At 45.8% G+C, this 128,041-nt stretch overlaps 2 protein-coding genes across 2 annotated transcripts; one reads left to right on the top strand and one right to left on the bottom strand.

Moving 5' to 3' along the window:
• Positions 1-30,291: 30,291 nt before the first annotated feature.
• Positions 30,292-80,536, top strand: Cad87A (cadherin 87A). The gene is given in 45 exon segments (XM_084589450.1): positions 30,292-30,344; positions 30,517-30,591; positions 30,729-30,862; positions 31,757-31,825; positions 31,899-31,988; positions 35,757-35,855; positions 38,195-38,329; positions 38,794-38,895; positions 38,897-38,908; positions 40,079-40,157; positions 48,147-48,259; positions 49,600-49,797; positions 50,223-50,378; positions 52,740-52,904; positions 53,002-53,075; positions 53,169-53,436; positions 54,868-55,013; positions 55,178-55,250; positions 55,329-55,401; positions 55,497-55,675; positions 55,803-55,929; positions 56,114-56,262; positions 56,799-56,931; positions 57,050-57,265; positions 57,355-57,512; positions 58,531-58,680; positions 58,830-58,952; positions 59,080-59,266; positions 60,070-60,290; positions 61,282-61,479; positions 64,514-64,627; positions 64,710-64,830; positions 67,524-67,663; positions 67,734-67,866; positions 68,208-68,500; positions 70,312-70,400; positions 70,488-70,574; positions 71,869-72,001; positions 75,252-75,376; positions 75,763-75,791; positions 75,879-75,912; positions 75,995-76,018; positions 76,148-76,172; positions 76,279-76,497; positions 77,521-80,536. Coding segments are annotated over 45 exon segments (5,682 nt in total). The 5' UTR covers positions 30,292-30,301; the 3' UTR covers positions 77,692-80,536.
• A 37,250-nt stretch (positions 80,537-117,786) lies between these two features.
• On the bottom strand, positions 117,787-122,109 carry LOC146204731 (uncharacterized). Its single transcript, XM_084605025.1, has 2 exons — positions 121,990-122,109; positions 117,787-118,231 (listed from the first exon to the last, which is right to left on the bottom strand). The coding sequence occupies exons 1-2, from the start codon at positions 122,107-122,109 to the stop codon at positions 117,869-117,871; spliced, it is 483 nt and encodes a 160-aa protein (XP_084461151.1). The 3' UTR covers positions 117,787-117,868.
• Positions 122,110-128,041: the final 5,932 nt, after the last annotated feature.

Here is a 128,041-nt window from a genome sequence, read left to right as displayed (position 1 = left end):
ACGGTTGCGCCTCCAAAACAAGCAACACACAAACCTAAGGCCCAAACATTCCGATCGCTGTCCTTGGTCGGTTGCGCGCGGGCGGTGGTTTCAAAGGGACGTATGTCCAGGCGTCTTCCCGAGAAGACACCGACAGCAGCTCCCTCTGCCGCGCATTCTCTCCAGCCTGTGTTTCGCCGCGATTTATGGTCTCCGCGCCCTTTCCCCAAAAACCGAGAGACAGAGCAGTTAGCGCCGAACCCACAACCACTGCGCTTACGCTGTGCTTTTTAACTGCTCTGATTTGCCTCCTTCGCAACATGGTCGAGGCGCGACTTTTCCGAGAATCGGAACGGACCGAACCGACGGCGTCGCCCGTTTCCATGTGTTCCTATATCACTGCCTAAGTGCGGCCGGCTCCGCGACCGTCATAAATAAACTTGGCCGCCCCTTCGGAATCTCCCCCGCGACAGTGAACCCGCGGCTTCGGATAGACACCGGTGAAACCCGTGATTGCGGCTAGTAGTGCTACGCACTAAAACGACACTTTTCAGAGCGAGCGGCCGCGAGAGTCGGCCGAGAAACTACATATCCCCAGAGCACACTACCGCGGGCGTGCTGCAGTCTGCCTTTTTATACTCTCTGCTGGTTGCGCTTCGGCCCATGGTCAAGGACGCGCGATGGCCGGTCGCTGCCCCGGATAGTCATGACGATGCATACTCGGAGGAGCGGGGAGATCCCGTAACTTCCGCTCTGCATGTGAGGCAGCTCGTGGCAGAAACTAAAGTCAGCTTTGAACCCTCCGTATGTCTAACCCTGCAGCATGCCCTGATCGTACGGCCTTTCTTTTTTGTGGACCGGCGGACCCCTAAAATCACTTCGAGGACCCCAATTTGAGAAACACTGCAGTTGTAGATTGCTGTCTGAACGTGCACTGGTCGTATTCATACCCTCTAAGCCTAAGTAAACTCATGCTTAATTAAGGCTATTTACGTAAAACAATGCTAGCTTTCGCAAGCAAAACTTGCGCTTAGCTATGACTAAATCGCGGCCATTTTTCTCATTTGATAGTTTTCTGCATCCATAGCGGCTGGAATGTTGACGATGTAATCTTGCCATGAATTATCAGTTCATTTAGGAAGAAAAATAACTTTGGTTGTGCGTGTTGGATGTGGCAAGGGTGATGCTTAAGTTTAATTTTTCCAGAAATAAACTACTCTGTGACCTTGACAAGAATTTTAGCTTCACGTGTACAATGCAAAGGAAATCAAAGAGTCCCACAAAGATGCCTCAGCTCACTGCAAAAACTGGTGAGCACTTTGTCACAGAGCTGTTTAATATTACCAATTGTGTAACTTCCCAGAGTGCCCCTTGTATTAAAAACAGTAGTCCAAGTTAATCAAAATTCGGGCGTTTGCGATGGTGGCGGCTTCCGGTCATTAATCTGTGTACAAGTTGCAAACTGATTTTTTTTTTTTCTAAATGGACAGCCACTTGACAACGATATCTGTTGAAAAGATGGTGGCAAAAGTTTTCAGACGTAATAGCCCCTAAAGGAAATAAAAGATAAGCAAAAAAAAGCAGTGGTTTCCAGGGCACAGTGACGTTAATTAATAGCAGACAGATTTTATTGACCGCTTCTGGATGCGCTACAATCTATAAGCACCTAAGTGCATACTAAAAATAATCACTTTTTGAAGCAGAGTTTCCAACTCAATGAACTCTGGTGTGCCCCAAGGAAATGCTCATTTTTAATGTGGTCATGGCACCACGTCCACAACGTTTCTCTCAGATATCTTTAACACTAGTTTTCATAAATATTTGCATGAACGACATTGCACTAAGTTCAGTGGTCCTTGGCCGTTTCAGGTCACCAGCCAGAGAGGTCTGAAATGGGCGGATCGCTACATCTAAGAGCAGGGTCTACACGGGTCACTTCACATAGTCCCGCTTTTAGAACCACGAGCACAGCTTAAAAAATTTGGAGGACGCTTAAGCTTCGCCTTCAAGAATGGAACGCGATAGCGTTATCGAGCAACTTGCTATACTCATTTTTATTTATTAATCCTTCCGGGACGTAGAAGCGCTGCCAGCGACCTTGCCAAAACGCGCGGGCCTCAAGTTGCAGTCGTAGTGCGTCGGCAACATCGTTGCCGATCCGAGCCGGCGCGATGAAGATCTCGGAGGCCATGCCCTGTCTTTCTTATTCCGTGCGCCACACGCATGATAGCGCTCCTTGCACGCCAAGCGAAGAGGAAGTACAGCGGAAAAGTAATTTGCCACTCACTTAACTGCGTGTTCTGTATTTCTGTAATTTAGATGCTCATAATTATTATTATACGCCACAATACACTTCTCTAAGGGACATTTCTGAGACAACAACGCAATCAATAGACGCGCCTTTGTCCATTTCAAACCGTCTAGCTGGTGTGGTGGAGTGGTTAGCGTGCTCGTCTCGCACCCCGGAGGCCCAGGCTCGATTCCTCAGGTTGGCGGTTTTTCCTACTCGCTTTTACTTAATAATGCTTCTGGGATTTTTCGCTCACGGCCAACGCCGGACGACGCGGGACGGCGGCCGCCGACGACGACACCGACGTTTCTGCGACACGGGGCCCTTAACGCTACCGCGGCACTTTTTCTGTTTGCATTCCCTGACGAGAGTGTTTCTTGTAAACTCCTTGCCATTTATTAAAAATTGCCGGCTCTTGCATGTGCTTCGTCGCATGGGGGGTGTTTAAGGATTTTTCCAGTCGTATGCGGCTGATAGAACTTATTTTTAACCAATTACCATCAAACTTATGCACACAGTTTTCTTTGGAAGCTTGCTCTTGTCTTACTACGTGTTCGGTCGCCGTCACACACTCATGACAGCTGGCGCAGCTTCTGGTCACTTGCTATGTCATTGATACAGGGGCTGCACTTCAGTCAGCGCAGCTCGCCAGCCTTCTGCTAAATTCCGTATAAAAACGCCGAATAATTGTTGTACAAGTGCAAAAGTCTGTTAGTGTTGAATTCATGTGTCATATCCAAAGCTATGAAACGGCTTCTTTTCTTCGCTTTAGACGGGAAAACTTGCACGTGGTAAGAATACTAAGATTTTTTTAATTACCCAGGAGTACTTCAAAAGAAGCTCTGCAAGTTCATCAGCTTCGTTGAAAAAAGAGCTTGGTCTGTATTCCGAGTTTGCGTCGTTATTGAAAGTGTCGCTATCCCCATACCCTTAGTCATATGATAGGTGGCGGTAATGACATCCGGTTCAGGCGTTTCCCCAAATCAGCTGACTCGAGGTCGGGAAGATAGTGACACTTTCGATAACGGCGCAAACTCGGAATACGAGCCCGGAACTGCTGATGAAGATCAGCAGTTCAGGTATCCGAACGAGACGGACATAGAACGAGACGGTGCGGAAGAAATGAAGCATCACTTATGGTCCACTTCTTGAAGTTCATCATAAGTGACGCAAATTTCAGCTTCAAGTGGGGTTACCTTCTTCAAGCGAGTCATCAAGAAGCAAATTTTCTCCAGCCGATCGTACGCATTCCAACACTGCCGATGAATTCATGCCACAGTAATCTACTGTTCGGAACGCCTTTTTGGCCGCCCAAGGCCACGAACACGGCAGGCAGCTGCAATTCTCCGCGATCCACTCGGACGCCTTATCAGCAAAAAAACATAAACCTATATAGGGAAATCTATAGGCCGAGAGGGAAGAAACAGCGCTCTAACCATGTTGAGGGCGCCGCAGTGTGATGCATGTTTTTTTTTTTTTTCGAATTCTAAAGCCTTGCATGGGTATTACGTACTGCGGATACAAGCCTCTCAAAGTCTCTAAACTGCGTCAGCTAAACATGATTTTACTGACCACAGCGTATTTTACCCCTAAATGCTTTACGACTAAAGCCATGTGAGGCCTAGCAGCCACTGACAGCCTTCTACCACTTCAGACCTCTCGGTAGTTAATGTCAATTACGTCTTGCTGGATAATTTCCGTTGTGATTTTGTCAAAGGACAAGATTAAGAAAAAGGGGGCACAGGGCTAAAGGGCATGTAATCCCCCCTTCCTCCCCTCTCCCGGTTGTCCTTCCTCCCTTTCATGCTACACTCCTGCAATATACCCTTTTTCATTTTAGGCTCTGGCTATTGGCTCAGCGGATGGACTCGACCGCCATGTTTTGATGCTGTAGCTGAAAATATGTCAGACGGACCCGGCACGTTTTTGAACAGGAACGTCGGCTTTCAAAGTTCAACGTACGACGTTATATGTATATTTAGTCTTTGAGCATGATTGAAGCCTACATTCTGAACAGCGCCTATTTCCCATGTATTGTATTTTTTTATTTATTTTATCCTGCTTGTAATTTGCTCTTTCTTTCATATCGTTTTCCTGCTCGTTCTATACTTCCCTGTGTCATAACTACTGTACAACGTTTGCATGATCTATGTTTCATTCCAGAGCAACCATTTTTTTTTGTGTGTGTTTGTAAATGATCGCTGTCAACTTATTTTTGTCTTATATGGCCCTCCTGCTTGAGCTAAGGCCTGCCGTATTGAGTAAATTAAATAAATAAATATCAGGTGAGGCAATCGCATAGGTTGAATAGCAACGGGGCAAATCCAAGTTGACACAACTGCGTAAGTTTGAGTCGCACGGTGGCTATTTTTAGCCACACACTGCTGGAAATGGGGCGATTGGTGTATGATGTGCACGATCTTCGAGTGTGCTAACACTACTGCTTGTCACTGTCTATGCTGCTACGTAGTACTGTGCGTGAAAGACAGCATGCCTTTTGGTTGTGTAATGCTTGACGCAAGTCGCTGGGAAACAGCATTAAACTGCAAATGCACTCCTGGCTTTTTTCATGCAAACATGTGAGTTTCTACCGTGTACCGAAGTCTGCGGCCCAGCGTATATCTTCCGTTCGTATGCAGACGGCTAAGCGAGGCCGTTGGACTGGCTCACGCGAACCTTGGACCTACGGGGATTCATGTACATCAGATTTAACGACGCGACAAAGCTGCAGGCTGAGCGTAAGTCTAGGGCCCGCCTAAATATCTTAAGAACATCGCTGTTCGCATGATAGCGGTCCATCGCGCTTCCGGCTTTTCGCAGTTGTACATTCATGCATTGCGGTGCAGCACGTCTTCGCTTCTACAGGCTCGCCGACCTGCTGGCCATCTCCACTGACCAGCGTAGGCCTCTATTAGATTCAGCATGCCTTTTGCCATGGTTGCGAGGTAGAAACTAAAAGAAGGATTTAATAAAAAAAAATATCCTATTCCCTCCATCGGCATGTATAGAAGAACTAGCATAGCATTTCATACGGATTACAACGTAGCGCGGACATAAGTATACACGGAACACCCTTTTTCGTTCAAATTGCAACCACGTATTATGTATTGGAAATAAGAAACCATGACTTGTCCAAGTGAAAACGCACTGACGTCTAGTACTAGCCTGCATATATCACAGCTGCCAGTTTCCATTACGAAACGAGTGAAAAATGGCAGAAGCAAATAGCGCGCTCCGTTTACTTTTGTCCGCACCGGTACGTGTTACGGACGGGTGTTCTGCGCGGTGATGTGCTTGCTTTGCCTGTGCTCGATCTTTGGAGATCAATGCAGGATTGAAGACAGCGCAAAAGCTCTGAATAGATCGCTTACATTATCAGCAGATCGAGGCGACAGTTTAGTGCGGAGCGTAAGATGCTTGTGAATGTGCGCATCTCTGCATGCAGGTACGTTGATCGCGTCGCCTGCAGCCGTCACTTGCGTGCAACTTGTGCGCAGGATAGCGTTGCTCACCGTGCACAATCCTGAGTGAAGACAGTGAGCTGTGTCATTGCACAAATGCAACTATGTTAGAATGGCGAACGCTTCTTAGCACCTCCTCGAGAGTCGCGAAGGCTGAGCTTCATGTACGCGTAGCAAGCGGAATGCGTAAATACGTTAGACGTGACTTTAGCCATGGGAACTATATAGACGCCCACCGGGTCTTTAACGAGAATCGAATGGGTACGTCGGACGTACCTTTAGACACTTCGTTCATTTTAACTGCAAGAAGCCGAAATGGAACAAGATTGGTCATTGTGATTTGTACGAGAGTTATGCATTAGTTGTGCAGCACACAGAGCACACGCGTAGCCATTAACGCTCAGTCGAGGAGATAGCAATTAAGGGATTAGTCCGGGACTCGCTCTGGCTCAGCCTATTCTCCTCTCCTAAAGCGGAAGAAAAGAAGCGGTGGAACTATTTGAGATGTAGGGTGATAGTGATGGTGGCGGTGGAAACGATTTTCGTCATTATCTCATCTATTGTTCTAAACTACTAATTACATCTTTTCGATGTTGTCCACCGCCGGAGGACGGAGGAATTACAGGAAACCATTGAAACTTTTCCAACCGCTAAGCAAGTGTAGATCACCTGAAAGAGACCGCCCAGAGCGGTGAGGAAGTCCTGGTTTTGCAGCTCACAAGATCTCCCAAAATCTAAGCAAAATCAGATTAAATAAAGAGAGAGAGAGAGAAAGAGAGAGAGGGGGGGGGGGGTCCTCCTTCGTTCTAGTGTCTTCTCTTCATACCTGTTGCTCGCAGTTGTGTTATTTGTGTTCCCATATATGAAGCAGATTATAATAAATGGGCCCCCTCTTACCCTCGGAGACAAGGCGCTCGGCTGCGGCCTCCTTAGACCCTCTTAGTCCAGCATTGTTATCCTTCATTTGTTCGTAGTGCGCCCTGAAAAATTGGTATCAATGCTATAGCATAAGAGATCCAGCTCTCCAGAGAGCCGGCGTCGGTATATTATCAGCGTGATAGCGTTTAGGAGCGAAGAATTGCGAGCATGATTTTGGCAGATGGTACTTGGCAGGTGGCATAGTTGGACACTGATTGGTCGACAGGCATTGCGACGTCATGAGCCCACATGACATGTCCGAGTTGGTAGGAGCTGTCAGTTCACCTCCTTTGAGATGGCAATCCAACCCTCGCGTGACCCTTCGATCCCGGGCCAGATCAACACCACCTAGACTACTGCAAGGCCTGTGCAAGCTTATGTGACATCATCGTAGTGAGATAATACTGAAAGTCGGCTTCACCCTACGCGGTTGTTCTTATTTTTTTTTTTATTCAACTCTGCTGTGGAGCTACCTCTTGAAAGTTTTAGTGCTAGCGATGAAGAGGGTTATACTTGTGTTACCTGTGTTATCTAATATTGCCAGTCTTGCAAGTATATGAGAAGTTTGACACAATCCACCTGGCATTTATTTCAATGGCAGGAATGATGTTGTCAGGAAATTTTCACCTTCATTCAAAGTTACTTGAATAAACATTAAGACCGGCACAAAATTCATCTGAGAGCATATTTATTGTTAGATGGATAGATAAAGCTAAGAATGGTAGGCAGAGATATTATTCAGAATGTTGACCTTGACGACACTCGTGCCGGTCACAAAGCTATAACGTAAATATAAAAAAGCTGCTTAAGCTGGGAGCAGCGATTGCCAGCAGTATATTACCGCAGCGAGCAGCTCACTCGGCTTCAAACCAGTCATTTACTACGGCAACTCTGATCACGTGGCAAATAGCGAAATAAAATTGTTTCCATAAGAAAATAATTTAGGTCGCAAAACAATTTTGTCCCGCACTCAAAACAGGGCGAATATTAGTCGATTATTAGTAGCTGTGCTGTCCAAATTGTGTGCTCGATATGGGAACGCCTACGCTTTAATACACTGTGGTAAATCAAATAGTGGTGAATAGCAGCACGACTATTAGGAAGCAAACGAGAACGTTTTCTTAGCACAGTGACTTCATCGGTAATAAGTTCTTCCACGGCACAGCCTATGTCCACGCTGCATTTTGAGCCGAGTCCGACGGAAACTTGTGCACTTGCGCTTTGGATCCATTGGCATACCCAGAGCGACAGTTTAGCGCAGAACAACACCTAGAGATTGTAGATACCTTGCTCGCAAGCGCCTATGCAGCACAGATTAGCAACACAGCAAACGCAGGCTTGAAAACACGCACACTCGGGCCGAGCCGTTCCAGATCGCCTTGCTTGCGTACGCTTGCGCTCGGCGCCGCCGATCTATCCCCAGATCTCACTGTCGTGACGTAGGACTAGTGGAAAGGAGGAGTTGTGCTGGCCATCTCTTAGTCTAGGGGGTGTTGGTCAGATACGCTATACGCCCCCCAGGCGCAATCGTGCGACAAATTGGGGAGTTATATCAAGTGATCTTGCACACAATGGGGTAGCGTACGCCTGTATGTTAGTCAGCATGTGTAAGATGAAATAAAAACACATATTAAGGAATTAGTGACAAAGAGATCAGCAAATTGCATATAGGCAAACGAGCCATTAATGCTTCGTTCCATGCCCGTAAAACCGGAGCGTAAGTTTTCCTCATTTTTTTTCTTTAGAAGTTAGAAGGCATTGTGTATCTCACTTCTGAGTTGGCACCTCAACCGCGTTTTGAGGGAGTGAGGAGCACGTGCCATAGAAAAGGACATAGCGCCAGCATGTGCTTCGGGGCCGAGGCGAAAGTCCTATATTTCGGTATTCTACATTCTTTATCTATATAGACACCAAAAGGAACGGAGACCGAGCGTGGGGTTCAACTAAAGCCCATTTCACATGCGAGCGAAACTTAGAGCGATTTCCGCCGCCGCGACGCGAAAACATGTTTCAAATGGCCGCCGCGGCTAGAGCGGCCAGAGCGATGCGGTTACAATCCGTTGGAAGTTTTTCATCGCGTCGCTGCCGCTCACATGCAAGCGACGCACGTTCACTGCGTCGCTTGCATGTGAACTAGCCTTACGAAAAGCAACTGATAGCCGCTCAAGACTCGAATGCACCTTATGAGAGGCACTGGAAAGTGCATGATTCGCCTTACCTGGAATGCATTCCATGCTTACATCTACTCAGGGCGATGGCATATATCGGTTGGCAGCATTTTAGCCCTTCTCACATGAATCTGTAAAACAGACAACTCAGTTGAACGGTTATGGTCAATAATTTAACCAACTTGCGTATGTACGTCCCGTCACGAAATGAACGGTTCAACCTTTTAACAAACCTTATGGAGGTTCGCTTGGTCTGTCATGGACAGAAATGAATCAAGGGGGCCTCGGCAGTCTTCTTAACTAGCATTTTGGTGTTCCTCGTCGTCCAAACTTGAAATATTTCACGTTAACTGCCGAATTTGTCGTCTAAGGAAGCCTTTTCGTTTGTCAACTTCTCATTTGCGCAGGTGTTTACGCTTCTCTCTGGTCAGTTGTCTCTGGTCATTCTGTTCGCGAACCTGATCAGAATTGGTGCCACCTTCCCTTTTGGGCTTACAACCTATAACCCGTTTCTATTTCGTTTTTCTTTTTCAGGTACAGGTACGCGCAGTCTTGGGGTCAGCACCTGGTTCTTCCGAGCAAGACCTCTGTTATCTATAGTTTATGATCTCGATATGCTTAAATTTGCTTTCTTCTAGAACAAAGCTTCGGTGCTGCCGATGGCAATCTGAAGATCCTTAATATCATCTGCTCTTTAATACCAAAAATTTTAATAGCACTACCATTTTTGGCATCTTCTTTATAGCTTTATACTGTCCATTATTTTTCGTCAACAGTTATTATATTTGTCTGTAAGGGGATCCACAGAGGTTTTCTCTTCATAACTGCGACGTGAATGCAAAGATCAAAAAGTTTTTATCCTGCTGTATCAGTCCTTATAGTTTGCTTGCTCATATTTTTTTTCCAACGATTCAATTTGGCTGTTAGTTAAGTCAATCTTTCCACCAGCTTCTTAAACTCATTTAGAATATATCTTTCTAGGTTGGACAGGTTATTGACGCGCTCGGAGCCGTTTCATTTCAGAACAGTTCTGGAGGGAGTGTGGGTGGGTTTTTAGAATTGCTGGATGCTTACTTGCGCTCAACACTCGCTACCTGGGACAAGGGTCTTTACCTGCAAAAGCGTGAAATTTGTATTGGATTCTGCATCGCCCCTGTCCTTAGCGACCTCTTCTTCGCGAAACAAGATAGGAACCTGGAAAAAAGCTTAACGAATTCCGACGTATTGAAAATTTTTGGATTTGTGGACGATTTTTTGATCCTCATTGACTTTTATACGGACGCTAGAAGTGTGCTTGCCATCTTCAAACAGAATTTAACCCCATTAATTTTGACGCATGAGCTTCCTGACAAGAACTCTATTAAGTTCTTAGATCTATACGACTAAAATTTTATAACAACCACATCTGCTGGGGTTATGAACCCCGTGCAAAAAAAGCCCTACTACCAGCTGCGTCAGCGCATTCTAAGCTGGTAAAGAGAGGCATTATCAAGTACTGTCTGGCAAATGCGTTAAAAAGTTCATACGAGCACATGATGCAAGAATGCGTAGCATTACAGATTAGACGGCTGTCTGATTCCGGGTACCTTGGGTCACTAGTGGTGTCTGTGGCTGAAAGCATGCTCCAAAAAAATGAAAAAAAAAAAAATAAATACGGCAGTCAGACAATCAGGAAGATACGAGCGGACAGCAGGATTGCAGGAAAGTAGCGGTAATCCGTTACATTCATCAGACCTCTCACAACCTAAAGAAAATTGGAAAACAATCAGGCGCCGAAGTGCTGTTTTCGGCGCCACTCAAATTGTCTGTACTCTGAAAAAAAAAAAAAAAAAAAAAACCAATCCGTGCACTAACCAAGAGAAATAATTATGCAAAATTTACCATGAAAGGCGATTTATCAGTTGTGATGAGGGCGTTGTTTACCGCATACCGTTGTTTTGTGGCCAAGAGTACATTGGGCCGACAGGCAGATGTGTAAATACTAGATTAAAATAACATAACTACAATGCTAATGAGAGCAAGCAGGGACACCTAAGCCTGCACTGTCGCCAATGCGAGTCCCAGCCTGGTCATCAGGGCCGTCCAAAGCCATGCGTGCCATTGCTTCAACAGAGTCGGGTTATCAGCCGCCACAAGGACAAACAGGTTAGAGAGATAATCGAGGCTATGAATATTGCACGTGTAGGCAACAGGTGTGTGAGCGTGGCATCACTGGCACTATCAGAAAAAGAGCTCTCGTATCTTTATCGATGGCAACCAGCGACGAGCTGAGTTGTATCAGTTTGTTTGCTTGTCTTCTTTTCTTGTTAGCTGTTCCTCTGGCCATATATACGTGACAATGGCAAGCAATAAACAGTTGATAGTCAGTGCTCGTTTCGTCTGTGTGTTCCTTCTTGGTCCTTCGTATTACGCGCTGTTTTACCATCATGAACCACCAACTCGCCCAACAAGCATCACTTCCACCTTTCAGACTTCCCTGCAAACCATCACGTATTCTTTTCAATTCTCTTGCCCCTCCCCCAAAGAAACGTGATGGCTTGTCACAGTGCAATCAAATTAGTTAGATGTCAATATGAAGGATCTCAATATAATTCATTGGAACTGTCGCAATCTTAATACTAACCGTACTCCATTACACCAGTATCTTAATTCTTACTCTCCCTTCTCTGCCTCACTTTCTACTCCTCCAGAAAACTCGCTGCTCCGCTAACGTTCCTGGCTACTGAGCATTTAACTTCTAACCCCCTGTCCTTTATTTACGTTCGCCGTGACCTTCCGGTAGCATGCCCTTGACGTTCCCTCATCGCTCCAATCCTTCCCTATGTGCACCCTCTACTATCTTCCTCAGGCTCACCTCAGCCTGACACTGTTGACCTTCTTCAATCCCCCCCTCTCCCCAGTCACGCCGCAGATTTCATGGCCCTAGGTAAATTTCTTGACACATTTCCCTCACATACGGCTGTACTTCTCTGCGGAGACTTTAAGGCCCCCCACACAGTGTGGGGTTATCCGCAGACTTCTCGTGCCTGTCGCCTACTCAACTCCATGGCCCAGAAAGCTCACCTAACTCTCCTGAACAACATCGGAGTGCCCACTATGACAGGCACATGCTCCCAGCCTCACACAACCCCTGACCTCACTTACTGCTCTGATCCTAATTCACCTCAGTGGTCAGCCACTGCCGCTACTCTTCTTAATGACCACATTATTTCTATCTCCGTCCCTCTTCGGATCCCCACCCGCAAGCAGCGCATTCGACATACCGACTGGCATGCCTTTCGCTCTCTCCTATCCTTTGCCTCCTTCAAGTCCTACGAGTGGACTAATGTCCTTCTCCAAGCAACTTCGTCCTCTACTCGCGAAGAGAGCGCTGCATATCTCAATTCTGACCTCGACCCCCGTCTCATCAGGCTATAGAAGCGTCGCAAAAAACTTCTCCGAACAGCCAGACTGCACCCCCGTAACTAATTGCAGACCTCCCTCTCAAAGTTGCGACATGATATCGTGGAATATTGTGCTACGCTTGAGGATTCTCGATAGAATACCCTATGCAACAATCTTGACGCGGCGCTCCATAAAAAAATCAACCTGGAGCCTTTTTTCGAACCCTCCTTCATACCCCTCCCCTGTCCCTGCCCCGACTCTTATTAAAGCCATAGCCGGAAAGTCTCCCGGTGTGGTTTTAGCAACCTTTTCAGATCTTTATCTCCCATCCCCTCTGTCCCCTTTTTACGATGATTATGCAGGCTGCGCGATCACTGACCTCTAGCTCCTTTTACACCGCTCGAGATTGAAACTGCACTTCTTGCTAACGCCACTCGGTCGGCTCCCGGTGAAGATAGGATCACTTCGCTCTTCGCAATCTTCCCGATAACGCAAAAGAGCACCTTCTCAACCTCAATAACACCGCCTGGGAAAACGTTTCTCTGCCATCGTCCTGGACTTCCTCATTTATTTCTCTCATTCCTAAACCTGGTAAGCCACCAGCCCTTTCCAATCTCCGGCCCATATCTCTGACCTCATGTGGCGGCAAGACGATGAAAAGAATGGCGCTCACTAGCTTAATCAGCATTTGGAGGCTTCGAACTGTCTTCCTAATACCCTCTTTGGTTTTAGTCGCCACGTGTCTGCACAGCACCTTTTCCTCATACTTCAGCATACTTTCTTCACCTGTGGTAGCTCTCAGCCTCAGGCCCTGGTCTCCGTCGATGTCCGAAAGGCATTCGATTGTGTATCCCATGACCATATTCTTACCTGCCTTTCTAGCACCGACTGTGGCTCCCGCATGTGCAACTACGCCCGAGCTTTTCTTTCTAATCGCGAGGCCCGTTTTAGAGCATTGAACTTTACTTCTACACCCCATCGTCTCACCCGCGGTACCCTGCAGGGTGCCATTCTTTCACCCGCCCTTTTTAATATTGCCATGGCTCCTCTTGCGATTCAGTTATCGTCTATTCCCGATCAGCACGTTTCTTTTATGCCGACGACATCATACTGTGGTGCTCGCGCGGATCTCCTGGGCATGTTCAAGACACAGTTCGGCAGGGATTGGATATCCGTTCTTCCTTTCTTGACCATGCAGGCCTTTCTCCTGCGCCCAAGAAGTCAGAACTCCTACTTTTGACTCACATCGCCTGTCAACGAGCTCACAACTCACTGATCTCCCTTACCTTGGGCAGGTCCACAATCCCCAAAGTTTCTCAATGTTGCGTTCTTGGCATGCCTCTGCATGCCGCCAAGGATGTCCGGGCTCTCCATGCGGCTGTTTCTACCTGTCAGTCTGTCACCCATTTACTTCGCCGAGTTGTGAGACGGTCCTCTGGCCCGAAGGAAGCTCGCGCCTGTCGACTGGCTCACACGCTGGCTCTTAACAAATTCCTTTACTTCATACCATTCATACCATACCTTTCATTAACCCACAGTCAGCTAGACACACTTGCAACACCTCTTCACGGTCTTTATAAAGCTACTCTCCGTCTTCCCATAACCACTTCAACCGATAAGCTTTCTTCCACCGGGCTCTTTCATCCTCTTCGCAGTCTCCTTTCCCTTCACCGCGACCGACAGGTAGCTCGCCTCCCTGGCACAGTTCATGGACGCTGGCTTCTCAACCAGGCTAATATTTCCCCCATCCAGTCAGTCCTCTGTCAACTCCTCCCCCGCCGGAGGCTACTAACCTCCGTATACGTCCTCTTCCAGCCAATATGTCGCCGGTCCTGCATGCTGGCCGCCGACATGTTGCTGCCTCTTGTCATTATCCGCCATTCAATACCCATGGAGTCACTTACACAGATGCCTCTTATGTGGCTTCTCGCGGGTTCGGAAGCCAGGTCCTCTTTCATCCTCGTCTATCTACCCCTGTCACTCACACTAGCGGCCCCTTTCTCCATCATCCAGATATTATTTCGCTTGACGTCCTCTCCATCATTCATGCAATTCAGTTTCCATTCTATCCCATCTGTGCCTCGGTATATTACCTACACTAACTGCCAGGCGGCTATCCGTGCCTTTCAATCTAAAATCCTCACACCTCATCTATCCACGGAGCGCGAGGCCTCGCTTGTTGCACTGCAGATCTGCCCCGCCTTCCTCCGATGGATCCCTTGACACTCGGGGATTAACGGCAATGAGCTGGCTAACCAGCTCGCCCGTGAAACTCGTAACCGGGCACCGTTCATCCCCTGGCCCTGGTACTTGAAGGGCGGGTCGAGATTGTCTTTTCGCGCCACCATCAGGGAATATTACAATGCTGCTCGCTTAGATCGCAAGATTTACCCCGACCCTCATCCTAATCTCTCCGTACAGGAGGCTCGCGCCCTTCCGTACGTACAGCTTAATACACTCATAGCCCCTGTACGGCTACATCTGAATAAATTTCGCCACGATCCTTCACGCCTCAACTGCTCTTCTCCTTACGCCAATCTTTTCCACTGCCTATTTTCCTGCCAAGTTGCATTGCAATCATGTTTCTTTCCCAGCAGCAGGCCATCGTTGTATTAGGCGCCGAAGTGTAGCGCTTCAATAAAGTCTTCTACTACTACTACTACTACTACTACTACTACTACTACTACTACTACTACTACTACTACTACTACTAGTAGTAGTACTACTACTACTACTGCTACTACTACTACAACTACTACTACTACTACTACTACTACTACTACTACTGCTGCTACTGCTACTGCTACTGCTACTGCTACTACAGAACAACATACGGCTGTCAAACACTGGAAAATACGCTGCCACGTCTCCTGAATGCCCTTCATTTCAATAATATCCTACTAGAATATACCTCATACAAAAAACGGCTTGAATATTTCCTACTGAACGACACTCCATCATGAAAGTAAAAATTCTACATGGAAATTTTATTTTTGCATGTGAATAATTATGTATGTGGTTTTTTTTTTTTTTGTGATGAATACTTGTCATGTGCTTATGTAGTTTTCTGTGATACATGTATTGTCGTTTTCTAAATATGATGTACTACTTTTGCTGCCAAAGTAAATGGCTGGGTGCCTGTGGCCTTGTCAAGCTGCCCAAGAGGCAGCTTTTACTGTAGGCATCCTGCCACCATGTACTTTGTGGTGGTGAAATAAAGTTATTATTATACTATTACTACTACTACTACTACTACTACTACTACTGCTACTGCTACTGCTACTACTGCTACTGCTACTGCTACTGCTACTGCTACTACTACTACTACTACTACTACTACTACTACTACTACTACTACTACTACTACTACTACCACCACTACTGCTACTACTACTACCACTACTACTGCTACTGCTACTGCTACAACTACTACTACTGCTACTACTACTACTACTACTACTACTACTACTACTACTACTACTACTACTACTACTACTACTAGTTGAGCTTTTTCTGATAAGAAAAGAGTCAGGCACACGCGTCGCTTCGCCTGCTATCAATCTTGTGGAAAAAGAGGTTCGCGCTCTCGGTGAATGGGTGGCGACTAGGCGATAGCAGATAGTACTTGTCATGTAAGGAAATGCTGGCTTACTTTGTTAGGATGAAGCGATTAACCTCCCTCTGCGAGCGCGTACAGTTTTTAAGGGCTTCGCAGTTTTATGGTGAGTTTGGTTTTTGTTTTGGTTGTCGTGTTTGGTGCTTATTTAACTAACTTTCTAGAAATAAAAATTCAATTGTCAGACAGCACTCGTGTCATCCCCTATTCCATTTCGTCTCGTTGATTGCGCTGCTTTACGATGAAGGCAACAACCCAATGCTGGATCGTGACGTTACGGAAGTTTTCAATTCAACTGAGATGTAGTAGTAGCGCAGACAGACATGGACAGAGAGGGGGAGACGAACACAACCTTCATCTCCGTTTTCAGTCATGACTGAACCAGATGATGAACTTTCTGATTTTCCTTCATTTGACTTCCGCGCTGTGCCAGATATTTTCAAAACCAACGGTAATGCCCAAATAGACGCTTTGAAACTTCAACTCATCCGTATGTATCGACGGAATGAATGCAAAGGCAATATAAAGAACACAAAAACATTCAACTAGCGCCACATTGTCAACCATATATTTTTCAATCATACTACTGATAAATTGGCAGGGTCACCTCAGCTCCATTCCGCCTCCCCACCCCCACCCCTCCCCCGAAAAAAAAAAAAAAAGGCCCTTCTCATCATAACTATCGGTCCCTGTTCATCACTTGTATCATATTGAAACTAATGAAGCGTGTTATCCTCTTCCGTATATTATAAAATTCTCGCTAACTTGATCTGTTTACTTCGTTCATTCTGATCAACATAACTTCCTAAAAAGCTCTATCCCGAGACAAGCAATTGGCTCTCTTTATTAACGACTTAAGCTCTAGTATTGACTTTACATCCCAACTGACGACATCTTCCTTGATTCTGCAAAAAAAAAAAAAAAAAGAAAAATAAAAAGATGAGAGCCTTTGACAAAGTTTCCCAAAGACGACTTTTCATGAAACTTTCGCGCCTTAATCTTAACGAATCAATCTTTAATAGTATTTGAGCTTTCTTACTTATAGAATGTAGTTTGCTGTCTCTCATATATGTTCATTTTCGCATTCCTCTATTACCTCTGGGGTACCTCAGGGCACTATCTTGGGCCCCCTGCTTTTTTTATATCAACGATCTACCTGCTTATTTTCTGACGTTCGCATGTTCGCCGATAATTGCGTCATACCGGGTATTTTGTTTTTGTTCGCAGATTAGCATATTAAAACCTGTGAGCGATACCTCTCTGTGGTATAAACTAGCGTGTGTGCAGCAATGTGGGCATTATGTGCGTTATCGATCTTATGACTCGAAGGATAATGAACTAAAGTAACTAATCAACCTTGTTATTTTTCGTTCCAAGGGTAGCTATTGTAATGTGAAATTGAAGGCCGTAAACATCAAAAGACATTGCTGTTTTGAAATTTTTTAAACGGCAATGTGACTCGAAACACAAGAACACCAAAAATAGGTATCTGAGAGCACACTGAAGTGGCTTTCGATCGGTCCAAGGGAGGTGGGATATATGTTTTCGGACAAACAAGAGATCACATTCATGTCATCAATCAATTTCTTGAGGAATCTTCAGAATACCTTGCGCCCAGTTAAATGGTCTTCGTCCAACGAAGAAGCGTTAGACTCAGAGGAAACAGCAGCGGTCATGTGCTCAACCAAGACGGGGGAAATTGGGTGGGAAATACTGTCAACTGTCCAGCGACTCCACCAGAATATCAGAGCGAAGAATTAGCAGAAAATGTGCCTCTCGGTTGTTATTCACATCATGCCTAGAAGTATTTAAATATTAAGAAGGGAGCGAGGGAAGGAGAGGAAGATACGTGCAGGAATCAACGTGGGATGTCTCAGCGAGCGACGGTGTCGTATGTGGAGATTATCGTCCCAAAGCTGGACGTGGTTGGGCTTTAGAAAACCATTATACTGGAGCGCTACGGTAATTTAGTCTACCTGGGGTACTTAAACGGGCTTCGCACAGCACGCGGGCGTTTCTACATTTCGCCTTAATTAAGCGCGGCCCCCGCTACCGGGATTCGATCCCGTGTCCTTGGAATCAGCAGCCGAACGCTGTAGCAAGGCACCATGGCGAGTAGTGTTCATAGTGTCGTCCTGGTAAGTTGTTCACGGGAAGAATAACGCCAATTCATTGAGAACCCTGACACGGAAAGCCAATGACTGGCCTGGAAGATAGCGCGAATTGAACATAAATTTGAACGAATTAGAAAAAGATAATCATGCAGAAATTGCAATATATGGAAATATAGGAATGGAGGTAAGTTGTCCAAGCCACGTAGTTATGACAGATCCAGATCATGAGATTGGCATATCAGAAGGTGAAGAATAATTGGAGGAAAAAGATTTGTCTCGTACTACCAAGCTATTAAAAGTGCCTCGATCACCGATGTCCCTGAAAATGAACATTCTTACCAATGCGTCTTGCCGACAGTCACTATAGTTTCTAGCTTAACAAAAATGGTATCGAAATCAGTTAGAGAACATTGAAACGAGTGTTGGAAAGGAAAATATTGGCACAAAATAAGAGACATGGATTACAGAGCAAAAGTGAGTGAAATATATATTTTCTTAAATAAAGTGGCGGCCCTTTACGTGGTTGGTATAGTGTGCTTCACAACGATAGCTATGGCAGCTCCCTTGAAGCAAGGAAGTTCTTCGACATTATTTCGGCGCCAATTAACCATTTCTATGAAATAATATCCCGACGGCACAATCTGGCCAGGGAGTCTGAACAAGTCACTGATGATAGAACGGATGTGAATTTTTGAAGTGTCATTCAAATATTGTATCGAAGGGGCTCACATAACAGAAATATTTGAATGGTGTTCACAGTTTCCGGTATATATTTTCCGCTTGTCATACTTTCTAGCCACAAAGCGCTAAGACAGACAGACGCGTAGTAAACTGTGCGAGGCGTTGCTGATACAACTCGCACGTCATTAGAGAGAATAGAATAGAATAGAATAGAGCAGAATAGAATAGAATGTTCTACTCGTCCAAAGTTAGCCGCCTCGGCTCCGAGTGACTTCGCGCCCCATTGTATCTACGCTGCTAAAATAGGAGCGTGATGGGCAGCATTACCCGAGTGCTTTCACTGGTCCGCATTCTGCTTTCGATATACACTGTAGACTCGGCAGAGATGTTCTGAAAAAGAAAAGGCATCCGAAATATTAAAGTCTGACGCCTCCTTTTTGCCTCTACCGAAAATCCTTTCAGTGAAAGCCACGTTCAGAAGAGAAGGAAGCCTATTTACAGAATATTTAATGTGCAGCTGAACAGTGCTGTGCGTGCCCACCTAGTGTAACGGGCCCGTAGTGTTCACTAGCGATACATTTGAGGCCTTGAGAAGTCTCTTACGATTAGCCCATTTCAACTGTGGAATGTTGTGAGATACTGTCGTGCACATGTTGGTGGATGGGAATGGTCTAATCTTCCGATGCGTGGCAAAAAATTGCTTCTGACGTTCTCCCTGTGCTCACAAAGTGTAAGCTTGCCATAGAAAACCAACGGGTTGTTTTCCTTAAATAATTATAAGGCAATTGTCGAATGTTGTTAGATACTTTTGTGGACACATACAAATGGTCTAGGCTTCTGATGTGTCACAGAATTTCGTCTTAAGTTTGTCCTGCGCTCAGAACGAGTCATTAATACTGTCACAAAAAGCAATGGGGCGCCTTTTTGAAATTAATAGCAATAAACTAGAAGCTTGCCGAGGGAGCCATGCACACGGGCGCTGGTATATGAGCGACTGTGTATATATGCGGCGTGTAGACATTTTATGGTTCTTTTATTTCTTCTCATAGCCGTGCATTGGTGACAGTAGAGAAGGGAGATCGTTGTCATAATGTCATTGCCTGTGCCCTGAACGGATGGCGTAAGGTAAGGTTGCTTCATAAGCGGATGAAACTGTAGTTCAAGCTGCCGCTAGTAACCAGGGGCCGAACTATAAATGCGCTTAAGTTTGTGACTGGCTCTTGTGACTCTTCACTTCGGCTATCATGATAGCAGAAGGGCCGACGCATCAGGAATCTTTTTGTTGCGCTGACGGTTATGAGATTTCGGTCTGTTACTTTGTGGCGCCAACTGCAGTCTTACCTTCAGTGCTAGAAAACTTCGAGACGGTATTTAAAGTGGCTGGTTAAAAAATATATGCAATCTGCACACCCCTCAACCATATTTTCTACTTGAGCAAAAAATACCTGAAAAAAAAAAAAATAAGTGCAATACGTGGTAAGCTTTGAGTAAACATTCCACAAATATCGTCAAGCTGCTTGCCACATTAACGAAGCGCAAACTGGCCGGTTCAGGGACCAGAATGCGGTTTCATAGCTTCCGGCAGCGATTACGGCCGCGAGCCAGGCCGCAGCAGTCTTCGAAACTACGAAACGCGAAGCTGTTCGTGCTGAGCTCTCATGGCAAAGCGAGTGCCACAAGGCGTTCTTGTTTTTGTTTGCCTTCGTCGTTGTGATCGAACAGGGGGTCAATGGGACAGTGAGCCGCATGCTATCCAAGGCGCTCTGCAATGACCAGGGAGCGGTCCTGGAGGCCGCGCGAGCGCACCCCGTACGGCTTCCCCCGTTCTTGTCGGGACAGCTGGGGGGAAGGAGGCGCACGAATTCCTTCGCAGCCGCTGCCGCCGCCGCGGCTTACCTGAAGAAACAGGTTTGGGAGGAAGGAGGGGGAAGGGAGAGCGTGCTTTTGGCTCTGACGCGAGCCACCATACCGGCCGAAAGAGGGCGCAGCCGTTGGTCTGAGAAATCTCCCAGCAAGAAAGTGCGCAAGCGACTTGTCGTTTCGTTCCGTCAGGCTTTCCTCAAAGTTTTTCAAACGACTCGGGCGTGTGGATGAGACCGGGCAGCGTTGAGCCCGGGTCGACGACGACGCAAGGCACCTATAGTGACATGGCTGCGCTCGACGAGCGCTCCCGGGGCGGCCGCAGTTACCGCTCCAGCAAGTGACGGCACCGCGCGACTGGCCGGTGGCCCCTGCGACTTCGCCGCCGCTGGTGGGAATATCGTTCCGGAAACGCGGAAGTTCTGGCTGCGAAAGCGGTCGAACCTGCCGCGCACTGGCAAGTATGCTTTCTGCATTGTGCTTCGGCACGCACGCGGTTCTGGGCTCTGCGGCCACCTCTGCGGGCCACCTGTGCTCTTCTGCATCCGGAGCTTGGACCCACAGGTCTAAGTGATAATCCCCGCCCCTCCTCTCCCCATAAAAAGAAAAGCAAGGCTGTACAACTTTTAATAATCGCACATTTTTTCAGCATAACTTAAATCGCTAGCGAGCATATGAAACAAGTCTGAGAGCTTCTGTAAACATTGTCTTCGAAGTCATCGAGCTAAACTTCTCCACAGTTGAGCGTAAGAGCTCAAGATGGACCCTGGCAGCGAGAAGCGGTAGTGTAGACTGTTGTTGGCCTCCAGCAGTCCTCACTACGCTTTCTGACGCATTTAGATTGCTATACGTTTTCCAAATGCGGACTTAACACGCTCAAGAAAATCGCATTTGAAACTGCCCTACCAGATTCATGCTGGAGCTAAGGGTGAAATAAACCCACATACGACCTTCGTTTACCGCTGCCGTAGGAACTTCACTTGGCTAAAGTTGTGCTTTTAGTTTCATTTTATAATAATGCGTTAAGGAATTGAGTTCGCTTGGCTGACTCATTGGGCATGTAATCATGGCCAACAGCAGACTTTTCATTACTACGTAATAGCACCGGTGCCTCTTTACGACACGACGCCGTGGCAAATGCTCGTGAAAGGCTGCCGACCGAGTGCATGCAGAGTGGCGGACACGCGTCAGTCAGTCCCGGTGGAGGGGGGGAGGTGGATTCTGCCCGACGAAGTGCCGAGGCATTGCTCTGTCCGTCGGCCGTGGAATGGGGAGCAGCCGTGCGTCAAGCGGTCAGGCAGCAGCAAGTCAAGGCGCGCCCGTGTCTGGGGGCGACGTCTTGGCACGCTTGATCGGGAAAGACTGACATCGCATGGGTAGCACGCACAACCGCCACGCATGACCGCGAGTTCAGGCGCAGGTGGCCCCCCGGCTGTGAAGCCGCCCGCGGAAGGTCAAAACCGCCATCCCGCCAGTCAAGGCTCTGATAGATCGATGCGCTTTGTAGGGTAAGGTTGACTACGACAATAACTAACGCCGATATTGCGGGGTAGGTCATATATGAAAAGCTTAACTACAAAAAAGCCAGTGACTGAGGGCGTGGGCCTACCAGAACTGGGGAGCTTCAGCGATACCTGAAGATCTGTTCGACTTACCCTGACCTACCTACTCATCAAGAGCCGCGGCCTAGACAGTTTAATGTTATTCAAAAGGGCTATGTGGAGATAGTTTTGAGGAGCAATTTTTCACCCCCATTCCTCTCTATTTTTATATAACACAAACGATATAGGAAAGAACACAAAGCTAGCACTTGAATGTCTTGAAGTTTAGATAGATAGCAGTGTTTCTTGTCCCGATGCTTGCATGCGAAAAATTTTCGCGCAGGCTTTCCTTACTGCTATGCGTATGCCTCGTACCTTGCCTTGTATTTTCATTATTTTACTTCCCGATCACTATTCGAGCCTTTGCTGAAAAAAAAAAAAGGAAAGAAAAGTCCACGTTTGTATTCTCAAGGGCGAGTAGCATAAATAGCAGCAGCGTTCGTCATTGAGCAAAACAGGCTTGAATGGCCGCCGCATCCGGCACTATCGGCACGCGGTGAAGACGTAGGCGGAGGCGGATCAATCTAGCGAAGGATAGCTCATTTTCTCTGCCAACTCAGCTGCATTCCCTTCCACACTGGGATGGGCTGAATGCTAGTATGTATCTTTGTCGGGAGGTTTCCATTAGAGCTGCAGCAAAAAAGCAGTGCAAGAACAGAGAAACCATGCACAAATACTGCTTTACGTCTCCTGTGTACTTCGCCATGCTTAGTTTCAGCTTTAATAAAGTACAGCCAAAAGCCAAGAAACCAGGAAGTCTTGTATACATGCTGTTCACGCTAAGAAAATTTAGCCTTTTGCTTGCATAATATGCTTGCATGCTAAGAAATAGAAGAGGTTTCGCACCTTTTTGCAGTTCGATGCAGGCTTTTTTCTTACTTTACTTCTGCAGTGCAACTTTTAGAGAAACTGCAGAGCGTTTAGCCACCAAGACCTCCCTGTGAATGCTTTGGTTCATCAGTTTTTTGCTTTTTTGTGTACATCGCCCGGAAACTGCAGCTTTTGCGCAGGTACCAATACGTAATTGCGGCCAACCGCAATGACCCGAGCGTAACCTGTGACGAAGACTTTATGAGCGCCGGTCTTTCCTTGTGGTGGCCCCGAGGTGTGCCGCTTCGTGACACGGAATCGGCGACGCCTGCCGCTGTATTCCGGTGTTTGCATAAGGGAGAGCGAGGGCGGCCCTTTAGCGCCGCTTTGTGCGCGGTCTGCGGGCGCGCGGAGAAAGGCCGCACGGTGCATTTACGGGTCGCGGCGGAAACACGCGAAAATTTCTCAATTTCTTCGAGATTCGGCAGGAGCGAGGTCCTGGGAAAACTTTCACACCACCGCAGGGAGGAGCTATGGGCACCCTCTTGCTTGGTGTTGCTTGCCTCTGAATCACGCGTAAGCTTCGCGACCAAGTGGCTGTCACTGTCACGCGGCTAAATTCTTTTGTTATTTGAAACGCCCTAAAGGCCTAGATTGGCCTCATATAATACGCCATAAAGCGCATGATGAACGCAGTGAACTAAAACAAGATTCAGAAACCGTCAAAAAAGTTTGCGAAGTGAACGAGTCTAAGACACATATAGATTACACAGAATTAGGAAGCAAGAAAAATAAAATATACAAATGGCATAGCAAACCGCCCAGTTAGATTACAGTGCGTCTAAAAAGCTGACAATGCTGCTCGGAGCGATGATAAATCGACCAGAACGGCGATTTCAGGCAGCAATTCATTCCATTCACTTATTGGTTTGGTTTGTTTGCTCATGGGGTTTAACGTACCAAAGCGACCCAGGCTATGAGAGACGCCGCAGTAGAGGGCTCCGGAAATTTCGACCACCTGGGGTTCTTTAACGTGCACTGACATCGCACAGCACACGGGCACCTTGCTTTTCGCCTCCACCAAAAAGCGCCGCCACGGCCGGGATTCAATCCCGTATTCTTGGGCACTGCAGTCGAGCGCCCTAACCAATGCACCATCGCGGCGTTTTTTTTTTTTTTTTATTTCGGGTCTTGCTCATCCAGCGCAATTTAGCATACACAAAAAAGATAAAATCCTCGCGCCAGCCATTCACTTCCACGGCTGCTTCTATAAAATGTTTCATCCTGCAGAAATTATCTAGAACAGGCAACCGTTTTAGGGATTCAGTTTGTATACTTCGAAAACTTCTCGTACCTATTCGATACTCGCGATTAAGTTGTCCCGGACAGGACGTGCATCAAGATCTGCATGGCGAACTGCAATTCGTGTCTCCCATATACTTTGCAGAGCTAGAAGCATGAACACGTCATATGGGATACAATCTTTGTTTTCTGTTGGCAAGAATCGGCTCCCGCAACCTGAAATCGGCGGGTCTTTCTTCAAAGTCCGCTGGAGGATGTCCCAGTGGAACACTGTGTCCCAGCAGTCAATGAACACATATTCCACAGTTTCGGGGGGATTGCATAGGAACCAATTCGTCGTCCGTGGAACGCATATGGCTTTATCAGCTCGCCATTGTTTCACCGGAAGGGTGCATGAATGAAGTTTAAAAAGGAATGTCTTAACTCCTGGCTTTACGCTTATTCTTTTCACTCTTGATAATTGAGCGTCCTGTCCAGGTTAAAAATATATATCGATCTGTAGTACATTGGTATCGGTAGCATTATGTCAACCAGATCTTTGTACAAATTCGTCCTTGTCACGGTAGAAAGGTAATATTATTAAAACCGCACGCCCAAGGTTTCAGCCGTCTGTGCAACTTCACGATGGAACGCTATAATGAGGCAGCACATAAATTCTTTCGAAGACATCGCACAAATCCTGGCACATGGCTGCAGAAGTGTAACGGGGTGACTGTGCGTAGAAAAGCGTTCTGTTAATCATGGAGGAAGAAAAAAAAAAAGACACAAATTGTTTTATAAACAACAAAAATAAAAGAAATTGTGTTAAGCTGACACCCCCGGATCGACCAGAACAAAATACATTTTTATGGCTAGACTTTTCTCACACGGAATACCACATAAAGACTGCGAAAGCTGTGCGCAGTTTCTGCATTTCGCGCGCGCCATGCGGATCACTTGCAGCACATACCATATTTTCGACCCCAAGAACAGGTTACATACTGTTGCGTGGGCAAACACCGACAGATCACGGCCACGCCACGCGAGAGTTTTTTCTTTTATTTTTTGTGCTTCCGTTTTCCAGTACTCTTTCGTCTCCTCGCAGATTTCTAGGGGCACTCCAAGATATTTGCCGCTTAAAGGCGACCACTGCACGCCTTCGAACACCTCTGGTATATAGCGTCCCAATTTCCGTGCCAAAAACCGGTGCTATTTTTTTCCGAGTTGATTGCACATCCCGTCTGAGTGCAAAAATACTTAGATAGCCTGATTACTTCAATAACGCTTTCACGGCCATTACCAAGTACCGCCACGTCATCAGCGTAGGCGAGTATTTTATTTTATTTATTTTATTCTTTTTTTTTTATTTATTTCGATACTGCAGACCTTGCTCAGGTCCAAACAGGGTGGTAAAATACAACAATATTACAAATGAACAATACATCAATCAATGGAAACAGGCAACAGCGAGTTATTCCAATCTGCAATAAATAGTTCGGGGGAAAACGAAAACTTGAAGACATCAGTGGAGTTAGTTGTTGGGCTAGTTGGTATTCTAGATTTAAGGACATAGTTTTCAGCGCAAAGGCACGCGGCCAAAGAAGAGCGCTGTGTTCGTCTCTATAGTCTTCCTTCATCTTCTTTCCTTTGGCCGCGTGCCTTCGCGCTGAAAACTATGTCCTTAAAACTTGAAGACATCCGTCCGTGCAAAATAAGGCGTTAGTGAATTCGAATGATGGTGTCGAGTAAGCCTAGATGTTGGAAGATCGAGGCAGTAAGATGAAGAGCCAAATGCTAAATTTCCTTTACAAAGCATGGAAAGTAACCGCAATCGTAAGTTTTTTCTTCTATGTTCAAGAACTTCGATACCATTATCACGCATTATTTCAGAGGGAGAGTCGTATCGAGAGAATTTGGAATAGATAAATCGTACTGCTTTTCTCTGTACCCTTTCGAGGCATTTAATATTTTTTTAGTAAACGGGTCCCAAACTACGCACGCATATTTAAGTTTAGGTCTAATTAAGGAATAATAGACAAGCAATTTTATGTTAGGTGGAGCACTTTTATGTTTGTGCCGCAAAAAATATAATTTACGCAAAGCCGAAGAACAGATATTATCAATGTGTAAATTCCATGATATCTTGTTTGCAATTGTGACACCCAAGTACTTATAATTGGTTTGATCCTGCATAGGCGACGAACCTAACGTGTAAGTAAAGGATAATGGAGCTTTTTGACGAGAGAATTGAAGAAAGACCGTTTTTTTCAGTGTTAAGCCGCATTCCCCAGATTTTGCACCAATCAAAAATGGCTTCCTTGCTAAAGTTTGTAGTAAATTTATATATTTCTTTGTGCACGCAAAAATTTGGCAGAATTTGTTTGCATGACCACGACGAGATGAGACGTACGTGACAAGAAGAAGCTGAGTAGCAAATTCCGAATTAATATATTATAACGAGTAGAATAATAATAATCGGAAAATTTCCTCCTGGAAGCGAGATATCGTAGTTAAAAAAAAAAAAAATAAAGGAACGATACGCTCTAAAATCTTGAGTATGATGATGAAATCAATATTTCTTGCTGCTTCGGTTTGGACAGATTCGAGGAGACTGGAAGGGAGTCCTGATGAGGATGTCATTAAACATATTCGTAGGTTGGTCTGATCGTGTAGTGTATGCTTGGTATCTTTGGTCAGAATTTGCAAAGTGTAAACGGCGCCTTAACATGCCAAGTTTTTCTTAAATCTTTACCAGTAATTTGATCTATGTGAGTATTTTGGGAGAGATCAGAGTTCAAGTGAAATCTGAGATATTTTATATATAAAAAAAACAACAGATTCAGCACTTCTATCACTTATTGTATAAATGTTAATAAAGGTCCTCGAATAGACAAAAATCTGACGTGCTTAGTTTTTTTCCGCACTGATTTCTATTTGACAAGTACGATACCATTCAATTAGTTACTTTAAATCAGAAAAGCAACTATACGCCGTTCAGGCTAGTTATATATATATTTTTGTTCAAAATAAATGTTTAAATGCACTGGCGATTTGGCGAAATCAGGCGCGCGTAAACATCAGTGACTGGGCCAGATTCAAAATGTATAATTAGTTCTTCTTAATCTGACCATCCCTTTTTTTCTTGGTATAATTTTTTTCCATGTCCATTTAGCTTGGCATACAGATGGACCTCCAACTTTCCTCTTCCGCAAAAAAAATAAAAAAAAAATAAAAAAGAAAAGCCAGGTGCAACTGAAGAATGAAGCGGCAAACGCCCCTTAAAAGAGGCATTGCAGCCAATGATGTCGCCAGACATTTATGACATAGTTAACCTGTGGCTAATAGCCTTCCACACTACCATGGCCGACCATTAGCCTAGCGCCGAGCGTGACGTGGGGATAGCCACGTATTAACCGGACATCATGAGGACTCGTCGCTGCCAATGGCTGAAATGCCTCTTTTGAAGCGCATTTACCGCTTCATCCTTGAGCTGAATTCGATTGTATCTTCTAGTTTTATTTATTTACATGCCACGTGCACTGCTGTGGGGCTTCCGGTGCAAGATAGTTCGCTTTTTCACACAAAACGCGAACGTGACAGTTCGGCATTTTATTGAAGCGGGAGATTTTCTTTTTAATTTTGTCTCGCATCATTCATTGGCGGAATTCTGCCGAAGAGTTTCATTTTTACAGCGTTTGCGATGTCATTTAAAACGGAGTAAAACTGTAAGCGTATGTAACAACAGTCATGAGGTTGAAGCCAATATTATATTTATGAGCAGTTGCCTGAGACCATAAGCTAAGGTAGTTAAGTATGAAATTTTAGCGCACTATTTTTGATGTCAACCATAGCGCAAATCTGACACAGACTACAGGCTCCTATTAAAGAAAATCCACTAGAAAGAAAAAGAGAGTCATGAGCTACTATCGAGATGAATTTCGGTTTGATAGCGTTAGCTCTACTGCTGCATTCACGAAGGCCATCATGACGTCAGGATTTGACATCAGGTGCGGCGCGAGGAGTCGGTGGCGATTGCTTCTTCTTCTTCTTCGCACACCTGCTGCTTCTTATTCTTCTTCACAAACGATCCTTGATATTGCTTCCGCTATATCAAGGATCGACTTCGTCAGCTTGAGCTCAGGTGCCGTGGTCGATTCCTGGGACAACGAAAGCAATGAACAATCGGTTTGGCTTCATGGACGAAGCTTCGGGCCAGCAAATCGCTACGTTCGCGGCTCATTTCTGTTTTGACCGCATGGGAAGTGACGACCTTTCGACCATGCTTCTGCTTTTGTTGTACTGTTACCGTTATCTTAGCTTTTTAATTGCGTGTGCTGTAAGAAAAATGGAGGTAATGGTTGTCGTCGGTGACGGAATTTGGCGGGACGACGAAGGAATTTACGTGGCGTCTGAAGAGAGGTTGTTCTTTTCACTGGGTTTATTAGTTCTTGCATGGGTGAAAGCGCAAACTAAATTAGGTGTAATTGCATTACACAGCAGAAGTAACTGTAACGTAAAGTCATTACTTTTGGGGGGAAGTAAATAGTAATGTAATTTAGTTCCTTTTGAATTTCCGAAAACCTGCTCCTGTCGCCTGTATAAATTGTTCATGGTTTTTTGTGCACCTATTTCTGCTTACAGCTTTTTGTTTGCTTGTATTGTAAATTATTTGTGTTTTTTTGATGAATCCTCCCCCCTCTTATGTAATGCCCGCAAGGCCCTTAGGGTACTTGAAATAAATAAATAAATAAAATGTAATTTTTCTGTATGCTTCAAAATTTCCCCGACGCTTTCTGTCGTCTAGACCCGACTGTGGTGTCTTTGAGGTTCGCAGACAGCCATGGGGGAGTCGCGCGCTGAAACCAGTGGTTCGGCTGCGTTTCCTTGACGTTCGCAGACAGCCTCGGAGGAGTTAAACCGCAGCAAACCGTGTCTAACATTCATCAATCGAGGTTCCGCTCTGTAAAAAGTAGGTTGAGTTGGGTTGAACCCGAGCCATATTTTTTAAATAGCTCACTGGCGCTGTAGATAACAGAGCTAGCAACGGTCTACATTAACACGAATTTCGCCTATATCAGATCATTATGACTGCCATGTATATTCACGTGCTCTGTAGGGAAGCCTCATTATCCCCACCTCCCGACGTAGAGTTGATGGGCGACAAATTAAATTAGGTCTTTCTTCCGTACTAAGGTTTTCTCATGTTGAACTCTGTCATTGAAAGTACGAAATTTATGGGCAGCAGGTAGCATTATACCCTTCAGTCGGTGTACAATAGGTGTATGCTCGAATCACGCGCCCATATTAAAATTAAGCCCAAAGACTTTTGAGCACTGCTCTTATCCTGGAAATCGGTACGTCGCTAATGGACAAGGCGGAGCACTCATTCTCTCCATTTCGCGCAACTGTCGAGGTTTGTGAAGATGAGCTTGAAAGGTTCCGGGCTTGACGAAAATCGCACAATGAGAATACAGCATTAGGGTTAGTTGTTGGACTAGTTGGTATTCTAGATTTAAGGACATAGTTTTCAGCGCAAAGGAAAGAAGAGGAAGGAAGACTATAGGGACGAACACAGCGCTTCCTTTGGCCGCGTGCCTTTGCGCTGAAAACTATCTCCTTAAATCTAGAATACAGCATGTTTGCGGGGTAGCTGGCGCGAGTCCTTTTGTGTGGCCCAGCTTGAACTGTTCGTCTACCTATACGTCCTCGTACCCAAGTTCAAGCTGGCCAACACAAAAGGAGTAGAACCATTAAATGTGCTTTAAATTACCGCCCACTGGTAGCCTGCCGCAAATGAAGATGCAGTGTACTTTTGGCATAATCCGAACATAATTCGAATTCGTGACACTGGGCATTTAGGGAAATGTCTTGCTTGTTTGTACGCATTATTAGGAACAGTGGGACATATACTTTCAATCGCTCGAGTGTGGGCCGCAAGCTTCATAGTTTGGTTGACCTGACATTCTGCACAGTCTGCCTGATTTGATGCTTATGAGTATCAGAGGGCAAAACCTTTGCGGGGCAATTATTAAACGCTGTTGTTGCATTCCAAAGCTTTTCAAAAGTGTCTTGTTACCTGTATTAGCTCCCTGATACAGCACGCTAACGCATTTTTGCTGACTGCTTTCAGGACACAGGATGGCGCTTCCTCTTTTGTTGCTCTTCTCTGCGGCTCTACATCGTACGTATGCGCTTCTCCTCCCGCGTTAAAAGTATTAAAACAATCTCAGGTGCCGTTTAGATTTAAAGTTCGCTTGATAATGCACATATGCACTTTTTAGTATTATATTTTCCTCCTTTAATAACAAGGGCAGGTTGCGATCCGTAATAAGCTGATTTTTTTGTTTTTTCAGTAACCAGTGCAAACTCACCGCCAAAGTTTACCAAAACCATTGACCTCGCTGTGATACCTGAAAACACTCCCGTCGGTAAGTAGCAAACGCTGTCTGGCGATCATGACAGGAGAAACGAAGAACCCAGTCTCTCTTGCGTTCGCGGCATTCAGCTTCTGTCAGAAAAAAACAAAATGAGAGAAGAAGCTTGATAACTGGACATTTCTCTGCAGGTACATCTGTATTTCGCCTTGAAGGATCTGATCCTGAAAATTCGCCGGTTTACTACGGTCTCGAAGGAACGGACCTACTTGCGGTAGACCGGAGCACCGGTGACGTCACTGTGATAAACAACATCGACCGGGAGGTATGTTACTCGAGTCCTCCAACGTGTACTTCTCGGTGGGAATGAAGCAGGTACCGAAATGTAGCTAATGTGCATTAGTACTCTATAACAAGAAAAGATCTTTATCGAAGCAAAAAAAGTTTAGGGATTCTGAGCAGTTGAAAAGTGTGAAAGCTGTACGCGTTACCAGAAGCACGGATATTTATGGAGTGGTCTATCACAATCAATCAATCAATCAATCAATCAATCAATCAATCAATCAATCAATCAATCAATCAATCGCTTGTTTATTGTTGCTTAAAACAAAATACATGTGAAATAATATTTACCAGGAGGTCCCTAATTGGAACGGCAGGGCACCTCCTATACAAGGCATACGTGAGAAAGTACAACACACTGTGCGAACGTGAGCACAATATGGAAAAGACCGTTCAAGCTCATTTATTGTACAAACAAGTAAGAGAACAAGCAACAGCACGAAAAGTACAACAAAACGATTGGCTCCAGCAAACGATAAATAGGCTCAATGCATACTGAATGTACAGCAGTTACGTCCAGTTGACGTTACAAATGATATCGCGAATGCGCAAACAATCATTATTACTGAATATATCAAAGTGTGCTTGAAAAGAAAGGAGTTTCTTAAGCTGTCTATTGAAGCTAGATTAGCAAGTGTCGTTAAAATAGATAGAATAAACACTGAAATGCGAGCTAAACAACAAACCCAGACTGATCATTTTTGCAAAAGCCACCCAGCGGGCTAGGAGGCCCACAAGGACGATGAGAAATATTTTTGTGAATGGCTCTCAATTCGAACCTCATTTCCAAGTACACATTGTTTCTGGGAATGTGCGCAGTATATGGAAGTAGCTCTAAATACGCCCTGTAAAATCCAACCAATACTTTTAATTCCAGGTAACAGACACAATAAAGTTCTCTGTAACCCTCGAAGACTACGTCGGAGGTCTTGATCAAAATAACATCGTGAGTATTTGAAATTTCTGCTTTTTAAGAAATCTGTTCTAAAATATTTTATACCTGCCATCATTTTTATCAGGTGAAGGTTCCAGTGAGTGTCATTATACTGGATGTCAACGATAACATTCCAAGGTTTCAAAACGTTCCGTACGAGGCGAAGGTATCAGAGGTAAGACCACTCCTCCTATTTTTGTGCAGGACTTGGCCACGGAATTTGCGCATTAAGAATGGTAGAGGGGCCACGTTCTTAGCAGCCGAACGGTGTATTTCCACTGAACCACCGCTGCGGCACAGTGAAGCTGTGCGCTTGCTGCGTTTGGTTCACGGTGATATGTCCCCCTTCGAGTTCTTTCATTTGCTGACAGCAGCAGGAAGCCGTGAGTCACAGTGGAGGATCCAGCGAAGCCGGAAAGGTGCAACCTATATCAGCGTTCCCTCGATGAGCTGGGGCGCAGGCTGGAGGCGATAGGTCAGCGTACACGTAGCGTCATTTTGTCCAGTTCGCGTCGCCTGTGCTTGCAGAATAGGGTGCCACTCGTGGTGATTATTTGCTGGCTTAAGCACCGATGATAAGACTAGCTGCTCAATTTACGAATTACTGTTCGTTAGCACTAGCTAGTAATGCAGATGTGTTCCTTTTCCCGATAGTTTGCGTTAGCCTGTCTATTGTGCAAGCCAGGTAGTCTCCGAGACGCCTCGGGGACAGCTTTCGGCGAATATGTTTATATTGCCAGACAGTACTACCTTGGAGATCCTCTCGATTGTGCATGCTGTCCAGAAGGGGGGGGGGGGGGGGGGCGGCAGATTGGAGGGGGTTTGAGGGTATAGATTAAAAACAGTAGTAGTCTTTTTCGTGATCATCTGTGTAAACAACAAACTCGTTACAATTCAAGGAGGTGCATCCAGAAAAACAAAAGGATCTGTCGAGAAACCACTGGCGGGGACATAGGGTACATAAGGTTGAAAGAAGCGGTTTTGGGGTGACCGAAGGCTGGTTTCCTCAGGTCACTCTACGAGTCAGTCAATTGCAAATAGTACTGTCTTTTCCGGTAACAGCTTGTCCGTTTTATTCACTGCAAACAAACAGTTAACCTTTCATGGAGCTTTCTCAAGTAATATGGTTTAGCAACATCGTATCTGCAAAACGTAAAGCATCATACTACAATCATCAAAATATTTCCTCCTGTCACCCTTGAGAGGGAAAATGAACTAGTTCTACCGGTGTACACTCAAGACGACTTCATTCATTTCCTTCCAAAAGCTTGGCATCAGGGCCTTCACACTGCACCCGGCACGTTTCATCCGCGTTTAAATGAATTTATTTGCCAATGCGCTCCTCATTACGTCATCTTCGGCACCTTATAAAAGCCCTAAAGGCGAATTTTAGGAAGCAGTCCCCGCTATTAAGGGTGTCTATTATGCTCAACAATTTCATTTCGGCTTAGTACAATTCACGGGCCACAAGTTAAACTATAGTAGTTTCAATTAAAGGTCATTTTTTTTTATTTCGCTCTGAACCAAATTAAAGCTCTGGAGCTTAGTTGGACGTTACTGTTCGCCATCTCCATCGGCAGTTCCAGTCCGGAGACCGTGGTCCGGACAAATATCGCCCGCTCGCTGCGTAGGGTCACGCCATCCTCTGTGATGGCTCCGCCACTTAATTCCCACTACACTCTTATTACCGCGTACACAGCGTTTTTGTTACTTACAGCATGAAAAAATACGGATTTTCTTTTTTTGTGTGCCCACGTTACAGTTTTGGCAGCACAGTAAAGGAACACGAACACCTGCTGGCACCTATTGCTGCTCGGTTTAAGGTGACTTGTGAGGGGCGAAGCCAGGAGCCTCACCATAGCTGTTGGCCGACGAATTGAACTATTCATGCCAGAGTTTCGCACCATAGGTTACATGTCATGTTCAGAAGGAATCTCCCACAGAAAATGTTTTCAGCCGTTCTGTGTCCTTATCCGTAGAGCCTTGTCAGAATGCTAACAACACTTGCCAGTCGCGAAGGGCGTGCGATCGGCTGTCGCATGCGACCAGGGAGCCGCTCACTTCGACGATGTTCACACTTGCAAATGCGACGTACGGGTCGCTTTTCCAGATCCTACCTATCTTGACTGTTCGCCACACACAGTAAAGCTGACTTACGTTCATTTCAGCTGTTTCGCTGATTGGTTACCAGTTTGCGACCAGCAGTCGCAAAGCTGGAAAATCGATCAGTGGTCGAACGGCCTGCGACTGTCGCTTTTCGATCAATGCGACCATTTGCGACAGCCGCTTTTCGACTGAAACGGTCGCATGACCTCCGCGAATAGCAAGTGTGAATAGGCCTTTAGACAATAGCCTCGAACCTTTGCGCAACTGCGAGTTGCTACGTAAGGTGTTCGTACTTTGTAATACTGCTCCCTGTAGAGATTGTTTCAGAGAGCTTCTGATGTCTTGACGAGACAGCGTGGAAACATTAGCACTAGCATCTTCGAAAACAACTAGCCTTGAAAATTAGCGAGGTGTAAGAAAATACAAAAGGACCAGCATTGGTTCATTGCACAGTCCAAGTAAATTTTTGTCGTGGCAAGAAACGTTGGAATAAAAATAACGCAATATTATTACACTACTTTTCTGCAACTGATCACTTACTTTCCAGGGGTAGTATTGCTGACAATGGAAATTAATTACATTTTAAATGAAAGGAATGTAATTATTGGCTTACTTTCTGTAACGTGCGCAAGATTGAGCAGAACACAGCCAGAATACTGTCGTCAGCTTCACTCGTGGGCGTTATCATTACTATAAGCCGCGTAAAAACAGCAGTACTTTGTTGAAGTGCGCCATTTCATGTGCTTTTCACCGCATGCACATTCTGCAGGGCGAGTGGTTCGTCGCTGGGAGGAAGCTGATGTGCGGCGGTGGCGAGCTCCTTAAGTGCGGAGCTTGAAGGGGAAATGAGTCCCAGAAACAATGGCTTGCAGTGCTGTCGTTGGCGATGTGAAAAAGTATCCTAAAAATAAAAAGATAATAAATATTTTGAGAATCTTTGCTATGAGCTACGGTATTAGATTCAGCTTTGGTAAGCATGCTTTGATAGCGGGAGTAAAATAGCGGTAACCTTGCTGTTTTATTTTTCACCAAATGGACGATATTTATGCGTGATGTTGAGAATGACGCACGGCTGACACTCTATCTAAGCGTAAGAAATGCTAGGCACGATGTCTTGGTGCCACTGTGAGCAAGATGCCGCATGCTTTGATAAGTTATTCTCTTTTTTTTTTTCTTTTTTCAGGAGTAAGGTGTGTCAGTGCGGTGTCAACTTTCAGTCGGTCACCAGTTATAAACATAGTACATCGCGAACAAGAGAACTTTGTATGGGAATGGTCTGGCTTAGATAGGCTATGTATTAAAGTAAATCATAGTTATTCGGTCAATGGAACAGTCGCTTAAAATCTTGTTTATTTTATAAACGTACGAGAACTAATAAATGCCCCGCCGGGGTGGCGCAGTGGTTACGGAGCTCGACTACTGTGCCCAAGGAAGTGGGATCGTATCCCTGCCTCGGCGGCTGCGTTTCGATGGAGGCGAAACGGAGGGGCGTCCGTGTGCTGTGCGATGTCAGTGCACGTTAAAGAACCCCAGGTGGTCGAAATTTCCGGAGTCATCCACTACGGTGTCTCTAATAGCCTGGGTCGGTTTAGGATGTTAAACCCCACAAACCAAACCAAACCAAATGAACAAATGAATTTTAAATATTTTTTCTTTGCTTTCTAACTGCCATTACACTCTACCTCTGGTTAATACCAGCCGTGCATGTCCTTGCTTCTCGTCATGCAGTTGTGATAGCGTCTTTTCCTGTTCGGTAGATGAAGGAGCTTTCGAACGACTCCTTGGACGTCTTTTCGTGTATATATAGTCTGAATTGGTGTCGTTCGGTTTCTCTTAGGATGCGCCTGTGGGGCACACGGTTCTGAACAACATCAGAGTGACCGACTTAGATTCTGCAGGGAACGTGCTCCAGGTTCAGTGTTTCCCGAACAACAATGTAAGTACGCCTGCGTCTAACTAACCGCCAGAGCTGGTATCGGACCTGGTTTTTCGTACTTGCAATGATAGAAACGAAAAAAAAAAAATTAAAATGAAAATGGCACAGGAAACTTTTTAGCGAGGTATAGATGTCAGCAGTGATAACCAGTGTCTGGCAGTAAAAACGTTTGAACGCTGCGCGCGTTCTTATCTTTAGCGCAGTTGCCTTTGACGCATACGCAAAAAATCTAGACAAGCATATTTTTCGGTGAGAAGTCATTCATGAATGAATTTCTTTTTTTTTTCTTGCATATGCTAAAATTTCACAATGACAATGAATATTTCCATAGTAGCTTTTATCCAGTATCTTTTTTGCTATCGTCGAAAACATACTGCTTTGGTTTTTTGTAGAGGACAAAAAACTAAACGCTAGTGGAGGACAAAATTTAAAGCAATATTTCACTGCGCATCGGGAGATTCGATCATTTCCGTCAATATTTTCATAACATTATCGCTCAGTATTCCACAGGTGTGGCGCAGTGCTGGTGTAGAGATAGAACATCCGCCACGCATGCAAGAGGACCGTGATTCGAATCCGGGTGGCGTGCAATTATTTGCCGGATTAAAGAAAAATCTGCGTATCGATAGAATTACACAAACAGGTTTAGGGTGCGGCCTGATGCCGATGAACACCTCCAGAGCACATGATTTGGCCACTCTGGTGCAGGAATTGGCCACATCCTCCTATGAAATTTGGATAAATCTCTGGCCCTTATCCCCTGCGGCTGCAGAGCAACTGACCGTGGGTGGCTGTCAGAGCTGTGACGCAGTGGAGAGTGCTAAGAATCTCTCGCACCAGACAGGCTGCCATTGGAAACTGGCCCTGGAAACGTTCAACGCTAGAAAGCTGCTAGCTAGTAAGGCTAGTTTACCAGTGCTGTTCAGGGAATGAGAAATGGTAGGCGTAACATTAAGAGATAGGAAACGTGCAGAGTGGTTCAGAGAAATAACTCCAGTTAATAACATACTAGTCGAAATTCAGAAGAAGAAATGGGCACGGCCAGGTCATGTAGTGCGAATAGAGGAAAATCGATAGTCGCTAAGGGTCACAAATCGGATACCAATAAAAGGAATGGGCAGTAGGGAGCGGCAGAAGGTTAGTTTGGCGGATGAGGTGAAGTTTTCAGAGGTTAAAGGGCAACTCCGGTGGTTTTTTCGTCATTTTGTGTTTTTGATTGAATTGCATTCCTCGGCATGTCCCGACTACAACGCAAAAAAACCGTTTTTCGAAATTCCAATTAGAAGTATTTTTAAAAAGCAAAAACAGCAAATCGAAACCGAAACTGCTTTCACGGCCAGAAACGACGTCCCAGTTGACGAAATGGTGACGTCACACTCAGTATTAGAAAAACACTCGTACGTGCGCTGGATGGTTAAAATAAAGTATGGAAATCATGACGCACTGCATAAAATGTCTGAGGTAGTTCAATATAAGCCCCAAAATTTCATAATCACGCGGGAAGTGGGCAGTAACGCCGGTATACTGTTTGTGACGTCAGAAACTCACTGTTGCCCGCAGAAACACTCTCAACTTAAGCCATGAAAACGGCATAATTTAAAGTCGCGTTGCGCTCGAACGGATTATCGTACGGCGCCCAAATTTTGTAGAATGCGTCAGGACGGAGACGAGAAGCTACAGTAAAATTTTTGCGACAATATTCGAATGCTAAAAAACCTCCGGAGTTGACCTTTAACACAGGACCGGATTAGTTGGAGAAATATGGGAAAGGCTTTGGCCCTGCAGTGGGTTATAGTTCGGTTGATGATTGTGACTATTCAACAGTCGCCTCGCAATTAAAATCGACATCCGTGAAAGCTGGACTTACTGGGTCATGTAGGCACTTCGATCGCTGTGTAATTAGATCGAATATTGGTAAAGTGGCAGCACAACAGCTGTATATATCTCATGTATGTACGAGCACGGTTTACAACAAAACGCGCTGCATACTTCAGACCTCCAATGTTTCAGTTTAGCGTAAGGTACTGTTACTGAGTGGAACCTCTAGCGAAGCACGAAGTGCACTTGCATGGCATGACATCTTTCGTCGGGCTTCTCTTTGCCGATCTTAGTGAGAGCGTAATAAAGCGCACGCCCATATTAGCAGCGCTTTTCTGTGTCGGAGTCCTTTGTAAGTAGCAACAATGCGACTCTGAGAAGCAACACAACATGCGTATTTTTAGGTGTCGAGTTCCATGCTAAATTTCAATTCGCACAAGGCTCTCGTACTTGACAACACCCGCGGACAATACAATGTTCGTATAGTGCAAGATAACACTGCACCGCATTCCACGTTTCAGGTCCCGGAAGCCTGCTCCACGTTCTCTGTGGTGGTCACAATGTCTAGTCCTCAGGAGCTCAACGCATCTCTGGTACTGCGGAAGCCGCTGGATCATGCTCTCCGTCATGTGTACGAAGTGAATCTTGTAGCAGATGTGAGTCATACATTCTACTATATAACTATACGCGCTCTCGTCGAATTGACCGTTTTAATGTGTCCACCAGAAAACACATTTTCAAATCAAGTAAAGTTTACGTGCTCAAGCTGTCTCGGCAATGCGCCCCACCTCCCTGCGAAGAGCTCCGAATTCTTTTCGACAACTTGAGTTTCCTCAATGTGCACCAAATTTTTAACAAGGCGCCTTCCCATTTTGCCGTCATCTAACTGTGACCGCTGCAGCCAGGAATAGAACCTGCTAGCTGAGACTCAGTGCAACGAATCTTAAGAATTTAATAACACAATTTAAGCCCTATCGTGCATGTATAAACATTAGTCAGCAGATTTTGTACCTATACAATTGCAACCTTTAAGATTGATGATTGCTAGCTCACCCCGAACAACGCTTGCTGTAGGGCACATGAAGCTAAAACTGCTGTATTTTTCTTTCTTTGTTTTTAGGATGGTTCCTTCAACGCCACCACGACGGCCGTTGTGAAAGTGGCAGACATTCAGAATCGGCCTCCTGTGTTTTTGGGCTCGATGTCCGCCATTGTTAGTGAGAGATGTCCCCGTAGTAAGTTGAACACAGTTTATATACGCATATGAAGAACCGTATATAAACTATATATATATATATATATATATATATATATATATATATATATAATATATATAGGGAAGGGGTTGAAGCGGGTCAGGTAGGGCATAAACGTAAAGGAGATTACACACGGTAGAAAAACGGTAAACTTTAATCCAACGTTCGGCCGGGGTCCGGCCATTGTCAAGGCCTTAATGTTTACCGTTTTTATACCGTGAGTCATCTCCACACATCCTTTACGTTTATATATATATACACAAGTACTGCCAACCTTATGCAAGGTCTTGGGCAGGAGCGGGTGGTCATGGTCATACAGAAAGTGTATATATGGCAAGAAAGTGCACATCAAGTTAACAGATGGTCACAAAGACAAAATTCGCACGTTTCTATTTTCAATGCTCAGTTGTGACCAGAAAAAAAAAAGTGTCATGGGTGTAACTGGTAAACGTCATCTACACACGCGCGCACGCACGCACGCACGCACACACACACACACACACACACACACACACACACACACACACACACACACACACACACACACACACACACACACACACACACACACACACACACACACACACACACACACACACACACACACATACACACACACACACACACACACACACACACACACACACACACACACACACACACACACACACACACACACATACATATATATATATATATATATATATATATATATATATATATATATATATATATATATATATATATATATACATAAAAGTAAAAGCAGATTGTAAGTATTAGCTTAAAATAATGTGCCAGAAACCAGAATTCCGGAGAGAAGTGCAAGGAAATGTAGCTGCGAAAACAACTGTACATGCCCTATAACATAACTTTTGCGAAGCAAATTTTCAGACCTAGCTTCCAAGAAATGATAGAATAATAAACGAAACAGCCAAATGATCAAAACTATATGATCAAATAAATGCCTTGAACCGTAAAGAGACACAGGAGTGTAAAACAGTCACCAAAAAAGCTACGTATTTTTCGTCGTTATTATAATATTTTTCTTTACTATTTACTGACGCGACTTGTGCAACAGATCTTACTGCGGACTTAGCTACTTTCTCGCTGTAATCAGACTTGCCTTTTTCCTTTTGTCACTCCTAGGGGACGTACGTTATGACAGTAAAAGCAATCGACGGCGACAGAGGAGTTCCCAGGAACGTTCGCTACTCTCTCGTTTCAAGTAAGCGCGCGCAATTGAACGAATATAAATTCTGCGTCTGCAGATGTGTGTTCCATGCCATGAAAACATGCAAACCACAGTGATGTTGTTCGAGGAAAAATACAAATAGAAGAAAAAAGGAAAAACAGTTGCCCTTCGGCAATGTCAGGTATGTCCTCGCTTAAGACTAGAAATCAGAATATAATGCGACAATAACGGAAGACACCAACACCAACCCTGTTCTTGAATATGCATGAGTGAGCTTTACCGACAGCTTCTTTGACGAAAGCTTCAAATAATAATCTTTTCTCGAATCTTCTCTGCTGTGCACAAAGCTCGCCACACGCACACGAAGTGTCGCATTCTGGTGATAAGCGAAGGCATATTCTGATTAACGATTTACAAAATGCGCGCAGAATTTCCGTGTTATTCAAGAAACTTTCAAACTCCGTGGGACTTACAATGATTAAAACGTAATTTTCAACCCTTTTCTCGATGATTTGTAAGTAGTGGAATGATATTAGTTTTTATTGGTGGGGGTAGGCCTTTCCAGTTCTAGACTGAAAAAAAAAAAACGAAAAGTACTTCGAATTCAATTTTCGGCACCCGTTTTTAAACAACAAAGATCAGTAAATTATTGACATCTGCACCGCGACGAGGTGGCTAAGGAGAAAATAAACAATTTGCGGAAACAAACGGAGTAGTGAGATCGCGCGCTGTTGGATTATGTAGCGCAGTTGTGCGTTTTGCGTTATCATTCCATACCTTGCAAGCCTGTCCAAACTGGGATGCTCCAAAGCGTCGCCAATCGTTGTCTTATGGCGTAGCAGTCTTCACTATCATCACCGCCTTGTCGTGGCCAATCTCCCTATCGGTTATGCGCCATTTTCTATGAGGACAACAACTCCATGTCCAGTCGGTGCGCGGTCATATAAGATGACACATCCCACCTGCCAATGCCATGCTTGTCATTTTTCGCTTGCGACGCCGACGACGACGTCAACAGTGAGGCCGGATTTTCTGGCGAACGGGGCCTTTAATTAACGCTATCGCGTTGAAATAGAATGCCGGCGTTTATGTTGTTGCTTGTACCAATGCAGAAGTTCACATATAGCTTCATAAAGAAGAAATAATATAGAGCATGCTTACTCATATCTGGCTGAAGGATCTCTGCCTTTCATGTGCTTTACCGGGCCCGCCAGTGTAACGTCGTGTCCAATATCAAGTGTGCTATGAACTCCCGGCGAGGCCATTGGGTACAGTGGCTGAGCTTCGTGCGGCTCAGCAGCGAGGACCTCCACAGGTGCCCCTGACTCGGCGCTGAGGCGCGACCCGATTAGGCCGGGATGTTCTCGCCGTATGTCTGCAACGACGTCACCGAATTCCCTGACTTTCTTGCAGGGCTGTCACCTTGGGAGCATATTAGGAAGCGGCGCATTGTGAGATAGATTGGGATCTTCCTTCACGGAGGTTGGAGCGTACGAAGTGGCTACCGGAAGGCCGCCTGGAATGCTTTCACGAAGAATTAATTAACGTTGCCCAGTAGCGCGGTGTAACGCCGATTTGAGCATCACCCCAAGAAACTCATAGTTTCAAAGGGGCGGAACTCATGGCATATTTGAGGCTACCCCCCCCCCCCCCCCCCCCCCCATGCTACTCCCCACTTCACCAAATGCGATTTAAGTACTAGTCCGTATATACCGACAGTCGAAAGAGTTTGCGGTAATGGGGCAGGAGCGTTACAACTAGCCGCGTTGCGAGCAAAGCAAAACTATTGCCTCAGATCTATGTAAACGAGGCAGCCACATGCTCAAGGTGGATCCATTATATGAGTATACAGCACTAAGCAGAGAGGTCCACCATGAGCCACTGGTGATGATGAGTGTTTATTGAGACCCCATTCAACGTGTTTTCTCTTCCAGCTACATTCAAAAACGAAGCTCGGCTTCCGCAAGACGGTCCAGTAAACCCACGTAACGCGGATGATCCATCTTCAATAATGCGTTCGGGGAAAAAAAAAAAAAGATAGCCATCCTATACACAATGACCGGTTGGATGGCCAGGGTAACGCTGCAACGTCTACGAATAGCATCTATTGAGGGACGGGAGGCTGCACTATCCAGGTCAGGACTCGAAGCCCAAAGAACCCCCGTGACACGAGCACGCATAGCAGCGGCAGCCGCTGGAGTCCCGAACTAGAGGTCCCACCCACACATCTCCGTTATCTTCCAATAAAATTTTTCAGCCAGTCAGTCTTCGAACCGCCATGGTTGGACAGGGACGCTAGTGACAGGGATCTGAGTTCGGCTAGGCGGCTCTTCAGATGAGACCGATTAGCGCTCTCTTTAGCGAGAATGTCATAACGCAATAGTAAGGTTGACTGGGTTGCTACCTTGTTATGCGGTGCTCGCACGAAAGTAAACGTTTTGTTACGAGATTGCGAGAGCTCTTCCTTCGACGTACTGTTTGTTGTGCCGGTTAAAGAACTAAGCCGTCCGCAAAAAAAGATAAAAATAAAAAACGCTGCCGAACCAAACGACAGCTCTGTTGATATAAGAAGTATGCACCTACGTCACACTGACTGAAAATTTGTGGTGCATGTAGCGCGGCGAAAGGCTATATTGTCACATCTAATCGCCTTATCGCCACTTGCACAGCTGAAGCCGTGTTTTGTACCACAAAATGAAGCTTGTGACGCCACCTGGATACCTCCTATTAGACAGAGTAGACTGAGATCCTAAGTGGGATCTCTCCCGCACCACTAATGTATCGCGGGTACCTCCTATTAGACACAAGGCTGGTCTCAATGTTCATTTTATTGATTTCTTTCACGCTGTAACGATCCCGAACAGAGCCTTGAGCTCACTGTAGTCCGCGGTTTCTGTCTATTAGTAAAATTGTAAATTGATCTGCAAGAAAGGAAAGGCACCTGAACCATGCCGTAAAGGAAGAGAGGAAGAAGAGCTTCAAAGACGAAAGAGAGGAAGAGATGCCATAGTGGAGGGCTCCGGGAAATTACAGCGGCCTGCCGTCCACACAGTGTTTCTGGCCCACCAAATCTGGCGCCTGCTCGCTCCACTCCTATTTAAGTTGGCACCCCTCTAAGAACGGCGGCGTATGGAGGCTCCATAGTTCGAACGCGGGTGCTCATGATATATCAGTGCGGGTTAATGATCCCCAGGTTGTCGAAATTATTCCAGAGCCCTCCACTACGGCAACTCTCTCTCTCTTCTTTCGCTCCCTCCTTCTTCTCTTCCCTTATGGTGCGGTGCAGATGTCTACCAGGAAGTGTAACAGATACTGCACCTTCCCTTTGAACCACTCTAATAACGGCGTTCGTATATATGGAGGTTCCCTGGACTACGATCCCCGCTCCGCCTTTCCACAGTGGCTGGCATACGGCATACGTGACTACCTTGTCCTCTCCTCCTTCACACGGCAGCTGGCGCACAATTTCCCGAGGTCACGTGGCACGCACTTCTGCTATACGATTGCTCAAAGTTGAGCTAAGCAGTCGAGCTAACGCTCTAAAAATTCACGCGACTCTGCACACTGATTTGATCCGCGCCATTCGCCTATTCGCACCACTTGCCACGGAAGCAGTGAAATTTGACGGGCGGTTCCTGGCTCGTCATGAACTCTTCGGGCTGCTGTGGCACAACCCAATACAACAGTAAAGATTTCCAGCTTTCAGCGAAGATGCAGAACTTGATAGAAGCTTAGTTTGGGCTAGTTGGGACAGAACTCGATGCCATTGCGAAACGTGCAAGAATGTTATGCGCCGCTGTCGGCGCTGGCTCCACATGATTTCTTCTCTCGCCGCCAGTGGAGAAACGCAGCACTGCTGAAGCGTCAGCACACTTCAGCGTGAACGCAACCCGTCAAGACAGAGTTATTAGCCGACCTCAAGCAAGAACCCGGCGATATCTGCGCCAGGTTTCACTAATGAATACTAACCACCAGTGGGCACCCATTGTGGGAATGCTTCGCCTAAGCACTTCTGAAAGACCGATATTTTTTGGCATTCGCGGGGACATCAAAAGGCCGACAAGCTGCGAGCCATGGATCCGCTGAGAGTGACCCGTGCGACACCGCTAGACCATACTAGATTCATTTCTCAGGTTCCTCCAGCAGTCGCAAACAGACTATTGCAAGGCTCATTTCGTACATCTTTTCGCAGAACAGCGTACGTTTGCGCCGAAGAAAAACGTTGCCCAAGCGTCTACGCGCCGCTCGACCCGAGGCGGTCGGCAGGTGCCATGCTTCTCAAACTGACCCTGGCAACGTTTAACGCTAGAACTCTAGCTGGTGAAGCTAGTTTAGCAGTGCTGTTACAAGAACTAGAGGGTATGAAATGGGATGTCATAGGGCTTAGTGAGGAGATTAGGAGGCCGAATGAGGCATATACTGTACTGAAGGATGGACATGTACTGTGTTATCGAGGTTTACCGGAGAGGCGAGAACTTTAGGAGTAGGTTTCCTTGTCAATAAGTATATAACGGGCAATATAGATGAATTCTATAGCATAAATGAGAGGGTGGCAGGCATCGTAATTAGGCTTAATAAGCGGTATAAACTGAAGGTTGCACAGGCCTATGCACCCACATGTAGTTATGATGACCAGGCAGTTGAAAGCTTCTACGAAGATGTAGAATCGGCAATGCGAAAAGTAAAGACGCAGTATACTGTACTAATGGGCGACTTCAATGCCAAGGTAGGGAAAAAGCATGCAGGAGACCAGGCAGTAGGTGACTATGGCATTGGCTCTAGGAATAGCAGGGGGGAGTAACTAGTTGAGTTTACAGAGCGCAATAACTTAAGAATCATGAATACCTTCTTCAGCAAACGGAAGAACCGGAAATAGACATGGAAAAGTCCTAACGGGGAGACTAAAAATGAAATTGACTACATACTGTGTTCAACCCCCGCCATTATGCAAGATGTAGAGGTAATCGGGAAAGTGCGATGCAGTGCCCACAGGATGGTGAGGTCTCGAATTAGCCTAAATCTGAAGAAGGAACGCAAGAGATTAGTAAGAAAGAAACCCATTAATGACTTAGCCGTAAGGGGGAGGGCAGAAGAGTTCAGGGTCTCGCTACAGAACAGATATTCAGCTCTAACCGAGGATGGCGACATTACCCTAGAAGCAATGAACAATCATTTCAGAGATATCATTACTGAGTGCGCTGTAGAAGTAGGTGGTACAATAGTTAGAGAGGATACCGGTAAGCTGTCTAAGGAGACGAAAGATTTTATTAAGAAACGCCAGAATATGAAAGCTTCCAATCCAACAGACCAGATAGAATTGGCCGAGATATAAAAGCTAATCAATAAGCGTAAGGTGGCCGATATAAGGAAGTATAACATGGAGAAAATTGAGCATGCTGTAAAGAACGGGGGAAGCCTTAAAACGGTAAATAAAAAATTGGGCATAAGCAAAAACCAGATGTATGCGATAAGGGACAAGGCGGGCAACGTCACCACGAATATGGACAAGATAGTCAAAGTAGCCGAGGAGTTCTATACAGATCTCTACAGCAGCCAAAATAGTCAGGACCGTAATGAGATTGGTGGTAGGGAAAAACAGGCAGACGTTCCACCAGTGACGAAGGACGAGGTCAAGAAAGGATTAGAAACTATGAAAAGGGGGAAATCAGTTGGAGAGAATCAGATAACTACAGATTTGTTAAAAGACGGGGGGGGGGGGGGGGGGGGATATCGTGCTAGAAATCTGGCCACCCTGTATACGCAGTGCCTGGTGTCATCGACGGTACCGGAACCATGGAAGAATGGAAACATTATCCTCATTCATAAGAAAGGGGACTCTAAGAACCTTAAAAATTACAGACCAATCAGCTTACTGTCTGTTACGTATAAGGTATTTACCAAGGTAATTGCTAATAGAATCAGGACAACCTTAGACTACAATCAAGCAAAGGATCAAGCTGGTTTTCGGAAACGATACTCTACTATCGATCATATCCATACCATCAACAAGGTGAGAGAGAAATGCTTGGAATATAACCAGCCCTTATACATAGCATTCATTGATTACGAAAAAGCATTTGACTCAGTTGAAACTTCGGCGGTGATGCAGGCATTGGGAAATCAGGGGGTAGACGAGCCGTACGTGAAAGTGCCGGAAGATACATATAGTGGCTGCACAGCAACCATAATTCTGCATAAATAAAGTAACAAAGTTCCCATCAAGAAAAGTGTTAGGCAAGGAGACACGATCTCCCCAGTACTATTCACAGCTTGCTTAGAGGAAGTATTCAGAGACTTGGAATGGGAGCAGTTAGGGATAAGGATAGATCGAGAATACCTCAGTAATCTGCGATTTGCTGATGACATTGCCTTGCTAAGTAACTCGGGGGATGAACTGCAAATAATGATTGATTACCTAGGCAGGAAAAGTAGAAGGGCAGGCTTAAAAATCAATATGCAGAAGACCAAGATAATGTCCAACAGCCTCGGGAAGGAACAGCAGTTTACGTTAGGTAGCGAAGCACTGGAAGTAGTGGGCGAATATGCCTACTCTTAGGACAGGTGGTAACCGCAGATCCGGACCATGAAAAGGAAACAACAAGAAGAATAAGATTGGGATGGAGCGCATTTGGCAAGCACTCGCAGATTATGACTAGCAGCTTACCGGTATCGCTCAAGAGGAAAGTATACAACAGTTGCATCTTACCTGTACTCACCTATGGGGCTGAAACGAGGAGGCTAACAAAGATGGTTCTACTTAAGTTGAGGACAACTCAGAGGGCTATGGAACGAAAAATGGTAAGGGCAACATTAAGAGATAGGAAGCGTGCAGAGTGGGTCAGAGAAATAACTCAAGTTACTGACATTCTAGTGGAAATTAAGAAGAAATGGGCATGGGCGGGACACGTAGTGCGAAGAGAGGATAACCGATGGTCGCTTAGGGTAACAAACAGGATTCCAAGAGAAGGAAAGCGTACCAGGGGGCGGAAGAAAGTTATGTGGGCGGATGAGGTTAAGACGTTCGTAGGGAACCAGTGGATGCGGCTAGCACAGAACCGGGTTAATTGAAGAAACATGGGAGATGCCTTCGCCCTGCAGTGGGTATAGTCAGGCCGATGATGATGATGATGATGATGATGGTGATGATGATGGTGATGATTATGATGATGATGATGCCATGCTGGACGTACCGGCAACCTCCTTTATGACAATTAAGATCTGGGAAAACGATTTAGTGCTAGTAGAAGTGTGGTTATTTGGGCAAATATAGAGCCAGCTTTAACTGTATGCACATAGAGACATGCCTCTCACATTCTCTATCGCCGCTTATCGCGCATCGCCGAGTATCCTAATCGTAAGCCAGTTTATTGCTGTTTCTTTCCCTCCCGTTCTACTTTCCGCACATGAGATGTCAAGTGAAAAGAGCAGAGAGGGTGCACAATAAGCATATTTTCTCCAGTGACAGGAGAGGAAAAGGTCCAGAGGTTGCTGCTGGAGAAACTGCGCCATCAGCGAGAGGTGTTTCAGAGCCACTTTTAACCAAGAAGGCCCGAAATAAATTAATGTGCATGACCGTAAACATTTAGTTTAAATACAGGAGCGTGGGATGAAGTTAAATCACAATTATGAAGAGCGTCACACGAGAGTGATGTCTAATTTATTCAGCACCTGATAGAAGCGCCGCAACCGCGTTTGATCCCAGCCCTGTCTGTGCCTGCTCGTTACTTTACAGGTATCGAAAAAATGACGTAGTACGTGTTCCAGCCAGAAGTGAGGGACCCTGTACCATTGGAAAGATTTGATTTCCGCTTACTGTACTCTTCTATATTGCTGTTTCAAGGACAAAATTGCTTAGTCAGTTCGAACCGCGCAATACCGTTATAGCGTTCCTCTCAGGCGTCTCGCGTCTAAGCATCTCCTGAACCTAGTTTTGATTGTAGAATAGCGTATTGCTCTAGCCGCATGTCGTGTGCACGAATAAATAAAACTTCTTACTTTCTTTTTCCTTCTACCTGCTTTCAGATCCAGAAAATTTCTTTACGGTAAACAAAAACACTGGAGTTATAATGACGGCGAACCTGCTCGACAAGGAAAAACTGGGTTCATCTAACGGTGTGGTCACCGTCAAAGTCAAAGTGAGTGCAGTGGCTGGTACACCTCGAATGGCTGCGATAGTACATGACGTCGATACTCTTAACACATTCAGAAGCGAAACGCTAGTTCGACGTATTTACACTCTTCTTGAGCATTCTTGTCAGCTTGACTAGTGTAGCACCGAAGCTCGAATGATTTTATTAGAAAATACGCCCGTCTTGATGTGGTTACATCTAATACATTCTACGACGCACATGTAAAACTGCACCCATGCAGTGGCTTTATAATGCGTTTATAACGCAAACGAGAACAGCGCATGAAACACTGCGTTCTAAGGTTGCAGAAAACTGTTACTCGAACTGTTAGCAGCTGCATGTTTAGAGTGTGTAGCATTTAGTAAGAGCTTGCAGCGATGCTATATTCAAGCTCAGTGGATATCATATAATGCGTCTTATGCATTTTATGCATTTTATTTGCGCGTCTGTCTATAACCATGCATAAAAGGTAATTAATTTTACCCTTAAAGGCCCATTGTCCACCCTCAGGTCGAAATTTTTTTTTTCCCCGGTGACTGTGAGACTTCGCCCCCAGAACTCAAGGCCGCAATGTTTTTTTTTTTTTTTTTTTTTTTTTTTTTTTTAAGAGTAACTAATAACGCAGTTACAGCCACCGCAATCATCCGATTCTGTCGTGTTTCTCTCCTCCCGTTCCCTCGCAAAGGTTTTTCAGTGTCCTGCCCGGTCGTCTAGCCTCCGCAAGACAAATTCCCCTTCCTCCTTCGCGTCTGGCGGGAGGTGGGGCGTGGCATTCCGCGTGCGCGAAAAAAAAAAAACGAAAAAAAAAAAAAACGGGCGAAGGAGCGCGCGCCGCTGGATTCAGTCGGGCTGTGGCGAGGGAAAAGCGCGCCGCGAGCGATAGCGATAGACACCCATCCTTCACCCTCAGACAGCGAGACGGACTAATGGACGTCGTTTTCGACAAATACGTCATAGCTGCGGCTAGACGGGCCAGCGCAGGGAACGGGGAAGCTGGCTTCCCGAAGGAGAGCATGAGAGAGCTTTGATTTGTATTTTCGTTGCTTTGCGGCGCGCGTGTCACTGTAGCATTTTGCAGAGACTATCTCCAGTACACGATAGAAGCATTGAGCTCCTTTGCTTAAAACGTCATACCGTGGACAGTGGCCCTTTAAGTATCTTCGAAGGTGAACAAGCTTTTTTTTTTTTCATTTATACTTATTGGGCAATTTGAACTTTTTATGCGATCATGATGAAGACGTTAAATTTTTTGGAAATCGAAACCCAAGCTCTGAGATCGATTGCATGGCGAGATTGTAGCGCTTGAGAAAGGATCCAAATAGCTGTCTCTTCCCGATCACGCCCAGGCAACGGAGGTGGAAGGCGACCGCCTTCTGGACGAACCGGGAGCGTCGACGACCGCCGCGCTGTCCATTACAGTGAAGGACGTGAATGACGAGGCGCCCACGTTCAGCCGGCCCAGTTACAGCGTCAGCGTCAACGAGAACATCCCGCCCGGGAGCCCGCTGCCGAACCTGGACATGTTCGTCCAGGACACGGACGCGGTGAGCTTGCTGCTCACTAGACGTCTTCTGCGGATGCACCCATGATCTCTGCGGCCGATTCGAACTAGTTCATTAGCCGCTAACTCCCAAAGTTTGCATAAGAACTCGCGTGTAGCTTTTTCTGCATAGAAAAAAAAAACAAAGAAAAATAATGAGGCTCTCTTCCATGCGTATAAACAGAGAGCATAGGGACCAGCAAAAATCGGCACGGTAAACCTATGGGAAGAATAATAACTTGCGTCATATCGCTTCAAAAAAGAAAAAAAAATTTACTGTTGTGGCACCAAACCACCGAAAGTGTCCGAAATGATAAACATACTACTTTCCGTAACTTGGTACTGTTAAAGCGTATTATGTTGCTAAAATAATTATGCTAGCTAGCATGCTTGTGGCGTTATTGATATTTTTTTCGCGTTTGTTTGCAGGGTTCGAACTCTGTTTTTAATATAAATCTGGTGGATTCATCCGGAATGTTTTCTGTGGAGCCCACCATCGCGACCGGATCAACGTCTGTGAGCATCCGCATTGTGAAAGGACCACTGGACTACGAGAATCCGAACCAACGAAAGTTCATTTTGTTGGTATGTTCAAGAAACAGCCTTCATCACAACCGATCACAATATGCTAAATTCAAAAGCTTAATAAAACGAAGAAACGGGAGACTATTCAATGATATAGTTGTCATCAAAACATATGAAAGCGCCGAATAATAAGGAAATTAAATTGGCCAGTGATACAGCCAGCAACATGGACCCTTCTAGGTACCGCTGTAGAACCTTCATATTGCATTCGTGGCATCCCTACTTTATCTAACGGCAAATGGAAAGCAAGTTAACAACTTCCAATACTTGTGTGCGCAAGTAAGCTCACTTGAGACGAGTCACCAGACCACGGTGATAATTTCAAGGGTACTTGCTGGCGGGCTGACTGGTCTACCCTAAGCCTTGAAATGATCGCAGTGCGAAACTAAAGCATAGGAAATGAACGCGCGAGGTGCTCCCTAGTGCTGAAAACCAACTGTCGATAGTCAGTGGTTGTATGTTCCTCATGGGCTCCTTTCCTATGTCTTTTCTCAGTTCGCACTACAAGTACTCTAAAGGAGAAAATTCCAAAGTATTGTGTGGTAAAATGGGCTACTTTGGCGCAAACATTTGCCTTGTACAAAGAAAGAAAAAGGGCTGAGGAAAAAGGTGGAAACAGCCAAGGTTAAAGCTCAGTCACTCACGGCAGGATGCTTCAGACGCTCAAGATAACTTTAAGCTTTCCTAGTGTTTTATGAGCTTTTATACAAAAGTATGATCACAAAAAAAGAACTCAGCAAACCCTTCTGAACATGGTAGCACCGAGGGGCACCAATTTAAAACAATTGAGAAAAAGGTTGAATAAAACATGAATATGCATGAGTTCTGTTGGGCACCAAGGTTATATTTATTTGCGCGATGACGTTCTCTAGCAGCATGTCTGTCTCTGATAAAAACAAACAGATTTTTCAAGTTCCCCTTTCTCTCTAGCAGAGCAAGAATGCAGTTTAGGAAGTACTCTCATGCTGCTTTTCCGAGGAGCCATTGTTGTGCATGGCGTTACGGCAATGGGCTTTCGTTTACCATAGCTGCAAGTCTGCAATACTAATACACACACATAACACAAGCCAAGAGCAGGCGCACCAGGAGAAAAAAAGAAGGGGGTGGGGAGAGGGAAAAAAAGCCAATGGTTGTAACAGCAGGCTGCACCTGCGTAATTAGGGGCGGTTACAAACGAATGTCTAGCACATCTTTTGAAAGCGTAATTGAAGCCTGGTTAGCACAGTGATAGTTGTGTCTTACTAAAGCTGCCATTCTCATTGGAGCACATAGATCAACGCACCCGTGAAACAGCGATAAAATTGCAGATTATTAAGCATCATAAGTAGTGCTTTAACCAGGCCCAGTGGGGCTTTCTTAATAATTCCTAATCGTTCTTACCGGTGCACGCGCAGCCTGTTACTGGCTAAAGTTGCTTTTTTGTTTGCCTTTTAAGGATTACTTAGCCTCCATTTCAGACCCTTCAATTGAACTAGAGCATCTGCACTGGCTCCATTTTATCTCGTCGTCGAAATTTTACGGTCGTAAAAGATCAATTACGATTCGCGGATTCTTTTTTGCGTCTTATACCATTGCCCTATTCTTTTTATCGTCCTGAGCTCGAGGTGAACTCGAGCCCCATGTTTGTGGCTTTATGCACGTGCTGTTCCAATTGGCGGGGCAAGAGACGCGACATACCAAATGCATTGTAATACACTGCTTTGTGAATTTGTAGGTGCGACACAAAAGCTATACACTGTTGCGACCACAATGCTACAACAATAGTTCTGTAAGCACTGTGCGTGAATGTCATCTTCATCTGTACGTATTCATCATCATCGGTCATCTCGCCCTGAGAAGACGAAGTGTTGACCGAACGGTGCTAGTTGGCAGCTGCTGCTTCGTCTTGTCAGGCAAGAAACTTTGAACCTGCTGGTGCATCGTCTTGTCTCACAATACACCTAGTTATAAATTACGCACTCACAATTTGCGCGCGGTTTTACGTCATCACTCTTGTCTTCCTTGCCTTACGTCTGGTTGTACTGCTTTAATATCTTTCAAATTATAAGCTCTGAACTAACCACGGCTACACAGAGCGGGCATCTATCTTGCAAAATTGAAATCACCGTAACTGCTATAACGATTAAGGCACGTGAAGTACCCTGCTGTTGTTATGATCACGCGGAGTGAGTCAAACGCTTCGTGCGGCAGAGCGTACAGTCTTACGAATTTTTCAAGGCGCAAACTTGGGCCTCATGCTAAATGTGGACGCTCTGCATCTCTTCATTTCTCTACCCGACTGAGGTTACATTCAAAACTGCTGGCAGAAATCAAAATCTTTCGTTGTCTCAATTTTGTTCTGCGTGTGTGACTTCTTGGCAGGTGGTTGCAGAGGAAGCGTTCACGAATCCCAAGCTGTCGAGCACGGCTACGGTAACAGTGAACGTGCTCGACATCAATGACAACGCACCAGTGTTTGAAGAAGAGAGCTACACGGCAACAGTCGTTGAAGACGCATCACCTGGGAGCGTGGTAACGACTATAGTGGTACGTACCTTCGACAGGCGACAGATGGGTTCCGAGGACATTTTCTTCCCTCGGTTTTAATGTTGCGCACTCATTTGTGTGTGTTTTCTTTTCTCAGGCTACCGACAGAGACACAAGCCCCCACGGGGAATCTGGTTTAATGTACTCTCTTCTTGGAAATGGCGCAGACAAGTAGGTACCGAGTACAAGAATGCAGAGGTGAACTGTTCACATCAGCATATGCGCGTCCCGTCAACAGAGTGCGGCGCGTGCGGCGTTTGGCAGGTTCCACGTGGACCCCAGTTCGGGCGTGGTGACGGTGGCACCGTGCGAGACGCCCGGGCGTGGCAACTGCCTGGACTTCGAGGGACGGCCATCGTACTTCCTCTCTTATCAGGCCACCGACGACCGGGGCCGGGGCCAGAGCGCCGTGGTTCCGCTCACGGTGCGCCTGACGGACGCCAATGACAACCCGCCGGCCTTCGAGCAGCACCTCTACACGGCGCTCATCGATGAAGGGGACGTGCGCTTTGATCCACCACTGAGAGTCCAGGTACGTATGCACCTCTCAGTTGCTTGACTACGAATGTTTACTTGCTCATTCTAGGAACAATTACTCTGGAGAAATGAGAAGTGTTTCATGGTAAGAAGTAAAATAATTATAGATTACAATCCGAATGATGCGGATTAACTGGCGCGCGGCTCTATGCGCTACCGATTTGTGGCCACTAACTGATATTACTGACACCAATACTCTAAAGACTGAAGGTATAGAGTATCCATCAATTGTAGCCTCCCTGTTAGTTCAGGTTTAAACTGTAACTGATCACTCGAAACGACGCTGATTTTTGCCTATACTGACCTTACTAATGCTAGCGTATTAATCGCCACCCGCCTCTCGTTTTTTCGAATCACTGTTCTCGACGGCGCTGTTGTGGCGTTCACCTATAGACGAGAATCATTGCTCCTTTCCTCAAAACTTGTTTTCTTACCGTAGCCACCTTTTGGTCCCCCCCTTCAGCCCTTCAATCACGGCGCGGTTGATGTGTCTGCCGAGAAACCACTCAGTTTCCGTGCATTTTCTTTCATTGGCCGCTCGTTCGAACTCGGGCTTGCACCTGGAAGTGGCCGCGGGCTCTGGTATTCGAGTGGGGCTGCACTTGTGCTAATTTTCAAACAGATCCGGTGGTCAGTTTTGCGAACATGGCAATACTAATACTGCTATTGGAAATAAAGCACTTGCCATCATCGCAGCTTGCTTGTAGAAATGGCCTATCGCGGCTATACCTGGCATCGATTTTTTTTGCTCTTTCTTCTTATAAAAAGCTTCGCCTTCAGAGAAAGTAGGCTACCGTATAAAAGGATAGTCAAACAATATATTCGAAAACTCCAATTTGTTTGTCCTCAGTGTCCTTGCAACTGTGTGGCGTCAGACGAACATCGAACTTCCTGAAGCCATGCGCTATTCGAATTGATTCGTTTCGTTCCGTGAAGGCAGTGGAAGGAATACTTCCCCTGCCTTCAGTGAACGGAAACATTCACTCTGAAAAGTATCACGTTCTGTTTAGAAAACTATATATAAATTCCTGAGAATTGCGTCTGCATTTCCGACATTCATGTATTCAGTTCAGCCTCGCAGTTGTTGATGACAGTAATGATAATGGTTCAGCATTTAACTTAAAACTTTCTTAAATCCTACTCCTTTTGAGTCAACCTTTCCTGCCCCAGCTGCGGAGCTGGTTACGAGGGACAACGCCGAAGGCGACTGCGACAACGACGCGGAACGCAGGAACGGGCGCCAAAGAGCTGCGCTCTTAAAAACGCCAGAGCAGTGTGTTGGGGGCGAATAAGCGCACGTTATGGGGTTGTGGAGTGTTTGATAGGTACTATACGTTTCCTTCTTTTTTGGTAAACTTGCCTCGTGCTCTCGTAGTCCACATTTCTCAGAGGTGAGATATAGATATTGCGTGATTCACCATTCTAGGCCCGGGATCCTGACGTGACGTCCTACGTTAAATACAGCATCGTTTCCGGAAACAGCTACAACCTCTTCACCATCAACCCACAGACGGGTGACATTACAGTTACGAGTCGCCAAGGGCTGGATGTTTCACTTCTTAGAACGGACACGTAAGTGAAATGATACTGATATGCAGCAGATATTGTTTTAATCTGCCTCACGGCTCAAAAGCCAAGGTATAGAGGGGAACCTTGACTTTTTTTTTTATTTAACTGAGCAAGAACAGAAATATGGACTATTTTCAGAATTTCAATTTTATCATTTTATTTTGTAGAATAACGCTGACCGTACAAGCCTCTGATGGTGGTTCAGGCATCGACACTGCAATAGTTAAGATCACCGTTAGGGTATGTAGCTTCGTCGCTGCAACTTGAAACAGTTTTTTTTTTATGTTTTACGCTGTAAACATGCATTTTGTTTTTCAGGACGCCAACAACAACAGTCCCGTCTTTCAGAAAGATCGCTATGTCGCTTCTGTGCCGGAAGCGTCGCCACCAGGTAAATGAACGTGTTTGGATAGCGTCGATGCTTGCATCACGCAGACACCTCCGCGAAGGACTGACGAGAGACCATATTCATCACTTCTTCGACAGGAACCTTGGTGGAACAGGTGTCTGCGACGGACGCCGATACGGGAGCCAATGCCCACGTCACCTATCGCATTTTAAAAGGAGCCTTCGACGACTTCACCATAGATGCCAATACAGGAGTTGTTTCATTGTCAGCGACAAGTCGTCTAGACTACGATAGACGAAGCAGCTACATTATGGAGGTAAAGAGATAAAAGTTCAACAAGAAGCGTCGCTTTGCTGTCCCAGTAGCATCTTTTTTAAATAGCTTTGCTTGCCCTTCCTATTCACCTGCCGTCACTGTTTTTGTTCATTTCATGGCGTTGAAAGATTATTGGAATTGACGGAGGAGTTCCCGAGAAAACAGGGACGACGACGCTCAGTGTGAATATTTTGAACAGCAACGACAAGATGCCGTACTTTCAACCGACGACGCAAAGAGCCCAAGTCTCAGAAGGTACGCTTGAAGCAATCGTGAACGCTTGCCATATGTAACACACATGAACCGCTCCGACGCAGGCCTATCAGTCTGGACCGGAGGCGATGAGCACAAAGCGTTTCTGTGTGACTTTCGTTTTAAGGTGTCACAGGATATGCACCATATATATTGCCAGTAAAACGAAAACGTTCCACACATGCAGGGGCGCCAGTTGGTTACAGGTTCTACAAACTTGTGGCTAAAGACCCGGATGCCAGCTCTCCTGAGTTCTTGAAGTACGGCATTGCGGAACCTGTGACAGCTATTGCTAAAGACGGGAGAAACGTGAATGAGTCAGTTCAAGCGTACAAAGTAAGTGACTGCTCATCTTATCTTTTAGGTACAAAAATAGATGCTTCCTGCATTAAAATCAATGCTTTGATCACTAGATTTAAACAGAATAAAAGTAGCTAACGTGCGCTAACAAGATAAATGTGCAGAAAGGTACTGTCGAGGGTACACACTGTTTAAAAAAAATTGACGTAGAGATACACTCAGAATGAGCAATGCCTTGCATTGATGCCATTAATCACTTGGCTGCTATGACGTTTAAACTGCCGGAAGGATTGTTCGGGTCAGGTTAAAAGAAAAACTCATCGCATGCGAGGTGCAGGCTCAGACATTTCATTCGCCTCGCCACGATCTTAAAGATCAAACGTTCATACGATTATTTGGTAAAATATCTCCGTGAGGAAAGCTGAAAAGTCGTGAGGCATAAACTGTCAAAAAAGCATGTATAAATGTATAAAAAAAAGCAATAAATAAAATTGGAGCCGGCTCTAGCGCAACAAAATGAGCCTTGCCCCTCAGGGCCGCTGATGGCCTAAATTTTTGTCTGCTGACCCTAGGCCTTCTTCGACGTGGACGCGGACACTGGCGAGGTCAGAGTGGCATCCAAGCTCGACCGCGAAGCTGCAGCTGTCGTCATGCTAACAACCGTGGTATCTGACGTCAGCGCCGTGCCACTTCAAACTGGCTTAGGTAACGTGCAATGCCCCTCTGTTCCAGCTTTCAAAAATGAATGTCAGCTTAAATGAAAACAAAATACTCCGTAAATCTGCAACCGGGTAATGTCAGCGTCTACCTTTCATCATCCCAGGCACCCTTGTGATCACGATAGTGGACCTCAACGATTTTCCGCCATCGTTCCCGCCACCTTGGAGTCCGGACCATCCGGAGCTCTTTATCAGTGTCATGGAAGAGCAGCCCGTCGGCAGTGTCGTCGCGTCGTTCGTTGCCACGGACCCGGACTCGAACATTGCCAGTTATTCCATCGAGCCCGAAAATCCTTACTTCGCCATTGACAAACTTTCCGGTAAGCAGTGTATACTCTTTAAAACATAGACGACATGCCAGTGGCAATGGCATCACTGAGACACCCGACCTTTCGTCTTCCTTTCCCAGGCGTGGTCACGATACACAAAAGAGTCGATTATGAGCAAGTGCAAGAATTGCGGTTCTCCGTCGTAGTGCGAGACACGGGCATTCCTCAGCTGTCAGCGGTCGCAATGGTGACGGCAACTGTGACCAATATAAACGACAACGACCCGACGTTTTCGCAGGTACGTCTGTACTCACGCTTTTGTGTGTATTCTTCTGTGTTCGTTTTTAAATTAAGCCGTTTTAAAGTTCTTGCTGCTTAAACATTGCTTGCCTGTAGTGCTACCAATTATAGACCCATATTTCTTTGCCCGAGTGTTTCAAAATCCACTGATGAAAACAGTATATAGAAACTCTGTATGTAAGCGAAAAAAAGTAATCTCAAGACACCACCGAAAGAACTGTTCTTTCTTCTGTAGGTAGGGTGTTAGAGCGTGCTAATAAAACAGTAAGCCACATAACGCTAGTATCGCCGTTGCAAAGCCCATTGAATAGCCCGCATTCGGCTCCAACAAATACCTTCCAGCCTAAATCCGCACGGCTTGCCTTCCAGTAAATATATCCCCTTTTGTTCTTTTACGAAACGAGCTGATTCACAGTCTTTTTCATGCGCACACTGCCTTCACTGTGAAGCTGTCAGAACCTCTGTATTTATTTATAAGCATCTCAATGAATACCTATATATACTGCGCGAGCTAAGAGAAGGGAATACAAATGTGAGCTCGCAAAAGGAGTCGTACCAACAAGTTATATTTTCATAAAAGCGTATACGGAACAGCAAACCGTGTGTTCAACTACCAAAGCATCTGGCTTGCAAGAACGCTTCGCAGTTGCTGGCACCTGCCACTTCGACAACCATGATCGTTCAGCGTGCGATGGGGAAGATACCGGCAACTCATGCGGTGTTCTAACGAACGAAATTCTTTGATAACCCGGCCTCTGGTTTGCAGGCAGCAGCTGTAGCTTCAACCTCGGGGCCGAAAAATCGCCATGTAGTGCACATAACATTCAAAGTTTGTGTACGACATGTTCTGCTACAAGAGGGAAGTGGTCGGTACTCTGGTCGTATAAAGGGATGTGCCAGCAAACCATCGCCACTGCTTCCGTGGACGCTCGCGCCAAAGGGCTAGATTGCGCGCCTCACGAAAGCATTCGCTTCAGTTCGCGCTGATTGGTTGTGTGCTGTTTGATCACTTTCAGAAAGCATACCACGCTTCAGTCCAAGAGAACGCCCCGCAAGGCACCTTCGTGACGAAAGTCGAGGCGAAAGACATCGATGCCGGAGAATTCGGCGTCGTTTCGTATTCTTTGCTGGGAGAAAAAAGCGGAGATTTTCAAGTCAACAAAAAAGTAAGTGCGGAAGGAAATGCCCAGGGAGAGAGACGCGCTCAGAATGCTGCGCGGTGACGTTTAATTGAGAAGAACGTTTTTGGGCGCACTGTCACTGCTTTCGTTCTTCACTCTGCTGCTTTAACTGAAGAAAGCGCTTACATTTTCAGGGCGAGATAAGTGTCGCTGGAATGGCCAATTTAGACAGGGAGATTACCCCCGCAATCACCCTTCAAGTGGTAGCCACTGACATGGGCCACGATACAACGACGAGAAGGTCGGTTTCCGTTCCGGTGAGTAGGCATGTTTTGAGAAATGGGAAAGATAAGCCACAGGACACGGCTCGCCCGGATAGTCCTCTGATTTTTCGTCATGACTAGAGGGACGACAAATGCGAGAAATTCCTCACATATCCCGCAGGTGTACCTTACCCTGCTCGACGACAATGATAGTCCCCCCGTATTCACGAAAAAGACTTACGAGGCTTCGTTCGTCGCCAACAGCCCACTCGAGTCTGCACAGAGCATCGTTCAGGTTTCGGCGACGGACGCGGATGAAGGGATCAACGCAGAAATTCGCTACTCCATCGTTGCTGGAAACGAAAACGGTAAGCCGTGAACGCACGCGGCATGGCCAGACTTTCACACTCAGTACCCCTTTTTCTTCTACAGTCTAATCAATTATCATTCAGCCATAAATTATTGCATTATTAATTTTAGATGGATCAACGCTCTAAATTAAGAAAAAGAAACATTGTACTATGTTTTCCTCTCTTCGCTTACTGTGGGCTTCCCTCATATCTACAATACTTATACCCAAGAATGTTGGTCACTTTCTGGGAAATAGTTTTAATGTATTTTTTTTTCCATATTGTTTAACATCACTATAACAATCAGTATGTTCGCAGATCTTCCCTCGGCAGGATTCTATCCTTTATTTTATTGTTTTTTTGCTATTCATTTTCAAAAGACGCTCACCACTAGTTTTGTGCTTATTTTCCTACTGTTTCTGGTATTTTCATCTTACTATTCTAGTTGGCCGAAGTTTCGGAGCGCTGCCTAGAGCTTTTCCTGCGCTGTTTTCTGGTCGAAAAGAAAGTTCGTTCATACGACCTCTTTTATAAGGTCATGCTCATCCCGAGATGAACACAAAACAGCCGGGGGTCTTCTTTAGTGCAGCATAATACAGGCCCCTTTTCTCAGTCCAGGCACAGCATACCTCTTCTCGCTGCGAATAGGCAGTACATATGCAATGCACATAACTCTGCCACTGGCTGATCAAGATGCCGCCAGTTCTGGGCTGTGCCAGCGTCGATAAATTCAAGTGGCTTTGCTCATGATTGCACTTGTCAAAATACAGCAATTTTCAGGACTTCCAGAGCAGCACTAACCCTGCAAGCGTCCTCTGCAGGCGTCCTCGCCGTCAACCCCAAGACTGGAATCGTGTACCCCGTGAAGAAGCTCGAGAGCAGCCGCAAAGAGTACCGCATCGGGCTGGAAGCACGCGACGGAGCTGGCACTGGAGCCAATACGGACAACTGTGTGGTGCTCATCAGGCTGATCGAAATCAATCTCGACAAGCCTCATTTCGTGACGCCCTCCCTCCCCAACGCCACTGTGGAAGTGCTCGAGGTTAGAACGAGCGCGTGCAGCCATTTACTTCTTTTTCACGCCTTGCTACTAAAATCTGCGCTCGGAAATCATGTAGCCGTTCTGTTCCAAATGCACTGTCCGAGGATTCTATTTTCTTGGACAGTTACTGTAGTCGACATCGAGCAGACGGCACATAATGTGGAAAGTAGTGCCGAAATACTAATTGTTGAGATAAACTGGCCTTGGAATAGTCATTGATTTTCCTACTCACCCTAAAGGAGGGGGGGGGGGGGGGGGGGGGGGGGTGCGAAGCTTTGTTTTTGTGAAGGCAGCAGCCCCTTCATTCGTAACGGATTTTTTTTTTCTTTTACACACTACGTGTAATTTTGTTTAATAGCACCGGAAGGCGGGCGTGCGCGAAGAGACGTACATGAGGTATTGCTGTTAGCTTACATTGCTGCGTACTTTCTCGACACATTTTATGTAGTCATTGTTCTTTAATTTTTTCTTTTCTCTTTATAAATACGACCTTTGCCCTTGTGTAAAGTAAAATAATTGTTCGCAATATTTTTGATGAGTGTCGGAGTCATAAACATGGCTAGTCCGACGCGACACATCGACACAAAGACAAAAAGAAAAAGACTACTGTTTCTTCTCTACTATCCATGTTTCATGCCTCCTCCACCCTCTTTGAAATTTAGACACCTCCCCCCCCCCCCCCCCCCCCCCCCCCCATTTCGATCCCCCATTTCGATTCTTGGGGAAACCCCCTGGGAAGAGTACTACTCGCGTGGCTTCGCTTTCAGAAGTATAGCAGGTGGTCGCTCTCGCCCAGTGTTAAGCTCACGGCGTCACAAAGAAATTTCTCAGTAAGATGTCACACGCCATCGCGTACGAGCTTATCGAGAAAGACAGCTGTACTCCTGTAAGCTCGCGCCAAACCAGATGAGAGAGAAAAAAAAAAAAAAGGAGCAACGTAAAGCGAACTCTCAGAATGAAGAGCACTGACGATCCAACACGTCTTTTTCAGAACCAAACCCACTCGAGCCAAGTAATAATGACTGTCGAGGCCATGGACAAGGACCACGGCGACAATGGGCGCATCTCTTACTACTTCAAAGTTGGAGACAGAAACGTCGCTGAAACGGAAGAGTTTCGCATTGATGAAGTTACTGGAGAAATCCATGCCAAGACCGTCCTCGACAGGGAACTCAGGCCACGCTATGAGGTAAGCTAAGCTCGCTTAAAGAGCTCGCGCAACTAGAGTTGCTGCTGGTACTAACAATAAAAATATAATGTTAATTTTAATTTTTATTCTTTTGGCTTTTCGTGACCTGACTTGGCTGCGGCTTACAGAGCGAACCTGGAAATCGCTACACAGTGATGTGTTGGAATATATTCACGTGCGCTGTAATTGCTCGAAGTGCACTCCCGCAGTTTTGCCGTGGCATAAAATACAGGACACAGAATACAGCGAGTCGCCGGAAACATTTCAACGCAATAACACTGTCTGTCCGTGTGCTGCTTGAGAGTGATGCGCCATGTGAAGTTCTCTTTGGTTTCTTATAACCGTGCCACATCTGCGGGCTCCTTGAGTTACGAGGGGTGGTTCACAATTCATGGGCAAAAGAGGGCTTTGGGCGAAGCGATGCCAGCACACAGATGCCCACATGCGTCATCATCTGGTCGAGATCTCATCGGCACGAAATCCGCATTAAGAGAAAATTATCACTGAAGTTGAATGGCAGTTTCTTAGGCCATTCAGATTTAGAAGTATATGATATCAAAGCTGCGCGGAAGCTATGAGAAATGCCGTATAGCGGAAACTTCCAGATTTACTTCGACTCCCTTTAGTTCTAGGCGGATGACATCACTTAGCGCACGGGCGTCTTTAGCATTTGTTTTTTGTTTTTGCCTATCGGGGTGGAGTTACGCCGATTGACGTGGAAAGTAGATATTTGAAGGGAGGATCACTGTAAAATCAAGGCTAGGTGTTGCACCTTCGATTATGCCCTGCTTTCCTTTACCGCTTAGAAAACGTTTCTTACTAGTTTCATTAATGCTCTGCTCATGAGGTGCCACATTCACTGAGAATGGTTTGCCGTGGTCGACGAAGAATAGGTCGCTAAGGCTCCGTTAAATTAAGGTGCATATAGCGAGTTCAGTTCATATAGCGAGGTGCATATAGCGAGTTCACTGCAAATAATGATTGATGACCTAGACAGGAAAAATAGAAAGGTAGGCTTGAAAATCAATATGCAGAGGACTAAGGTAATGTTCAACAGCCTCGGGAAGGAACAGCAGTTTACATTAGGTAGCGAAATACTGGAAGTAGTAGGCGAATATGTCTACTTAGGACAGGTAGTAACCGCGGACCCGGACCACGAAAAGGAAATAACAAGAATAATACGATTGGGATGGAGCGCATTTGGCAAGCACTCGCAGATTATGACTAGCAGCTTACTGGTATCGCTCAAGAGGAAAGTATACAACAGTTGCATCTTGCCTGTACTCACCTATGGGGCTGAAACGTGGAGGCTAACCAAGAGAGTTCTACTTAAGTTGAGGACAACCCAGAGGGCTATGGAACGAAAAATGGTAGGGGTAACATTAAGAGATAGAAAGCGTGCAGAGTGGATCAGAGAAATAACTCAAGTTACCGACATTCTAGTAGAAATTAAGAAGAAGAAATGGACATGGGCAGGACATGTAGTGCGAAGAGAGGATAACCGATGGTCGCTGAGGGTAACAAACTGGATTCCAAGGGAAGGAAAGCGTAGCAGGGGGCGGCAGAAAGTTAGGTGGGCGGATGAGATTAAGAAGTTCGCAGGGCTCAAGTGGATGCAGCTAGCACAGAACCGGGTTAAGTGGAGAAATATGGGAGAGGCCTTCGCCCTGCAGTGGGTATAATCAGGCTGATGATGATGATGATGAGCGAGTTCAGTGCGTTTATTATCGCTCAGCGCGTGACTAGGAAACGAAGAGCAAGGACATTTCTGCAACCACGGCAAGGCCTCGATTCCAAGCCGAAGCCCGAAAGTCGAAGGCTTGGAAAAAAAAAAAACTAAACCCTCGGACGTAAGCCGACCGAAAAATGAGAACGCTGAGTACGGGCACAGTACAAAGCTCAAGTGACATCTATTTGTCACGAACCTGTCCCTGCTCACTCGCAATCACTCGAGTGCGTAATCTTCTGATCCATCAAGTACATTCGAAATGCGGCACTTTCTGAACAAGTCTGTGACTAAGCCTTCCAGGATGTCATACCGGGCTGCAGCAATCCAGTTCACTGCTACTCCTAGCAACGCGGGTTTATTCGGCCCGGCGGAGTGACCGCGCATTTAAGTCAACCAGTCTACTTAAACCTTTTGTAGTCGAACCTTCAAACGCTTGTTGATCCAGGCGTGAAGAGGCTGTAGCTGGCCACCAGGTATGATCGTGACATAAACATGTACTAGCTTTAGCGTGTGCAGCTTTCACTCTATCGGTCAGGCGCCCACGGTAGGAATCGAGGACGAGGGAGAGAGAGGCGAGGGCGCGAAGCTCCTAGCCCTACGCTCTGGGTATAATTGCAATTTCTTAACAGTTGGTAGTAATTATTAGTGTGACACGCGTACGCTAAATGTCTCGCGCCCACGCCTCGCAGACCTCCAAGCGCTCAGGCTGTCAGGTCACTTTATTGTACGAAGCTCCACAATGCCCACGATGCGTGGAATTTCTGCGTAAAGTCAGAGCCATCCTCTCGATTACAAGTAATTTGAGTATTTCCATCGGCTACGGCTCGGCATAGTCATTGCACATTGCTGGCTTCTTAAGGAGTTCGATGTGGGGCACCACGTGCGTGCTTTTTTTCCTTGGAAGAGGTTCTGTCGTTCGTTATGAATTATATTTGTAGAGAGAGGTAGAATGCAGTTTAATGAAAGGAAAGGTGGAGAAGTCGGCAGGCAAATTTATATGATGTTGTTCTTTGTTGTACTCGCAAATCCCCCTATCTAAGCCGACCTGAGTTTCGTATGCTATCTTCTTAAAAACTATTGACTTGGATTGGAATAAATACGGTAATTGCGCAGAACCGGGAGCTGCGAAGGTTTTCACGTAATGGATCACTGCGATCCATTGCATACGAATCTGCATTGCTTATTCGGATCGTTAAAATTTGAAAATTTTTTTTTCACCATGGGTGAGCAATAGCGCTATATTTAGAAGTGCAGAAATTTGTTTCACAGGTGGACTAATTTTTTTTATCCTCTCTCCAATTCTAGCTAGTGCTCGTTGCCAAAGACCACGGCACTCCCGCACCATTTGAAACGCTACGGTTCCTCACAGTTGTTCTGAAGGATATCGACGACAATGCGCCCTTGTTCCCTCGCACACGGGTACTGTCCTCTTTCTGATCGATTATTTTAATCGGTAGCTGAGAGACTCACTCAGCTAATTATATATGCCTTTATCTTACAGTCCACGAATCCTTACGTGTTTCACATCAAGGAAAACTTAGACCCCGGCTTTCCCGTTGGAAGGGTAACGGCGATTGATCAAGATGTCGGAGAAAACGCCATGGTCTATTACTACATTATTGGTGAGACACCAATCTCAGTCCGGTTCCACAAATGCTATCCCTTCGTGAATCTATTCCACTGCGCTTGACAGTTGGCAATAGCCTCTGCATGTATCTATATTAGATACAGCTGAAGTATTCGGTGCCCGCCACACAGCGTTCCCCCATGACAAAAAGCAGACCAACGTTAAAGCTTTTTTTGTTGCCAAACAAAAATCTAAGCTCCAGACGAAACTATAAGATCAAAAAAGTTTGAAGATTCATGATTTATTTTATTGTCAAACAATAATAATTTCTGGAACGAATGAACAGGGCAAAGAAAAAGGGCGGGGAAGTAGAGACAAACACATGCGCTGACTAGCAAACAAATGATTTATTGCGACCAGGCTGGAAAAAATATAACGAAACATTGGGAGCACGTACGCAAAGAAAATTACGAATCGAGAGGTATTACACGGCGTCGCATTTTAAGAAATGCAATTTCTCGTGTGACCAGACCCAACGAATTATGGCTGACGCACGTTTAATCGGAGTTGTATACCGGGTGCTTCGGTTTGGTTTGGCTTGTGGGGTTTAACGTCTCAAAGCGACTAAGGCAATGAGAGACGCCGTATGAGAGACGCCGGAGGGCTGAGGAAATTTTCGCGCAGCACACGGGCGCCTTGCTGTTCGCCTCCACTAAAACGCGGCCGCCGTGGCCGGGATTCGATCACGCGTCCTTGGGCACAGCAGTCGTGCGCCCTAAACCCTACACCATCGCGGCGAGGGGGGGTCAGTGAACACTCAAAGTTTCCTAAAATAGTGAATTTGAAATAGAATAACAATATTTTGAGAACAAATTAGAGGTGCGATGGACATAATTTACTGAAAATTTTTTTTCAATTAGAAAGCTAATTAACTAAAACCTACAAAATAACTCTTTAAATTTATCGCAGTTGGATGGTTACTGTTCGAAGCAGTGAATAAGAGAATGCCACGTCAGTTTTTGAAACAAAAAAAAAATATTGATATTATAAAGCTTGCAGTGCTAAGAAATCTGACACTTTTTTCAGCACGAAGCCCGGAACTGAGCGCAAGAAACGCGCGCAAAGCGCAGGAGACTCGGTACAGACGCGACGTCCGCTGGTGATGTGTTGCAGTGACTATAGGCGCCAAATTCGAACTGCCTGCTCTACTGTGCCGTGTCATCCACTCTATTTTGTTTCGTCTAAGTGTACATGACGCGTCGTGCAGTACCGCTTGCAATTCAAACTAAGCACGTATCCACGGCAACATGGTATCATCGAATGTCTCGTCTATAAGCTTCCTGAGCAGCTGATGTGCTGAGTTTCGGTTACGTTCCGAAAAAGTGCCGGAATTTTACGCGTTCCAGGGATTTAGGCAATATATGTTACTGCGTTTCAAACTCACCATTGGTACAAAACCGCGAACTGCTTTAATAAAAAGTTAGTTGGATTACGTTATTTACCTGTATAGTTAGGAGGGCGTTGAAATAATTGTGTCTGCCATGACTGAGAACTTATCAATGAAAATATTTCTTTTTCTATATTTCGAACTCAATATTTAAGGAATTTTCAAAAGGGTCCGCTGAAATACCCAGACCTTTTCACAATAAATCATTTTGTTGCTATTTATGGTATCTGTTTGTCCTCTTATCTCCCGTCCGGGTTTTTTGGCGCTGTTCCATCTCTACCATAATTATGAATCAAGTCCGAACCCACCCTGTTCTTGCTGTTGCGATTGGCGAACGAAGTGATACAGGTCAGCAAATTATTACCTACTGCTTTGTTTTTTAAGTTGTATTCTACTATACAGAAGCGCTCCATAACGCTAAGTGTCGGGAGAATTTACAAATCTCTTCGAAAAAACATTGTCTCTCCCGTAATTGAGAGTAAATGTAAGCATGAAATGGCTTCATTACCGGCGCTGTCCTGTCGCCTGGCTCTATTGCTCAGTTTAAGCAGTTCTGACGGAGATGTAATTTGTTATGCTCGACGCTTAGCGGCTTCCTCGAACCAGCCCCGCTGCAATGACACCTCTGCATGTGCTGACGGGGAGTACGTCTAAACGACGGCGGTGAACGCGGGCCACCGTGGCAGACCACAAATCGAAGACATCGTTGTAGGTTTCACGCATAGAGCCCCGCTGGCCTGTTTGTGTTTTCGGGCTGATGGCGCGGCTTTAGGAACAATGGCGAATGCGGAGTGCTGATGTCATCGAAGCGTCAGGGACAGCAGCGCTGACTCAAAAGGGCGTCTCATATCTGTCTCGATACGTGACTCCTCTGAAGGCGCGTTTGAGGGATCCACCGAGAAATGAGAGTTTAGTGCCACGAAATCAGAGCGTAGTAAGCGAACACACCTGTTGGTGCATGCGCTGCTTCAGGGTACATGAAAGTTCGTTTAGCTTCGGCATCGCCTTCATGTTCTCTTCTGATTCGACGCCATGTTCGCCCCGGCGCAAATGACAACGGTCACTGAAAACATTGAAAAATATAAGTCCAGCGGTTGAGCCGATGAAGTAACAGAAGGGAAGCAGGCATGGAAAAGCAGTCTCACAAGGTAGCATACTGTCTTTCCTATATATGTGTTGTCACCATCTCCTGAAGCAATGCACGGCGTTGCGAAGTGCCACCTTGTAGCAACATGTCTGTAGCAACATGCAATACCAGAAATACCGACTTGGAATAACAGTGCTGCATTTGCTTTCCGCAGATGGAAATTGGGACACACAGTTCACGATAGACAAGATGCAGGGCATCATCTACTCGAACGCCTCGTTCGACCGTGAAACCAAGGACCTGTTCGAACTGGTGGTGAAAGCCACAAGCAACCCTGACTACCTCGTCTATACGGTACGCTACCGTCGTCCGCGCTGAACAGTACATAGCCCATAACACCTGACGTGCGTTTTTGGTTTTGCAGAGGCAGGCTGACGGTCTTCCGCCCAGTATACGAAGCTACAGCGAGTCTGACCGCACTGTGGCTCTCGTCAGTGTTCACATCGACGATGTGAACGACAACGCCCCCGTGTTCATAAACGCGCCATACTACGCAGGTAAGATCAAATCCAGACATCCTATCCATACTTTGGTAGGCTTTTATGGTCGTATAATGGAAGCATAATTTCACGATTAAGCGTACGTTTGACAGTCTCCCACGCTATATGAGGTTTATGGAAAAGGTATACCGACTTCAGCGCTTGCTGCAGTACCAGGCATCTTGTTTTTATTTTTTTGTTCTTGAGCGCAAGGAGTTTCGGCCCTATATGCGACCAGAACTCGGTTGATTCGTCGAATCCATTTCGAAACTTTGGCGAAACCCGGCAGGTGCGATTTGTGAGATTGCAGCCTCCGGACGTGCAAGTCAGCTGATCCACGTAGCGGCGCTGTGTCGCAGGGCTGCGATTCACTGCCGTGGAAGGGGACACAGTGTTCACGGTGCGGGCCCGGGACCCGGACGAGGAGCCGGCGGAAGGCGCGGCCATCGCTTATCGCATCGAGCACGTTACGCTGTTTCTGCCAGGCTCGACGGGAGGCATCCGGCCCATTCCCGCCTCGTTCAACGTGTCGGCGGACGGCCGTGTGTGCGCCACGCACCCCATGGCCCAGTACAGTCAGGCACGCTTCACGGTCGCCCTCGAGGCCAAGGAAACGGCGCCACCGCACAGGGCTGCGCGCACTACGCTCAAGGTAGGCTCGCGTGCGCTATGGATGTGCTTCCAAATCACCACGCGCCGTACAGATCAACCTCTGCTCTCGAGCCTACTTGCATACACTGGCTCTTAACTCCGGAGTGAGCATTCTCTCGCTACAGGTTGCTCTTCTATAAGTTCTGAAACAGTGATACGTCAGATTCGAGCAAAGAGTTTCTATTTAATGTAAACGGTGCTCAGCACTTGGTGTTAAAAAAAAAAAAAGTCAGACTTATTTCACATTATCATGCAGACCGGCTTCCAGTGTTTATAGCAGTTTCGTGTGGATGATGGGTTTCCGTTGTGACCCTCATGCCAATCACGTGGCCTGTATTTAAAATAGGGTATAGCTGGCTTTTTATGCCTTGGTTTGGTTTATGGGGTTTAACGTCCCAATGCGACTCAGGCTATGAGACGCCGTAGTGGCGAGCTGCAAACATTTCGACTAACTGGGACTCTTTAACGTGCACTGACATCGCACAGCACACGGACGCCTTGCTTTTCGCCTCCATCGAGAAGCGGCCGCCGCAGCCGGGATTTGATCCCGCATTCTTGGGCGCAGTAAACTGGGTTTTATCAACATCAGGAATTACTAATGTGTGCACTGCAATGGGTGCTTGCAGTAGAAACCTTGGCAGTCATTAAAGAGTTTTAGTATTCAAACCTCGGGCCCATAATAGCTGTCACTTTGATGTTTGATTATTTTGTCTCAGAGTATTAATTTGCAATAAGCGTTTATGAAAGTCCGGCAATAAAGCAGTTGGGCTGTTGAAAACAGTCAAAAATCATATGCCGTATCCGTACCGCTACAGGTAAGACAAAAGCCGTTAGGACGAAGAAACCGACAAGCACAGTGCTAACTTCTGAAGCTTTATTTACCTGACGTTGCGTATAAATGTACAGACGAGGCTTTGACGTCTTGTGGACAAACACATTCTAGAACACACGCGCCGTAGACAAACACAAATAACAACAAAAAAGACTCAAGGTAAGAGAAATAAAATGATTATGCATCTCAGAACTGACAGCTTCTTGCAGCGGTGCTTACACACTGATTTTTCAGCCTTATGTTGAAAATTTAGATTATTTCTCTCATGTATCAATCGCGATTCGTTACCGCCACTGTGGTTTCTTTATAGCGCGGCGCGCACAGCTATCTCTATCTTTTCTGCCCATTCACAATCTCTGCAATGAGTGCCAGAGCGACCAGATATGACACTTGGAACTTTGAAACATGTTCGTTTATGCTTTCGGTAAGACAGCGTTCACTGTTCCCTAGGCGCTTCACATATTATAGGACAGCGGAATTGAATAAACTGCCTGATCACAAGCGACGAAGCGCATTTGGTGTTGAGAGGTACACGTAGCCTCCTTGTCAGTTTCGTTGTTCGTGGCTCGACACAGGCCAGCCAGACACTGAGGTTCCGGTATTCGATTCGTATTTGATTCGGTTCTGTCTCTTTCCTATTTGTATTTGAGCACATCTTCATTAGACTATTCGTATTCAATTCGTTCTGGAAAAAACACTATTCGCACAATCATGTGGCTGCTGTCTTAACTGTTGCTGTCTTAACTACGGGCGACAAGGGGTTTATTTCTGGTGAAGCACTTGGCGCGCTACTCTGGAAGAAGATCATAAAATATGGCTGTACTCACTCACAAACTCCTTTTCTGGTATTAGCTCACAGTGACACTGTTTTTCATGGTGTGATTAATTTGTTATTGATATGCTATTGCCGTTCTTTTTAATAAGGTACACAACGCGTCACTAATTTGCAACGCCTTCTTTATTTCATTCTTCTGCTCAAGGTGTGGATATACGAGCCCGAGCAGCTGGTGCGAGTAATAATTGCTCAACCTCCAGAGGAAGTGTACCGGGACCAAAGAAGAGTCGTAGCGTACGTGCCGTTTTGTCGAGAAAGCACCAACTATGCTTCCATTAGCTGTAGTGTATATGCTTCGCTATATCCTTCCTTCTTTTTCAGTGTTCTTTCAAATGCCACGGGAGGAACAGTGGTAATTGACAAGCTCAAGTACCATGTAAATGATAAAGGGAAGCTTGTCAAGTCATGGTGAGTGTTCCAAATGCAACGTTGAAAACACCAGCCCCTACTACAGGAAAATGTAGTTGTCGTGCAAGCTCTGCCACTGACACTATAGTGTGCGTCTTTATTTTGCATGAGAGTACAGCGAAACCATACAACCGCGGGAAGTGATCGTACAACGATATTAACAGCTGCGATAAATGCGGCTACTGAAACGCAAGCACTCTGCGTACTCGACATCTATTATACTGAACGACGTACAAGTGTGAGGGAAGGAAGCAAACTAGCGAGTCTATACAGTCGATCCAGGATATATCGAACACGAAGGGGATCGAGAAATAGTTCGATATATCGATTCGATATGTAAGACATGCCGACAGATTAGCTCCTCTGAAAACCAGAAGCGCAAATACGATGTACCCACGCTAGCGGCACGCTTCTTGCAGCGACTTGCTGACCGCCAGCACCCTGGCCGCTCACCGCTCGCCGCGGGTGCGGTGACCCGCGAGACTCACTGAGCGCACCTCCGCGTGCTGTTTCGTGGGAGCCAGCGCGCACGCCAAATATTTAGTATGGACAGATCAGAGCGTCGGAGCTCGCGCTGCTCGAACCTCGTATCTTGTGCCGCGTGGCACTAGTGCCCGTTGAGCTTAGGATTCACATCAAAGCTGCTGCGGACGGTGCTTTTTTGAAAAGTCACCGCTTATCATAAGAGACCTAATTATTATAAACGCAATTAAAACTAACTTAAAATAGGGTACCGGGAATTTCTCCGTTTCCTTTAGCAACGAAGACTGTCACACGAGAGCGAAAGCCGCAGCAATCCTCCGGTCAGCAAGGCTGGCTTCGCCGCTTGACAGCAGAGTCGCGTTGAAAATAAACACGCCAGACGAAAAGCCACTTTCCATATGACTCGACGTTCAACTCCTCAAGCGTTTTTTCAGCGTTAGCACTGCCAGCAGGTGCCCATGGCGGCCTAGCCAACCCGGCTAAGCGCACGAAAAGTGGTCATGTCGGCGTCATTAGGAGAAGCGGCCCTGCAGTAGTACGGCAGGCAGTCAGTTATATCGATTGTTCTACTGAACGGGAGTTCGATAAACGCGAACAACACTCCTATAGTTTTGCATGATATTTTCAATGGGATACTCTGAGAGTTCGATATAAGCAATAATGGGATATATCCTGTTTCGGTATATACGGGATCGACTGTATATGTTCGGCCAGAGGCCCACATCATTGCTACGTGTGTTCAAATTAAAATGTGCATATTTGCAGTACTACATGACGAGGACTGTTAATTGTCGACATGTTCCTGTTGCAGGACCGACTTGCACGTTCATGTTCTAGACAAACACGATCGTGTCATTCACACACCGGAAGTTCTCGATGCAGTTGACTCCAACATCAAGCTTGTCCGGTTCCAAAATCCCGAGCTGCAAATTCACAACGTCCTGGTAAGTAAATGCCCCTACTTTTATCACTTTCTATGTTAGCATATGCAGCGTGTGGTCCACACACTTGTCTAAAGCGCTCGAGCGGAGAGCTGCGAAGCTCGCCGATATCATTTACGAGCTCCCGGGGTCCAAAATAACATCTTATCATACACGCAGGTCCGCGTCAATTGCGGTCTACTCCTCATTTCCTAAATGTTGCCTAAAAGTTCCTAAAAGCGCTGAAAAGTAGCCAGCGCTGAACACAAGCCGAAAGGCAGCACTTTGAAATCGTACAGTCTATCTGGGGTGACAAAAGCTGTTTTTTTGCGGTCCCGCTCATCGACCTCAATCTGCCAGTACCCGCTCTTCAAGTCAATGAAGAAGTACTGGGCGCGACGAAGCTTGTCGAGCAAATCGTCGATACGGGGCAGCTGGTAGGCGTCTTTTTTATTGATTTCGTTCAACTTTCGATAATCAATACAGAAGCGAAGGGTCCCATTTTTTTTCTTTACCAGCACGACATGGGATGACCACGGGCTGTTGGATGATTGTATGACGTCATCACAAAGCATCTCCGGAACTTGTGTCTGAATCGCTCCACGTTCCGTCGTTGAGATACGGTACGGCTGCTGACGGATAGGGCGGGCGTCGTCAGGAGTAATGATGCGGTGCTTCACAAGAGGCGTTTGCCGTACTTTCGATGAGAACACGAAACAAGCGCTGTACTCTAGTAGGTGGGCACGTTTGTCACGCTTCTGTGTTTCCGAGAGATCCGGACTAATATCAAGACGGTCAAGGGGCGGATGCTCAGTGCTAACAGCCCCAAACGTAAAACATTTTGAAACATCCGCTAAGGAGTCAGCGAATGCGATGACAGTAGCACGAAAAAGATTCCGGGGTTCCTTGGTGAAGTTAGTCACCAGGAGCTCAGACCGGCCGTCGAGGAGGTGGATGAGGCTGCGCGCTGTACAGATGCCGTGGGTGAGCGATATGGACTGGTTGCCTTCCGCGACCGCAGGCCCGTCACGCAGTTCGTCGCAAGTAAGTCACAAAAACACTGGCGCGTGGCGGAATCGAAATGCTCTCGGCGAAAATTGCAAGGGCGGCGCGGCGTTGGCAATTCTTGGTGTCAGTATCAGCAGCTTCAAAAATGTCGATCAAAAATGTCCCTGTGCGCTTCCGGAGATCGATAATAGCTTCATACTCTCGGAGAAAGTCAACACTAAGGTTAAAGCCAAGGGAGCAGTCAGGTATAACGAGGCAGCTTGCAATGAACGTGGAGTTGCGAATTTGAACTCTTGCCGTGCACAGGCCACTAGGAGCTACGACATGTCCGCCAGCGGTGCGAATCTGCATGCCAGACCATAGTGTCATTACTTTTTTAAGAAGCGCGCTAGCTTCCCGCTTGTAATCGAAAAATCAGCGCCAGTGCCCACCAATGCGCTAACCTTATGGCCGTCGAGAACCACGGGTATGTCCAGCGAGAATCGATCTTCATGCGTAGGGACTGTCGTCGGTGCCGTAAAATCGCGATTGCTCACAGGTCTCGTTGTCAGGAGGTCTTCGACACGTCGATTGCAAGCGGCCTCGCCCCCGGAGGTCGCTGTCCTTAGTTTTCCCGGCAGGGACTTGGCGACCGTAGCTGCGCCATCCAGTAGGATCTGGGCTGTGGCGATGGTCGTTGTGGGGACGAGGAGCGTGATTGCCGCCGGGAAGTTGGCGACATACGCTGCGGAGCTAAGTAGTCCGCAATGTCACGGGGTCGTTGGCCTAATGGAGGGTGACGCATGTCCATGGAAAATCCGTGAAATCCCAGGTGTCGATAGGGGCACTGGCGATAGAGATGATCTGGTTGCCCGCAATGGAAGCACAGGCGCTGGTGATTTGGGGCGCGCCACAGGTCCGCCTTCCGCTGGGGTGGTCATCGGTTGTCGACGTATGGCTCAGTTTGTGCGGAATACAGCGAGCCTTGATCGGGTGGCTGCAATAGCGTCGAAGCAGGCGCAGGGCGACGCGCCATATCTGCATAACTTGGACGTAGGTACTCCGTGAGAAAAAGTGGCGGATCAGCGGACGCTATTGAAGGCCTCAACGCTTGAAGCTCTCCGCGGACAATGCTAGCTACAGAGCCGACCATCGGCTGGGGAGCACCCAAAAGCGTCTGCATGGAGCTCTTCGCGTAAAACTGAGCGGATGATGTCGCGTAGGATCGCGGTGGCCCCGAAGGCCGAAAGCGGCTCCGCAACCGAAGCGGCGAGCACCGGCCTGTCGTAGGTGGTAGACCGCTGCTGAAGCATCCTCTCCATTGTGACAGCTTCGGAAAGAAACTCGGCAACCGTGCTCGGTGGATTACGCACGAGGCCAGCGAACAGTTGCTCTTTAACACCGCGCAGGAGGTGGCGCACCTTTTTGTCTTCGGTCATGGCCGGGTCAGAACATCGGAAGAGGCGGGTCTTGTCCTCCACGTACATGGTTACAGTCTCATTCGGCATCTGAATACGAGACTGCAAAGCGCTTTCTGCGCGTTCTCGCCGATCCACACTGGTATAGGTCTCAAGAATGCGTCGGCAGAACTCGCGCCATTATGTTAGGGCGTCTTCTCGGTTCTCGTACCAAATACGGGTGCCATCTTCCAGGCTGAAGAAGACGTTTCGAAGCTTGGCGGCGTCGTCCCACTGATTAACGAAGCGACCCGTTCAAACTGGACGAGGCAGTCTTCGACGTCTTCCGTCTGACTACCGTGGAAGGGCTGAGGCGACCGTAGGTTCTGCAGGGTATAGTAACTTGGAGCTTGCATAGCAGGTCGAGGGGCGACTATGGTGTTGAACTCCAACGGCCCGCGCTCAGGGTGCAGGCCTTAATTCATCCGGCTAGTACGGTGCACAGGGGTGTCGACTGGCACAGGAGTTGAGTCCTGGGCGTGCGGCGGTGTATGGGACATGTGCTGGGATCGATACCTAGCGCCGAAACCAAAATATGTCGCGGACAATAGGCTGTGAACGACAGGGCTAAGCTGTAGGCGCAGACAGAGTTCCGAACACAGCGCGTGAGCCGACTTCAGTGTACTCTTCTTCCAGGCGCACTAAGAACATAGGAATACCAGGGGGCAATATAGAGTCAAGAGGGCTGCGACAAATGTCAGGAAATCAGAATGTCTGTTAAATAACGTACGGGGAGAAATAAAATTTAGCAGCTTGTAGAGGCTTTTGTACATGTGTTTGCATCTAGGAGAGATCTTGACGGTATCCATCTGTCGTTAACTGTGGCGCAGCCAGCAAGAGTTGGCATCAGCAAGCAAGAGTTCGACCTGGCTTTGGCAGTTCTAATCGCGATGCTGGTGGTGATCTTTGTCGGCGTAGTGACGATGATGGTCTGTTGTACCTGCCTTAAGTCGTGGTAAGTACAGCCTAACAACGTGTTTTCTTTCCGTTACGATTACTCATTTTACCATATTTTGCTGGCGTAATAATTTTCGCGCGTAGTGGCCTAATAATGTACATCTATCTAGCACTTTTGTCACCTTTTGTCTGCGCCAATGCGCACACAGACACATTACGTGATGTCATAGAGCTTGATATTCTTTTGCTATTATTACAAGCATAGCAAAAACTATAGGTGAACAGTAGTATTTATAGTCATTTCTCTCTCTTTAAGGCATTAACTATAGGCAAGCTAACCGACAAAGAATCTAACACACGTCTCCACTTCACACTGCAGCCTTGCGGAAGCCAGTCGGGTGTATGTGTCTCTTCCCAAATCAGTTTCTGAACAATTCTTTTCAGGTACGCCTACAAAGCCAAGGAAGCCTTAGGTAAGTACAAGGCTGTACTTTCTTGTCCCCCCACTCAGAAGAGAATAAAAACGTACGACAGGCTAATGTTTGACAACTATCACGCAGTGCGTCACGATGAAAGCCCTCCAGTGACAACCACGTGAGTACTTTCTTGCCTAGTAGATATTTACCGAAGTGGGCGGTGCAGAGCCATAATAACAAGTGTTGTCCTCACTTTTCAGTGAAAATCCACTATGGACCGAACAGTAAGTTAGATTTTGTTTCTATGGTCTCTCTGCCCGTCAGTAGTTGAAGCTGTTGTTTTATGGCTATGCATGATCTCACAAAGCCTGTTTTTTTTTTTTTTTTTTTTTTTGTGCTCCCTCTGCCTGCAGGAAGCTGAAGATCTATGAAGAGCAGGTAAGTATCATGCCCTCCACTGCATCCACAGAATATTGCTCTTGTCTGTGGGGCGCATGTGCTCCGCGTCACAGAGCCTGAATCCGACACCTGCACGCAACCGCAGGAGCTGAGCATGAGCGTGGCTCCCGACAATCTGGTTACTACGGAGGCGGACATTGCCGCCTTCAACTTTAACGATGACACCAGCAGTGCAGTCTACGCTACGCTGCGGCGAAACAGCGTTAGCCACCTGGGTGCCGAGTCACGAAACGGCTACTCGACCCTGACCAGCCACCGGCCCACGGCTTCGTCGCGCAGGCAGCGCGAGCCGGACGCAACCGAGGTGAGAGCCGTTATCGATTTCTCATTGGCCTCACCACCCCCCTCCTCCCTGCCGTCTTCTAAGCCGATACATAGATTGTTCAGATATTAACCAGTTAATGTCTGTCCTCGATGGCGACAGCCAATGCACAAATCACTGTGACGCGATGGGCGGCTGCAGAAATCTGGAAATAGACCACCGCTCACAAGAAAAACTCCTTCACCTATAGGCTCCTGCCTATTTTGTGGTTAGTATAGGGTCACCGGGGCACTCTAGTGGACAGAAATTAGGTACGTCGCAAGATCAAGACTTCTGTAGTGATGTCAGAATAAAGCCGCGCGTCTGTTTGTGGCCAGTCACTCACTGGCTGCTGTAAAAAACCTGTCGTGCGTAGCAGTCTTGAAGGGACATAAAGTGCAGCAGTACCAGCTGCCGCTCGCCAGGTGAGTGCAGGGCATAAGAAGCCTCCTGTGCTATACGCGAGTCATCCCACTGAGCCACTCCACTTAGGTGACGGAGATTTTTAGCTCCAGATTTCTGAAAGTAGTCTGTATACGGCTCTGTTGCGTCACAGCGGCAACGGTATCTGGGATCGTGAAATGCCTTCAACGAGTTTTTGAGTGTCAGAACCTTTCACCGTTTGTTGTACCTGGGTCTCATGTAATACTCGTAAGCGGTCTTCTCGCCCCTTCGGGGCTTTTAAATGAAATGGGTAAGGGATGCTCCACAGTATGTTCCGACAGCAATCTCAGTGGTCTGTTTTATGAAATTAACGATTCTTTTCCATGTCTTCAAGAGAAGCTAGTCCCAACTTTGTCTCGTAAAAGCGTTAGAGCGCTGGTCTAGCGGCGGCTTCCTTGTTCGTTTTTAGTTGCATCATCTTTGAAGATGGTGAAATACACAAAATATATACGATACCTCATGCGCAAACGCTTTGGCTGATAACAAAAGGCATGAAGGCAACAAGCGATACTGAAATGTGAAGCGTTCCAGAGGGCGAACTCACGGAAATGCTGCACGCTTCTCCTTGCTCACATCTTTCAGAGCCACGAGTACCACGAGCTGCACTCGAGCGACGCCCGCCCCACCGGCGACAGCACGCCGTTCAGCACGTTCCGGCCCACGGGAAAGAACACGCCTACAGAAGGAAGGCTCTTCCAAGACCCAAGCCCCTCTCATAAAAACGAGCCCGTTCTAGTGGCTGAGTTATTATAGGACGTTATTTAATCCAGAAGCGACGACGCCACCACCGCGACAGTGACACTTTGCTACGGAAAATCAGCAGCGGAAGCAGCGTCATCCTCATTGTTTTTTAACATGCATGTGTGTGCGTCTGTGCGTTTGATAGCAGACACCAAGCAGTGCTGAATGTTTCCTGGACTGGGCGCAGGCTCACGCAGACGAGAGTATTACCCGCGAAATGTTCCACAAGGGATGTGATATTTCCTTTTCGCAATGAGTTCTGGCTCCGCACAACTTGGCTTCTTCTGTCCAACCAGAAGCTGACTGACTGCCTTCTCTGGAACCACTGCCAATAAGTATAAAAATAGAATAGACTCACAGAAACACATTCAGTGGTCGTTTTTGGAACCTTAGACATGGGGGAACTTTCTACTCCGTGCTTGTTAGGCGATGCTCTGCTAGCCCGTAGTAGGAAAGAGCACTGAACAAGGGTTGAGGGGGAGCCTCAGTTCGCAAGCCGAGCCAACGTTTCGACAAGGGACTTTGTCTTCGTCTAAGTCCCCTTACTGTGTAACCATTTCCTTTCTCTTGTTCTACCTTATTTAAAAACCTGCCATGAGAACAAGATCGGGTATAGTGTAAATATCGCGCCTGTGGAGGTCACGCTTAACCTATCAAATTTCCCCAGCTTACTGGCTCTTATTCCAACTATGGACTACTACAGTTGCGAAACACACAACACGCATGAACGTGCATAGAGATAATTGTATTTTTATTTTATAGTTCAGATGTACTTTTAAAAAGGCCTACGACCACTACGCAGATTTTTTCTGCGCGGTGGCTTTGTAAAAAACACTGATTTTTTTTTTTTTTTAGTGAATTCAAGCCTGAAAATACAACGCAGAGTTGACGACTGCGCTGCTCGGGTACCCTTTCTTGACCTCATCTTCACACCGTGTCTATTAAAGTTAAAATCAGCTGCGTAAATGATATTTCTTTAAGGATGTGATCCCAAATTTACACGCATTCGCCACCAAGGCTTCTCCTTACCTCTTCTAAATATGCAGTCAAAGGGCCAAAGCCTACTTGAAGACCATTCACAGGCCTGAAAGAGGAGCAGGCCCGGGCCCCTCTAGCCTTTTGTTCTTTTTTCTTCCTTTTCCTCACATTAACATAAGGCTGTTGCATGTGACATCAGTGCCAGGTCTTGAGGGGCAGGCCTACCGGTTTCTAGTGTTATTGGCGGTTAGTTTGTCGAAATATAGTACATATGGTCGCCATGAAAATTTTAAACTTAGGTCCGGCTGGTGTGGTAATTGCTTTCAGCCTTTCAGCGTAAAGATGAGTTAGTTTGTTTTATAGGTAATTCGTAATTACTTCGCGAAAATACGACCAGTTCGAGTCCGGCGAAGACGGCAGTCGCGAAACAACCGGACCTTTTCAAATGCAATTGGTAAACGATCCCTCTGTATGTATAAATGTACACACAGCTCGCGCGCGCATGTATACATATAAAAACGCACAAACCGCGCATATAGATAAAATTTTACCCAAACGTCATTTATTCCAACTCAGTCAGCCCAGCTTATCACCAATCAAACATGGAATTTACGTTGCCAACCGACGACTCATTTGCGTGCTGTGCCAATGAGAAAAAGGTAAACGCCATCTTCTTTAGAATGGAAGTGCTATAGTTCTTCTTTTACCGATGTCGATGGCTACATTTTGGGAGACACGCGAGGAAAGCTTTCCTGGCGTACCTGGAACAGGTACCGGTTTAGCATAATATATCCTTGAGAAAGGTAGTAGTGTCGTCACTTCAAGAAGCAAACAAAAGAAAATGAACGACATTGCACCCGGCGTAAGTGCCCTTAACAGTAGTTTTGTCTACTTGGAGTTTCTTTGCGGGCGTTCCACGATGGCTTGTTTGTGCCATGATAGGATGCTACGGGTGCTGCGTGATGGGTGCCAGAGTGACTGGACCTCCGAGTGCGTGAGAACAGCGCATTTGCGAAGACCGCCGCCTCGCGCTCGTCGCTCCCACTGGAATGCGGAATCGGCAACTAGGCGGCGCTGATGAGCTGGGAACACGCGCCTGGGCTCAAATGGCCCCGCGTCTGCCAGTCCTTGTACCAGAACCACGCCTGGCAAGTGTACATGAAGTAATCTGTGATGGCCGTTCCCACCGTACCAGTTATTTATTGTACGTATACTAGACTTCTCTGCGGTGGTTCTTATCGAGAAAAAAAATTAAAATGCAAATACTTTGTTGCCCGTGACGACGCTCCTTCTGTTTTCGCTCATCAGACTGCCGCAAAGCATGCGACCTGCCATAGATGCTTACTCGTTGCCATCTAAACATATATAAATATATTTGTGTGTGTCTGTGTTTCAAGGTGAATCTCTCAGAGCAATAAAACAGTTGTACAGAGTCCCACTGTCTGCTCGTAGATTACAGATCCGAATGAATAGGGAAGATATGAGCGCCAAAACACCAACAGTACATCGCCAGTTTCCTTGTATACGGTGTTTGAACGACACAAACCGACAACTCTCTCGGAATGTAAGAGCTTTACGAAGACGGAGCATAAGCATAGCGTGATGTGCTTCCGTCGAACATTTAGAGAAGGACGTTGGCGTGCATCGAGCTATGCCAAAACTTGAAAGGTAGATCGTGTATATGTGCACTGAACGACTGCTGTAGCGTGATAGTCTCTGCAGTGTAGGGCTCATGTTGATTTGCGTGTGCCACTTAAGCTTGCTTGTTCCTTTTGAACACTTTTCTGAGCCGTTTCGTATCACGGCTTTATGCCCCATACGGGGGTAGTCATCGTAACTGTCCGGTGGGCCTCAAAGAAAAAAAAAATAAAAATAAATAAATAACACGTTTTCTTCTCCCAATGCTCTATCTCTTTCCTCCTCCAAGAAACAAGTACGTCCTGGACATACCACGGTAACTGAAATTAGGAGAGGCGGTGCGTATCGTATTATTTTGAGCTATGTATGAATACACGTTTGATGTTAACAATTGCTTTGAGCGGTTGTTATTGTACGCGTGCATTGCAATACGTGTAACGTTATGTTAGCTTAGTGTTGGGCATCGTAGGAATGTCACGTTGGTTGGTGACAGTTTTGAAATGCGACGCCGAGTCTTTCGTGTCTATAGTACTAGTACCCGGAGTGAATGTTCGTGATACTTCCCAGAAAGTAGTGAGGAGATGATAATATTGGTGGGGCTCGCGCTAAGCACTTTCAAATGCCGCGTACATTTCCTGGACTTCCCATCTTTGCTCCGCATACCTGTTTTTTTTTTTTTTTCTCCCGCGAGGATCGGGAGAACCGGTCTCCATAGTCAGAGTCGTCCGTCTCGAAGAAACCTTGGTCTCAAAGCTTTTCGACAGGTGCGATACTGCTGTATGTTTTCCGCTTTCGTCGGGCCTTTGGCACGTTCTCGATGCGATGCCGGTCGTTGGGAAGTACGTGTTTTTTTTTTTTTTTTTGTGATGCCTTGCCATGTGGCATAGAACGGGACGGTCTTTAACTCAAAGTAAGTCGCGTAGACTGTTGTCTTCAAGAAAACCAGAGCAAGCTCCAGCTCTTAACCTTGTCCATTAGCCATTAGTGCAGGTCTTGCTCCCTTGTAGCCGACAGTCCAATGCTCTCGACGCCTGCATCCCGGGGCACGTCCATAAAGGTGGCGAAAGTCCACCTCGGCGGCTGCCCTTGGACACTCAGGGCGTGTGTTCGGCATTGCGTCTTCTTGGGAGCCCGATCTACTAGTTACCAACGTAGTAAGGGCCACCCCAGCTTTAATTCATGTAAGGGTACCCCTTCATTCTCATTAGGTTATGAGGAAAGGGGTAAGTGCACTGGGGAATCAGGTCACGTGCATTTTTTTTTTTTTTTTTTAAACCGACGCTAAAATTGGGAAAGCGGAGCGGGGATCAAATGGAAGGTCTGTGGGGGAGGCACTCGTGTTAGTTGCTTGGTGTGTAATGGCGTCTGCTTTTTATGATCAATATTCTGAGCGTCTTGTATCCAATGTATCTGAGTGTGTTTTGTTATTTTCTTATTTAGAGCATGTATCTCCTGAGTAATGTTTCGTTTTTGTAACCTTCTTGAGTTATTTAATAGCGCCGCTAGAAAGTCGGTGCAAATGCGAGCTTCTTTTACAGACGGAATGGTATTTAGAGCTTTCATAGCATCGCAGATCGCGTAAAGCCCCATTAGAAGTGAGTCCGGGTGGTCCGTTACGTACTCCCTATGTGCGAATAACTCCGTATGTGTGGGGCTGGTAGTTGCCGTTCTTCCACTACTTTGAGTTACCGATGCGTCCGTATAAGCTATACATATTCCGGGACTTATATGAGCCACTGGACATGATGTTGGCTGCGTTTTACGACGGATCTTAGTAGTGTTGTTAGTCGTTATATTGTACTCCCAATGGGGGGGGGGCTATTATTTTCGCTGTCTGTGCTGTCACCTCATTGTATCTGGTTGCAACCGGCTCAACATACTTTTTCTTTAAATTTCTTGTTTCTTTTCTTTGTTAAACAATATCTGTCAGAACCTTCACCTGTGCATATTCCTGAAGTATCGGGATCGGTGTAAGTTTTGACAAACCCGTGATGGTGCGCATTGCGTTTCTATTTATTGTTTCTAGCTCCGCCCATTGTCGTTCCGTCAGTATATGGAACTCAGCTTAGTACACTGTCCTAGGTTGAAGTACTAAAGGTACAAGACGTCTCGCTATATCTGTTCGGGCCCCTCCTCCCCTAGATGAGGATCAGCGAGTATAGACCTTTTCAACACGGGGAGCGCCATCTTCCAGTCAAAAGCCTCAAACCAGGCGGTAAGAGGCCAAGAGTAACTTGCTGGCGGCGAGAGTAACGCGCCGCTCAATGTTACCCATTCCGTCTGGACTGCATGCGAAGAACATGTCGCTACTGGCCACGGCTACGGTTGCATTCATTGGCATGTGCGTGTGATTGTTTTCCGCTGTGATGGCTTCTAGTTCCGATGTCGGACAGCTACCAAGCTTCCTCTGGACAATACTGCGCTGTTTACGGCTGCACAAACAGCCAGAAAAAAAAGAAATGCGGCGAGGAAAGCGCTTTACGCAGCTCATCGCGTTGTTCAAGAAGACTGTGGGTGCAACATGTTTCAGCTACACAGTCTGTAATCCCATCAGGATGCTCGTACTCCTGATCTGTAAAAGGAAAGTAGAAGATTACTTTGGGATATTTATAATTACAAAGTACACTTTTTGTATACAGTGGCCGGAAAAAAAAAAAATTGTTGAGAAAGGGAAAATGAGTACTCTGAAGAATTGATTGAAACCCATGCACTTTGCTGCGAAACGGCAGCTGATTGCGAGGCGCTTATGGAGTGCAGATTTCGGACAGTGGTTTCTAATTCTGCGCAATTAATACCGCTGTTTACTATCTCTTTTTCTTTTCTTTTTCTATATGGGTGTACGTGTGTCAAACATGCTCTGAACGAATATTTCCTGGTCAACGTTTTAAATTTGCCCACATAGAAAATAAAGGGTTAACAGCGGTATTTGTCGCAGAACTAAAGTCATCACGGTCCGCGATCTGCGCTCCATAATCGCCTTATCACAGCTAGCGGCCGGCACCTTGCAAACAGCTGCCGCTTTGCGGCAGCGCTAGCAAGGCGAGAGTTCAAACAGTTAGCGGAACCGCGGCGCCCTTTCTACTTTGTTTCCGTCAGCGGCAACAGCGTAACGCCCCAGGTGGGTTTCGAGGGCCATGCGCTCGCGTGTTCCTGCTCATATTGCTCATGATAGTACTTGCGTGTACTCTGGAAGCACCTGCATTAACCCGATACCCATCGGAAACCACCGTCGGCAGCCGCGCCGCCGCATCGCCTCTGTGTAGTTCACTCTCCTTTCCCATGCGAGGACCGCTGGCAGCATCTCTCTCCGGCAGTCTGTTGTCATGTTCATTTATCTCCCGTCTTTTTCGCTCCTCGACCCAATCACACATCCACCTCACACTTTCAATGCGCCGAAAGGCGGGTGACTTTAGCGACGCCACTGAACCTAACCAAACATTTGTGTCCCGCCGCACCATTAACCTTCCCACAGCTTGACAGTAGCAAGAAAAATTGCTCAAAAGCGAGGCTTTCCTCGCTAAACGAATTGTGATACAGCCCACGTTATGCATGCCATAGATTTATTAACTTCCAACGTAGTGATTCGGTACACCCTTCTAATTACATTTGTTAGTTTGGGCTGTGTAAAATAAATTGCCCTGCCCGCACCGTCTGAGACACAACGGGCTCCTACTAATTGAGTACCGCTAGCTGATGCTCTCTGCTAGGCTTCAGAATGGCAAGAGCGGTATTTTCTTATTGGCAGCGACATGCATGTCGAATATTATACGCTGCAGGGAGCTCATCCACTCAAGTGCACTCGCTTACATTTTTCTAAGCGATAACGCGTAGGCAACAATCATCTGAAGTACTCAGTGTCACGGGCTTAAGATCACAAATTCTCTTATTCGGCTTCCGTAAAAGTAGGGGTTAAACACGCCGTATTGGAGATGCCACCGAAATGTGACCGTCGCAGCCGCGATCAAACCTGTGTCTTTAGGGTCAGCAGCTGAGTATCCGCGACATCTGTATCGTTCAAACGAGATGCAGAAAATAGTATGGAGTGAATAGCTATCGAAACGAAATAGTATAAGCAGTCATCTTACCTCCGATATTAGCCGAATTGGCTGGGTCCCCGTCGAGCACGACGGACGAGTGTCAAATGAATGCACAGATGCTATGAAACAAAACAGCCTGTTTTTCATTTATTCACAACAGCCAGTCTCCTTCAAAGTCTTGCGGAGCAAAAAATGCGCGTACAAGCATTGACGCGGAGATGGTTTCTCCCAAAACACGGCGAAAAGCAACAAACCACACCTAAATAAGCGCAGAGAACAGCAACGCGACGAACTTCTTGCAGTCCAATATGGCGTCGCCGCTAGGCGTCGCGTCGCCCTCGTCCTTGCTTTTCCTACCGGCGATTTAAAAATGTCAGCGCCCCTGGAGGCTTGTTGAAAAGGTCTATACGCTACTGTTGGGAAGTACTTTTTTAATGTATTTTCTTGACTCCCCACATTCTGTCAGCTCTCGCTGGACAAGTTATCTTCATGTTTCCATGTCGGTGCTACCGCCCGGTTAGTTTTGCATCGTTCTTGTTGCCTGCGTTGGTCTTCGCGGGTATTCCGTACGGCTGATGCTCTCTTATCTTCTATTGTATACGGCCGAATTTCGCAACGAGGTCACCTTCTACACTGTCGCCTTTGATGCTACGAGGCCTGAAGCTGAACAGTAGTCCAAACGACGTCGTCTTAGTACGTTATTGGTGGAAAGTACGTCGCGGACAAAAGTGGTATACTCCACGCGAATCGCAACGATTGTTTTTTTTTTTTTTTTCAGTATAAAAAAATGTGCCGCACAAAATTGCTTGGGCTATAGATGGAAAGTATATCAAGGAGGGTACGTTATGCATATCTCAGAAATAACTGCTTCTCTCTCGGAAATATACCACTTTTGTCCGCGGGGGTACGTGTTGTTAATGCCCCACATCTACTGAGACAAGATCGCTTTCGCCAAGCTTGCCACCGCTAGGATTATTGTGTGAATGTATTGTTCGACTTGCCAGTTCGTTAGCTTGCGACTTCGTAGTTTCATTTACATCTGAGTGATACGACAAGTTCCGCATGCTGCTGTCAATATAGGGTTCGTGAAAGCAGTTTTTCAGTCCATGATCACAATAGCCGGTTGACCGAATACGTTTGCGACGTTGCATAGGAATTGTTCCGGAATTGCATGCAAGTTTTTCTTGTTGCGCGGTGTTCGCAACACATCCGCTGCACCTGTGAGTGAGCGACACAATTCCTATTCGAGCGTCTCTATCTTCGGTTCACCAGGACGCTCGCGAAAACAATTCTGTCCCGCACGTATATAGACGTTTACCTCCATCTGTGGCGGTTTGAGGGGATGGTATTCCACCCCGCTCCTACTCCGCAGGTGCTGCGTCCTCGCTAGCGATCCGCGGAGGGAAATAAAGGAACAAAGGACGGGGGCGACACAGCGTTACTACTCGAATGCTATTTATTGCACTTGCAAATAATACAGAGCATGCCGGCTAGCTATACATCAACAAGGTTTTTCTTGGAAGGGCAAGGCTACGTAAGAAGGACTTTTGACTCACCGGCTGGGGAATGGGGGTGCGACTTCGGCGGCGGACATTTGCACGCGCCGCATTCTTCGGACAAAGCCATACCACGGCGTTTGCGGCGGAAGGCGGCAAGAGAGTGTGGTATTTACCGCTCGCTTCGCCGTTGGGAACCAGAAGATGGGAGGTTGTGCCCGATGGGTCCTCCCGTGTGCGCAGCGTAATCCGTGCCCGCTATCCCCCGGCATTTGCCGGGAGAGGCGGCGGGAGACGACCGCTCGCGTTGCCGGCTGAACCCAGAAGCCCTCTCTCGTCTTCTCGCGGGAACCCGCGTAGAGTCGTAGACGTCTTGGTGGCGCACGCATCGCTGATTCTCCTTCCCCCAAGGAGATTGTTACGTTTGGCCACCGACAAGTGTGTCAGCTGACGCGGCCACCGCATAGCAACAGGCAGAACCGCGAGCGGATCGGCCATTTCGGCGCCGTTCATCGGCCGCCCAACGCTTCCTCCCGCGGGCAAGTCTCGACGTGATCCTGCCACGCACCAAATATGTGTGCGTGCGTGTGTGTGCAAACGCTGGCCAAGCCTGGAGCTCGAGGGAGAGTGCGTCGCCCTCGCCCGTCTGCAGGAGGTGGAGGAGATGCGGTCGGACCACCTGCGACGGAGTCATCCCGTCTTGCCCAGACTTGTCGGGCTCTCCCTTTCCTGTGAGAGCTTTCCCTTTCCCTGTGAAGTGGCAAGCCTATAAAAAGCAGCGGCAGACTCCGCTGCGAAAGAGACTACTTTGACGCGCCGTTGACACGACGCTATAGACACCAGCTGTGTGAGAGTGTCTGTATTCTGTCCGGGTCAGCTTCTCTGCCCATTTCTTCATGATGTTGTAGTAAAGGTTGTTTCGTTAGAAGACGCCTCGTCTTTGCTGGGACCGTTGATGCCGTCCGCCTAGCCACGGAGCCACCAGGCCAACGCTACCGAGGGGCCGCGCGCCGCAAGTAACAACTGGCGTCAGCGGTGGGCTGAGCACGCGAGCCACGAACGTAATAACTTGTGGCAGCGGTACGATATCACAGGCGCGCGACCCAAACCGTAATAGGAGGTATTTACCTGCTCTCCCAGCCGGCGCTGCCATGACGCTCGTTGGGGTGGTGGTGGTCGGTCGCGGCGAAGGGGGAGGAAACTGTTTTTCCACACATCAGCGTACCACAACCAATAACAGGACATGCCCACATATTGCTTGGAGGGTCCCTCCTTACACTACGTATCGTAATCCAAACCTTCTACCCATCCGTTCACTGGAGACTTGGGAAGTTTTGCGGCTCATCTCGCAACTAGATGACCAACATTGCTCATTGGAGTGAGTCAAAGCAGTGGCACTCAGCACTGAAGTCCTGAGCCCTTTCCTGAGCCACTGGATGCTTTCTTTAGAAAGCGGGGTATTTAGTATATAGCCTCTCCGCCTGTCTACATTTTGTACTAACATCATCTGAAGATGCCATGTCACACGTAATACATATGCAGGGCCTGAGCAATCACGATATCTTTTATTTCCCGTTCGATTTATCATATACACCGTAGCCAAAACACTCGAAGACCATTAGCGACCACAACAAAGCTCATTTTGTAGCCCATATTAACTGGGCTCATTTTATATATTTTCTTACCAGGCTATCCCGAGCGCTCAGTAGAAACAAACTGGTGCATGTACCGAAGCAAAGAGTCTGAAATGATTCATCGTCTTATCCCTCTTCGGCTTGTGCATTCCAATACCGATGCTCCATGGTTTAACAGATACTTCAAACGATTTTCTTTAAAGAAAAGAAAGGACTTTTTTGAAATGCTAAATATTTATTAAAACATGCCCATAGGACAGCATGCCAGGCAGCTGCTTCAGCATATTAACGAGCACTGAAGCCTACTAAATCCACGTTCTTTAAGGTAACCCTGCTGAACATTCTGAAGACTAATTCAAAATGTTTCTGGAACATAATAAAACCTGGAGACATCAATAAAGTGTCGTTATTGCACCCATCGGCAAACCTGCTTCCAACCACCTATATGCTATAGTGTACTAAATGATACTGCCGCGAAATCTTCAAAACTGTATTTGTTGTTTTTTAGCAGCCACCGGCATACAGGCTTGTCGCTCTGATTCTGGGCCGCGTATCAGTTCCGTAATCTTTGTTTGTTAATGCTCAATGTCGCGAGTCACACCTTTATCAGTTTTGTTGTAGCGCAAGATGCACCGCGATCTGTCTCGAAGGTTCCGGCCACTCGGGTGTCTTTCCACAATGTTCCAGCCCGTGCTGGTAGCTGTTTGCGACGTTATCAAAATTGTTCTGTGCAGCATTTAAATTGAGCGTTGACGAGTGTGACGGGCATTCTTTGTTCGACGATCGACCAACACGTTTGCTGCTATCGCCGCCGCCGAGTTGCTTAGTTCTTTTGCGGGCGCAAGTCAGCCCAATAAAGAGTTATTTTCCGTATACCATCAAGCCTGTGTCTTCATTTGTGTCATCGACCCTGGTCACCACCACGTGACAATACTTTCACTAAGTCCTTTCCTTCTTCATCGACTGCATCCCGATCTCCAGCTCTGCGTTCATTTCGCGACGGATCCCAACATGTTCGACTTGAAAGGCATCATACCGATTATCGATTTGAAACTAACATCTTCTAGAGGAAATGGTAGTATAAATGTCAAAATTATATGGAGTGCTAAAGAGCAGTTCTGACATCATCAAATGCATATTCTCACAATCGTATCATCATGGCGTACCGCTGAAGATAAAAAGACTGCTTTGGTTACCCCGGTATATATAGCTTGATATAAACAGAATCCATCTAACGATTGACCCATATCTTTGAGATCAATTGCATGCAAAATAGGGATACTCATATAGGAGGCTTGAATCAGTTTAGAGTCTGAAACACGCGATACCATGTTATGGCACTTTGAAACAACCGCCGTACATTTTTCCCGGCTTACCACGCCTCGCATGACACCGAGCTTCAAGGGCGATGTTAGTTCTTTCACTACACCAGGGAGGTATAAGAAGGACTTCTTAATTACTGCACGGTCAGCTCTTACCGGCTGCAGACTCCACAGACTACTTTTCATAAAGGCTTTACACACAACCCCGAAAGCAGCGGATAGAAGGGCTCACTAGTGTCCATTGCTTACGATCATGGTGTCAGTAACTTACTGTGGTAAAACGAAATTTTGGAATCGCTGGTACATCTTTTCAAAGGCTTCAACTGCGCTGCGACGAGGGAAGAAGAAAGGACAAGCGCTGGTCCTTCTTCCTATCTGGGCTCAGCCGGATGTACGTTTTCTGTAATTAATAAATTTCTAAAACTCCCAAATCAGCTTTTAATTAAATAGTTGGGTGGTTAACGCTAATGAGAAGTCGGAAGTAGTTGACAGAACAGTGTCATATCAGTTCTTTAAAAAAAGAAGAAAGCTAAATTTTTAAAAGCTTGGAGAGCGGGGAACAACTCCGCCGCGTATTATTCGATAAAACCTACACCGAGCTCATAAGCGCAGTCAGCTCAGTGGAAACCGCCCGTCCGCTGTTGATGCGCTACAGTGAGAGTTGTGACCGTTGAGACAAATTTTACAGCGCAGTCGCGCATTTTCTTTTGCTTCGTCACTCTCAAAAACAGTGACAACGCAGTTGGCGATGACTGTCCTTTTCCATGTGGCACGCGGTGAAGCAAAATAACGTCCATGGCGTAACCCAGTAGAACATGCAGCTTGAATTGCGCGTCAGTGTCACTGCAGACGTCATCAGCGGATGAGATTTTTTTTTTTTCAGTTTCGCGTTTTTGGAAAAAAAAGACCCCGGATTTTCTCGCAATTCATATTTCAAGTCTTTTCTCGTTTTTAAAACTGATATGCACCATCATCACGGCTTCGAGCTCGATGTTTGCACTGGCCACCCAATGGTGTTAATAAAGATTACTGAATTTTAGTTAATTAAATATGTATCTATAAGAGGTTTTACAGTAAATTACGTCCACCGCAGTTGAGTTTGTTTCTAAATATATTTTTATCATGAACTGCCTATATTAATGAATTTTTGAAAGTGTTCGCTGAACCACCGGGCATTTGTTTTCAGGTCGTGCATACAACAGAAGAGCTAGCGTGCTCCTTTTTAAAGGCACCTCTAGCTCCAGTCCAGAGTCCAGAATGCGAGATTTCGTTCTCTCAACGGTAGGCTCCTCTGAGCAGCAATAAAAATAAACAACATTAATGAGTTACTAATCTCTTCCCGGGGGTAAGTTACCCTTTAGGATGCATCATGTGACGTTTTCATTCTTAATTGCCGCAAAACCAGCGGCGAAAAGAGCCAGGAGGGGACTATGTCAAACGTTACACTATTCTATTACCTTCTCAGTAATCATTTCCTGCCTTCAGTGAGCGTATCTTACCTTTAGGTTGGGTTCAGAGACACCAATCAGAAACAATCGCCGCTCGCCGATAGAATATACCCAGGTGCTCTAATATGGCAGGCGATCGCCGCATGTAGAACAATATATGAAAATTTGAGACAAGAAACTGGAAAAACGTGGTGTTGAAGAGGCGCTTCTGAAGGACGCAAGTCAACCGACTTCAAACTCACACGACAGTTTTATTGCAAGCGAGAAAGTCTGGATGCGAAGTGGATGTTGCACGGACGTTGTGGAGTCGGCACAGGGCCCTTAGAAGCTCAGACTAACGCTTTGTAAGTCTGAAAACTCGTCTTCGTCGGACTCTGGGTCTGCCTTGTTTTGCCCAGGGACGGGAAACCCCTGGGAGCGGCAAAAGTTGGCAAAATCGTCCAACTCATCCCCTCCGCCTCCTTCCGCCTCGGGTCCACCCGCAGGCTCTTTCGAGGAGACATACACCTCGCTATGGAGCTTAGCGTAGAACTCGCGAAATCCCAGAGCTGCTTTGATGGAGGCCAGTATTAAAGTCACTATGATGAAGATCCGGAGGGAGAGCATGAGGTATCCTCCCGTCGAGAGTGTGCCGAACTGAAGTCCCTTGCTTTGCCATAGGATGATGGCAGCGAAGACCACGTAGATTACCTGCGAAGGAAAGCACTCGATTGCAGTGGCTGACTCTGAGCAGCGTCCATACTGGTGGATGCAGTGACCCGAGTGAATGCGTTCGTGAAGAAAGTTTGGTGGTATATTGAAAGCGGGGATTTGGAGCTGCTCTCTGAGCCAGCGAAGGAGCAAGATATGTGTTATGGTCCAATCCAAGTCTGAACCCAAATCACCCACTGAAGCACGCTTTTTGGTTCCGCAGAGAAAATGCTCTTGATTAGGATCACCTATTGGAATACATCATAAAGCAGACAGTATGCTGTGCTTTCCGCGGGCGACGCAGTACCGTCACAAGCTTCCCGTGCGCTCCGCGGCATGTGCTGGCTGGAGAGGAACCTGCCCCTGTTCGGTTTCTGATGCTGCAAGGCACACTTTTACTTTCTCTAGCTCTGCAGCGTCAACGCCAATCGCCTCGCAATGAAACATTCGCACTTTGTGGATACAGCTCGAAAGAAATGATGAGCCAGGTGCCAAGGCTTCGAGTGAGTGAGTGAGTGAGTGAGTGAGTGAGTGAGTGAGTGAGTGAGTGAGTGAGTGAGTGAGTGAGTGAGTGAGTGAGTGAGTGAGTGAGTGAGTGAGTGAGTGAGTGAGTGAGTGAGTGAGTGAGTGAGTGAGTGAGTGAGTGAGTGCGCGCGCGTGTGCGTGTGTGTGTGTGTTTGCGTTTGCATGCACGAGCGCACTCACGTGTGCGTATTACCATCTGCCCGCACATCTACCGAGCTTTTACCTCTGCGAGCATCTATCTCTGCTTGGCTCTCGGCTCGGCCCGCTGTGTTATATTTTGTGTCTTCTGTTTCGTTCTTGTCGCCTGCCTGGCAGTTTCCTGAGTAGCATTACTGAAGCTAACGATACACTAGAGCGTAGCAATCGGCCCTGAGCAACATATAGGCTGACGCGCTGCAGCGACCACATGGCTGCAGTCGGGTGCGGTTGTAAAATGGATTTTTGCCTGTAGCTCTCGTTAGAAGAATGCGCACCAAGCTTAGATTTTTCCGCGATTACGGCTGGCTAACATGTACAGCGCAGCGCGAAAACAGACAATGAAAGAATCGGAAAAGAAGCATTCGATCGGCGAATGAGGATCTTAATACGGTGCAATAAATAAAACATTTGCGACCAAACAATCACCTTTTCGTAAAATAGCCACGCCCAGCAATTCTATAAAAGCATTTCTGGGTAGTCATATGTGTAGTTTCTAAGGCATGGGCGAAGGAGAATTATTTCGTGTGGCGATATTCATGCGGACCTAGAAAACTCCAGATACACGTGTGATGTTAATTACAGTGTGTTTAGGGACGCTTCATTCTTCTGAACAGAACGAGGAATATGATTTACCTCTTTGAGTTTCAATGAGAACGCTTCCGGCACTGTTAGCATCCTATAAGTAGAATTCACGAAATTGACTGCTTTCGACCACCTCCATAAAATTTAATTCCCTGGTGTAGATGGTCTTGAATGCGTGCAGGGGATTAGTAATATTTAACTTTAATGATTTCTGGCTGTATAAATGAGAGCCTTGCTGTCAGTGAACGACAAAAGGAGCGGTATGCATTAGGTGAGTTCTGCGGACCAAACGGCGTGTGGAGCGTGGATTCACGCTTTCACTACGATAGAAACATCATTGACTGTATACATAACACGTTTTATGGGGACATCCGTTCTTCGAGAGCTTTCGCTGGCTACTACACGGAGGTGATAAAAACACTGCCTATTTGCTATAGCGGACGCACCTCTGAGAGTTACGGGAATATGCGCTTCGGTCTAAAGGGTTCGTAGTTTGCGCTACGTGGCCCATAACTTCTGGACAGGAGCGTTTTTCTTCGCCCACCTTATTATCCCAGGCTCACTGCTAAACCTCTAACAATACGGCGCAAAAAAGTAGGTACTGAATAAATCCCGTTTACGGTGAAAACGGGAGCGCGATGGTCGCTCTCTTCGTTGCCCGACCAACACCGACCCGGCCGCGCATCGAAGTGGAAGGCCAAATGCAGCACCACCTGCGGGTCCCTCTGTGCATGAGTCACTTTGCTTCGATGTGCGGACGTGCCGGACGCAACGGCGCCTCGAGGACAGCGACCACCCGCTCGCGAGTTAAGCCTAAGAATGGACGACGCTGGGCGTTCGAATCTTACATAGGCGGCCATCTTCTTGAACCTGGAGCTGAACCATTTCTTGGCGGGCTTGTCCTCGCTGGACTCGACGGCTTCGATGATGGCGATTTCGCTCTCGGTTCTCTTGAACAAAATCCTAGGAAAAGGCATCCTGAGACCTGGGACTCCGAGCGACGTCTGCGGTGGGCTTCGAACGCGCAGAAGGGAAAAGGAAGAAGCTGCCTCGCGTCTCGTGGTGCTTTCTTCATTCTCACTTCGGCGCCGTTGCCGTTTCCAGAGGTGGAAAAATATCGGTGATTCGGAAAAAAGCACAATATGCGATATGTAGGGAAAAGTTGGATTGTCCTGCATTGGGGTGCAAACGAAAGCGAAACATACAAGGACAAACATGGACGGATGTTCTAATTGTAGCCGATATTGCGAGGAAGGGAAATATTTATTGCTTTCGTTTTTTTTTTTTTATTGTTGTTCCTGTTGACCTAATAACTTAAGGCACATACCCACAGATGGGGATCGGCCAAGAATTGGATGGCAAAGAAAACTTTTGAAGTATACTTGCATAAAAAAAAAAAAAGTGATTTGAGGGGTAGAGGAAAGGAAAGAAAACGGGAATTAAATGAAATATAAAATGAAAAGTGGTAACACACACGGGTGATTGACACTGCAATTGTAGCACAAGTGATGTTTAAATATTTAGCCTAGGAATGTTGCTGTTGGTCTGACAATGACCTCTTCCTTTTTTGCGCAGCTGGCACAGGAGTGCCGGGTAAGCCGTTTTTGCCAATATTGTGGGCAGTAAATTACATAAATCAAAGAAACAAGAGAAATCTGAAAGTAATAACTCTGCGCGAAAGCACAAATATTATTTCAGACTCTACGTGGTATGAAGACCTTGCTCTTGAGAAACCTTTTTTTTTAACTAAAGCAGACTGGTATATGAAAATGTTTATGCTATCCGAATAACACCGCATTATGTTATTTTCCTCCCATATCATGCGTTAGCGCTTGCAATGCAAAGCCGGTGGTTACGCTCACTTCATTCCTTTAAACCGACACCTGTCCTCGCGACTAAATTTCACTAGTTTAATATGGATTCGTTTAGTTTGTTTATGCTGCATAGTATATTCTCGTTCTGCTCGAACTTAATTAACATATACGTTCTTTTTTATCTCGAACTTTTGCTTGCCCGACAAATATCTCAGATTTCTTTTGCAGCATACCGAGACCGAGCACTACGCTTGCGATGTCGATACCTTCGCCAAAATTGTTGCGTTTTAACATGATTATATCGAGTAGGACGCCCGAAAGCTTTTGTGCACGGATGGAAGCTGATGGAGGGCGACGACGTCTAATCCAAGGCGCGAGAGTGTCGCTCTTCAGTGCGCTGAGTTATTGGCGACTGTTACGACAATCCTCATTTCCGACGAGAAGTTACTAGGTTCGAATCCCTTTGCTCCGAAGTTTTTTTTTTTTTATTATTATTATTTTGCCAGAGCTCAGCAGAAGCAAACCATAAAATCTCTGGTTGGGTCTAACCGTGTGAAGTAGCGCTTTCGCAATAAAAATGGCGGTGTAAAAGGTCACACCTCAAGGTGATATTGCTGCACTTTTTGTATTACGTGTATACCCGTGCCAGGACACGTTTACTGTGACGTCATGATCTGGTGGTTCAGTCAGGAGTCAGGCAGAAGAGTATTTTATTCTTCGGCTCAGGCGTCCGTTTAGGTACTTTCGATCTCATACGGAATACAAGAAAATAAGAACCATAAATGATCGGCAAATAATAATAAAAATGATCGGCAAATAATAATAAAAAATACGTTAAAACACTCGCGGATGCTATGCGAGGGGCAACTTCGACCCATTTCTAAGCGCCTGATGCGTCAAATCACGGCGTTCCCCGCAATTAAATACATTTACGCAAGCCAGTAGGTTTATATGCTTTTCTTCCCTAAGGCAGCCTTTGCCCCGTCGTGCTTCCACGAAGCTATGAAGCAAAGTTAATAATAATGAAAACGTCTTCATCGCTAAATCGAGCTTTTTCAATAGATATTTCTACAGCTTGGAATAGTTTTTTTCTGAACTTTTATATAGGTCCAAACATTGCTTACTTTGGTTCATTCAGGAATATGTTTAATACGCAATTGAATATTCTGACATTAGCTACTGAAACTCATGCTCCAGGTTTAAGATTGTCGCGAAAAAGGCACTGGAGCGATATTAATTAGCTTACCATCACAAAACTGAGTGATGGATCTTGGAGAAAAGAAAAATCTATTTCACTCTATTCTGCCATACTAACTACCATGTTCAGCAGCTGCACAACGATAAACGCTTCATGCATATGCATGGAACTTAGAACAGCAAAGCATCCGGCTATCTTAAAACCAACAGAGTCAGGAAGAGCACGCTTTATAAATTGTACAGTTTTCATTCACTTTGCATTAATCTTGAAAAACAGCTTTTTTAGGCGTATGTCCGTTTAACAAAAACTGAAAAATGGTTGCCCTTTCCGAAGATGATATTTTTCAAGGCACCTTATGCAAACATAAAGCGCCGCAAAACACGGTATCCAGACTCACCGAATTGACGGTAACCGAGCACCGATTGGCACTCTCTTAACTGTGCCCAAGTCCCTAACATGTTCTAGCTTGGTTCACGAGAACGCAAGCGGGGCTTCAACGGTTTGCATGTTTTATTATCCTTTTGCTGTGCGATCTCTATTTCACACTCGCAAAATGTCCTCGAGATGTCTGTTTGTGTGAGTGCGTGCGTGTGTGTGTGTGTGTGTCTTACGAAACAGTTGTTATGGCCGCATGCAGTGTGTAGCATTTTGACTACGCAATAGTGATTGTAGACCGACACTGTCTTTACAAACAAAGGAGGCGCTCGCGGCGCCTTAACGAACGACGGGGGTGAGAAGTAGGTTTAGCGCTATTAGGAATACATGTAACAGAACGGTTTCAAAATTATAGTTTCATGGGGCACCTGTCATATCGTTGTTTGGTACAGAGCAACCATATATACCCTAGAACAGATTTAGAAAGCATGAAATGCCATTTCAGAGGCCCAGTATCGTTAAAACCCTGCAAAACATGCGGTTGTGAGTAGGGAGAGGAACCCATAGAAATACATGTAAACACAACTTACCGCAACATTCTTCTCGTTTCGCAGAAGCACCAAAAGAGGAGGTGGTCGGGGCTTAAACGTTGGCAAGAGTTTTGAGGAAATGTGACAAAGTATGCTGTGTCATTCCGAAGGCGATCCACTTTTAAACCCCCGGTAAAAAGATGTGTTGTGAAGCCGTACATACTGCCGAGGCTCGTTATCCGCTGGGTGTTTCTCCGAATCTCGCAAGCTTCTCTTGTAGTCTGATATGCTGCCATCTATACACTGAGTTTGCTTGCCAATAAGAGTCGTTCTAGCTGTACAGCATAGGAAAACTACATTGAAAAACCACCTCAAAAACGTCACGACAAGGGAATGAAAGAGAACGGCCTAATGTAACAGACAGCGGCGCAGACGACGCTCATTTCGAGCGCGGATGACGCTGGAGTCCGCGAACGCGCGGACAAGGGATTCTGGTCGTCTGCTGCTACAGCACGCCGTTCGTTTATCGTGCTGTGTGAGGTCTGTCTTCAGCTTAAAAGCTTGTATCATTTCAGCGTCAGTATTTATGAAGGAGTGTAGCCTACGCGGGAACATATCGGACAACACGACAAACTGTCGTGATTGCGAGAACCTATACTGGATCGATACTTTTTCAGGGGTATGTCGGCCTCTACACTGAACATTTATCGAGGAACTTTAAAAATTGATCGGTTACAAATTGACGTTGCATACGTTGTCACACTTTTTATTCAAAACGTTCGCTAACTTTTAACCATCTGCCGCGTTTATTGGTACTCTCTGAAACCGGACAATCATTTTGTGAAACTTTCCTTGGATGTTTTTTGATGAGCCGTGCTGCCAGTTTCTATCCCATATGTTCCGCGGTGTTTTAAATATATTCCGACTCTGTAATGAGGTTTCATAGTGTCCAACTGTGTTCCACGATGGGTCAACTACTTTTTCGAAGAATGCGGCATCGAATCTCGGCTTTGGCAGCAGCTTTTCGTTGGAGGCGAAAAGCAAGGTGCCCGTGTGCTGTGCCATGTCAGTGCACGTTAAATAACCCCAGGTGGTCGAAATTTCCGGAGTCCTCCACTACAGCGTCTCTCATAACCTGAGTTGCTTCGGGACGTTAAACTCCGAAAACATAACAAACCAAACCTACGATGGTCACACTTACTTTGCACCGAATGACATCACAGGCGCAATGTCAAATAAGAAAACTGTTTTGCAATCACTTGGTTCCATGTAATCCTACGGGCGCAATACCTTCTTTTCACCCACAGTCAGCCCAACCTAGTGACAGCAACGGCACCTCATCTTTTAGAGCGCAGCTCTTTGGCGTCCGTTCCTGGGTTTCGCGTCGGCGTCGGCGTCGTCGTCGGCCTCGTAACCAGCTCCGCCCCCCTTTCATCCCCCCAGCGCTAGCAGCGACCGACTGATACCGCTGGATGCCGCTGACGCCGCTAGAGAGTCTGTGGCGGATAGGGTGCTCTTCAGTTGCCGACGCGCCGGTTATTTCAAGTAGGTCCCGGCACGTGGACGAATACGTGACCACCTTCCCACGGCTAGACCTGGTTCTTGGCGCTGCGGAAGCGAGGGTATCATATTGTTTGCGTCGGCATCGGCGGCGTTGTCCCTGAAACCAACTCCGCAGCTGGGGTTGACTCACTATCGGCGTCAGCAGCATCAGTCAGTCGCTGCTATCTCTTCCCTCCTCCCTTTATCGCGTTGTCCGCTTGCTGCGCGCGCTTCTGCCCCCATCGTTTGCCGCTGGGTGTACACGCCGCCCCCCTCCCCCCTCTTCCTGCGAGTCTCCGGTTGTCAAAGCGCCGGCTCGAACTTAATTCCTTTCTTCGCGCGCTCTAAAAAATTCTGTGATAGCGCATACATGTGTTGCTCGATTTCTTTGCCTCAATCTATCGAAAAGGTGAAACAGCTTATTTGCTGCGCTCAAATTTCGCATTAGGAAGTAACGTAATCGTCGGTAATTTTTTACTTCACTAGTGTTGGTCACAGCTTTTGAATCATATCAGTTGGGAAACTTAGCTTCAAAAAGCGAATAGTTTTTATACCCAATTTTTTGGGTGTCTATGAATTGTCGCGCCATCTAGGAGTGGTGAATAGAAGCTTTTGCAAGTGTCGTCATTGTCTTTTGCAAATTACTTTTTTTTTTTTTCTCTTTTCCATTTTAATGGACTCTACGGCTGTTATCTCCAAGAACGTTTGCTACTGCAAGTTTTCAACTAATTTTATTTTTCAGGTGGATGCGCATTTATCAACAATCTGAATAATTTTCATGTGTTAACTTTATGATTTGCAACATAGATGTAGTTACCTTTATGGCCGCGGGCTCCGCCACTATTCGTATACACCGGAAGCTGTCAAGGTATGCAAAGGATTAAGACAAGCTTGTCCGCTATCACCGCTGCTGTCCATGTTTTAAATGATAAATATGGAACGGATTATACAAGTAAGTTACCTAGGTTTTAACCTGTCATATAGAACAGGCGGAAAGGTAGTAGAGCAGCGCCTCGCGGTTTAATGTATGCAGACGATACTGTGCTGTTAGCAGATAGCCAGGAAGACTTGCAAACTTTAGTTAAGCATTGCGGAGACGAAGGGGGCGCTCTAGGCTTTAGTTTTAGTGCTGTTAAGTTGGGTCTGATGATTCTCAACGGCTCAACTGAATAGGGTCTTAAAATACAAGGCCATGAAATACCCAGAGTGGCAGAATATAAATATATCTGAGTTTGGGTAAACCAAGGATTGACACGCAATGAAAAGCATGAGCAATCACTTAGGTCAAAAGGGCGATGAAATGCCGGGATAATGAAGTATCGAGCATTGTGGGGATAGAACAGGTATCAGGTGTTGAGTGGTATTTGGAAAGGAATTATGGTGCCCAGGCTTACTTTCGGAAATGCGGTTTTGTGTCTAAACGGAGAGGTACAGTCGACATTAGAAATAAATCAAAGAGCCGCCGGACGATTAGCACTAGGTGTCCACGGAAAAACCACAAATGAGGCGGTACAGGGAGATAATGGGCTGGTCATCTTTCGAAGTACGGGAAGCTCAGAGCAAAATATTATATGAGGAACGCCTGAGGAAATTGGACAGTGTCAGATGGGCAGCTGAAGTATTTAAGCGTTGACTCACAATGGAGGAAAAGAACTAGGAAATTAACCAGTAAGTATGCTGGTCACAAGGACGAAGAAATAAAGAGCGTTAAGCAACGTGCGAAAAACACAGAAGGTAGAAATCGGATAAATTCTATGGAAAAGAAACAGAGTGTGGAACTATGGGAAAGACAGATCAGGAAGGAAGCTTTCTTTGATAACTCAAGAGGCAGTGCCCAACTTTTTGAAGCTAGATCAGGGTACCTTAGATCACGCAGCTACGTAAAGAAATTTAACCAAGAAGATTACACCTGTGCAGTATGCGGTAAATCCATAGAAACAATTGAACATCTTATACTCGAATGTGATGATATCCATCTGGAAGTCGATGCAGGCGCAGTCACTCTTCCTGAGGCCCTGGGGTTTAGAGATACCAGTGGCCGGGGGTAGGAACCTGCGGTGGAAACTAGCAAAATAGCGATTGGAAGATTGGTGGCTTAAAAGCAGAAACGTAAGATAATGTTAGTGTAGAAACAAAAATTCAATAAACAGAATGATGGTATAGTTAACCGATCTAAAAGAACAATGAAGATATAACGAAAAAAAGAAAACGAGCATGATAGCCACTGCTACCACCCCGTTTCAAAGACTGACGCGTCTCAAGCAAGGAGGTTGCAGACACGGCTCAAGCAGCTCAAGCGTGTCGTCTGCGGCCTACCTGCCTGCTTGAGATATGTCTGCAAACGTGGTGACTTTTCATGCGTACAAATGTGCATTAAAAAAACCCAAACGCAGTTTCGCAAAGGGGAGGGAGGGTGGGCGGTCGGTGGTTTTGGGATCCGCGGGCGCCAGGCCGGCGATTATTTGGGCCCAGTTTTTGACGCACAGTTTTCCAACCCTCCCTTTTCTGAGAATATTGGTCTGAGCCCGAACAGAGCTATACGTCTGCGCCGCCGCTTGCTACAGTGGGCCGTTGCTTTTCCTACGCTTGTCACAAAGATTGAGAAGTGGTTTCTGAATATAGTTTTGTCGAGGCTGCATACCTTGAACGACTGGTATTAGTGCCCAGATTGAGTGCATGCAGCAGCAAATCAAAATACACGAGAAGCTCGCGTGATTCGGAGCTTCACCCAACGGATAGCGAGCCCATCGGCGGTATGTATGCCTTCACAATACAAGCAGCGTTTTAAATATAAATTGTCTCCGGAAAGACGCAGCGTACTTTGTCACACACTTCATATCACTCGCCAACGTTTAACGACCGGCCGCCTAAGTTGGTGCTCTGCTAAACGAGAAAAATATTGCGGTATGTTATGTTTACATGTCTTTCTATTGGTTGCCCTCGCAATCCACAGCACTATACATTTCGCGCTGTCTTAAATATACTACGCCTTTGAAATGGCGTTTTGTACTTTCACGATCTGTTCTAATATGTTGAAGTTTGTTCTGTGCTAAACGACATCATAGGTGTCCTGTGAAATCTCTGCGTGAGACAGACGCGGCGCGCCATATTAAAGGAGGGCGCGGTGCGGCGCCTTTGTGAGTCAGTCAGTGATTTCAGCGTGTTCGCAAGTGCGACAACTGGACTCCCGGGGATCACCCGCTGCTGGCAGGCCCACGGACCTGCAAGGGAGCGGCGCTCGCCTTGCATGGCGTCCACATTGTGACTCTCGAGGAATCTGACAGAACAATATGGTGTTTGTTTATTTGACTCTCGTGTATTGTTTTGCATTGTAAGCCTCTGTGTTATTAATGCCCCTCTAGTTTCATGCTTAGCGTTTGTTTTCTGTGAACCTCTCGTCTGTACACTTTAAGTGATCGTGTGTATTCCTCTGTATCGTCTCTTTGTGTATAAAAGTTTGTTTTGTTTGTTACTTCTGACTCCGACCCTTACTCTGGCTTGAACCTGCGAAAGCTATGCACCAAACGGCCACCTCTTTCTGTCACTACAAGGTAGCTGAATTCCGGCTGAGCTTGCCACGCAAGTCGAGGGCATCTCCTTTGCGGCCGGAAAAGCTGCCCCCACTCACTCTAAGGGTGGCTGGGAGTGTGCGCACCGTTAAGGACGCACCGTTAATAATATCTTATAATTATTAACGGGTGACAGTCGCCCTCCCAATCCACAGCACTATGATTTTCGCGGTGTCTTAAATATACTACGCCTTTGAAATGGCGTTTCATACTTTCACAATGTGTTCTAGGATGTTCATGGTTGTTCTGTGCTAAACGACATCATAGGTGTCCTTTGAAATCTGAAAGCTGCTTTGCAAACTTCCTCTTTCATGTATTCCTATGGACGCTAAGCCTTGTTGGTGTATGGGTGCCGGTAATGGGTGTTGGTCAATAGGTGCCGGTAATTCATTTATTTATTTATTTGATCATACTGCAGACCCAGTGAAGGGTCCTGGCAGGAGGGGCAACAATTCCAAAAGAAAACAGAAAAGCATAAAGTGCAAAAACATGAACATAAAATTTACACAAGTACAAGCAAGACAGCAAATCAATACACGGCATTTTCTAAGGAATCAAGGTCCTGAAGGGATGATAATGGCAGGTTATTCGATTCGGTTATGGTGCGCGGGAAAAAAGAAAATTTGAAAATGTTAGTTCTGGCAAAGTAAGGTGTTAGTGATTCGGTGTGCGTATTTCTTGTTGCCCTAGACGATGCCGGTTTAAGATACAAATCAGGAGCCATTGATAATTTATTATTTTTTAGTAGAAAGAGGAATTTTAGCCTGTGTATTCTGCGCTGAGATTCAAGGGACTGTATGTTATGTTTAAGCATTATGGTAGATGGTGAGTCAGTGCTGCGATATTTAGAAAATATAAACCGGACAGCCTTGCGTTGAATTCTTTCGAGAACATTAATGTTAGTTTTAGTGTGTGGATCCCAAACAGTGCACGCGTACTCAAGTTTAGGTCTAATCATGGTGTTATATGCTAGCTGTTTGACGTCGGAAGGAGCTTGTTTTAACTTATGTCTTAGAAAACAAAGGTTACGGAAAGAAGATGAGCATACAGTGTCAATATGTTTGTTCCAGCTAAGTTTATTCGTTAGTTTTACACCGAGGTATTTGTAATCTTCGACTTCTGAAAGGTTCCGGGTGGGAAGACTGTGTGAAAAAGAATGGCGGTTCCTTTTGTTCGTAATCCGCATAAATACTGTCTTGTCAGCTTTTAATTCCATTCCCCATTTATTACACCATTCGCTAATACTATATAAGTTAGAATTAAGTAAAATCTGATCGCCTGGAACATTAATTTCATTATACAAAGCACAATTATCGGCAAACAATCTAATTTGAACAGGGTGAGTAACGACGTCGGTAATATCATTAATATAGATAAGAAAGAGTAGTGGCCCAAGGACACTGCCCTGCGGGACACCGGAGGTTACTGGAAGTTGGCTGGAACAGTGACCATCGATACTGACATATTGAAATCGGTCGGATAAATAAGCTGAAACCCAGTTAATAATAAATGAAGGGAGACCAATTGTTTCTAGTTTATGGATACGTTTACTGTGCGGAACTAAATCAAAGGCTTTCTTGAAATCTAGAAATATGACGTCTACTTGGCCGGAATGGTCAAAAACCTGAGCAAAATCGTGAATGACAGATGTAAGCTGGGTGGCTGTGGAAAAGCCTTTCCGAAATCCATGCTGGAATGGCGATAATATGTTGTTGTCGTCAAGAAAGGTTTTTATGTAATTAGCTATAATATGTTCAAGAAGTTTGCAGCATGAAGAGGTCAACGATATGGGGCGATAATTATTAAACAATGCGGCATCACCTTTCTTATGTATGGGTACTACACGGGCAACCCTCCAGTCAGAAGGCAGACTTGAAGACAAGAGAGAAGCTCGAAGAATGATCGTAAGAAAGTGAGAAATCATTTCAGCATAACGATGTAAAAAAGAATTAGGTAAATTATCAGGGCCAGGACTTGCTTTTGTTTTAGGATTCAACAACATTGCAAACACACCAGGTTGAGACACAAGATCATGTATGGGCTGTGAACAAGAAACAGGAGTTACGAAATTATCTGCAGGTGTGGAAAACACGCTGTGAAAATGTAAATTAAACTTTTCAGCAATATCTGTCTTGTTGCTGAGCAGCGCCCCCTCGTGCCTCATCGAAGATAGGGATTTCTTCTGTTTGCTGAGAAAATTCCAGAATTTCTGAGGGGCATTATGTATAAACTTCGGCAGAATAGTTTGAAAGTAATGGCGCTTGGCCGCTGCTACTGCTTTAGTCAAAGAAACCTGCTTCATTTCGATGGTACTGCGGGGAACACGTGCTCTTCTTAAGCGTTTGAGTCTTCTTTTTTGATGCAAGATATCCCGCGTAATCCAGGGATTAGATTTGCCAGTTCTCTTTATTCTTGATGGACTAAATTGATTGATACAATGCGTGGCCATGTGTTTAAATTTAGACCACAGAACAGACGGGTCACTTCCTTCAAAGCTGCTAAGACACAGATCTAAATAATCTAGCACGCTCTCATCCCTGGCACGCGAAAAATCTTTTACAAGTACGGTTTTCGACTGTCCGGCAAGTTTATCAGCAACAAAATCGCAAGTAAAATACACCATCTTATGATCAGACAATCCTTGATGGATCGAAACAGTAAATGTTTCAAGAGAACGGCTCACAAAAATCAAGTCAAGAACGGAATTCGGTGAACCATGAATACGTGTAGCTTGTCCTACTATTTGTTTTAAATTGTTCCACAGCATGATATCAAACAAATGGCCAGAATGTGCGCAGTGACATGAGACAGCAGAAGCTAGATCCCAATTGATACCGGGTAAGTTAAAATCACCAACGAGAAATATGTTATTTTGTTTGAAGGATGACATGTGTTCCGACAAATCGCGTAAGAACTTAAGAGGCGAATCTGGAGCACGGTAAACCGCGACTAGAAGGATGGAACGGCCTCGAAAAAGTAGCTTAAGCGAGATGCTTTCGTGATCATCGATTTGTCGAGTAAAAGACGTCTGAATATTGTTTTTAACGAGGACCGCCACTCCCCCACCTCTTGATAATCTGTCACGGCGAAATACTTGATAAGGTGGGGGGAAAATGTCTTTATTTTCTATTTCCTCGCGTAGCCACGTCTCCGTGATGACAACAACATGCGGATTGTAACCAAGAAGAATAGATTCAAGCTGTTCGCTTTTATTGACAATGCTGCGCGCATTTATGTTTAGAAGTCTGAATTCTTTTTTTATCTGCTCACTGTGTCAGTCATTCTGTCGTGTACGTTGCGATGGCAGCTTCACCCTTGTGCTTGTGATGTCATCCCATGAAAACATTTGGCCCGCCACGACCAATTTATCACTCACCAATTTAACTTTCATTTTTTTTTGTCCCTTTCTGCTTTGGCACTCTCCCATAAAAGTTTTCGTTTCCTAAGAGTTTCTTTCGAATAGTCGTTTTGAATAGACACATTCTTTCCTTTGAGCTTGTATGCGTTTTTAAGGACTGCCTGTTTTTCGTTATAGTCTTGAAAAAATATTACTACAGGCCTGTTGTCACTGCTTTTTCCTAAACGATGAATTCTTCCCACAGAAGAGCAATGGACATATAGCGTTTCAGAGAAGATTTCAGTCAGGACCTTCTGTTTTAGGTCAGATTCTGTCTCATTTGGCTCCTCCGAATACTCCGAAAACGACCAAGTTGGAACGCCTACTGTAATCTTCCATATGAACCAGTTTTGATTTTAAGTTTTGAATAGCGCGTTCCATGTGATCAATTCGCTCAGTTTGTTTTTCGAAATCAGCAAAGCGCGTACTCAAGACAGATATTGTTTTCTCTAAATTCCCTTGCTGCGCTCTGAGGGCTACAATCTCGGCCGTTAACATAGTATGTGCTGTGACTAACAGCTTTAGTAGTTCTGAAGCGTTTTCATTGGAATTATCGGGTCCAGGGTTTGATTCAATATCGCCACATAAGAGTAGCGCGCAAACACAAAACACATCTTTGACAATGCTAACGCAGCGCTGTGGGCACGGCAGGACCAAAAGTCCGCGGCAGTCACTTCTAAATGTAGTGGAATAACCACCAACCTGTGCAAAGCAGAAGAGCGAAGCATAAGGCAACATGCCTAGGCGCGGTCCGCTGTGCCCACTGAAGCTGAATTCTGGCTGTCGGTCTTTTAAACGGGTGTCCGGAGAGGTCACGTGGAACGGAGGCGGTGCTTGCAGAAGGTAGTCGTTTCGCCAGATAACGAAATCCCCGGCGTCCGGTACCACATGATCCTGAAGGCACGTGTCGACTGATGTGGCATCTTGCGGAAGGGTCAGTTCGGACGAACCGAGCAGAAAAGCCTGTGCAAAGCAGAAGAACGAAGCATAAGGCAACATGCCTAAGCGCGGTCCGCTGTGCCCACTCTGTTATTAAGGCATTCCATCTGGCACAGAATCCGTCGGTTGCGTCAGGTAGGTCAGTTGTCAGCTGTGCTCTATGACAAAGAGGTTGCTATATGGTATCGTTCGCTCCTGGTTCACTCTGATTAGAGCTGTACAGAGACAGAATTTTCGCCTTGACCGGTCATTGTTCCCGGTTGCGCAAGATTGAGTGCGTTTTTCAATATGAGTACACCTTCTTATAGCTGGTCTACTAAGGTTGAATGTGTGCTCAGAGACGACTAGCACTTTCACACTTTTGAGTTTTCTCAACAAGGGACCTCCCACCGCGGTATCTAAGATTTTAGTGCGCTCGATCCCTGGTATCGAGAACCCCGTTTTTCTTCTGCCATGACGGACGTGTCAGATCGAGGCGAAACGCATGGCGCAAGCGTATGTGGACATTAGGACGTCATGGACGTTCCCAGGCGGTCTAAATGTCCGGAGCCTTGAAGACTTACGTTGTCCCTCATAGCCTGAGTCGCCTTGGATCGTTAAACGCCGTAAGTCAAACTAATACCATCAGTATAGGCACGAAATAGATGCAATGTTTGTACGCTGGGTGTCTGCCAGCAGATACTCATTTGCACATCGTTCGTAACAAAATTTAACTGCACACAAGGAGAGTCACAAGCGGGCGAATATACCGGAGAAGAGTGAGTATATTCAAGACTAGTCCAGGCTCAGATATTGTGGCAACTGTATTTTGGTAGAGCAGGATTTTAAAGAGGTCAACCCAAAAGCTCACGTGCTTCTTGGACTGGAACCAAGAAAGAGAGGAATTCAATGTTCGCAAACGTTTTTTTCTTGGGAGAGCTTGCTCAAAAAGGACCTGGATGTAGACGCAGCTTTTGCGGATAAGAGCCAAAAATAGATTTCGAAACAGTTGCTCGCTGCTATCGGCCCGCATAAGCATGGAAATAACTTCACAACGAACAAAACACTGTTTTACATCGTCCTTGAGCGGAGAGAGTTTCTCAAATTAAACGTGGAGTCGAATGTTCTGACAGATGTTTGCTAAGTACCGGCCGCCAAATATGACGGCTCAACACAGTATGCACAACTGCTCTAAGCTCTGCTCGAGGGGCTCAAGTGTAATGAGTGGTTCGTGCGGCTGATATGAGTATTATAAAGTTTATACTTCGTGTTTTCGTCGCTTTACATTGTATAAATGCATTTTGTTCAGTAACACATTGACCCTGCTAAAGGCCACAACGACATTTTTGCGGTAAATACTGCCTTTCCTACTTGTTCCCCGAATTGCAAAGTGGAAGACGAAGTCGCAGATATACCGGTGACATCTGGTTTGGTTTGGTTTGTATAGGGTTTAACGTCCCAAAGCAACTCAGGCTATGAGAGACGCCGTAGTGGAGGGCTCCGGAAATTTCGACCACCTGGGGTACTTTAACGTGCGCTGACATCGCACAGCACACGGGCGCCTTGCTTTTCACCCCCAAGGAAAAGCGGCCGCCGAGGCCGAGATTCGATCCCGCATCCTTGGGAACAGTAGTCGAGCGCCGTAACCACTGCGCCACTCTGGCGGGGTGGGCGACTTGTAGTTGTATATTATGAATCATATTTATAAATCGTACATCTCAAGCTGAGGAGTTTAATATATCATACTCATGGAAAACTATCGCTCTAGGTTCGAATTATTACTATTAATACCACAGCCGTCGCTGTCACCTGGTGATCTTAATGTTCTGCTAGTCATGTACACAGTTCGTTGCATGCAGTCGCGCAGGAAGATCAACACAATAGGAAAAGTATTTTAGCCTCTCCTCAATGAAACGCCACCATCAGTATAAACGCAAAGCCTATCGCGGATTCCGAATTCGTGGCCGGGCTCTCCTGTATTAGCAAGTATTGCCACTACTCGCAGGTGGCAGGATGCGCGACCCTGCCGCGGTTACCTCCTTTCGCCACTCTAGTTGCCATTGTTAATGAAGGTGGTAACCAAGAAGGGCTCCAAGGAGCTCAAACATTGCACTGCTGCCTATCGAGGATATAAATGAGAGGCTTTTGCCGGGAGTCGATTACTGCTGAAAACGGTAGTCAAGGAGCAAATCAGCAGTTTGCGCCATATGATTATCCATCCGCGTTAACAGACTTCAGTGGTAACACCAGCTCGGAAGAATTTTGCCGAAAAGCACATAGTATTAATTTATACGAGCGAGATTAACGGAACTAACACTTGTAGAAATTACCGCCTTTATGAGATCAGTAGTTAGCGGGGGCAATATTCGAGTTGCATGAATGCAAATTATGGTGATTGGGCTAATATATTCGTCAATTTTTCCTGTTAGCTGTTATGTGCTATCTATTGGTTCGTCTAATAGCGTCCTATTCCGGTCTTATAAGCCCACACATTTTTTTAAATTGAGTTTACCTTGCACAATAATGGTTCGGAGGGGTGCTCAAGAAAAAAGAAAGTGCAGATGGGAAGGTGGAATGAAATAGTGACGTGGTACGCCATGCGACAAGCATGAACCGTTCGAATATTTGCTGACCGGTGTAGCTGCTGTGCCAAGCAGGGCGGCTGGAGCTCCTTTCGCTTTCTCAAACAAACAAAATTTGAGCGACAAAGACAAAAAAGGGCGCACATTTTTATACGCGGAAAGCCAACTGTTGATTCGTACCTTACCAAAATAAGCAGTAAAACACTATTCTCTTTTCAAGATGATTTAAGTAAATCAAAATAATGCGGCCATGTTTGTTGGAGAAACAAACGCTGTTCGAACCGAGCAGGAAACCCGAGAGACGCATCTCCTTAGAAGGCAAGGGAGTTTGTTATGGGAGCCGGAAATGAGTTGAATCTAGGGAGTCCCACGCTAGTACCGAGGCTTCTCCCCTCTGAGAGTCCGTTTCTCGCGCGGGTGAGTGGGGGTGTTTCCTTGGCAACGACGTGCAAGGTCAACACCGAGTCCTTGCAAGCTTGCCTTTTTCTGCGAAAGAAAAAAAAAAAAGGGGGGGGGGGAGCTGCTTTGATGCAGCTTCGGGGACGAGCTGTAAAAACAAAGGAAACTGCTACTCCAACCTCCGTCGCTCGCCTCTCGCCCTTCAAGAAAATAAAAAGGTTCCCTCCCTGGTTTCAGCCATTTTGCAGCGCCCGTGCCCGCTTCTTTGATGGATTGTACTTTCCAAAATTTCTCTTTGTAGGGCTGCTGCGGTGTGCTCTTTAAGCCGAGCGTGGGTACAATTTTGTGTATCGAATAATTGTACCCAAATGCATTCAGCGTTATCGAGCGAGAGAATTGGGAACAGCTAGAGCGCCCTCTTTTGCATGCCTACAGCCAAAGGGCAGCTGCGGCGCACTGATATTGCGCTGTGTCATCGCCGTAGCATGCAGGATGCGTTTTTCCACAGCGGTTTCGGAAAATTCTCATCTACAATTTGCATATTGCCTAACAGGCCCTTCTTCAGCATTGTGCAGGTTCTACTGCTCAGTTTTACCGGATCGCCAGGCATCTTCGACGAACCAGCTGTCGACACGTGCTTCTGTCAACAGTTGCCGCTGATGACGCATCTTCACCTGCACATCAACTTCACGACTGGAGCGCTACCGTTGAATTTCCACGTGACATCCACAGATCCTGCTTTAAAAGACGTCCCGCAAGAATTCCTCTTCCGTGAGCAAGGCGCATCGACAATGGCCATGTTGCCTAACAGGCCCTTCTTCTGCCTTGTGCAGGTTTGTGGCGACGATTACTTTAAGAGCGACCACCTACTCCTTTTGGTTTTGCAGTGCCCACAAAAGTGCTGAGAAATTGCCTGTGATGCATATTGCGTGTGCGAATTATTGCTCTGTGGCGATGTCGAGTTGAATGTCAATCCAAGAAAACTGCTTTTATTGACTGTTTACAATCACCTGGCCTGTTTGAGACTGTATAAAAAAATGCTGGCTATGCCCACCATCGAACCGTTTGAAATTATGGTTGCATTTTGTATACTTACTTATTTCCTTAATCAACTGAAACTGGCAGTGTTTTTTTTCCTCAATGCTACCTATGCTTAAAAGCCCATCTAATGTAGCTTTGTGTTTTGGATTGCTCATCTCACTGAATTTTGTGTATTTACAGGCACATATGGAGGCTTCTGGGTCATTTTACAATATCACCAAGCAGCAGGTGTACCGTAAAAAATACATTTCATGCTTTGGTCAACCACTGCAGGATCCTTCGTCAGGGAGTCTGTCTCTACAAAAGCATTGAATATATATGTATGGACCAGTGAGGCTTTGCATACCTACCAGAGGATGCATGCATATGTAATAGTCATTCGCAACTCATCCATATGTGCCATTTAGTAACTCAAACAGCATCTGCCTTGCAATGGAAACATGCCACAAGGATGCTACATGTGCTGACCATTTTATGCTTGTAGTACTTGCTGTAATGCTAGTTGGTTCACACTGACCATTTGAGCGGCGCAAGGACATGATCACAGGAAAAGAAGATGGAAAGAAAGAGCGCCTTTCAATCCCTCTTCTTTTCCTGTGATCGTGTTCTTGTGCAGTTTTATTGATCATGTTATGCTGGGTTACTATTTCTTGAATGCGTAACGGCGCCCTCGCTTCACTGCCACTGGAAGGTTCTAGTCCATGCCTGGTTCAATAGCCCTGGGTTTAGACCGCCCCACCAGATTCTGCTCGCCTGAAGAGCTCATGCTGCATGATACGTCATCCTGTCCCGTGTTAGATGCGTGTAGGTTTCTATATGCACTCCTGATTTCTTTTTGTCTGTGTTTCAATGTTACTTTTTAGATGTTTCCAGGATCATGCACAAATTCCTGTGAAGCTTTGTGGATGCGTTCCTACCTGCGCTGTAGTGTGTTCATTTCCTTCTCTGCCATTGTCATTTCCCTTCATTCACTCTACAGGCCTTTGGGCTGCGTCGAATAACATTGGCCAGCACTACTGCTTCTTGTGCGCCTTGTTTTTGTGCTTTTCGTTTCCACTTTGTTCCCCTTAAAGCTGGATAGAAACTAGTCCATGCAGTTTCACACTTGGGAGATCCTGTCTGCTTTAATGCGTAGTCCCCAAGTAGACGAGAGGGGGGGGGGGGGTACTGTTGTAATGCAGCAGTGATACACAGTGGTATGCACAACATATAATAGTGATGATTGCACCTTGTAGACTAGCAGACAATGCTGTTTTGCCTTTGAGCAGTGTGGATGACTATATTGCTGAGTTCTTTCCTATCATAAATTGGTTGGTTGGTTGGTTTGTGGGGTTTAACGTCTCAAAGCAACTCAGGCTATGAGAGACGCCGTAGTGGAGGACTCCGGAAATTTTGACCCCCTGGGGTTCTTTAACGTGCACTGACATCGCACAGCACACAGGCGCCTTGCTTTTCGCCTCCATCGAAAAGCTGCCGCCGAGGCCGGGATTCGATCCCGCGTCTTTGGGAACAGTAGTCGAGCGCCGTAACCACTGTGCTACCCCAACAAATTGAATAAATAGATAAGTTGGCAAAGCGCTACTCTTGCTCATTCATTACAATTGTATTTTCTTCAAGCATGCAGCCTTGTACTGTAGTCTCACTTCTTCACACTTGTGCAGTGTTGCATGTGGAGACAGACTCTGTGGAATTTTCCACACAAAGGGGTCCTTGCAATGGGTGTATACAGTGACCGCTTCATTTAGGGGGACATTATAAAAATAGCCACTGAGCTCAACAGGGAAAGAGAAGTACATTGCTCTGAGAGGACACATAACATGCTGTAAGGTGCTGTGTTCCAGAGTCGTGAAGCGCACTAAGCTTTCGGTCAGTCCGAGATTGCTAATTAGGTACATGCTGACGCAACTGCATGAATTTTCACTTGACAGCCATTTCTGTGGAGTACTTAGAAGCACTCCAGTGATTTTAGGTGTGTGTATCATGGCTTTTTTGAGATTACAAGCTGTTTGTGCTGCCTGATAGTAATGCTGCACTGCTCTGGTCGAAGCCAGGAAATTCAACAAAGCAGAGGATATTTTATCCAGATTTCTGCATGCTATACCATGAACAAAAAATGAATGTTGCCTCTCTGTAGCAGCAAACTTAAGCTTATCCCCAGTTTTAGCATCTCGTATCTGTTACCAGTATAGTGGTCTTTGAAGCCAGAAAATAAATGTTTATCCTCCCCATTCTGGTTCTCCTCAACATTTGGTCCTTGCCAAGTAATTTCCATTTTCTTGCTACACAAAGCAGCAGCATTTAACATTCTTAAGAAGCATCACTTTATGCAGCTCAAGGCAATGCAAGGTAATGTGGTTGTGCGACGGGATTCTATTCGAATTATCATGCTGTAGAGGGTTGACACTAGCGAACCTTCACAGTTTAGTCTCAAGCAAACTTGTTTGAAAATTCATCTTGCTCAGTTGCAACTCGTTATTTGAATTCGTCTTCCCCTCAGTGTGATCAAGGGCCTTGCCCTGGTAAAAGTGTGCAAGTACCTGTATATTGTTGTATCATTGTAACTGGAAGAATGTTTAGCCAAGTTGAAAATTCCTTTCAGATTGTACATTTTTTTTTTTAATTCTGCACCATAATATTGCCCAATTCATTACAGTCTTATAATGGGCCTTACCATCTTTCTTAGCCATTCATTTGGTGGCATCTTGCTCTGTTGAGCTAAGGATAGAACGACAGAAGTTTATTACACGGCATGTGCTCTATTGGGGCATGAATCTCTCCTCTTGTTTTTGGCTCAACACCAAACCCTCGGTACCCATCACAGATATGTACCCTTTTCAGAGAGACAAGAAAATTAACAGTTTTGTCGGCACACCATCATGATACCCAGCACCCTCAACATAACAATTAATCAGAACAAGACGTGGCACAGACAAGACAGGCTTGCTATAATCTAGCTATAATTGCAAGAATTATACTTCATGAAGAATCAAGCCACTGAGTGGTGCCGATGCTTCTGTAGTCATATCAGAAAGCAGACAGTGGAGATCATTTCATTAATACAAAATAGTTTCCAGAAAGGTCACATCGCACCCAAGCTGTTTTCAGGCACAGTACACACGAGCCACAATCAATATTTATGATGGACACGTTGCAGGGAAAAAGCCGTGCATACATGGTCACTACAGGGGGAAGAACAAATGCGACTACCTGCACAGATCGAACTTTATTTCAGCATTCAGATGTGCAAGATATGTGTAGTGAGCTTTTCAAACGAATCAAATACTTGTAGGCAATTTCAACCACGAAATAATTAAGAAGTAAAAATAAAAAAAAATGAATCAATGAGAGCAGGAAATCTGCAGTAAATAATAGGTGCATGTTATTGCCATAATGAAAAGCATTTTTTTTTTTTTTTTGCTGTTCATAAGACAATGAGGGAAATGTATATTGCAAAACAATGCCGCTGGTCAGCTGTTCACAGGATTTCACGTGACGTCTGAAGTGCTTACATGCGCAAACTGCCGGTCTTGAGAGTACAAAAGCTTATGATATGCTATTTTCTGCACATACCTTTGGTTTTTCATTGTAACGCACTTGAAAGAATTGTGATAGCAGCCCATTTCTTAGCAAACTCAGTCTGAAATTACCTGCTCCTTCTTATACCTCTCCGACGCGAACACTTGTGATCCTCATTGAGGTTTTCAGGAAGCATTGAAGCATCCGGTGCTGCATGGCCGTTTTGAATGACCACTGAGAAGCTTCCTTTGTGTGCGTTAGGTGACATCGAGGGTGGCGACGCCCGCTCTCGGATGTACTTTAAAACTCAAGAGCGCTCAGAAACAGCTTCGATCCAAGCAGGCTCAGGCACGATTGCACGAGTTGAATGCAGATAGAGTTCAATGAGCATCGAAAGTGTTTGTGTGACCCTGTTACATTCCTTCTACTCATTAATTTCTGCTATGAATATCCCTAAAATCTTTGCTCCTTGAGTCATACTTGAGAGCACCAGCATTCATCACTCTCATGAAGTGTTACTGCATGCAGCTTAAAGCATGCAAGATGTAAACATTTGCCTTGTGCCATATATTTGCACCACAAGGTTCACACTATGCTCTGTGAGCCGCATGATAAAGCTGAATCCATGGAGCCTTATACATTTTCGTGCAGGTGGTTTTGTACTGAGATCTTGCTTGCAGGTACTCTTACTCTTTATTATTATGGCTCACAGTGCGAGTTTTTTTTTTATGAGAATAGCATGAGGCCTGTCCTGCACAATGTGCAGAAAACTTCCATCCTTCTAACCTTATACTGCTCCAATGGGGAAACTGAATAACACATAAGATGGCATTTCATTTCAGATTGTGTTTATACTTTTTTTTCCTGTACCATATAACACTGCCCAATCTATTACACTTGTCCTAAAAATCTTACACACCTTCTTAGCTTTCTCAGCCATTTCTACGGTAATCGTTCCATTCACAGAACAAGAATGCGTAGTTTTTTTTTGTTTTTTCTTTTGTCTTTTTTCTCGGCACTAAAACTTGGTTACAAGCCCGCCGTGGTTGTGTGCCCACAACTCATACCTATATACAAACAGGCCAAGAACACTAACAACAATGCCGTCCGCGCCCGGTTGTAATGAGAGCATTCGGAGTACAACGATTAATCCCAATAAACACATCTGTCAAGACATCACACGAAGCAACGATAACAAGCAACCATCGCAAACATACTTCACGAAGCATCAAGCAGCAGATTGGTGCCGGCTTCCCGACGCTTCTCCGTGCAGCCAAAATCGTTTCGCGCACGTAAAACACAGTTTTCAGAAAGGGCACTTCACACCCACGGCAGTTCTGAAGCACAGCACATACACGAAACACGATTGATATCAGTGATTGCTCGCGATCGCTGCACGCAGACGAATGAATGCGACTAGTACAGCTCAAAATTCATATCAACATTCGGAAAACAAAGCGTGCGCAGTGAGCTTTTCACTCGTAACAAATATACTTGCAGGCGATTTCACCAACTTGGCAAAACAGCAGTCGTTCCGAACGCATCACTTTCGCTACACTCCCACTAATTGTCGCTGCTATGAAACTGTATACGCGCACAGGGAATTAATTCACTGCGGGGAGCTGCTTCTTGATGCTGTCCGTGAAAATCCTGCAGCAATCACAAACGATTCCAAATAAACACGTCGAAACACCGCAACTGTGTAGCAAGCAGTAGTACATCTTCCGTAGGTTTGTCGGCCACTCGTCAACTCGGTGCAGGCCAACTCAACTGGGGGAACTGTCACTCGATGCTTGTGCACATGGCAAGCCAAACTTCCAAGTCGCTTTGAATAATCGTAATAAACGAGCAATAGCGACATGAAGTCTATCTTTCATCGACAGGCACCGTCCGCCTAGGCCTTGTTTCGCCTACGCTCGGTCGGCGGCCATCTTTGAAAAAGTAGGAGGAGCTTGCGATGCGCCTCCAGAACGCATGCGGCAAAAGTTGAAGTTGGCGAACTCTGTGCGGCAGCCGGGCGGAGGACGCATGCCTCCGTCCGCCCTATTGTTAGGACCTGGCGGATGCGTCCTCAAGCGGACGGGCGCAGCGCCCAAATAGTGACCGCACAGCGGCCTTAAGCGAGGTCACCATTACTCGACCCGATTGGTGTCTACATGAACTCGCTTTCTAGCGAGTAAGTATCGCAGCGGCGCGTAGCGTCGAGCTCTGAAGTTATTGTGCAAGTTTCTTACTCGTAATTGATTCCGTTGCCATTTAATATCGAGAGCTTCGATTGTTATTTTTTATCGTTGATGAGGGCTAAAAAGCACTCAACTTCGCTGACGCTCCTCGCTGTTCCGGTTGCTTTTTAATCCCAGAGTTCGCCATAACTCGACTTCCTGACTCGACAGCGTCTACATGCTTTTAGACAAGCGGGTGAAGCGAGTTAACCTACTCGACTGCGTATACATGAACCCGACAACTGGTTTTTTACTCGACAGGCTTACTCGACCCGACTCTGTCGAGTCCATGTATACAGGGCTTATCTTCCCACAACTCTTAGGGCGCAAAAAGGGGGAGCAGCCAGAAAATAAGAAATACGTTGGCGCCAATCAATTGATGCCCCCATGTCACAAAGCAGGTCGAAGGAGCGTTGTCAGGAAGCTAATAAACAATATAAGGCCAGTGCACAATACCTACAACGCCCCCCCCCCCCCCCTCCCGCCCCCCTTACTCTTTTTCCCGACTTCTCTCCCCCCAAAATGGAAACTGCGGAGTGCAAAATAAATAAATAAACGCAGGAAACTATTCACTCATATAGCAGGCTAAGATTCAGTTTAGAACTCGAAATACGCGATATCATGTTCTGGCACTTTGAAACAACCGCCGTATATACTTCTACCGACTTATCATGCCTCGCATGACACCGCGCTTCAAGAGCGACGTTGGTTCTTTCACTCCGTCAGGGAGGAGTGTAGTGGGGCCGTGCGGGGGCCCAGGGGCATGCATGCCCCAAACTCCTCTGCTTTAATAAAGTTATTACCACCACCACTCAGGGAGAAGGACTTCCCAATTACTGCACGATCAGGTCTTATCGGCTACTAGCTCCTCACGCTTCATAAAGGCTTTACACACATCCTGGAAAGCAGCGGATAGAAGAGCGCACTTGTGTCAATTGCCTAGGATCACGGTGTCAGTAACCTACTGCGGTAAAACGAAATTTTGGAGTTAGCTGGTTTACATCTTTTCAAAGGCTTCAACAGAGCTGCGATAAGGGAAAAAGAAAGGATAAGCGCTGGGAGGAAGGGGGGGGGGGGGGGGGGAGAGGGGGGGTCCATCTTCCTGTCTGGGCTTTGCAGGACGTAATTTTACTGTAAAACGGGTTGACATTACGTAAATAATTTTCTAAAACTCAAAAGCAGCTTTTAATTAAGTAGTTGGGTGGCTAACGCTAATGAGGAGTTGGAAGCCGTTGACAGGACAGTGATATGTCAGTTCTTTAAAAAAAGAAGGAAACTAAATTTTTAAAGGCTTACAGAGCGGGGAACAGCTCCGCCGCGTTTTTTCGACAAGACCTACACCGAGCTCATTATAAGCGCAGTCTGCTCAGTGGAAACCGGCCGTCCGCTATGCGCTGCAGTGACCGTTGCAACAAAATTTACAACGCAGTTGCGAATTTCCTTTTGCTTTGTCACTCTCAAAAACAGTGACAACGCAGTTGGCGATCACTTTTATTTTCCATGTGGCAAGCGGTGAATCAAAATAACATCCATGGCGTAACCCAGAAGAGCATGCAGCTTGAATTGGGCGCCAGTGTCACTGCAGCACATCAGTTGATGTCAGTTTTCCGTATAGCTTCCTCCGCGTATGATGCATTCAGTTTCACTTTTTTGGGGAAAAAAACCCCGGATTTCCTCGCAATTCTTACCTTTTAGAAATTGAGTCTTCGTTTCTAAAACTGGTATGATATCAACATCACGGCTTCGAACTCGTTGTTGGCTGACCACCCAACCAACACAACGGTGTTAATAATTTGTTAAGAAAGTCGGTAACTAGAAGAGTTTTTACAGTAAACTAAGTCCATTGCAAGTGAGTTAATTTCTAAAAATATTTTTTTATCACTTCGAACTGTCTATATAAATGAATTCTTCAAAGTGCTCGCTGAATTACCGGGCATATAGTTTCAGGTCGTGAACACAACAGAAGAGCTAGCGTGCTTCTTTTTAAAGGCACATCTCTAGTCCCGAGTCCAGAATGCGGGATTTCGTTCTTTAAACGGTAGGCTCCTCTGAACAGCATTAAAATAATCAACATAATAAGTTACCAACATCTTCCCTGGGGTATAATCCCCTTTAGGTTGCATTATGTAATGTTCTTTTATTCTTACTTACCGCAAAACCAGCCGCGAAAAGAGCCAGGAGGGGACGACATTTCAAAGGTTACACTATTCTATTACCTTCTCTGTAATCATTTCATACCTTCAGTGAGCGTATCTTAACTTTAGGTTGGGTTCAGAGACACCTATCAGAAACAATCGCCGCTCGCCGATAGGATATACCCAGGTGCTCTAATATGGCAGAAGATCGCCGCATGTAGAATATCTGAAAATTTGAGACAAGGAACTGGACAAACGTGGCGTTGAAGCGCTTCTGAAGGACGCCAGTCAACCGACTTCAAGCTCACATGACAGCTTTATTGCAAGCGAGAGAGTCTGGACGGATCTGGCTGAAGCGGATGTGGCGCGGACGTTGTGGAACCGGCACATGACCACTAGAAGTTCAGTCAACGCTTTGTAAGTCTGCAATCTCGTCGCCATTGGACTCCGGGTCTGCCTTGTTTTTCCCAGGGACGGGGAGCCCCTGTGACCGCCGGCAAAAGTTGGCAAAATCTTCCAACTTATCCCCTCCGCCTCCTTCCGTCTCGGCTCCACCCGCAGGCTCTTTCGAGGAGATGTAATGCTCGCTATGGAGCTTAGCGTAGAACTCGCGGAAGCCCATAATTGTCTTGATTGAGGCCAGTACTGAAGTTAGCATGATGAAGATCAGGAGCGAGAGTATAACGTATCCTCCCGTCGAGAGGGAGTTGTAGGAAAGTCCTTTGCTTTGCCATAGGATGATGGCAGCAAATATCACGTAGATGACCTGCGAAGAAACGTCCTCGATTGTATGGCTGACTCTGAGCTGCGTCCATATTGGTGGATGCAGTGACCCGAGTGAATGCGTTCGTGAAGAACGGTTATTGGCGTATTGAAAGCAGGGATTTGGAGCAGCTTTTTGAACCAGCGAAGGAGGAAGATATGTGATATAACACATATCTTGCTCCTCGTCCAATCGAACTCAAAGTCTGAATCCAAATCACCCACTGAAACACGCTTTTTGGTTCCGCAGAGAAAAGGCTCTTGATTAGGATCGCCGATTGGAATACGTCATAAAGCAGACAGAATGCTGTGCTTTCCGCGGGCGACGCAGTACCGTCACAAGCATCACGTGCGCTCCGCGGCATATGCTGGCTGGAGAGGAACCTGCCCCTGTTTCGGTTTCTGATGCTTGCTGCAAGGCACATACCTACTTTCACTAGCTCTGCAGCGTCTGCGCCAATAATCGCCGCGCAATGAAAGATTCGCACTTTGTGGATACAGCTCGAAAGAAATGATGAGCCGGGTGCGAAGGCTTTTTAGAGTTTACAACGGAGCGGTTGCCTTCTGAAGCGAGAGCAGTCTGCTCAAAAGCACTGACAAGGCGAGCGGGCGGCAGACCACTGCTTGTATCTTCAACGGTCCCAGTTGTGAGTGAGTGAGTGAGTGAGTGAGTGAGTGAGTGAGTGAGTGAGTGAGTGAGTGAGTGAGTGAGTGAGTGAGTGAGTGAGTGAGTGAGTGAGTGAGTGAGTGAGTGAGTGAGTGAGTGAGTGAGTGAGTGAGTGAGTGAGTGAGTGAGTGAGTGAGTGAGTGAGTGAGTGAGTGAGTGAGTGAGTGAGTGAGTGAGTGAGTGAGTGAGTGAGTGAGTGAGTGAGTGAGTATGCGTGGGTGAGTATGCGTGGGAATATGATTTACCTCTTTGAGTATCAATGAGAACGCTTCCGGTACTGTTCGCATCCTATAAGTAGAATGCACGAAATTGACTTGTTTCGCCTACCTCCATAAAATTTAATTCCCTGGTATAGATGGTCTTGACTGCGTGCGGGGAATTCTTAATATTTACCTTAATGATTTCTGGCCCTGTGTATGAGAGCCTTGCTGTCAGTGAACGATAAAATGGCCGGTATGCATTAAGTGAGCTCTGCTGACCTAAAACATCGCGTGCAGTGTGGATTCACGCTTTCACTACGATGGAAACACCACTGACTGAATACATAACGTTTTTTTTTTTTTTTTTTTTTTTTTTTTGTGACATCAGTTCTTCGAGAGCTTTCGCTGGTTACTACACGGAGATGATAAAAACACTGCCTATTGGCTATAGCGGACGCACCTCTGAGAGTTACGGGAATATGCGCTTCGGTCTAAAGGGTTCGTAGTTTGCGCTACGTGGCCCATAACCTCTGGACAGGAGCATTTTTTCTTCGCCCACCTTAATAGCCCAGGCTCACTGCTAAACCTCTAACAATGCGGCGCAAAAAAAAATTGGTACAAAATCAATCCCCTTTACAGTGAACACGTTAGCGGATGGATGGTCGCTCTCTTCGTTGCCCGACCAACACCGACCCGGCCGCGCATCGAAGTGGAAGGCCAAATGAAGCACCACCTGCGGGTCCCTCTGTGCATGAGTCACTTTGCTTCGATGTGCGGACGTGCCGGACGAGTTAAGTTACGAGTTACGGTTGGCGTAACTTAACCTGTTGCCAGACTATGCTACCAGTGTTTCCACTAAATTTGACGGCCAAACACTCCCACAAGTTTGACGGGCACAGTGTGGCTGTTTCCACTCCGTCCACCGCTCCCTCACTCACTTCCTCGGAACTTTCCTCCTCGCAATCCCACGCCTACAATACAGCGCTTGCCGCTGCAAAATAATCGCCGCGCTCGCTATGACCGTTGGCTGCTGCGAATTTCGACTACGCGTGCTGTGAAACCTAACCTAACCTAACCTAACCTAACGCAACGTAACCTAACGCAACGTAACCTAACCTAACGTAACCTAACCAAACCTAACCTAACCTAACCTAACGCAACGTAACCTAACCTAACGTAACCTAACCTAACGTAACCTAACCAAACCTAACCTAACCTAACCTAACCTTGAGAGTGTTTGGCCATCAAATTTGGTGGAAACACTGGTAGCATAGTCTGGCAACAGGTTAAGTTACGCCAACCGGAACGAAGCCAGAGTGGACGACGCTGGGCGTTCGAATCTTACATAGGCGGCCATCTTCTTGAACCTGGAGCTGAACCATTTCTTGGCGGGCTTGTCCTCGCTGGACTCGATGGCTTCGATGATGGCGATTTCGCTCTCGGTTCTCTTGAACAAAATCCTAGGAAAAGGCATCTTGAGAACTGGGACTCCGAGCGACGTCAGCGGTGGGCTTCGAACGCGCAGAAGGGAAAAGGAAGAAGCTGCCTCGTGTCTCGTGGTGCTTTCTTCCTTCTCACTTCGGCGCCGTTGCCGTTTCCAGAGGTGGAAAAATATCGGTGATTCGAAAAAAAAAACACAATATGCGACATGTAGCGAAAAGTGGTAGTTTTCTGCATTGGGGTGCAAACGAAAGCGAGCTATACATTGACAAACAAGGACGGATGTTCTAATTGTAACCGATATTGCGAAGAAGGGAAATATTTAATTGTTTCATTTTTGGAATGTTGCTGTTGGTCGGACAATCACCTCTTCTTTCTTTGCGCAGCTGGTCGTGGAAGAACAACATCGTACATCTTCAAAGAGGTTATTCGCTTGTCGCCGGAAGAACCCAGTTCATTAGAAAGAATAAAGCTTGAGTTTTGTAGTGCCCAGGAGGGCGAATTTCATCTTTGAGTTCGCAGAAATATTTAGAGCTTGATAAATGTGAGGGTGAGGAGATGAGGGTGAGCATTATTCCGACAGTTATGTCCAAGCCAATTTTATACCACGTTACGCAACGATCTCTCGAGTCAGCATTCGTTGCCAGCCGCAATACTCGCTGTGTGCTAATATGGTCCGCACAACACCTTAGATAATTTTTGAGGAAAGGTGTGAAGCAGAAAAACACATGCTAGCCTATGGTCATTTTCAGCAATTTTAAAGGATTAACATCACCTGACATATATTTTCCTGCCCTATAAGCAGCATGATGCACATATTTATTATTTTTTCTCGAGAAAGCTCACTCAGGAATTTTTAAAGGAGCCGTAAAAAAAGTATGTAAACGGATAAATATTTTGGCAAGCATTCCTCGAAAATATAGTGCAAGAGTCTTTTCAGGCATCTATTACGATCATACAAAGGCCATTCTGCCGCATGTGTATTTGCTCTGAAAAACAAATCCAGGCTATTATTTTCTTTTTTCTTGATACGATGGCATTATTTCGGACTGCTTATTAAAGCTGTTTACATGCGTCCTAGCTCAGGATTTTACTTACGCAAGGAATACTTTGTTCACTCTGCTAAATATTCCTTGTAGTGCAAATTTAGACTGCACACAACAGCAGTTCATTTAAGGCATGTTCTATCTGGGAAGTGGCCGGAAACACTAATTGGCGCCAATTTAGGTCGCGTCAACATATCCACTTGCTATATCTGCGTTTTTCCTAACGGAGACACATAAGTCCAAACTCCCTTTACTATTGGCCATATCTGAAGCCAGAGCTAAAAAAAAATAGTCTCACGTAAGTCAAGAAAACAAAAGATGATGGAAGCCATTTTCAATGTCCTGCTTCCTTGCCAAAGGCACAGCGGCTGTAGGCATTCTGAAAGCGAATGACGGAAAGCAGACTTACGTCAGTCCGGCGGTGCGCACATCGAGCAGCGCTGCTGATCTGTCTTGCAATGCTAGGAGGGGGAAGCGGGCCTGCAGCTGCCTGAGCCTGCAAGCGGCACCAGGATTTTCGATACTGCATGCGGGGGCGGAACAGACAGCCTCAAGAAGAACACAGCGAAGCAACGATAAACTGAAAGGATTAGCAGTGTGCTGCTTATCGGAATGGGCGTGTGCAGTGACTTTTGCGTCAAAAATGACGTCATTTTGAGACCGCGAACCAGCAACGAACCGAGTTGGACGGACGGCTACTTAAAAGAACTGCGAGTGATGCAGGATTGCAGTCCGGCGGTGCGCACATCGAGCAGCGCTGATGATCTCTGTTGTGCCATTCTAGGTAAGGGAAACAGCTTAATTTATTTGGCCTCTTTTTGTTCTGTGCGCTACGCCGGACTGCACTCTGCTTACTTGAAATGGAAGATAAAGATGTGTGTCTTGCATGCATCAGGGCTCTTAAGTTAGATAACATTAACTGTCTAATCTGTCAGAACTCGTATCACATTGGTCAGTGCTCGAGTGTAGCAAAGACAGCTTTGAAAAAGATGTCTAAGAACGACGTAGAATGCTGGACGTGCCCAACTTGCACATCGGGTACTACTAGGGCAACAAGACAAAAACGAGGCAGTCACTCTGATACTGGGTAGGTGGATCAAGAGCGGGAGCCATCAATAAGAGACGTGATGGCCTGCATAACGACACTTACAGAGAAGGTTATGGATGTACCTAATCGTCTAGAAAAATTAGAAAAGACTACTGAAGCTCAAGCGATGAAACATGATGACGTGCTGTTAAAACTAGAGGAACAGGGAAGGAAAATGGAGACAATGGAAACTTCCTTGGAGCATGTATCTGAGCAGTGCGACAGAGTGTTGCAAATGCTTCAAAACAAAAAGGAAATGGACGATATAAAGCAAAAGTTTGTAACTCTGGTAACAGCCTTTTTGGCTGAAAAGACTGAGGTAGCTCTCCTGAGGTGGTCATTTCTGAGCCTAGAAGAATATTCCCGTAGGAGAAAAATTGAGATCCACGGCATTCCAGAAAACAGGAATGAAAACCTGAAAGAGGAGTTGCGGTTGCTAGCGGGAAGGCTCGGATTGGCGGATCCGACGACTGAACATGTGGAAAGCACACACAGAATAAAAGCTAAAGCGGGCAACACACCTCCTACACTGGTTAGTTTCTTGAGCACACAAACAAGAGATAAGAAAACATTCCTGAGAGATGACAATATTTTCATCAACGAGAACATGACAGCCTACTCAAAGAACCTGCTGTGGCTAGCAAGGAAGCAAGCGAAGGAAACGTCATACAAATATGTGTGGGTGAAAAGTGAAAAATATATATGCGGAAGCATGCGATTAGAGTTGAATCAGAGGAAACCCTATCACTTATAACAATAATTTGGCACAATAGATGAATGGACAACACGCAGACTCGACAATATTAAGGAGCAGAAGAAAACTACATCACTTGACTTGATACATGTGAACATCAGAAGTCTTCAGAAATACTGGGACCTTTTAATGAAGCATTTGCATCAATTCATATCATTTTTAGATGTTGTTTTAACCGAGGTGAACGTTAACAGTGACTATTCAAAAAAGGGAATTGCGCTAAAAAAAGACACGGACGAGGAGAGGACAAGGACGGGCGCAAACTCGCGCCAGTCGCGAGTTTGCGCCCGTCCTTGTCCTCTCCTCGTCCGTGTCTTTTTTTAGCGCAATTCCCTTTTTTGAATATGTATGACCGACTAGCCCAACAACGTGCTCTCTTAAGTTAACAGTGACGCGGTGCAGTTATATCAAATCGAAGGATTCAAACAATTTTCGCTCTGTAGGGATGACAGAAAGGAAGGAGGGGTGGTGATCTATGTTAAGAATTCTTGGCTTCATGGAAAAATTTCAATGTTTTTTATTGAAGCCGAAGTAATCACCCTCATACTTGAAAGGCCTAATTTGTCGTTCGTGATATATGTGCCGTATACAGACCACCTGTGAAGAATGTGAATGGCTTTATTAATGAATTCGAGATGCAATTGGCGAGCTTAGAGAAACATAATAATCTCGTATTAGTTGGTGACTTTAACATTGATAACTCTTCAACAGGCAAATATGGTGTATCTGACTACTTAACAGCTCTCACAGGCTACGGTTCTGAGATGACAATTTCAGGTTTTACTAGGGAAGAATTTCTGGGAGCTAAACTAGTGCGTTAATGCATCAATCATATTAATACACGCATGGTCGATATGGAAGCATACTCTGGCATTAAAAAACAAAAATTAGCAGAACACTACTATGTAACCACCACAATTCTTGGTGGTGACGAGTGTTGTGTTGAAAGCTATATGTTAAAGAACTCTGTTTTGAATAACAAGAAAGTTGATCGCCAAATTAGTAATTATGACTGGGATTCGCTCCTGAACCATAATCATAATGAAGCATACAGTCAACTAATTGAGCAGTTTCAGGTCATCTACAGAGCCTCAAAAAAACTGTCTCTATGAAGAGAAGGCAGGCAGAGAAACCTTGGATAAACAACAATATAATAAAAACAAGTTACTTAAAGGAACGTTTATGGCAAAGGTGTTAACAGGATCCCTCTAATGCAGATTTAAAAGAAGAACACAGACAAACCAGGAATAAGCTAACAGCTATGATGCGGATGGTGAAAAATAATTACTTTAAAGAACAACTAAATAACTGTAAAAGAGATACAAGGAAAACTTGGAAACTTAACACTTTAAGTGGAAAACAGAAAAAACGGGGTATAGATGAAATAATCGCTAATCACTTTCCCCGTAGAAAACTAGAAAAGTTGAGCAATGAATTCAACTATGCTTTTGCCAATATAGCAGAATCTCTTCGATAGCGTGATATCCATACACATAAGGAGGGCATAGTTCTTCCTTCAAATATTCATTCAGCATATATGACTGAGCTTACCGGCATAGAAGTAAGGGAGGCTATAAATAAGCTATATTTAGCAAGGCCACCAGGATATGATGAAACTCGGGTTAGAGACCTAATCATGGATTATGATAAACTTAAAGCTGTCATATTATACATACTATCAGAAATCATACGTAATGGTAAAATCCCGCGTCAAATGAAGGTATCGTTAATAAGGCCTGTTTATAAAGACGGTTACAAGCAACAGTGTCTAAATTATAGACCTATAGCCATTCTATCGTGCCTAGAATGCGCCCTAGAGAAAGTAATATATAAGCGGATGACTTCATTTTGTAGTAAGCACCACCTGTTGTCCGAGTCTCAGCATGGTTTTGTATGTGGGAAAAGCACCACCACACTACTTGAAGATTTTGCGGAGAATGTGAACAAAGCCATAGACGGTAACAAAATCGTCCTGGCGCTTTTCTGAGATCTCAAAAAGCTTTCGATAACATTAACCATAGTTTATTAATTGAAAAATTATATCTGATGGGATTCCGCGGACCATACAGGCAAGTTATTTGATGACTACTTCAAGGACAGACAACAAGCTGTTAGGATAAATGGAGTTAACAATGCTTTACTTCCCATAAAATATGGTGTTCCACAAGGATCCGTCTTATTGTTTAATTTGTACATAAATGATATTACGCAGCTGCATCTACATTCCAGTATGTATCAGTATACTGATGACAAGGAACTAATCCTTGCTGGACCAAAGTATAATAAAGGGGTTATAAAAATGAAACGAAAAAAAAAAAGACATCTGTAAAGTCCTGACATGGTTTAATAACAATTTCATCTACCTTAACAAACAAAAAGCCCAGTTAATTTGCTTCCATAGTCCTCATAAAAAAATCGTTGTGTCATCCAAGTTGTAGATGCACAGCGACAATTGCCGAAACTGTAATTGTTCCAAAGTCGCCATCTCTAAAAACGTCAAGTATCTAGGATTGTATTTTGATGAGCACTTCTCTTGGACATCCCACTGTGAATACCTAGCGAAACGATTATTTATTTATTTATTTATTTATTTATTTATTTATTTATTTATTTATTTATTTATTTATTAATTTATTTAGTTAGTTAGTTTAGTTAGTTAGTTAGTTAGTTAGTTAGTTAGTTAGTTAGTAGTTAGTTAGTTAGTTAGTTAGTTAGTTAGTTAGTTAGTTAGTTAGTTAGTTAGTTAGTTAGTTATTTAGTTAGTTAGTTAGTTAGTTAGGTTAGTTAGGTTAGTTAGTTAGTTAGTTAGTTAGTTAGTTAGTTAGTTAGTTAGTTAGTTAGTTAGTTAGTTAGTTAGTTAGTTAGTTGTAGTTAGTTAGTTAGTTAGTTAGTTAGTTAGTTAGTTAGTTAGTTAGTTAGTTAGTTGTTAGTTAGTTAGTTAGTAGTTAGTTAGTTAGTTAGTTAGTTAGTTAGTTAGTTAGTTATCTTACAAGTACTGCCAGCCTTGTTATCAGGCTGTTTCCGCTGTTATAACAGATTAAGATCAGTCTGCAGTATAGCATGATGCAGAAGCATATATAATGGCACTTGGCTAATCAACACTCATATACGGGCAACAGTCTTTGGGTGTGCAGCGCAATATAAGTTGAATGTCTTAAACGCAATATTAAAGACGATAGCACGAAACATAGCTTACGGAGCTAGCGCGCAGAGTAAAGATATTGCAGAAATAATGAGACAGCACTCAGTACTTACAGTGCAGGACATTGATGTTAATTATTTTACTCACGAGCCATTTCTTCCACAGTGAATTCAAAACAAAGAATATAAAAACACGCGACCTTCGCGCTATAGAAACTTATGTCGTGCCAAGAGTGTGCACAAAACTACAGTAAACGAACGAAGGAATTTTACATTCAGTTTTATTTCAATAAGTTTGTGGTGGATCTGGATATAACATCCATTACATTTGTCAAACGTAAGGTGTACGAATGGTTTTGGAAAATATCCAGTAGAAATGGTTAACTAAATGCTTGCTCTTTTTTTTTTTTTTTCTGCGTGTGTGTTCCGTTGCTTCGAAGTGTGCTTTCTATTTTGATTTGCGTTTTGCTCTGGTCACTTGCTAATTGGTCGATTGTCTTTCTTCGTGCGTGTGAAGTTAGAATTCGGGTTTGTGTGGTAAGAATGTTGCTATTGCATGTTTCATCCCTGATCATGGGCTCTTTACGAATTTTCGTATTCCGACTGACTGTTTTCATGGTTTCTGCCTGGCGGGATTGCGGGAGCCGAATGGATGTATCCTTAAAAGATCACGCTCGGTGTCTGTGATATGGGGGGGGGGGGGGGGGGGGGGGTGGGGGGGGGGGGGGGGGGGGGCAAAGATTCGTGATATTGTACGTGGCTTGGATGCAGTAAGAGTTTGTGTTACTTTCTTGTTTGTTTTCTTTTTTTGTTACTTTTGTTTTTTTTTTTTCGCTTTCTTTTATTTATTATTATTATTATTATTATTATTATTTATTATTATTATTATAATTATTATTATTATTATTATTATTATTATTATTATTATTATTATTATTATTATTATTATTATTATTATTATTATTATTATTATTATTATTATTATTATTATTATTATTGTTGTTGTTGTTGTTGTTGTTGAGCTGTTACTTTATGCAATCTTCTTGAGTATATGTTACAGAGGTTGTATATTCTTTTCAAATCTTGTCAGTGTCGAAGGATTTTCTGTTTCAGTATTTCCGTTGCTTGCAGTGCCTTAAAATGTTTTGTAAAGCGGAGATCTGCGCTACATTTTCGGATATATAAGTCACATATGTGTTGGACTGCCCTGTCCGCCTACAAGCATGCATGCTTACGCGGACAGGCAATGAATGTGAAACGCTATTTGCTCATAATAAACTTACTTATTTGCATCTCTCCCTCTAGCATAAAAGGTTTAAACTACTTTGTTTTCCACGAGGAGGTAGTGTACGGACAGGCGTGTGGAATTGAAATCTATGGCGCTGACGCCTTCCTCAATGCTTCGGGTGAGTTCGGGAGCTCTTGTACACATTTTCCTTGTCTTAACACCCCCGTCCAAGGTGTCATAAAGTGATAACG

Source organism: Amblyomma maculatum, chromosome 1 (assembly GCF_055883805.1).
Source record: "Amblyomma maculatum isolate TAMU_Amacu chromosome 1, ASM5588380v1, whole genome shotgun sequence".
Taxonomy (NCBI): Eukaryota; Metazoa; Arthropoda; class Arachnida; order Ixodida; family Ixodidae; genus Amblyomma; species Amblyomma maculatum.
Note: the sequence above shows the minus strand (reverse complement) of the source record. Positions and strands in the feature narration are given on the sequence as shown.

Coding starts and splice junctions, on each gene's coding strand:
- LOC146204731 (XM_084605025.1), bottom strand. CDS start 122,109: ATGCAGTATCGAAAATCCTGGTGCCGCTTGCAGGCTCAGGCAGCTGCA. Junction 118,232..121,989: donor GTGCGCACCGCCGGACTGAC/GTAAGTCTGCTT, acceptor GTTTCTTCGCAG/GTCATCTACGTGATATTTGC.